The 121,896-nt window shown below is 38.2% G+C and overlaps 3 protein-coding genes across 3 annotated transcripts; 1 reads left to right on the top strand and 2 right to left on the bottom strand.

Moving 5' to 3' along the window:
- Window positions 1-362: 362 nt before the first annotated feature.
- cd226 (CD226 molecule) lies at window positions 363-7,553 on the bottom strand. Its single transcript, XM_088919649.1, has 6 exons — window positions 7,434-7,553; window positions 5,598-5,930; window positions 4,629-4,967; window positions 2,832-2,922; window positions 2,119-2,173; window positions 363-1,776 (listed from the first exon to the last, which is right to left on the bottom strand). Exons 1-6 carry the CDS (start codon window positions 7,519-7,521, stop codon window positions 1,651-1,653), a joined length of 1,032 nt encoding a protein of 343 aa, XP_088775775.1. The 5' UTR covers window positions 7,522-7,553; the 3' UTR covers window positions 363-1,650.
- A 1,658-nt stretch (window positions 7,554-9,211) lies between these two features.
- On the bottom strand, window positions 9,212-81,539 carry rttn (rotatin). The gene is made up of 49 exons (XM_088918828.1): window positions 81,499-81,539; window positions 80,495-80,682; window positions 79,023-79,218; window positions 78,544-78,648; window positions 78,060-78,150; window positions 77,489-77,603; window positions 76,535-76,685; window positions 75,647-75,812; window positions 72,144-72,325; window positions 71,888-72,003; window positions 70,116-70,286; window positions 68,562-68,774; window positions 67,618-67,730; window positions 66,429-66,555; window positions 65,948-66,073; window positions 63,827-63,943; window positions 63,256-63,395; window positions 62,182-62,353; window positions 61,202-61,301; window positions 59,558-59,646; window positions 58,198-58,315; window positions 57,389-57,485; window positions 57,090-57,158; window positions 53,442-53,633; window positions 51,383-51,622; window positions 50,003-50,147; window positions 49,362-49,516; window positions 47,910-48,129; window positions 47,032-47,160; window positions 46,764-46,874; window positions 45,889-46,047; window positions 43,621-43,698; window positions 40,816-41,005; window positions 39,832-39,923; window positions 35,669-35,765; window positions 34,853-35,051; window positions 34,003-34,093; window positions 33,256-33,406; window positions 32,273-32,410; window positions 28,648-28,835; window positions 27,920-28,025; window positions 27,508-27,605; window positions 26,842-26,919; window positions 26,132-26,258; window positions 16,036-16,229; window positions 14,111-14,378; window positions 12,675-12,778; window positions 12,078-12,147; window positions 9,212-9,673 (listed from the first exon to the last, which is right to left on the bottom strand). The coding sequence occupies exons 1-49, from the start codon at window positions 81,527-81,529 to the stop codon at window positions 9,591-9,593; spliced, it is 6,696 nt and encodes a 2,231-aa protein (XP_088774954.1). The 5' UTR covers window positions 81,530-81,539; the 3' UTR covers window positions 9,212-9,590.
- A 24,347-nt stretch (window positions 81,540-105,886) lies between these two features.
- Window positions 105,887-118,722, top strand: socs6a (suppressor of cytokine signaling 6a). The gene is made up of 3 exons (XM_088919264.1): window positions 105,887-106,251; window positions 106,661-106,782; window positions 112,344-118,722. The coding sequence occupies exon 3, from the start codon at window positions 112,466-112,468 to the stop codon at window positions 114,056-114,058; it is 1,593 nt and encodes a 530-aa protein (XP_088775390.1). The 5' UTR covers window positions 105,887-106,251; window positions 106,661-106,782; window positions 112,344-112,465; the 3' UTR covers window positions 114,059-118,722.
- The last annotated feature ends 3,174 nt before the right edge of the window (window positions 118,723-121,896 follow it).

Below are 121,896 nucleotides of genomic sequence, written 5' to 3'. Positions count from 1 at the left end.
AGGTCTGCCTCTGCTGGGGAACAAGAAGACGGACAGATGGCTGAAGTTGTTACTGCTAGGTCTGCTTTAGCACTGCCCTCTGCCTCAGGCCTGTCCGTGTGGTTATGTACGTCTCATTTAGGTTATTTTAAAGAAAAAATCTTTAAAGTGGAAGAACTAAGTCAAATTTCAACTTTCAACTTCTAAGATGGAATAAGTACCAGACAGACTAGTCCTTTAGGACCAAGACTGAAGAGCTGTGGCCTCAAGTATTTTTTTGCTGTTCATGCAGTTCTGATCTCTTGGCCTGTAATGTAGCTATCCAACCACACGGTGGCAGGCTAGCCTCCATAGTCACAAGGTATTTCGCAAGCAGTCCACAATTTGTCTCATTGTATTTCCTTTATTAACTGAGCTGTTAATTAGAAATGACATTATAAACACAGTACCTACAATTACTACTAACATTTAATTCTTTACGTCTCTGCACATACAAGCATTTTAGGAGTTATTTTAGGAAATTCAAATTAATAAATTATTTTCATGTAATATATATACATTTAATGAATAAATCCATTAATAGTTCCGATTAAATTGGATCTCATTGCACAAAAAAATGCATATCTTTGTAACTTCAGATAACTATGAGTGCTCTGTCTTTCAAATCCCAAGATCATCTAGGAGTTACAGCTGAAACTGAGCTGTTAAACACTGAAAACCTTTCAGCGAGTAGAAAGGTCAAGGGCAGATGAATTATTTGTAAATCAGAGGCACCGAAATTCAACTACAAACTTCAGAAGAAATACAGAATACAAGTACCATCATACAAAATGATGTTGGTGATTTCACATATGGTTTGTCCACTACCAAACTAATTTGTACTACACTTTATAAAGTTAAACTGTGTATAAAAAATAATTCTAATAACAATACCAAAATGTACCCATCAAATGAATCTGTATGAACATCAAGGTACGAGAAGTATAATTAGCAAATTTTCAATTTGTTAAAATATATCAGAATTGTAATTAAAAAATGTCCGGACCTTGTTAGTGGCAAGTTTACTTAAAGATTTCACCAAATTCAGATAATCACTTTGTTTTAAACAGATATATCAATTATTAACCTTTAATAAAAAGTTTTCTCCATACAGTTTGAGTAAAATCGAAGTATTATTTGTCAAAATTATTAGACAAATAAATCTTCCACAATTCTCAGTTAATATTGCTTAAAGTTAAGGGAATTATTCTGGGAATATGAAAATACGGAAAATGGTGTAAATACTTAATTAAAAAATCCGTAGGAGACTAATTTCCACTTTATTGTTTGGTAACTGGTCAGTATTGTTTGATTTAAATAAAAAGCTTATTAGGCACAGTTGTTTTTTTTTTCTTTGCAAAAAAATACTTAACAGTTCATGCCTGCTTGAATTGGCGAAGCATCAATTTTACTTTGAACAGTGGGATCAAAATCCTTGCATACAGTAGCACTATTTCAATCCACAGATACAGTAGACGTAGCACAATGCTTTCTTGCGAAAGAAACTGCTACTATTCTTCCAAGTGCTCAGAGCAGCAAATCGTCTGTTGAGAATTCCTAGTGTCTTTCCCTTCTCCAAGTGAACCACATCCTTTGGAATTCCGATCGATCATTTCCAGCTTGACGACAGCCTTATGTCTTCTTCTTCGTTCGACGAGGAGGATTAGGAATATTTACATAGATCTCATCAGTGTCTTGATGTTTGGCTTTCTTTTTCATCCGGTCATAGACCGATGCTTGTTCATAGTTGTTCAGGTGCTACAAGGCATGAATGGACAAGGGTGAAGTAAGTTAAGATTTAACCACGGTTAGTCATACAGTAAAAATATCTTAACCAAATCTTAATTCGGCGAGAACTGGAATCAAGGAAGATGAACTCCTTACGTTTTTTGCTTACGGCTTCACGAAACAAGGTTCCGTTTTTAAAACTGAAACTAAAGTTGCTTGTTTTCATCTTGAGGCTTGTTAGCATATTGTATTCAATTTCTGTACATTCTTAAATATAGGTACACCAAAACATGAAGTGGGGGAAATACAAAAACACAGGTTTAATTTTGCGCCTTATTTGTATGTGTGAATTGAGAGAAAAATAATATTTACCCGTTTTTTCACAACTTGAAATTTGTCTCTTGTCTTCATTCTTTTCTTTTTACGCCTAAAAACAACAAAGTAGAACAAAACTAATTATTCAAAAAGAGTATAAACTCAGGAATGGCTGCACTGATGTTTCAGTTGTGAACGATTGCCTTCTATGGCAAGATAATATTTTAGTAAAGCCCCTGCGAAGTGAATCCAATTTTCTACATTTCATCTGGTGCATCTCAAGGCTACCATTTGTTTTTTTTCCATTTGGCTTTGGGTCTAATGGAAAAAAATCTTAGACTGAAAAAAGTTTACATCGGGAGGGAGAAATTCATTCATTTAAAAAAAATTAAACATTTTATTTAATATCTTTTATTTCTATATTTTATATCTATTATTTAATAACATTTTCCAATGCATGGAGGAAAGAAAATTCCTTGTGAATTCCCTTCCTTTATAGGAGTATGTATCTATCAAAAGGTGACTTTAAGTATCACTATTACACTACTTCTTTTGCCCTAAACATTTATAAAGAAGTCCAATGATGTATCATCAGACTTAACAAATTCAAAACCTTCTCTTTCTTGGTTCTAGTACAACACTTTGTGTAAGGCAAAGCTCAGGCAAAAGATATGTTCTGTTGCTAGATGTTCTTATGTTTTAGGGCACAGTGTGAGTACCAAATAAAACCGTTTTTTTATTTAATCATCATCATAATAATCATAATATACCTGTTTTGATACACCAAGGTTGTAGCCACCATGATCACTAAAACAATAAATCCTGCTGCTCCCACTCCAGCATAGAAAATTAGGTTCATGTCTGTATGGACGCAAAAAAAACATGATTACATTAAGAATACAATTACTGTGAAGTGTTACGGTTTTTTGCAATTCTTGTACAAATAGACCAACACATCTGTTACTATTAAGATGTTTATGGTGCAGCATAATGCACTGTATCTTAATTTCACTGAGTAGAATTGCTTTTGCCAGAACAACACATCAGAACTAAAATCAATTCCTTTCTCACCATATCATTTAAAATGTGTGGAATTATGAGGTTGTTTTAGGACAGTTCATCCCATTTGGCCTTGATGAACCTATTCCCAGTCTACGCAATTAATCATTTTATGCTTTGTATTAATTACATTTCCTTTCTAACATCTTTCTAAAATAATTGACCTGCGTTAACTGTGCATGTGTCTGAGAGATGTGAAGCTTTATTAATATACCTGCACATGGTAGTGTATGTCACATTAATGACATAACCAATATGGATCAACGGTGACACAGCTGTACTGCAGATGTTTTTGCAGAACAGTTTTTATAGCTCGGCACCGTGTGCGGTTCACCTCAGCGAAATAACCACCTGAAAGTGCTACTGCATCCAGCAAATGAGGTAACAAAACTGAGTTTCTAGAATGAAACCCAGGTTTCAGCTTCAAAAAGCTTTGTTCCAAAGGGTGGTGGGAGTGTAGATCCAGCCACCCAGCCATGTTGTTGAACCGATACCCTGGCCTCTTTCAAAGAACATCTGGATGAAATCCTTAACTACTAAGGACCTTCTCTCGTTCCTGATATGTCCTCATGTCCTTATGAGAAAATGACCTTCAGCGAGCTTGCAGCCTTGTCAGGCTGGGGTTTATCACAATTTCCACAGTATTAAGTGGGCTGAGAGCACATGATTTCCTCCTTGATATAATGTGGATTGTTCACAGTACTGCCCACAGAAATGACTGGAACCCACTTGTATAGTTGGGTGGAAGAGATTTATTGGCATCTAATATATCACTCAAGGCAACAAGAGGAGTGCCAGCAAAAACCACACATCACAGACTTCCAGTTGGGAGTCCAGAGACCTAACTCTTCCCTGAAGCTATTGCCTTCACGCAGAGTGCTGGGGGATTCTGTGCCAATCCTGAAACTGTTTCTGTGTTTCCAAATGAATACTGAGAATGGTCTGGTACCGTGAAATTACTTACAGTAGCGGCCCCTAATACTGGTCCTACACGGCCAGGTGTCAGCAGGCTTGCCAGGTTTGTTTTTAATGAAGCAGCGCTTGAAGAGCTGGGAGAAGCTGTTAAACTGGTCCAATTAAACCTCCTGGACCAGAGCTGGGGAGCCCTGATGTACGGTACACTTTCATCACATTTTACACTAAACGCGAGAACTGAAAACACCCTGCCGTCTACTCAAAATCAAAATGAGGAAATACCAAATGTCTTGCTTGGCAAGCCTGCTAACCTACATTAATTAATTTACATACAACCGTGGCCAAAATGTCCGACAGCGCGTTAGTTATTACATGAATAATAACTAATGGCACAGGCTGTCGCCGTATAAATAAACGTGACTTGTAGTGTAATAAGTGTTAGTAGAGTAAAATAAAGTATAATGAAGTAAAGAAACATTTCACCCAACTGTTTCAACCAATGTGATACACAATTACAGTATGGCTAAGATGAAAAAAGTGGGACTGTTATGTATACATTTATTTTATGAGGAATTTTAGGACCTTTTCCGTACCCCATTTAGGCAGACTCAGGGATAACGTAGTGGTTTGATTTCCCGAGTTAGTTCTCAAGTGGCACCGGTAAATTCCTCCGTCTTTGTCGGTTATATTCATGATGAGCAGGCTGGCCTGTATGGTGCTGCAGTTCAGCAGAATCCTTTGCTTGTAATCGGAACCAGTGAAGTTTCCATCTGAAAAGTTGCAGAGGGCTATGGTGTCTTTAGACTTCTCTCCAAGCTTCTCAAAAGTCACCTGGTGAACTGTGCCATTTTGGACATAGTGGCACCTTAGTGTGAAATTGTGACCCTTTTCAACAACAACCTCTGATCTATTTTCGCTTTCATCGATGTTCACTGTTAAAAAAAAAAATGAAGTGTTATTTTACCAAATAAAGAAACCAAGCTGTTAACACCGTGTTCATATTATTTCTAGAATAATGTACTAAATGCGTTAGCACACTAAGCACTCTGACCTCCGCCCAGTTCCCAAAGCAGGGCAGCTCCATGATTTCTGTTCCGTCGTTTCTGTTTTGTGGAATTGATCATCTAACCCAATATCAGATCTTGCAAGTCAATCAGCAAGTTCAACATCCATCTTAAATCTCACTTCCTTACTCTAGCTTTTCGGCTTCATTGACTAACTTTGTGTCTATCTGTTTCATCACCACAAAGTGCCATTTTGAGATCCCCATCACGAAAGGTGCTACATAAAAATATAGTATTTGTATTATTCTTAGACTCCAAATTCTTAAATTCAAAATTTTGTCTGTAAAATGTACTCCAGAAATGTTCTTGTTGAATTACTGCTGCTTGTTTCCATTTTTGAGAATACCCCACAATTTGCTGTGATTTGTGGGCTGTCATACATTTAAACGGGATGCACATTCTGAAAGCATTTCCTCGTGTATTTTCTGACTGAACCAAACAAGAGACACTCCTCCATAAAGTTAATCAACACGTTGATGATGCAGGTAAATACTTTACCTGTATTTTCCACAAGAATGTCTTTAGTCCATGAGCCCTTTGGAAATGAGTGTATGGAACACTGATAAAGTCCCAGATCTTCCTCGGTGGTCTGAGTGATTACAATACTTCCATCTAATGGTAATGATTTCAGAAACTTGACTCTTCCTTTATATTTTCCAAATTCATGAAGGCCGTATGTTGTGTGGTAAACCGCTACTTTCTCCTTTTGTGAGTCTGTTCTCTTTTCCCAGGAGATCTGGCTGAGATTACCACGCCAAGGACAGATACACTTCAGCGTCGTGTTCGTCTCCAGCTTCACAACTGAATCAGCAGTTTTTTGCAGAGTGGCATCTGAAATAAAATAGAGGGGTTTTTTTTTTTCATAAGGAGGAAATGGGAAAAGGCACTGTATAAAAGGTGCAAAATGGATTCTAAACCAAAGTCAATACAGGCTGGGTGTGTGGTTGAGCTTTGATGAAAAGTGATTTTGTCTTGGATGTTTATTGTTGTGCACAGTCCTCTCTTTCACTGAGCTTTTATAGAATTATGAATCAGCAAGTAAAGGGAAAACTACATGATTTATTAATTCATATTAATTATTTTTCTCTGGCCGAGTATAGACTCGAACACCGTTGTTTTCACCATTAGGGAGTCTGGACTCTAGGCTCCTTTGCTTTCTGAGATCACATTACAGAAGATCCTGGAATCACACTGCCCTTATGTATACTGTATGTGCTCTACTCACAACACATGAAACATTTAATCCAGTTTACCACAGTGAATTTAGCATCAGGATTTTGCACTATGGCCTCATTACACTATGCTTTCTACACTGGACCACAGGAATAACTATCTTTTATAGAGTTAAATGGAAATAAATAAGGGTAGGATTAATGGACCATTCTTACTGCTGAAAGTCTGAAAGCCTGAGTTGTACATACAATGGGACTAGAATCTTTCATTCATTTTATATTTACAGGGGGAGCTTTACAAAAACACTCCATCTTCCAGTTTTGTCATTTCATTCACATCTGATGCCATACACTGAAAATAATAATTTAACTAGAGCAGCTCCTTTACTACCATCAATTCAGAATAGGCCACAATTCAAGACATAATATATATATATAATCATGTTAGCAGATACGATACATTTGCAAGACTACTTGTGAAACAGTATATATCCATGCACAGGTCTTGAAAATACTTAATGCGAATTAATTTCGGAACTATCAACTATGCTTCAAATATTTGGTCTATATGCCTATTGTATGTACTGTATACTGTATATGTTCAGCTCAAATCCATTAACAGATGGGTGAAATAAAGCTTGTACTGTAGATGTTAATTTTCTGATTACACTGGGTGAATAGTATTTAAAGTAAACATTTCAATGGTTTGAAATTTTGTACTAAATTGCCAATACCTTAGGGTAGTATTGAGTGTATGTAAAAGTAAACTAGATTTACAGTTACAATGGCCAGAGATTGCACTCAACTTCAACCAGTACTCCACAAAGTTCAATCATTTACCATCTAATTCCAAAAGAAAAAGAAAACTAAATATTCTTCCCTAAAATAAATTATGTGCTATATGCCAACAAAAATACGTCTCTTAACGTTCTGTAAGTTCTTCACAATATTTACTGTATACAAAACAGACATGCAACGAAAGATAGGAAAATATCATTAACAGGTAATGATTTTCCCTCTTAAATGGGTGCAGTTGAGCAAAAGTGATGCTGGCAAAATTACTGAGAATCGCATTTTAGGAACTTTTCAAAACTTTATCATCCATACATTTTGTAACAACCTAATCCCTGTTTGGCTTGAAGAGAAAAAAAAAGCATCTTACCTCCATGCCAACTAAATATAAGCATAAGTACCATGAAGTACCAGTACTCCTTTTGTGTCGTCTCCATCTTATCCCGCTTAGCCAGCATGAATACTGCATTGAGGAGTGGAATGAACTAACCAGCACTTCCTGTACACACACACACTATAGCACAGTACTTCACACACAACGATTCATCATTCGCAAAGGAAGTGAAACGCAGCAGTGACATTAAAACTGACGAATGTATGAAATGAAACCCTTGGAACGATGAGACTGCTACCGATGAGGTTAAACACAAGTGAGTCTGTTTTTTTTTTTCTACTTGGCTATTTGAATGTAAGGAATCTAATAGCCAAACATCTTTAAAATGAATGTAAGGAATTTTCAGTCATTCTTTAGTGAAAGAGGCTGCTCATGTTTAACCCCGAACAGGGAAAGTATTAGTCCATGAACATACTGTAGCATAAGAACTGTATTTAATATATATGATACAGAAAATAATGTATCACTTCATGTGAAGTTAAAATTAAAGTGTATTCATTGTGGTGTTACCAAATGTTCTAGTCTGGATTTTAACATGATTTTAATACCCCATACAGTGCCTTCCAAAGTATTCAGATCTTTTCACAGTTTTCACATTTTGTTCTTTTATAGCTTGTAGTCATGACACTTTGAAGTAGCAATTAATATTAGTTATACTGTAAACAACCTACTTCGTAGCTTCAAATAAAAAACAAAAGATGGAAATAGATAATATAAAAGAAAATGAAAAAGTCCTGTTTGTATTAATATTCAAACACTTTGGCAAATTAATTTAGTTGCACAAAATTACCATAATAAGCCACACAATTAATTACAGCAGTTCTATATTCTAGCGGTGTGGTATTATTGCAGTTCTCGTGATTTCAGAATAAAAACCAGTCTCTGTCAGACTGCCCCTTGGTTAGATAGTGAAATTTAAGAAAAGACTCAACTATGAAGAATAAGGGTCTTTCAAAGCCAGTAATAAAGTCACTGGAAAGTACAGATCAGGAGAAGGGTACACAAATAATAAAAAGTATCTAAATATCCCTGTGAGCCCGGTCTACTAAGTCATCAAGAAAAGGAAGGCACAGCACATCAATCAAACCTCCGACACTGCCTGGTTTAGGGCGTCTCTCCAACCCAAGCAGAAAACTAGCTAGTCACAAAGTGACAAACCCATCTCAAATCCAGGATGGAGTTTATAAGTGATACTGCAAACATGTGGCAAAAGGTTTTGTGAGACAGGACAAAATGGGAACTTTCTGACGTAACTATAGATCACTACATCAGATGCAAAACATTTCCCAGTTAAAAATCTCCACACTCAAGCACGAGGGTAGCATCATGTTATGGAGATGCTTCTCATCAACCAGGACTGGAAAGCTTGTTAGGACTTGAAAAAAATGGATGAAGTAGAGGCAATTTCACTGCAAGATGTGGACCAAATAACAATGTGCAAAGCTGGTAGCGACCTGTCTCAAAACCCCAACATCAGGCACTGTATCCTTTGTTAATGGGATCATGTTGTGTTAAAGGTGTGTAAGGTTGTGTCTTTTACCAGACTGCAATGCACATTTCCCATCTGAGACAACAAAGGGAAGTAAGAATGAAGCCAAAAGGCTTTCTCCTGCAGAAGGGAAGAGCAGCACCTACGGGTTTAACAAAGCAACAACCTGGTTATGCTTAGAAGTCTCTTAACCCAGTAATGACCAGTTCCAGCCTTGCTTAACTTCAGAGATCTGACAAGATAACGCTATATGTCATCATTTTAACATTTCTTGCATTTATTTTATTTTCAAAATGATAAAAAGTACGAAACATTGTGCTGGTTAAAACACATGACTACACTAGGGTAGGTGAGTGAAATTACTTCTTTATTCAGTAGGTTAAAATACTCTAAATATGCATATTAACTATAAATAACATATTAGTCACAGAACATAATCATTAACATCACATACTCTATCATACATTTTTGACAAATTGTCAAAGTAATTTACAGTTCCAAAAATAGTATATATACTGTACATGCCATTTTTTATTCACAAATATGCTTCAAAAATAAATCCTTTAGAACAATCAATGAAATCACAGATTTAGCGATTTCCGTGATTGTAACAAATACAATCGGGGCCTTCACAGGAGAAATGCTTAGCTGTTTAAGAGATTACTTAGATTTTCAAGGCACTTTTGTAGGTATGAAATGAGTGGTTCATCACTTGTTTTTGCAGTTTCTGTGAAGAGAAAAAAAAGAAAAACGTATTTAAAACAGACTGGCTTCTGTTAGTTTTAATTCACCATTATCTGCAGTGTATGTCTATCTCCATTAACAAAACAAGTGCTTTTAATGGTTCCATTGACTTCATTTTTCAAAGTGAACACTACTATTCATTAAATTTCATCATCCTTTGCAGAAATAGCATCATTGATGCTTTGTGTGTCCGTGGACAAGGGTTTACAATAAAGTCCAATTTTCCTTTTAGTTTCTCCTGAAGTTGTTTAAAGACTAAAGTGTCCTTTAGTTTGTTTGTATTACTGATTCTACTGGGTAGAATGGTCTTAAACCATTACACTCTAACATCACCTCATATAAATTCTGTGCTAAATCAATTACACACTTTGATTTAACAACAGACTCCACCGTGTGCTCACGTTCAGTTTTATACTTCAGAACTACTTCAGCTTTAGAGCTGTAGTTGAAAAGTCCCTTTCATGATGGGGATTTACATTCACAGAAATTGAAATATGTAAAAAAAAAACACGTAATTATTTATAAATAGTAATTAATCAGTGAAAATCAATAAAGAATAAAACATAGGACACGACATACAGTGTAAATACACAAAATACACTACATACACAAAAATGTCTGTGAACAACCTAGGCAGGTATGTTGTTTTGCATATTTTAGACCTAAAATATAATTGTTTAATTATGGTATTGATAATAGATGAAGACAACCCCAAAAAACCCTATAAAACATAAACATAATTAAATAATGCAAATTTATTTTAACATAATAAACAACAGAAAGCACCCTTGTGTGAATAAGTATTGGATTCCTTAACACAATTCAGTGACATGTCACATCTCCTTATTAATGTCTTCAATTGTCAGTTATAAGAAATGTTTATCAGCCTCTTGCATTGGCTTTTATGAATTTTAGTCTGTTATTCCTTCAATCAGTAACATATGAGGGTTTCCTTTGATAAATAGCTCACTTGAGGTCCTGACATAACTTATAGGTCGAGACTTTGACTTGGCCAATTCAAACTGTGGAATTTCTACTTCAGCCATTCAGTTGTAGATCTGCTTGTGTTTAGTCACTGTCTTGCTGACCCACTTTCGACTCGGCTTCAGCTGAAAAAATGGAAGGCCTGACATTTTCTTCCAAAATTTGATGAAACAACTCCAAATTCACGTTATGTCAATCTGTCCAGATCCTATGGCAGCAAAGATGATAATCCCACCCTCATGCTTGACAGTCAGAATGGGGTTTTTCTATCGGAAGGCTTTTCACCACACAAAATGTTTCTCGTTGTGACCAGAAATTTCAATTTTTGTCTCATCTGTCTCCGGAATATCGTTCCAATAGACTTGTAGATTGTCAGGGTGCTCTTTGGCGAACTTGAGTTGGGTGGCAATATAGGACAGGGCTGCCCAAACTCAGCCCTCACTTACTTGTTACACAATTATTCAACCACCTGATTCTAATTATCCCTTTAATTAGGCTTTCACTTATTATTTTACACACACTGGTTTAATATTGTTCTACTTCATACACCACTGCATGTATTGGTAAATATAAACTGTTTTGGTTATTTAAGACAGACTGGTTTAGATTAAACAAGGGTACCATGGAAAGACATTATAATTCCTATAACTGAGAGCACACCAATGTTTTCTCAGCACTGTACACCACGAAAAATATTAAGTTGTTAGAACATACAGTAAGTACATTCTCTGATTAATGAGGTGGCTATTAAGTCCAAACATGACTATGATTAAGAATGAAAATGAAGATTGAAACAACAAAAGCGAACCGAAAACAGGAACGACAAAATAAGACACTTTTGAATTGACACTGCCTTCTGTACTGATCTGCCAAGTAAAGAGATACTTATCAACTTGTGTGAGTTCATAATCTGAGCACTGCCAAATGTTAGCCTGATGGATTTTAACAGTGCAGGGAGGGATGTAAAGATCAGAAGAATTATTTAAGAAGTCCAGCACTGCTTGACTACAATGCACAGTGAGGGGATTGAAGTCCTGTGCCAGGATGAAATATCAGGATAATATAACAATATTTCTCAATCCTTCTCAATTGAAGACGAAGGCCTCGCGGAGCCTGTTTGAAATATTTTCAACAAATGTTTGCGCAATATCAATGGCTAGATCTGTTTCGACTCAACAGTTTTAGGTTACTAAAACATTTTGGTGTATCTTTCAAAAACTTCTGCCTGCTTTAAAAAGATTTTTAATTCTGCATTCTGTTTTGTTTTTTCTTGTTAGAAGTGTTCAGACTGCTTTGGGTTTAGATATCTCCTTGTATTACTGTCCAAAAACATGCTGGCAACAACAAAGAGCAAAAACAGTTTGAATTTAGCACAAAAAATCGATTCGATTAAAGAAAAATACCTTTTTTAGCGGAGATGTATGCTTCATCAACTTTACATTTGGTGGAGGGGTTCTTTAAAGCCACCTTCGCCTTTGAATAAAAGTTGAAATGTTTATGAAACAATATGCATTCAATCAAGAAAAGAAAACTAATTCCATTGTTGAAAACAGATTGTATGATTAACAAACGAGAAAGATCCAAGTATTCAGACTCTATTACTAAGGCCTGAAGAAGTCATCATCATGCTGTAGGTGTTCACTTCTTATTCTGATGCTCTCATGCAAATGTGTCTTTCAATTCACAGGAACGGGAGAAAAATTAGTAGAAAGACAGTAAACAGAAGTGTATCATTTCCAATAATTAGTTGGTATCAATAACTATTTCTAATTACTGAATGCAGCAGATTTTGATGTCAATAAGCTCAAGGGACAAGTTGTCATTTGTTCAAAATTTTCATGAGTACCCTAAATTAATTAATACGCATTACCAGGTGGCTGTGACTGAGTCTGTATCATTAACCTCAGCTTTTGCATAAATCATCTTTCCTGTTCATTTCATTAACCTCTAGTATTGTGCGATTTGTGTGTGAAAAGCCTGAGCCATATTTGAAGAGGTACCTTTTGACAGTTATGGAGCAGAGCCCACAGAGCTGAAGCTCCAATGGTCTTGACTTCTGTAAGATTACTCTCCAAGCAGGATGCCAGAACTCTGACTGCTTTATCTGAAAGGAAATTGAGACTTTTCAATAATACAAACCAGCTTTGTATGGATTCACATATTTTGTTGCAATAAAAATAATTTCTAATAGTTTCTGGGTTTCCTTGATCCTAGAGTTGACTATAAATAATATATTAAATGTAATCATGTAATGATTGAAACTAGCACAAAGGAAGATCTCTGATATTTCATGACAGACTTGGGGGTTGCATGTATTTAATTATTACAGTTCCGTGTATTTAATTACAGAATAAAAAGGGGATTCATGCAATATTATATATACATTGTGACTTAAATCTCATCTCGATAGCTTCCCTCACAGTGAAGCACCTGAGACATCAGCGACTACGTAAAAGTGCATTTAAAACTGAGAACAGAGGACACTTTGTTTACCCCCAAGGGTTGTGGGATTGTGGCACAAGGTACCCAGCCATACTGTCCAAGCTGATACCCTGACCTACTTCAAGAAACAGCTGAACGAGATCACTGGATCAATCAAGTACTACTAATCACTTAACGAGCTAGATGAGCCAAATAGCCAGCTCTGACTTGTACACTGTCTTACGTTCTAACTACAGACCAGTTTTAGCCACACCGAGGCTATCCAGCACTGGGGTGGAACTGCCTGTAAACCCAATTTGTTTTCCTGTGTACCTCAGTATTCTTGACTAAATTATACATTACATTACATTTTAAGAATACTAATGCCAGATTTCTTCATTTTTGCTTTCCTCTCCAGCTGGTTTGGAATTGGGCCTGGCTCACCTCATGCCAACCCCCCGACCCGCAGGGCTGAAGACAACCCGCACATGGGCCTGCTGGAGTGCCAGTGGGAAGACACGTGCTCACGACTGACAAATCCAGCTCATGGGGGCCACAAGGACTTCTGTCAAGAGTGCTTGTGCCTGTTTTTTTTTTTGCAGTGGCATAAACACTGTTCTCTTGACTGCGTGCTACTAAATATACTGCAGTAACAGCCTTATGACTTCACTCAGCTTTGAGCTGGTGTGCAGCCCCCAGTTCTGGCTTCACTCCAGCTCTGCACAATGTGGGTGTTTGCGTGGTAGAACCCCTTGTATGAAAACAGATCGTTTCAAAGGACCATGGGTTACAGTGGAGAAAATTAAAAAAAGACCGAAAGAGAAAAGGAAAAGGTTTTGTGCTGTGCCTAGGGTTTAAATTATTTTTAAAAAATGTTTGTCGGGAGACGTGTGGCAAGTACCGTTCACTGTCGTCTTTCTAAACACATGAGGAAGGATATTTGCTTAAACTAGTGTACAATAGAAAATCTTTCTTTCAGCCAGACTGATATAAAGTTGCATTAGAAAGGTCTTACCATTAGCTAGAACCTTTGCTTTAGTGGCAGAACTGAAACAGAGGTTGTGCAGAATAAGCAGGGCCACAGGTTTAGTGTTGCGAGGTTTGTACTGTGACATTTCTGTTAGCAGCTCTAAGGCACCATTACTCTTCAGTATGATCTGTTGTCCATCTTCTCCAAAGGACATGTTCAGTAAAAGCTTTAGCCACAAATGTAGCACAGGACTGGCACTTTTAGATCCAGGTTTTGGTATTGACAATGACCGGCAGTTCTGAAGGAAGTTGCTCTGAAAAAGCATATAAGAGAAAGGAAGAAAAATAATTACACAAGAAAGAGAAAACATGTTTTGTCATGTCAAATCATTTTGTATAAAGACTTAATCTGTCTTAAACTATTATTTTAATCTCTTAGTATATATCCCAATCCAATTTATTACATACTTATCACCTTTCTATATCACACTTCAATCATCTTTTGCTTATGAAGTTACAGTTGGAGCTCCTGATAATTAACTAATTACTGAAATACATGCATGGAGATTTTTTTGTTCTGTTCTTCCAACATATAATGTGATCCCGTGTTATCGTCCAGGAAATGGAAGCTGGTTTCTGCTAAGTGGAAAGATGCTGATGAATGTTTACAGTAGGTGCTAAAGCATCGGCCTGTGACTGTACCCCTGACAGAGGACATTTCTCCTGTCGTGATTCAGCTTCTGTTTAGCATATTGACCTCTTAATAAACTATTGGTTAAAGTGCTGAAGTTCAGCTTTCACTGCAGTGCCTTCTTAATGTTAGACTCTTCATAACCACATGCCTTTGGTGAATCAAGCTGGCGATTTCTTCATTGCAATAAAGAAAGGAGGACAGACGCAGCTAGCAGCTCATCTCTCACTCACTTTTTTCACAGACAGAAACAGGCTTTTATTTTGGGAAATGAGCTAAATTTACATACATACGCACAAAAACATACACTTTTATGACTGGTTAGTAACAGTGTGCCACCATATAAGGTACAAAATCTGTCATCTTAGACAATTCAACTGTGGTCAATCATGGGCACTAAACCAAAGTCCCTGTTCCCATTTATGTTACTAAATTGAACACAGGATACAAGAACCATACCACTAACAGGACCTTAAAAGCATGAAAAAAAATCTTGCAGAGTCTGCAGATTTAATTTTGTAACATAACATCATAACAAGCATGCATGCCTTCAATAACCATGTTGGGCCTTCATGAATCATAATCGTTCATTAGGGAACAACACCGATACTCAACTGTCAAACAGACAGTAACAAGTCCACTCCAACCTGTCTCACAAATGCCTGCTGAGTGAAGCAGCCTGCCTTGATATTATTTATATGGCCTGTTGACCACAGGGGGACACAGGGGGTTGGGTGGAGGTTTGCACTGCTGCTGCTAATGTGTCAAATCACACTGAAGTGCTCAGCTTCCCTGGAATTCTGTGCAAGCTGGGTTGCATTAGTGTTACAATGATGAAAGGCACAGCTTCATACACCTAGACCAGCATGTCCCTGGCAAAGAGTCTTTCTAGCCAGCGTCTGGAGACTCAGCTGGAGATATTCGGAGAAACCCTGAGGTATCCCGTTCACACCTGTTGCTCCTGTAGGGAGATGACTGCAATCTGGGCCTCTCAGTGTCCAGTCTGCTTCAGCACTCTCTCTACTGGCTGTTTTACCCATCTTATGGGTCCTTAGTAGAACTTAGAAGTATACTTTGGCATGGGAAGGGTAGCAACAGAATTCAACCTGTAGAATTATTTTTAAAAATGTGGAATACTTCCACATTTCTAAAAGTTAATAAAATGTAAAAGGTTAAAGTCTTGAAGTAAAGTGCAAAGCATACTGCAAAAGAAAAGTGACTGAATTTTAAGCATTTGGTTCTTAGAAGCATCCTCATTATAAAGGTGTTAGTGATTTTACCTTCTGCAGCACTCCTTTACAATCGTGAGACATGGCTAAGTTAGCCAGCAGTGCGAAAGCCAGGCTCTGGACACTGCTGCTCTCAGGAGCCTTCTGGGAAGCCAGCTTCATGACACTGTGCATCAGAGAGCTGCAGGCAGGGCCTCTGGACAACGTGTTCTGGGCTGCACTGCTCCAGCAAAGCGAACGGCAAGCTAAAACAATATGGAATATCAACATTATATCAACCAATAATGCATTTCCTGGAACACTCTAAAAAAAGAGTGATCCTCTATATGCACTAACACAACAAACCACTGGCATTTTTTAAAATCCCATTACTAAAATGTCGAAGATGTTGCAGTGCAGACTGTGATTGAGGATCACTGTGGTTTAAGGAGAGACGAAGCAACATAATTCAGAACAAAGTGTGTGAATATGACGAGTGAAATGGGGCAATCCTATGAAGTTAACTAAGCCAAAGCGTGCACTGCCACTGCAGCACTTGTAAAGCCTCATGCTTTGATGCTACGCAGGCATCTGCCTAACTAGGACAAGTTAATAACACAAAGCAAAGAACCAATCTTAGCATTCTGTTTAACAAAAAAATATTTGCAGACTTCTTTGATCTGCATTAATGGACACACTACTAGAGAATCACAGAAATGTAGTTTCTTAGCTGTAATTTATATTCACAGACCTGCACTTGTCATAGTTTTTAACCACACTGATGTAGAAAACATACTAAGCAATTCATAACTCTACAGCAATTATACAGCAGTAACACATTCAACACAGATACAAAACACAGGAAATGACAGAGGAAATTATGGTGAGTCTTCACAGATAATAACCAGCCATCCCAACAGAAACTTAATCAAACGTGTTCTTCTTGCATGCTAAAATATCAACTCCAAAGGCTGTTTCAAGAGAGAATACTACCTCACACGGCTAATTTAAAAATATCCACCTGTTTTAGTTTTTTTAGGCTTCCACAGTTGGCAGGTTGGGCGTGCCGACTTGATGGAATGGGAGTAGGTGAGGGAGGAATGTTTTGTAGGAGGGGTACTTGTGGGGAAAATGATGGCCCCCCCTTTTTGTGTTTAGAGTTTGCTTTGTACAATTGTTTTTCCCCATGTACTTAAAACAAGTAGCACAAATAACTTTACCAAAAATCTAAGTCTGTAAGCGATTTAAAATTATAATCACTAAATATAGGATGGATTTGAGCTGTGAATTCCACAGATGAGGCACTGCACATGAGAAGGCCCTTTGTATTGAGCTGTAGTAAGAAGTCCTAAATCAATAGATCTGAGAGTGGACTCAATTCAATTGATTGGACTCAAACGGGCTATACTCTGTGTAAGCATTTAAGCTAAACTACTAGAGGTAGCCCATTCAGCATCTTACGCTGTAAATGAGCTGAAGTACCTTGAAGTGCATTCTAAATTTCACAGGGAGCCAATGCAAACCACAGAGGGCAGGAGTTATATGTGCAGATGCAGAGTACTTCTAGTTAGCACATGAAATACAGAATCCTGGACTTCCTTATTTATCTTGGAATAAAACAAGAAACTGTATTAATATTATGTAGCAGGAAGAGCAATGTCTTAACCGAGCCACGTCATACATTTGGAAGAAATATACCCTGGTGATACCTGTATGTCACTGAAACAGGATCAAAAACAACACCAAACAAACACCAAGGTTTCGGACTTCCATCAAGATCCTAATTTCACACCCTCAACAAAACTGGAGTTACCAGCTTTGCAAAAGTGATATTGGCAGCATATGAGTAAAAGGTCAGTCTTTTCAGTTCAGCTTAAGACCATTATTTTGTATCCAAATCTTAGCATCTGACAGACATTTGTAAAGTGCAGTGCAGGAATGTTACAGTTTAAGTGTCATCAGCACAACAGTGAAACCCAATTACATTGTTCAGTAGAGACAGGAAAAGCAGACTTATTAGTTCATTAGTGCATTTTATAAATAGTACAGAAAAAGATTGCAACTCGATTTAAAATGTCATCCCTCTGTTTTCAAGGAACAGAGTTCATGCGAGAACCTGCGAGACACCCTATTTTGAAAACACCTTAAAGCCTTTATCCCAGAATAACCCTTTGGGTTAACAAGAAATTTGGGGCTCAAAAGGGAAACCACTCCTTTCCTGGTGAAGGTTTGTCGGAAACCTGATAAACCACAACAATGGTAATCACTTCTGAACTGTAGTTCGACAATGGGTTTCGAATTCTGCGTACTACACAATTAAGATTCTGCCAGCAGCTTCAAAGCCTTGCATTCTAAAGAGCTTGTTCGAAGCAGCACAGTTATAACCAAAAGCCTTCCCTTTTCAAGGTCTTACTGCCATCTTAAAACAGAATAAATAACATTGCATGCTTCTTCGTTGATTTGGTTGTTTTCATTTCTTAAGTGTTGTGAACTGGAATTCTAAATGATTTAATAAACATATCATTGTGTTTCCCTTCAGTGTCACTTTCTCGTGGTATTTAAAAGAAATGCAGACTGTGTACCAATACAGTCATTGTGAACACTTTTATAGCACGGGTAAAATAGAATGCAGTATTCTCAAATTAACAAAACATTTTACACATTTTTCATTCCTTAACACTTCAGATCTCATCGGTTAGTTATTTTTGGTCACTTTATACATAACTTGTTTGAACTTGAGGCTATAGGGTATTTTTGTTTTTCCATCCAGTGTATCAATCGCCATCTAAATTCTAATGAAAGGGAAAATCCTGATAAGGAAAGTTTTCAGCCTATACCTGTGGTTGGCCATTATATTCTGTCTCAATATCATGTCTGAAAATCAGAACTTCATTTGCACCAACAGTAACAGTAACAACAATATCATCAACCTTGATCATCAACAAGTATTTTAAGCTGTTCTTTACTCTGCAGTGAATAATTCCAAGAATAAAAACAGAAGCATTTTCTTGTACATTTTGGAAATATCTTAAAGTATCTTAGTGCTATGAACAGCTTCCTTTATTAAGGATTGACATGGGCTAAATCTCAATAAAGAACATTTTTCCACTCTACACTACTATTAGGATATTGCATTGGTGTAAATTAATTTGGAATATGTGACATTTTCCTGAGTAGCAAGATATTTAACATTATACTTTTTAACAGTTGGTTATTTTAGATCAAATATACAAAGAAACATGTTTTAAGAGGCATGGCTGCTCAGTTTTAGATCAACAAGATGTGATCTGAAGCAAGGTAAACCCTGAAGTGGATGCTAATTCATCACAGGGCCCACATGCTAACAGGAAAAGCACGAAAACACATGTAGCCACAGTGATAACATGCAAACTCCACACAGAGGTCACCCCAGGATCCAAGAACTAACCACCACAACAGTGATAAAGAGTGTCATGAGAAACATTTCTCTCAATAGAGACAGGGTAAAGTCCTAGCCAGCATGACGTATCACACCAGAGCACCAGGGTTTCTGTGGCATTATTGAACAAGTGACCATGGATGGGATGCCAGTTCATCCTAGTCCCCCTTTATACAGCTGGGTGGACTAGAACAAATGGGGTATGTGTGTGGTGCAGGGACTTGAACCCAGAACCTCCAGTCAAGAGTCCAAAGGCTTACCCACTATGCTATCCTGCCCCCCATTAGTGAAGAACTACTTAATTTACTAACTCATCATCTGCATCCCATACCATAACCATTTTGTACAGAATAAAGAAGTCCAATTTTCTTGCCAGTGCAAGGCAGGGAAATGATGTGGGATTAGTAAAGATATTTTTATTCCAGTTATGAGAAATGCAAAAATTGGGTTTTCTCTTACGAATGTTGGACTTGCAGTATATGACAGTTCATTCTTGAATAAGTAGAAATGTGATATCACAGTGTTACATTTCTTACACTATAGTGTGTGCATTATTTTTTCAACAAATACTACAACAGATTAAAAACAAATTACTTTGCTTTTGTTAAATAGCTTAACTCGTACATTTGTTCTTTGAAGGTTTTGAAGTACTGTATATACAGAAAGTGTTTAAATTAAATGGATAAAAATAAATAATTGTTATTCAGCACATTAATGAATCTGCTGTCGGCTTCTGGAACAAGTCATCAAACCTGAAGTCCGGATGTCTATCGCAAGACAGCTGAATCAGATCCCTGGATCAATTAGCTACTAGGAACCAATGGCCTAGAAAGCCCATTTCAGTACAGGGTGGCAGCAAGCCTTCAAGTGTATCGTATTCAGACTTGATTTTGAATTATGAAAAAAAGAAACAGTATAAGACAACCACAACGTAAATGTGTATGGTAAATTCTTATCTCATTTCGTAATCTAAAATAATACAAAATGCCATAGTAATACATACTGAAAGGTTGATGAATTTGCCCTTTAAAAAAATATATCCTTTTCACTGTATGTCTATATAGTTTTTAAAACCGTCGAAAAAACCCAGCACGTTACCACCTCCACATTTCTTAACAGCAACTTAACATTATAAGCACCTCCCTAACGGTTTGTATCTTACAAGACATTGTCACTTGCATATACAAATCCCACTCCTGTCCTCCGTAGTTTTCTCTTTTCTATTTTTAACATGTTTTTGAGGGTCCATTCTGTGCATCTGAACCAGACGCATCCGAATAAATGGTTTTAGGTGCAATTATCTCAGTCATTCAAAGTTGTCAGAAACATGGTTTCCTTTGTTAAAACGAGTGGCAGAGCAGAGATCAACAAAAAGGGGAGCTGTTACTTTGAAGTAATTATCTGGGGCCTCTCAAACACCTACAGTAACATTCTGCTACTGCACTGACTTTCCTCTTTATCCCCTGGCTGCATCTGTCTGAATATAGACCAGTTTTTGTGATATGCACTCCTACTGTAAGTGCAAACACGGTCATTATCTCGTTTATCAAGTCGACTGTAAATCTCTACATCAAAGACGGAGCGGCAGGTTGTCCAGCCAATTCAATTGCTTGTTCTTGAATTCCGCATCTTATCTAGCTAAACTTTTGCAGCTTCACAATTGAGAAGGGCATCTATACTGTACTTTGTTAATAAGGCAAGAGTTTCACAAGAGTAAATGAGGTAAAAAGGCCACTCAAATGCACCCATTGTTGTACTTTGATTTAAGAAGGAGCACTTGAATTATGGGTTGTTCATGGCATTTAAAAATATTAATAGGAGAAATACCAGTGACAAATGTAATAATTAACCTTTACTGTAACATGAAAGGCATTGTTTAAAACAAAGGTTATCATCACTATTGTTTTTACTTCTACTATGCAATAATAGCATTTTATAAAATAGTCCTGATCATAGCCATGATCCATACTCCTAACCCTTACCCTATGGTTATCTGCAGAAGTTAGGTACATCTACAGTATAATACTTTATGGATGTATTAACAGCTGGCTTTATTATTTTAGAAAATATGATTGTGCATTTGCTAAATTTCAATTTCAGCAAGGTTTTCAAATATCCCCATAATTTTGACTTCCAATACATATATCAAGTGAAACTGCGGAATCAATCTTTTACTTGCATTATTGTGCCAAACCAATGTTCTCAGTTCTTGAAATGCTGTAGACTAAAAAAAAAAAACTCTTGATATTTAAAACCTAACTTGATAGGAAATGTCACAATCACCCACTGACATCAATGGCCTGCAGAAAAAGTGCTTTACACTGTCTCTATAATTAGAAATTTCCACAGCAGACACCTTTGTCTGCCTCGACCCTCTTTATGAGAACCGTTGCAAACAGAGCTCAGATCACAGATGTCCAAACGCCACCTCAAAGCCACTCTAAAAGCATCAGGTATTTTATTAAGACTGGAATGTTAAAAAAGACTACACCTGCATTTTTGTTTCGAGATCTTTGCACAGTACATGGTTTCAATGATATGATCGCTCTACCTGTCTTGTAAAATAAGGTTAGAAGTAATGACTTTTTGCTTTAAAGCAGTCTGTGGAAAAAACGTGAAAATTTCAAAAACACAAATGTCACCCTATATTTCTACAGCTTGCCTTTATACACAGTTTCCATCAGCAGTCTTCTAATCAGATTGTTTATGCATTCTCGTTCGCAAAAGTTAGTTCAGATCCCGAGAATTTTTTATTTGGCTGTTTAAGAGGATGAGGCACAAGCTCCTTGAAGGCATTGTCCAGAACTGTTCCAACTTTGTGGAAATTGTGGCATGGAGATCAGGTTCTTATTTTTCAAAGACAGCCCTGTCACCTTCAAGAGAACAAGTTCAATCTCATTTTCAATTCCACAACTTCATGATCTGTTTTTGTTCCAAATATGGAACAAACCTTAATATAGAAGATCAAACCTGTTCTGTTAATACCATGCTCAAAAGCTAAAAAAAGAAAAGAAATACAATGTTTTAGCTGTGAAGCCTTCTCCAGGTGTGCGAATCAACCTCTATTTACTCCTTTGCAACTCGCATACTCATCTAGATCCCCGCTCTAATGTCAGACCTTACAGCAATTTTCTTTTCAGGCGAAGAAAACAGAAAACCGAAAAGAGTAAATAATAAAACACTGCCCTCCTTGTTGTCTACTCATTTCGGTTTACAATCAAAATTTAATCTACAATACATCTTCCAAGCCTCGAGTCTTCTGCACGTAACATCAGAAACAAAACAATATTGCTACACAGTCAATTCACAGATGAAAGAATAACTGCACTTGTGTGGTTTCATCTTTTCAATACTTGCAGGTGTACCCACATCCTGTTATATGAAATGCACAGTACCTTATATCCCATGACATATGTCCTGAGGGTGATATCATTGCGAAACACCATGAGAAAAGAACAATATTCAAATCACTTAAATCACTTTTATATAAAATTAGGAAAACATTTGGGTGGTAATGTCAAAAACAATACTGGCGAGCCCATGTTGATCATTATTGAGTAATGTACTGTAGACGACTATAAGACTGTCGGGGAACAGCAGCTCCAGCAGCTTTTTGACACTGGGAATATCATCTTATTTGCCATGCTCAGCAGCTAAAGACTCCTACTAGGAAATATATAGGGAAGGAAGTAATAACACTTGGCTGACAACTGTATCAAATGTGTCACTGTTCTACTCAGGCTGCCGTCATGCACATAATGAAAGAAGTCTGAGTTCACAAATCACCAGTTTGGCACCAGTTTTAAAAGAATACCAAGAACACTTAGAACAGATTAACTGATTTAAATAATATAAATTCTTGATGGGAAAGAAATCAAGTACATTGTTGACCTACAATGACAAAAAGAGGAGAGACTGCACAAAATAGTGTATTCAATACCAAAAAGTTGAAAGGAAAATACAGAATCTATTTAAAATTCAGAAAACATGACTCATGCTTTTAAAAACAGAAACCAGTCTAACCAAAATACGCAGTTTCCCATCACAAATTTATATTATTTAAATCAGTTAATCTGTTATAAGTGTTCTTGGTATTCTTTTAAAACTGGTGATTTGTGAACTCAAGGTGCAGTTTTTACAGTCCTGACTATGAATTAAATAGTCTTTACATAAGAAAATATGAAAAATTACAAACTGTGACATTTTGCACTTTTAAAAGTCATTCAAAAATCCATGTTTTACATTCACCAGTTCTCCTTACAGGTTTCTAAATGATAGGTTTACTGGATTAAGATATGAAATAGAATCACTATCTGCTTTCTGCTACTATCTGCTGAAACACAATCTGCTTCCTACACAACTCTTTTCATCAATTCAGAATTATGCTGATTAGTATTTATTTTTATAATATAATATATTCAGTGTGGAATCACCAACACTTTAGGTATTGACTCTCAGCAGAGGCTTCTGGACCAGACAGGGAGGATAAGGAAATCCAGACAGGCCAAACCGCTGACCTGTCAGACCAGTCATCTCTGACCGCAAGGCTGTTTCCACCAGCTCTGCAGCAACGGACAGTAGGCTCAGCACCATCTGTTACCTCTAGGAACTTCTCTCCTGCAGGAAGGAGCCGGGCTTGCTAAATCCAACCTCTACACTCAGAAGCGATCTGTACATCACTTCAGGAATCCTGGTCATAGCTGGCCAGTCGCACTTAACCTGTGCTTGGACAGAGCACGTTCACAGACAAAGACACCTGGAATGCAGCTTGATCCAGTTTTAAACCAAGCTTTCACAAGCTGGTATTATAGGTGTCACAACACCAAATTGTTTTACATGTTGGAAGAGCTATAGATTTCAGTAGTTTAGCGTGAGGACGAAACTGGACACAGGAGTACAAAGTTATAGGTGTCTATCCTGCCACAAGCACTAACCAGATTCAACACTGAAACATGAACCTGAGAACATAAGTGGAAACTACATGGAAGTGCATTTAAAACTCAGAGCAGGAGGCACTTTTTACACAAAGGGGTTGTGGGAGTGTGGAACAAGCTGCCTAACCATGTGTTTGAAACCGACAATCAGGCTTCTTTCGAGAAATGGCTGGATCCTTAGACAAATTAGCTACCCTGTTATGTTTATATGAACCTTTTTATTAATAGGTGAATAAGACATGGTGAGGCTTGCTGAGGACACAAATAAGTAAACATTCCTTCTAATATTGAAGGAACTGAGCTATAAAGCCAAAAACCATAGCACGGAGGCAGAGCAGATATAATTGTACTGACAGTACAAACTCAGTTACGGGGGTATTTTTTGGAGCTGACAAATCAAGCCTCAGGGCTGAGTAGTTAAACGTTACTAAAAGATGAGGAGGATAGTGTTGATTGAGTGGGCTTTATAAGACCACTATTACTGTAATATACCATTACTGCAAGAAGGGGATTTTAAGTGTTACAGAGTAAGTGTGACTGGAAAAAAAAGAAAGGATACCAGAGTTAATGAATTACTTGTAGTCTCAATTTCACCTTAATCAAAGCATTTACAATAATCCTGTAGTAAATGTAAAGGTATGAGACCCAAAACAACAGAAAACATTTTGAGGTGGAAAATTACCCTTTATAAATACATAAGCACACTATTAAGACTCAAACAGCATAAATCATCATCTTTGAGAATGACCTGCTTTTGGTAATAAACCTGCAAGTAGTCATTAGTAGAGGTCATTAACAGTTATCGGGAACATCTTTTTAATATGTTGCAGGTTCTAATAACTTTGCAAAGCTCAAGAACACCCTTTTAGCAAAAACATTTAAAAAATAACAAACTTGCACAAGAAACTCATAAAGCTTAAATGTGATTTTGGTGTCCTATGTCTGTCCAGTCATGTATTTTGAAGCTGATACCCAAAATTATTTATTTATATCAAAGCTGGACAAGATCCTCAAATTAATACAGTAGCTACTGAAACACAAGACCCCAGAAATGATATTTCACAAATATTTTAAATAGGATGATGATGTTTTCTGGCCAAGTTTTTATAAACATAAGACACACATTTCTCTGATGGGGAAACCTTGTAAAGTTTGGTGAGCAGCACAGAATCTTCCTCCTAACTAAAAAAAACATAAAAAAGTAAAGAATAATATTTTTGCTTAGGTTGCTACCAATTGCCTTAACAGTAACCTGTAATGTAGTTCCAAAAAACACAATACAGATAAAGACAACCAATAATGGTGTAGTTATTTCACAGAAAAATACACAGTATGAAGGCGAGTTTTTAGATCTAGAAATAGTTATGATTTCACACAGCAGAATATATACTGTAGTATAAGCGACACATCCGCTCAACCTTTTGGCGACTTGTGCTTTGGTGTGCTCAACACAATCTGTCAGCATGTTCTGTATAGCAAAACAGGAGTACCCCCCCCCCAAACAGGTTCTTGGTTTGCTGCAGCAAAGACCACAAGGTTGCTCAAGAAAACGACAACTCGTGCGCCTGATCTAAAACACAGATTAAAAACCAACACTGACCTTTGGAAAAGAGGGACAATGTAACGAAATAACTTAACACTCGCCTTAAACAACACATGTGGCGAACCGGGTAGTGTGAATCCGGGTAGTGTGGACGACGGATATCGCCAAGCACAAAGGTGATACGGACTCGACATCAATAATCACAATATCATCACGAATAAAAAGAAGAACCAAAATCGGTGAAGGCTCTAATTCTAGAACGTGTGACCTTACCTGCAGTGCAATTAGCTGTATAGACACAGAGGAGCTCCAAGGCTGCTTCCATCGCAGCGTCGTCTAATAAAAGCCAGGGCCAGAGACTGTGCAGCACGAGAGCCAGACGGGAATCGGTCGCTGAAGTCTTTGAGCATACAGAACACATACTGTACTGTCAGACATCTAGCGCAATGTGAAAGGGCTCTACAGATTTCATTTTGTTCCCCTGTCACTCACTCCCAAACTCCCTTGTTTAGTAAGGAGTGAGTTACTTATCCAGGATAACGCACGAGAAAATGCAGGGGTCGCTGTTTCCCCCACCTGACATCACGCGGGGTGAGCTGCTCATTACCCCGGTAACCTCCGTGGGACACCCCACTCTGTGTGGTCTTAAGGTGTGAGTAAAGAAACGTTTGCAGCCGATTCCTAAAAGACTCTAAAGACTCTAAAGGTTCACCCTGAACTTCAGATCTCAGCTCGCTTAGGCCCCACGTAAACAGTGAAGGTCATTAAAGCTAGTTCTTTGCACACCAGTGCGTTTAAAGTCTATGCTACAATATGACATTCACATTATGTAATGGAAAACTCTTCTTCCCTTTAACTAGCCCTTAGATTCAACTCTACAGGTGCCACACAAACAGCCATGAAAGGGAGTCACTGTTTTTCATAGGTCACCCTAAATATTTGAGGTCTTTTATAAAAACGGATCAATATTCATATATACTTACTTTGCATTCATCACAACGATAAAGACAGTTTCTCAGTAGCTGTAAAATCATCTTTAACTCTTTCAAAGAGCTCTCCTCCTGTTGGCACAAATACTGTATGTAAGCAGTTATGTATAGATTCCTGACAGACAAAAAAAAAAACAATGAAACAGGTCTTTCTTGAATAACCAAAAATTAATTATATTTATCAATGTAATGGTTTGTGAGACACAAGGGTATATGAGGTACAAAAAAAGGAAGACTTAATTAGTGTATGTAAAATAAAACGTGAACACCCACTTCAGTTTCCATGAAGGGGATGAATAGAATCAAGTGGCTATTTGATGGGGTACCAAGTAAACAAGGACTGATTTTGGGCAACCCTGTGCTTTATAATGATCAGAAACTTTTTGGGAGATGGATCTTCACCATACAGGTTGGTGGTAACATGCCATACAATGATCAAGAGAGATCTCAGAGGACCTCAGAAAGAGCAGTTGATGTTCAGTCTAGAAAGGGTTAAAAAACTATTTCTAAACATCTGGGGCACTATTCATCCACTGTCAGATAGTCTACAGATGGAAAATATTCAAGACCATGATGACTCTACCCAGGACAAATCCCCCTGCCAATCTCTCTCCAAAAGCAGCCCGGAAAACCATTCGATAGATGTAATATGACATTTACCTTTTTTCTTTGTGACGTTTTCCCAGGTTTGAGGGATTCCAGACTAAGCTGTGCATGAATGTGTTTCATCTGTTCCACTGAGCTCTCAACGAAGCCAGCTACATTTAAATATGAATGACAAAGGACAAGTTATTTTCTCCAGGATAAAAAGGAACAACAGCCTTCATACAATAACAAGTGTGACAACATTCTTACAAAATTAAGGCCGATTACTAATTTCTTCTATTTTTTTTTTTAACAGGGACATGGAACTATCTGTATTTCTCACTCTTTTTGTGATTCCATTTGGGGGAGGAGGAACACAAGCCCTCGCAATTAAAAGGCCATTTGTATCAGAAACTAAGCCCTGGCGGGACCCTGTGCAAATGCTTTGTGGCGAACATCTGCGCTTTGATGTCTCATGAAACTTTACCTATTAAAGCATGCTGTTGTGCACTGGGGCTGCTAGCAAGCAGAGCCACGAGAGTACTTGCTGAAACTTTCTTCAAAACATCTTCAAAAGCTGTCTTCTCGAAACTCTAATCACAAAACAAGAATGAAAAGGTATATGTTATAGTACATTATTTTTAAAAGTGCTAAGAATCACACAGATGATCTCCAAAGTGCAAAATGCAACTATTGTGAATACAGTATGTTTTGTACTACTTTCATATTGAAACAGTAACACTTGCATTAAGTATAAGGCCCTTGTTCTCAATGCCCCAGATGGTGAACATCAGTGTGTTGATTTACTCCTGCCGCCAACATACCAATAGTACATAGGAACTGTTATTTTGATAAGTGGGTCATATTGGGTCCTTTTTATGATGTGATTTTTTTATTTACACCAGGCTTAACATTCAGCACGTTAAATCACCTCTGCATACTCGGTTCTCTCTTTGAAATTTCAATGTCAAAAACTGAACCCACAATTTGCATATCTGCTTTAAACTACAATATAGATATAATATAGATACAGCTGAGCCTTTGAACATTGATACGTTATTTTTATTATGAATTGACTGTCCAAGCATAAGAAATATTAGTTATTATCTTAAAGATATATTTTATTAATGTCATATGGAGCACAATCCATAACAGTAGCATACTAGAACACTTGTTTCTAAGGGCATTACCAAGCAAGACAACAGGCTTGATTACCTGTAGTAATACTTCACATAGCTGACTTCCTGAAGGCCCATTCAGGACCTGGGTTAATGGTGTCCTTGGGGCAGTATTCTGCATCTGTTGCTTTGTCTCCTCAGACAGAACAAGCGACAAAAACTGCAGAGCTGACGTATACAGGGAAGAATATGTGCTTGACAGCTGGACACAGGTGGAAATGGTAACTGTAAAAGCAGAAATAAAAGATTCCAGATTTTTTAAAACAATAATGAAGTTGTCATAAAAATGATTCATGTTTATAAAAGTGGAAAACAATCTAGTCACAACTATTATAAAAAAAAATTTCAACTTCAAACTTTCAACCTAAACTTTTTGTTTCTGTATCCCTGTATTCTGTAAATGAAACAAATTCCCCAAAATGCATGAAACTGCAAACAGAGAGGCAACTTAGTGCTATCAATTACCCTAGCAAGTGCTTTATCCATCCTCAAGGGAGGCAATTTAAGAGCATATGTCTGAGGGGTGGAAGAAAGCCACAGCATCTGGAGCTTCCTGAGTTTTCGGAAAATAGCAAGAACATGCATACACACAATGTGCGTGAGTAGAATGTGCAGAGTAGTCCTTCGCAATAGAACGGGACCCAAGAGCTATGAAGCAACAGAACTAAACCCATAATAAACATAATACACACTAGCTCTGTACAATTCTGACAGACTCTATGTCAAGGACAAATTTCATGTAGCATCCTCAGCTGAGGGAGGTCCCCCTGAGCATAGGCGGGCATCTACAGCAACAGAGAGCTGTATAGTAAATAGTGCACTCTATTTCCAGCAAAACACAAACATACAAAACCAACTCTTCTCAGGCTCTATCTAAATCTTCATGTGGTGTTATCAGCACCATCCCCCAAGCCAGGCTGACCATCACAGCCTCCCAGGTGAAGAGGGAGTTGAAGAGGCTTCACCAGGGTAAGGTGAAGGACCAGATGATGTCTTGGAGAGAATTCCTGTTCTCTGGAAAATATCATGCCTGGTCCTGGTACCAAAGAAAGGGCGCCCAAACATCCTCAATGACTTCAGACCAGTAACGCTGACTTCTCACATCATGAAGACACTGGAGAGGCTGGTCTTGGCCCAACGGAGACCCCTGGTCAGTTCATCACTGCCTGCAGTTCACCTACCAGCCCAGTGTTGGTGTGGAAGATGCAATCATCTGCATGCTGCAAAGGGCCTACTCCCACCTGGACAAGGCTGGCAAAACTGTGAGGATTACGTTTTTCGATTTCTCCAGTACTTTCAACACTATCCAGCCCTTATTGCTAGGAAAGAAACTGGAGGAGATCCAAGTGGGTGCCTCCATGATCTCATGGATCACCAACTATCTGACAGGCAGACCACAGTTTGTGAGACTGCAGAACTGTGTGTCTGAACAGGTAGTGAGTAACACAGGGGCTCCTCTGGGGAGAGTCCATTCTCCATTCCTCTTCATCCTCTATACTTTGGACTTTAAGTACAACTCGAAGTCGTGCCAGCTGCAGAAGTTCTCAGACGACTCTGCAATTGTGGGATGTATTGAGAGTGGGCAGGAGGAAGAGTACGGAGGACTGTTTAACAGCTTTGGAGAGTGGTGTGGGGAGAACCACCTGCAATTGAACATGGCAAAGACAAAGGACTTGGCGAGAGACTTCAGGAGGAAGAGGGTCCAACCTACTACAAGTGGCGTACTTGACTCATACAAGTATCTGGGCGTTCACATCGATGATAGACTGGAATGGACTAAGAACACTGAGGTCATCTACAAGAATGGCCAGAGCCAACTTTACTTCTCGAGGAGGCTCAGGTCCTTCAACGTGTGTAGTAAGATGCCTCATATGTTCTATCAGTCGGTTGTAGCGACTGCCATTTTCTACGCGCTGGTGTGCTGGGGCTCTGGGATTAGAGCAGGGTATGCTAACGGACTGAACATCAAAAGAGCAAGTTCTGTCATTGGGTCTGATCTGGACTCCTTGGAAGCAGTGCCTGAGAGGAGAATGGTGTCCAAATTAATGGCCATCATGGACAACGTCTCCCATCCCCTCTACGACATGTTTGTCGGAATAAAGAGCACGTTCAGCAATAGGCTGATCCAACCACGGTGCGACAGGGAGCGCTACAGAAGGTCATTCTTGCCTTCTGCCATAAGACTTTACAACTCATTCACTGTGTGTCTGGGCAGGCGCAACATTGACCTGTTTTTGGATTGTCTGTTTATAGCTAGTTTTCCTGTTTACAACAGATTTACGTGCAATATATGCAGGGGATTTGTGCAATATATTCATAATGTGCAATACATCTTTTTGTGTACTGTACATTCTGGTTTGTTTTTATCTTCTGGACTGTGAGCAATTCTGTATATTCCATTTGGTTTTTACATTTTACTGCACTTCTCACTGACTGTACTTACTGTATTGTACTGTTGTATTATTCTATCATTTTGTTACACTGTGCTGCTGTTGCACTGCAATTTCCCTCCCGGGAATAAAAAAGTGCTCCTCTATGGAAATAGCCAGGCAGCTAAACTACTTACTGGCACCAAAGCTAAACTCTTGACTCGCACTTTCTGAAGGTTACCTGCTTGTATCCCTCTTCTTTCCTCTGATTTCCTCGGTGTATTATCAGAGGATTTCCCATCTCCTCTAGACACCATTTTTTCTGGAGGTTTTTAAATTGTAAACTGACTTATTGTCTTTCTCCAGGATGGCAGACCATTCCCCACTGCTTTGTGGGGAATGTGGTTCACACACAATCCACCATCATTTTCCATTTTCCATTATCCAACTGCAAGTTCAGACAGCGACAGAATAATCTGTGGGCATTGCCATGGCAAAACTGTAAATACTATTTATACATACACAGTTAAGTGTATACCCCTCCAATAAAACAAGACATTTACCCTTCCCGTACCCTTCCCATACCCTTCCCATACCCTTCCCATACCCTTCCCATACAGATACATTTTATTTCTACAGAAAACACACAAGGAACAGTGTAAGTATCTAACTAAAGATATTTCGATTTCTAACAGCTTAGCATGAGAAACAGCAAAAAGAATCACTAAAAAATTTAGAAAGCATGCATCTAATGCTGTTCTATACCCCATGATCCAGAAAATCGGCAGAAACAAAAAAAAAACATAAGGGTCATGATATTTCCAAGCTTTCATTTCCAATATCAAATTGTGGAATCTAGATTTAATCTGAAGGGTATACAGTAAAATCAGATGGTGTTGGATCTGCACAGATTGGTTCCTGATGCCAAGCATCTGTCTGCTAACAGAAGCCTCCTTTAAAGACCCATATGGAGAGAGATTAGATAAGATCGCTTTATTAGCCATAAACCATTTCTTGGTCATGTCTTTTCGCATACTCCAGCTTGCTCTCCATGAGACACACAGACGGGGAGAAAGAAGTTTGGGGTCAGAGTGCAGGGTCAGCCATTTATATGGCACCCCTGGAGCAGTTGGGGTTAAGGGCCTTGCTCAGGGGCCCAATGGAGTAGGATTCCTCTACCGGCCGCGGGATTTGAACCGGCAACCTTCCTGTCACAGGCACAGATCCTTAGTCACAGTGCCACTGCTCCGCCCTTAAATTACAGCCATGCTGTAAAGATCACTTAAGTATTACCTGCAAATGACTTCCACTGCTTCCCTAGAAGTGCAGTGACAGTAAGGAGAACTGTGTCGCCGTTCTTCTTCAACAGTGTGGTCAGGAGCATAAACAAGTCCACCCAAGTGTGATAGACTGCGCTTTTCAGCCCATCATCTAGAGATGAACAGAACAGGGAAAAAACAGTCAGTTCCCTTTTAATATCATGCACATGCATGTATGAACACATGCAAAATATATGTATAAATTAAAGTTTTGTCTCTGCAATCTGCTTTTTACACTTATATGAGTTTCAGAAATAAGACTTCAAATTGAAAATTACTTTAAAGAGAAGAATCATTGCTACCAATACCCGTTATTCAATTTGCAGCAAAATGATCTAGGTAGAACTATACTACTCACTGCTCTTTTTAAATACAAGACACAGAGACACCATGAATCATGAGAGGGCTGCTTTGTTCATTTAAAAAGTTTGACATTGTATGCCTCATAATACTGGACTGTAAGACAGAAATTGTAAGGTTAAGAGCTAAAAACCTGAACAGCATTCTATGTACTACAAAATAATTTTTTTTTTTCTTTAATATGGCAATAGTACTGCAAACTCAGGGCGAATAAAAGTGTTGGGTGTCAGATATTCACGTAAATGTTTAAAGGGAGTTAACTTCATTTGTGCCCACATGAGTATTCACATCATCTATGAAATGAATGAACAGGAAATGCTCTGAGCTGGACAACCTGACAGCATGATTTTAAGACAAAAGAAAAGGACTACAAGGACTACATGAGCACAAGAGAAAGGTGAATGAGGATTCTTGTTTTGCCCAGCAGAAAGCATCTGCTGATCTAAAAAAATAGTGCCCTAAAGCATTCACTGCAAGACTGTAACACCATGCTCTTTAAAAATAACGTACACAATGAAGGTCATCACCTTCTGCAGAGAGTCACACAAAATAGCTCTGTGCCAGACAATGTCAAGCCACTGAAATAAAGGCTCTTACCTGTATCTTTCAGATTTAGTGTAAGAACAGCAAACAAATTGGTTAGCAGAGGGCTGATGAAGTCCTTCAGAGAGACCAGGTCTGGATTTACAAGCAAAGCGGATTGCAGCAGTTTTGAAAAAGAAGACAGGTACTGAAAATGACTCAATACCTGAATAAAAGAAAATAAAAAAAAACACTTAATCAATATAGACCACATGAAGTTGACTTGGAGCCAAGTTAAACTTACAATATTATAAATACTACTTGTCATTTTATAGCCATTAACTGACTAATGATTTGTGGGAGGCTTAATATATTATCCTTTAAAAGAGATGTGATGGTACATACTGGGACACACTTTCTTCATTAACAATACCTCAGACTGAAGATGTACAGTAATGTACCTACATGCTTTATTCATCAGAACTTTAGAGTGTCAGTTTTATGTTTTACAACAGGGTTAATCACCTTATAGTTACTACACTGGCTTCTTAAACAGAAACATTTTACAGTGAGGCACATGACTGCATAAGCTACAAAAAGTAACAACACTTTAATAATAGAGTTATTACCTTTAATTAGTTATTAAGTGTAACACATGCTAGGTTAAATGGTACTTGTCAGAGATACCTCTTAGACATTTTCTAATCTTTCATTTGCAAAATGTGGTAGAGGAAATACTTTAACACAACACTTCCACTTTCTGTAGTGGTTCATGTAAAAATCAGATAAATTAAAAAAGTATATCAGAACATGTTTACAAACCTGATTTTTAATGTCTTCAATGTCACTTGGAAGCAGAGTCAATGACCTCAGTTCCCAGAAACATCTCTCTACAATGCCTGCATCAGTCAAACTTGCAGAAAATAATAAGAATAATGAAGCCAGATGTTACCACAACGGTAATGAAAACCAAAGATAGGAAGATAAACCAGACCTCGATAATTATACTCTTTATTAATGTATATTGAGAACAGAAGTATAGTAATGCACATTATAAAACAAAAAAATACAAAACGTTAACTGAATGAAACAAAATTAAGAATCAGAAAAATATCCATAAATATCCATTAATGAGCTTGAGTAATTAGCCTATTTTGTACTAATTTAAACCTATAAACTGCAATATGACAAAAGGACAAGCTTTGGTTTCATTCAGAACATTTTCTTTTTACAGACTTCTGTATGAGTTCCAGAAACAGTTCCTTCAACTAAATTTTAAGTAAGAGGGATGCGCATTTACTGTTTTATACAGTAATCGTGTCAAATGAAATTCAGTTGTTTACTGCTCAGCTCCCATGAATACATTTAACAATGGATATGCTGTACTCTGCAACATAATTTAAACAGCTGATTGCAATGGCAAAATTTATAGAGTTTAGTAGAATATTGCTGTGCCAGGCCAGGAGTAACTGGCTAGTAGTTTCAGCTGACCAGCCATTAGAGTAATTCAGGCCATTCAAGCCTCTATTGTGTGTAAATATGTTCACATGTGGTGAATTAGTTAATTAATTAGATATCTGGCGAAGGGCTGAGTATCACATTTTCACATGGGACGTGGAATACTTTGGTATATAAAGAGATTCACAGTGATTGTTACCTGTATGTTTCTTACCTGGCAAGTGATACAAGTATCTGATTCTGTTTGATCGCATTTAATGTGAATTCTGGTAAAACGGCTAACAGGTTGGTCAGCAATCCACAGATGGCCGATATCAGGTGGGGTGTAACAATGCCAGAGTGGTCTGAGGACTGTTCTATCATTCTGGAGTCCTGGGAGCTTAAGGAATCTGTCGTGTCTGTGTCACTCTGGCCTGCAACGGTGCAAAAGCTGAATTTAGTATTAGATTTCTATAGAGTACAAATACAGTCTTCACACACTTGTGTCAGAAAATGTTTAATTCACTAGAAATTTTAAGGAGCATTCCATAGGATTCATATTTGAAGAAATTAGAATTATAATCACCACTTTAGCTATTAACAAGTACTATTAAAAACATTTTTAAAAGCAGGGACTAATATTGCTGTTTGACCAATACCATAACATACAGTATGAGTACTAAATGAATATACCTGTGTCAGTTTCAAAAACATTGGTTGGACATTTAATCAGATTCCAATGTATATGATATACCTAATTTTAATAATGCTGCAGAAATATCTAACCCCACTACTTGTAAAACACTCCAGGGGTTTACAGTTGTTGGATTCCTCTCATTTTCCTCCAGTTTCAGGGTTAATCCCATATGATCTTAATCCAATTCAGGATTTTGGAATTTTGGAATTTGGAATGTAGCTTAAAGTACTTTTTTTTTTTAATGAAACACATGAAATGTTCTGATGTATTTTGGAATTCACTGTTATTTAGAAACTGTCATACCGGGAAGCAGTTTATATTAATAAAGTTTCACATCTGAAGCGCAGAATCTACCTTGTGCCATCAGTCTGCTGACCGGAGTATCGGGATCAGGAGCCCTTGACGATGACAGGACAGAGGTCTGCACTCCTGCTGTCCCTTCAGGAAGGATCTGTGCACGACAGGTAAATGAGATCTAGCTTACTGGCACAGTTCTTGCCATGACTCAAAACGCTACCTGAAATGAATCTCTGTGGTTTAGGATTAAGGAAGACTACTTATTCTTTGTCTGCATTGGAAGCAAATTAAAACTACTATAGATGCATACCATATTTAGATGTGGTCCACATTTTACTTTTACTTCCAAACGAATTTCCGAATGTGTTTTTTGTGAATGTCTGCTGTTTTAGCAAAATTGCACTACAATTTTTCACAGAATATTGCGTTCAGAGCAACTAAAGGTAGCAAAAAAAATGTCAAACAATACTGTACAGCACCTCACTGAGTACCCATACATATACTCCAAAATTAGATGATACCCCTTGGGCAAAATGAAGCAAATATCTAAATCTTTCAGTGAGAAAGCAGAATTGAGAGCTTTGTTTGTTTTGAATTCTGACTCTTGGTCAGTCAGTAATTTAAAACAAAATGGAAACTGTTTGAAGGGTATTTAATAGTCATAACTCTCCTAGCCTTATTAAATAAATTTCATATTTTGAAATGGAAATTTAAAATGTTTTAAAATGCAAAAGTATAGATACACATGAGCAATAACATACAGTAGTAAATGGTTTAGTATAAACAAGAAACTTACAAACACAGAACAAAAACATACAATAAGATTCACAATTGAATTTAACTTGGAATTTTAAATTTCAACTAAATTCATGTGAATAATAATAATAATAATAAACTTTATTTTATATAGCGCCTTTAAAGGTGGCTTCTCAAAGCGCTTTACAGGATGACAATAACAATAAATAAGAAGAATACACAAGATAAGACACAATTTCAATTACAACAATACAACAATAACAATAGAGGAGACCGTGGAAGGTGGTACTAAGAAGAGCAGAGGGGTGAAGAATGGGACCAGTTAAGAAAAGGCTTTTCTGAAGAAGAAGGTTTTGAGTCTGGATTTGAAGGAGTTTAGAGAAGGTGACTCTCTGATATCCTTGGGCAAAGAGTTCCAGAGCTTTGGGGCATAACAGGAGAAGGCATTGTCAGCAATACAATGTAGACGGGCTTGGGGGACAGTAAGGAGGGCAGAATTTGAAGAGCGGAGGTTGCGAGGTGGGGAGTAGGGCGATAATAGTTCAGACAGGTATTGAGGTGCCAAGCCATGTAGAGCCTTATAGATGAGCATGAGGATTTTAAAGTCTACGCGGAATTTGACCGGAAGCCAGTGCAAGGACTCCAGGATAGGAGTAATGTGAACACTTGCACTAGACCTGGTCAGGATTCTGGCTGCTGAATTTTGGACATACTGCAGTTTGTTCAGGGTAGATTTAGATACCCCAGCGAGTAGAACATTGCAGTAGTCAATTCGAGAGAATACAAATATGTTGATCAGCTTTTACGCCACAGTTAATGATAGCAAAGGGCGTAGTCTTGCAATATTTCTAAGGTGAAAAAAAGATGTTTTGACAGTATGCTGCACATGTGGGTCGAATGTTAAGACAGAATCGAATATAACCCCAAGGTTTTTCAATTTAGATTGAAGCTCAAGTACAGAGCCATCTACAGATAGGGTTACAGGACTGGCTTTACGAAGTTGATGGGGGGTACCAATAGGCATGACTTCAGTCTTATCGCAGTTAAGATGAAGGAAGTTTTGAGTCATCCAAATTTTTATGTTAGATATGCAATTAGATAGAATAGAGACAGCCACATCAGTGTCAGGTTTGGTATGGATGTATATTTGAGTATCGTCAGCGTAAAAATGAAAGCTGAGAGCATGTGATATTAAAAGTTGACCAAGTGGGAACATGTCCAAACCTGATAATGTACATGTAGGCCGGAAAGATGCCACCTACGCTCAAATGAAATGAAACCTGAACAACAACAACATATAGCTAAATGTAAACAGGACTTGTGGTTACCTATTGCAATCTGACCGGAGAGCAATTATTATGCTGAGAAGGGCCATTTGTAAAGATCTGTGATGTGTTAAGTTGAGGTTAGCCAAAGCATGATCTGAAGACATTTTTTTTAAGAAACTCAAGTTGTACAAAGACAACTCGCAGTCACAAGCCCTCAGTCAAACCACAGCAGAAGATTGTAGGTATGAAGCCCTACAGTGTTAGAGAACCTCAACAGTTACACCAGGACTCCAGAACTTTCAGAAGTTGTAAATCTGATTTACATGTAGAAATCAATGACTGCCCAAGCTGATGTGCCAAAAAACCCAGTCCCCCCCTTACTGCTCTCAGATCATCAGAGGTGATGATGGCGAGGAAGCTCAGAGCATCTCTATTCACTGTTCAAGTCATGGTACATCAGCAAATCTTTGTGAATGAAATGACCAAGCCCCCCTGTTGTACTCTGCTGTTGTACATGCATTAACTCAACATAATAAAGAGGAGAAATCAGTACCAAGTATTATTTTCTGAGGCAGCCCAGCCTGTTAATCACACACAGGATGACTTAACAGAGTTGTATGTGCTTGCTCAATTATAATAAAACTGTACAAAACAGTGCACACATGTATACAAAACATTTATAGTTAACAAATAATCCACATTATGTAAACCAATTACAGATGAAACTGCCTGAACATTTAGATCAACTGACAGTGACTTAAACTCAGCCCTGGGACTTCATCAGAGTTTGTTATGAAAGGGGTTCAGAGTTGCACAGTCAGGGGCACTATAACCAAAAGCAGTCTTTTCCTTTCTTATACGATTGCACCCTAAGAATACCAGGTAGCCAACATCAACAGATTATAATCAACTTTCTGGCTGACAAGAGTCATTTCCAGTCCTACCCTGGAGACTTGTTTATACAGCTGAGCATCATTAGACTCGGGAGGACCCTACTCAAGGTTACAACTGCAGCGCCCCAGCCGAGATTTGAACCCTAAAGCATCCAGCCCGGAGGCCAGGGCCCTCACCACTACTCCCTGGTTAGAGGTCAGAACTGTTTAGCACATACTGTACGGACAGAACCTTCCTGTGGTGCACAGTTTTGGGGCCCTTCACACATACAAACTCCACCATTCTCTTCTGGAACTGCAGGAGGTTCAATACACTTTCTGGTTTCATTCTATATATAAACTGAAGGAAACACTGCCTAGATAAGTCAAACACGTACTATACATTAGACGACCCGTGTAACTTTCTGGGACAGCTGACAGCGCTTACCTTGTTCGAACCCTTTCAACCCAAGGTGGCTACAGCTCCACCCTGTGGTCTGCCAAGTAACTGTTTCTGTCTTACACATTTCTATAGTAATGCCCAAAAAACAAATACATGACCTTTCCATCACAGGGGTAGACATCATAAAGGCCATTTTGATGGAATTATGTCTATAGAAGGAAAGTCTCATGCAAGGATGAGGAAGGTCAAAGACTGCTGTCATTCCTGAGCCCTGGTCTATTTGCAGGCTACAACACAGCCACTGAGCATCACGTCCCAGATAGTTGAGAAACGCACTACTGCAATAGGCTGGGAATCCTGCAGCAGGAGAGTTCTTGGGCCAAGGGAGTGACATCACCTTCTGTGCCAGGCTCAGTGCCAAACAAGCCTCAACACACAAGCTGTAGCCTTTGATCCAGATTCTCTTCTAATGGACTATGGTGCTAATAACAACCTATTTACCACAATGGATTGCAAGGACTCCCACTCTCAATCAGGACAGTCTGCACCTAACAAGACCCTCCTAAAGCTGTTATACAGCTACCTTGAGAGAAAAGTAGGGGGCAATCCTACTAAAACACATGAGCCTCATTCTTTAAAATCAGGGACCACGCATGCCAGGATTGTGCCCCATCTCAGGGAGTCACTAAGGGCTGAGGGAAGGCAGACATAACTAAAGATCTTGATGTTTAAGTGTCGACCATTTTCTTTTCCTAATAGTAATTCTTTTTAACCACACTTGCTGTAGATGATCAGTTATTTTTAATGCACATAGAGTACCGTATATGGAAAAAAAAGTGTTCAATACAGTTGTCCAGCCCACAGTCATAACTCCTCCCTTACCCCTCAATTTTGATGAGCAATAGTAACTCTTCCACTTACTAGAGTACTGGATGTGGACAGCGAGCTTGACACGTGGCTTTGGTTTGACATGCTGGATAAGCCTCTCCAGTACTTCATGGAGTCCTCAAAATCTAAAGAATGGTAAATTAAGATATATGATTTGTTATAACAATATTAAAAACATACTCTCAAAATTTAGCTCTCAATATTCTATAAGTGAATCAATCTCAATCTTCTAAGCAATCCTCTTTTATTATTATTTTTAATTCCTAATGGAAATCATCTAAAAAAAAAAAAGATATCAAGTGGATAATAGTCACACAAAACACAGAACACCCACACATCAATTATCAATTGCTGCCTAGTCACCCAACAGACAACGGACGCAAGACAGTGAAGAGCACACACACATTCACATAGGGGACTAAAGAAGCCAGTTGACCTAGACAGCACGTCGTTGGACTGTAGGAAGAAACCTGGCAAAAATTCACACAGCCATGGGGGAGAATATGCAAACTTGGCACAGAGGGACCTACAGTCTTATACTGAAAGTGCATGCGGTAAGAACAAAACAAAAAGACCACTTATAAATCTGCATCTCAATGGCTTACATGTAAAAATGATTATTTTTTAATGTAGACGCCATCTCATGTAAAATAAAGAATGAACATGTTGTATTTGCAATGCAAATATTTTCATTCTGCCATTCATTCAAAACTCATGCTGTGACCACAACAGTACACCCACAATCAACAGACGTCAGTGCCAGACTTCACAAGAAGCCCAGAACTCCACAACAGTAGAAGCCATCTCAAATGTTTATAGCTGTGGATAAACGTCAGATCAAAGCAGCAGGACAAAAATAAAAATCTCAAATTATTTCTCTGTTTAAACTACATATTTTGTTTATAAAATTATTTACGCCCTTACAGGTACACAGGACTTCAAGATTATGTCATTGATTGTTTCGAACATTTTTCTGTTCCTGTATCATTTATTTTTCCAAAAATTCTAAAGCATTACCGTCTGCGATACTGGCCACAAGATCGCTGGGGGCTCTTGAAATGTTCAGATCAAAGGAGTGCCTGCCCTGATAGCAGGACTTTGTCATCTGACTGGCATGTTCAAAAAACTGGCAGTGATAGAGCAGGGCATGTAGGGCAGGCAGCCCCACCAGCGACACTCCCGAGTCTTCATCATGCACACATGGGCTCTGCGATTAAACACAAGATTACCAGAGAAAGAAAGGTGAGATCTACAGCTGCATCGTTTATTAATACCCCTGATAAAGTGAAACAAAGTTCATTTGACAGGACCAATGCAGGTATACTTGCAGTTTGTTTTGACATCTAAAAACATGTTCAGAATATTTATATCTCTAGTCATTGCTCAGGACAGTGGCTATCTTGCCAGTTAAAATAAAGAGAAGAGTAACAACAGTGGAGCCCAGACATCGCTAAATTGCACCCATGAGCCCTAATCAGGGGGAAAGCTGCTCTGTACTTTGAACTGCTTGACAATTTTCAGCTACAGGAAAAGACAATAAAATCATCTTTTTGGATTAAAATTTTCTTTTATATATATACGTTTGTGTGTTAGGCGCTATAGGGCACTATGTGCTATATCTTATGTTGATGAATTACATTAGCTGCAAAGGGAGAGTGCGTCTATTAAAGTGTTTGGACAGCTGAAGCTTTTGGTTAGATGGGCCGCCCACAAAACTAAGAGATATCTAATTAGATAAGAACTTTAGCTGAGTGAAGACCAAATGGTTCCATAACAAATGAGTCTGGAATTTCCCCCAGAAACTCCCCAGCTAGAGCATATCATTGTTTTCAAAAAGACAGACAGCATGGAACAATGATTTAGGATATAGCAAGACACAGAGAGAAAGGACCGAGTGAGCTATAGTTTTGCAAAACCATCAACTTGGTTAATAACTTGGTCTTTAAAGATCCAATAGTACAAATAGTAGGAATGTTCAACTTGACATCCTATAGTAATTTCTCACTCCTCCACTTCAGCTTCTGTACAGTGTAGTAGCTGGTGCATGATAGCTGCTGTGTGTCACCCACACAGTGAGCTCATAGAGAGAAGAGTACTCTCCTGCATCCCTCCCACTCAGAGACTCAGTGACCAGCATCAGTACTTCTGTGTTCTCTTGTAGAGTGGCACCGCAGTGGCCAGCGTTCACGTTTCTGTTTTCTTGTGAGAAAGCTCTGGCGTGAACCCTAAACTATGGCTCCAAAGCAAAAGGCAAGCAGGTGAATCAGGTGCTGAAAAGCAACATTCAGGGCCACACTGCATGGAGAAAATTGAAATATTAGACAACTCAGAGGTGGCATGTAAGTGACCACTGTCGCTTGGAAATATGGCCAAAAGGAATCCAGCGCCCATGCAATAAAAAAAAAACTTGAGAAACAAATTAGTGAAGCTGTTTTTTATTTACTGTTCTATACTTATATTTTTTATCTTGAATTACTGTAAGAGGTTAGTAGGGTTTTTTTTTAATAAGGAATACAGGTAAAATTTGACTATACAGGAATTTGGTCCCAAATTTTCAAATTCCACGCCCATTGTGAGTCGACTGTACCAGTTTGCGTGCCTTGTGTAATATTTATTGTGTATCAAAAAATCTTATTAATTTCTCCATCACCGAACTGCTACTAAAACTTTTTTTAAAAATGTGTGTAATCATGTAACTATCAGGATTTATCATTTTGACTAATATTTAACCTTTACTAATATCAGCCTGTTATAAATAGCAATATACAGTACCTTTTGAAAGCATTCACCCCTTTTCAATAACACCCCATGTTGTCAAATTACAAATTATGTATCCTTTTTTTTAAAAAATTGAATATGTTTAATCAAATCTTGAATGCTCAAACTGAACACTTTTTACAGGTGAAAGTTGTTCAGGAAAAACTGCAAAGAATAATCATAAACTGAAATGTACTGAATGCATACAGCAATTATTCACCACTGTTGCTATGGCAAACCTAACTGACTTCAGTGCACTAAATGAAGTCTGAAGAAGCCCGCTGGTTGTGGATTTTGAATACTTGTATCGGGTCCCATTGCGATGTTCCGTATTCAACGTTAAGGAGACTGTATCTTGTTGCTCTTCTCTAGACTGATTCCAAAGCAGCAATGTTTTATCTATAATGTGGCAACTACAATTGTACACAATAATCTAAATAAGGCCTTACTAGTGCTTTATACAATTTTCACTTAACATTCCTTGATTTAAATTGTATGCTTTTAACTTTATACCCTAGCATTTTGTTTGCCTTTTCAATTATTCCCACATTGTCTAGAAGATGTAAATGATGTGTGAACATAAACATCCCATTAGTAGACTTCTAGCTAAGTGTTTTATAGTTTGTATTTATAATATATGTAGTTTTTACTACCTGAAAGTAATACCCTGCACTTGTTGGGATGAAACTTAATTTGCTCGGTTGTGAACTTTATCTAAATGTTTTTGAATTTTATTTACTTAAGTATGATTGAAAACCTTTGTAAAATTACTTCGACCGCTTGTACTGCAAACAATAGCATTCAAATGAAAACACTAAGGTTAAAAAACAGGAAAACCAAGCTGGGTAACCCACATAAAACATTCAGTTGTAGTCGGTAAGATCTTCCGAGCCTGCTTGTGAGAGGAAGTAAAGATAAGACTATTGCAGGCAGGAACTGACACATCAGAAGAAGTGGGGCACTCTCTACTTTGGAAAACGTACTTTATTCCATACATGTTCAACTTTTATATGACAGGAAGTCTCACCCTGTCAAAAACCCTAGACCCTTTTCACTCTTGCTTACCTGCCAAGCAAAGTCCTTTGATTCTTCAGGGTTAGCAGGCATAGGCATCACCAAGAGGTTTTGTATGATGAATGCTGCCTGGAAAGAAATAAAAAATAGCAACACTGCCATCTTGCCGTGTTTGACCACAATACAGTTATGCTTTCACAAACAATGGCTTCTTAAGCAATAATAGAGCTGTGGAGACATTGAAGTTAAAGTGAATAAGTGCCAAAGTACTAATCTAACTGAATTACATGTAAACACATCCGATAGATGTGATACATCTAAAAGATGTAAATAAGCACAAGTCACAGAAGTCACAGTAAATAAGGGATGACAAGACATAATGTTATACTTATCGTCCTTTGTACAAAACAGTTATAACTAAAACTAAAATTGGGCAGAGCGGTGGCACTGTGGCTAAGGATCTGCACCTGTGGTTAGAAGGTTGCCGGTTCAAATCCTGCAGCCAGCAGAGGAATCCTACTCCGTTGGGCCCCTGAGCAAGGCCCTTAACCCCAACTGCTCCAGGGGCGCTGTACAATGGCTGACCCTGCCCTCTGACCCCAAGCTTCTCTCCCTGTCTGTGTCTCATAGAGAGCAAGCTGGAGTATGCGAAAAGACGGATTCTTAATATGGCTAATAATGTGATCTTATCTTATCTAAAAGTATAACTCACTAAATTGAAAATTCTGGTTAGGAACAGAGGGCCATAGCATCTGTGGGATTTACCTCTACCTCTGCTCATAATGACCTAACTGTGGTAATTATTAATCTAAAAGGAAAAATATAACACTATGGTTCAAAGGTTTTCAGCTGTGGGTGACGTAAAGCTGGGTTATCATGTTCTGGTCTTGAAGAGCAGGTTTCCAAGTTCTCTTTAACACAGCAACAAAAAATGTGAGAAACATTAAATTGTTAAATTAGTATTTTTTCAATCTGCACCCCTTAATTAATTTGAACACTAAGGAACAAGGACAGAAACACCTCACTTTATGTCAGAGAACCAGCACTGATTATTGTCACTTTCATCAGTACCTGCCCAGAAAGTGCTGGCATGAAAATCACAAATTTTGTTACTGACACTCCAGTACATTAATACAACACTGAGAGAGAGAGCGGTTAATACAGACACACTGACTGGACACTCCAGTACATTAACACAGCACTGAGAGAGAGAGAGAGAGAGCGGTTAATACAGACACACTGACTGGACACTCCAGTACATTAACACTGCACTGAGAGAGGGGGGTTAATACAGACACACTGACTGGACACTCCAGTACATTAACACTGCACTAAGAGAGAGAGGGGTTAATACACACACACTGACTAGACACTCCAGTACATTAACACTACACTGAGAGAGAGGGGTTAATACAGACACACTGACTGGACACTCCAGTACATTAACACTGCACTGAGAGAGAGAGAGGGGTTAATACAGACACACTGACTGGACACTCCAGTACATTAACACTGCACTGAGAGAGAGAGAGGGGTTAATACAGACACACTGACTAGACACTCCAGTACATTAACACTGCACTGAGAGAGGGGTTATGAGAGGTAAGAAATAAGAAGAGGCCACTCGACCCATCTAGCCCATTATGCATTTAGTAGCTAGTGAATGCCAGGTTCTCAAGATCTTCAAGAACATGACTCAGTAAATGTTTCCATACTCCCACAATTCTCTGTGCAAAGAAGTGCCCCCTGTTCTCAAATTTAAATGCACTCCCACATAGTTTCCACTTGTAGCCCCTGGTTAGATAAGGTTAGGCTAGGTAAGATAAGATGAGATCACCTTATTAGCCATATACAATTTCTTGCATTATGTCTTTTCGCAGACCCCAGCTTGCTTTCCATGAGACACACAGGTACACAGACGGGGAGAGAGAAGCTTGGGGTCAGATTTATACAGCCATTTATACGGCGCCCCTGGAGCAGCTAGGATTAACAGTCTTGCTCAGGGGCCCAACGGAGTAGGATTCCTCTGCTGGCCGCGGGATTTGAACCGGCAACCTTCCAGCCACAGGCGCAGATCCTTAGCCACAGTGTCACCACTCCACCCCATGTTTCACTGTTCATTCTGAAGAAATCCACTTGCGAATTGTAATGTAATGTGTACTCTATATTCAACAATTATATAAACAAATTACAGTACATTTTGTACAGAATTGTAGAAAAATATATATACTGTATATATTATTTGTTTTTACTATCTATAATGATGGGTGATGGAAGCCTGCACCCTCTCATTGCAATCACTCAGTTCCGGAGACAAACCTCTCGGCGGACCATGCTGCACTCCATTCGGTCAAGGAGGATGTTCAGCAGCGTTCCCCACAGCCCTCCAGAAATGTTCTGGCAGCTGGCTGAAAGGCCGAAGCACCCGCACTCCACCGTCGTCAGAGCCGATCCGATCCCAAGGCTGGCAAATCTTACCTGCGTATAACAACGTCACCTTTAAAAGGGGAACTGCAGACCCAATTTCTCAGTCTGGTTATTAAATCTCCGTAACAAAAGAAATTAAACAACGGTATCGCAAAATCTTACAAGTTTTGAATTAAGCGCAAAATCGTAAACTTTGTACTGTATAGTCACCATGGTGTCACAAAGCACCAGTCTCGCCATGGGCGAGAGTGAGAGTTCCCACGAATTGCAACGGGAAGCAGCCCTTCCTGCTCACTACTCACTGTAATGACTAATGTACTGCGATATACAAGATAAGATAAGATCACTTTATTGGCCATATACAGTACAATTTCTTGTATTAGGAATTCGGCTTTTCGCATACCCCAACTTGCTCTCCATGAGAGACACAGACAGAGAGAGAAGCTTGGGGTCAGAGCGCAGGAAATTTTGTCTATTTTATTATGTGAATTGGAGGTTTTACACACTACTGCGTACATTTTACTTTCATTGTGGTTTGAAATGCACTCATCAATGACAATTCTTTCTAACCCCAAAATATAAAAAAAGAGTTGCACTTCCCCTTTAAAGCCCAGACACTTAAGATTCATGATCATCAGAAAACCTAATAGTTTGTTGATTTTGTACATTCCAAACACCAAAAACATTAAGTATAACATTTTTTCTACAAAACAGTTTCTGTTCTAATGGTTTTACTTCTTTTAAAGGTGAAAACAATGTGTTCTCACCTCGGGGTCCCTATCCACCCACAGAGGAATGAGCCAAGCCAGCCCCAGCCGTGAGCCTGCCTGCTCTTCAGCGCTTTGATCGTCGGCCAGAGACCACAGTGACACCCATTCCTTTCAATTCAGATAAAAACAAAACGGTTCACAATTAAGAAGTAAAAAACACTAAATTGCTCGTAATTAAGATGGTGAAAACAGATGGTGAACACAAATGAAAATGAGAAGCACATTTATTTTGGCAGAGTAAACTACACACACATCATATACTTGCCTGGTTTTTGGTTTCCCTCATCATTTCATGAGATAAATGAAGCAAGCAGAGGACTGCATTCTTAGTGACTCCTTTACCCATGAAAGACATGGCATTCCCTCCCAATTGCACATAGAATGAAGAAATAACCTGGAATAACAAAGACAAACATAGCTAACAGAGGTACTCCATCTGAATCCAATTTATTCCAAGTTTGCATGGAAGGAGACAGCACAGGAGAGGTTCGATCTCGGTGAAAATCAAAAACAAACTACTAATCCGAGGCTTTCATATTCAGCAGAATGTTAATTTGCATCTACATTTTCTCTGTCTATGAAATATGGTTACATATAAATTTAAATATATAAATACATTTGTATCTAAATTCATGTAATAGCCAAAAATAATTCAACCTGTTGGAGATAAAAATCAGTCTAGCCAGGAAGACACAAAGACAACACCAGTATACCCCAGTATACTTTGACAGAGGTTTGGCTGCAATGCCAGAAGCACTGCTAATGTATCAGCTGGAACCCAGACACAGCTCTACCAATAAAACTCAGTTCTACATGACCATCCAGTGAAGGACAGAACATGAGAAGCTCGCCTGCTTGTTCCCCGCCACTGCAAACAACTGGCCAGTCAAACACAGGGACATCCTGGTCTGGAACCAGTCACCTCCTGGCTGCCTGACATATGTAGGCTACACTAGGCTACTGTGTCCTATATTGCACCAGATATACAAATAGGATCTCTGTCCAATGCTTTTTAAAATTCAAAAATATTTAATGAAAAACAGCATTTGAACATTTTTTTTCAGTCTCAGGAGAGGCATGCACGATGATGTCATGATGCATAACAGGTAGCTTCTGAAGAACACATTCTAGTGTAGCACTGACCTCAAGAAGCCCAGTTAGGTACTTTGCGCAGAGTGAACCTGGGTCTAGCGAGGGACTGTGTGAGCTCCATCCAGGCAGGACTGTGACGTGAACCATTGTCCTCAGCGTTCTTTCAAGTGAAGGCAGCCCGTAGAATCGGGGAGCATCAGAGAGCCTTAGGCAGTGAAGTAGTTTGAGGGCCAGCTGTGTCTTAAAAGGTCCCGCCAAGGTTAGGCATACCCTAAGTTAAAAAAGAAAACAGCAACCAAACAAGCTTAATGAGTTGATTGGCCTTCTCTTATTTGCAATCTTTAATTAGTTACTCCACTGAAATTAGCACTGTGTGTTCATTCTGAATCACGCAGACAGCCCACTCTGTAAAACGTAACACTGCACCAACACTACAGTATGAAGTTAAAAACCAACACACAGCTATCTCCAACAAGACAAAGAACTAGGAAACTTTGGAAGATTTAAAATAAAACAAATATCTAGATGCTGATTTTTCTCTTGATATGATGGACATTTCTGTTTGCTTGTTTTAAGGGAATTTGGGGGTTCCCAGAACAACAAACATAGTGGCAAGGACACACATTGTAACTATACAGACTGTCAAGTTGGTGAGGAATTAATGCCACTTTGGCACTTAGATTTTCATGCTGAGCCTGAATGGTAGTTTAATAGGGTAGTGATTAAAGACACCATTGTCACAATTTATCAATGCACAAAGCATGCCTAGGATTAAGCATTTCGCCACACTCGGTCAGCTCATGAATTTTCAGCAAAACAATTAGGGAATTCTGCCTGTAAACAGATGGTCCTTGAATAGTGCTAGGAATATAACAAATAGCCAAAGGCAAATTGTTAGTCTTACTCATACATTATTTTATTTGTCACTGAATCTTTCCAATGTATTGTATGCAGTCTCCATTCCTCCACTTGCTATCAGCAATGTTTATGAACACATTTAAATTTAAAATTAGTTTCTCAATATACCGAAAACTCCCAGAAGCGATTTTCCACGCTATCAAATAATACTAACAGGATACTGCAAAGTTTATTTCCCATTTCTGTGATCTCCACTTTAAAATTTAGTTCAATGTTAATGTTTTAAAGCTTCTGATTTATAACGGAGACATGCAAACACATTCCTAAACTGCACAGCAGAAACTAATTTCTGTACAAATATGTTAACCTTTTACAAAACAAAACTGAAATAGGCCAAATAATGCACCTTACTCATATTCTAGCTTCACCACATGCTTTTTAACTCCTGTCACATCTTCACCGAGTGAACAAATGCTTTGGTATCGTATATTGGACCAGTAACCTCATCATAATCATAATCATGATAATATATTAGCATTACCACAGAGTGTCCAGTAAAAACACTATGAACATCTCTCCAGACATAGTTAACTATTAGTATGCATAAGAACAAGAAGAACTTTATACTCTATACATTCTCCTTACCTGTCAGAAACACAGGTCAGACAGTTAAGTAAGGTGTTGAAGAAACTCATTAGCTCTTTCTGAAGCTTCTGACTAATGATTGCCTGGATTTCTTCTATTTCCCCTTGTGCCTGAGATTCTGGCCGTAGTAGTAGGTTTAGTATTGTGTTTGTTTCCTCCAGGAAAAGAGAAATGGAGAAATATTAGAAAGGTAAAGCACAATAACATACAAATAGTTACAAACGAGAGGAGGCCTCATCCAACTGTTTCTTGAAAGAAGCCAGTATATAGGCTTCCAAAACTTGGCACATCTTCATCATGTGTAATCGGAAATCTGATACAGACTATTTTAAATATGTGATGTTAATTCACATAAGATTGCCAGAGAGGTGTACAAATAATAATTGATTTAATTTAAAACTTAATGAAGTGAACTTTTTCTAGGATTGCTAGGACTGACCTAAATTTCAGTTACATACAAGTGTGTGAAATACATTCTTTACCCAATGAGTATGCTAAAAACTGAGCTTTTATCTTTTCGATCTTTTACACCAAATACTGTTCCAAAATATCAAAATAGCCTCTTTCATAATCAGACAGCTTGTGCACAATTTCATTTCATACAGCACAACTGCTTGAAAAAGCCAAGGCTGAAAATTTACCAATTTAAGAATCAGTTCTAAGATCCACTGGAGATCGTCACCATTGGTTTCTGACTTCTGCTCTTTGAAGAATTTGTTCAGGAAAACCACCACATCCACCAGTAGCTTCTCATCCTCTGTGCACGCTGGGTGAACCTGAAGAAACCTTGGTTGCAAAAACAGTATGAAACTTTAACTGACATCCCTAATTCTTTTACTGTTCCAGAAAATAAATTACATTTCTCCCAAAGCCTATTTTCTAATCGTCTCTCATATGATTTGTGCCACATTTCCCTGTAATTGTGATATCCCTTGTTTTGTGATTGGTGAACTGACCAAAAGAAACATTTTTTCATGATAAGCATAATCAATACTTGCTACTGCTCAGAGGGATATGCTTGATCTATGCGATTTAAACCCAGTCCAGATATCTCTAAGCTCAGCACAACTAGGAGTAGCAGGGGAGATACGTCCATCTAAGAAACCATTTATGTGAAGAGAAAGAAACCTGATCTTTGGATTCAGCTAAGATCACAGCTCTGCACTGACGCGGGTGAATTTGCAACTTCTCTGTTACAAAAGATTTACTGAAGAGTTTAGTATTAACTCTTAATCCATTGGGATATGTTATTAAATTCTCACAAGTTCTTCAATTATTCTCTTAAATGAATACGGTTTCCATACTCAGGACACAGACTGACCATTACATACCTCTATGGCTGCACAATGTTCAGGGCTTATTATTTAATTTTAATAACACAGCTCTGAAACCTCCAGAGGTCCATATTAACCCTCATGTTTCAGTAATCTAAACAACCAAGTCAATCCATTACAATAATACAGAACATCGGAAACAATAATCCCCCCTCACCATTAATAATTAAATTATAGCCAGGAACACAAAAAATGGATATATTCCAGTTAGTAGCACTGTTTATAATCAAACGATGCGATGGAAGAGTGTTCTGCTCTTGAGTTAGGTTTCAGGTGTGGTTGGGGATTCCAAACTCATTACACAAATGCTGAGGCAATAATTTGGCCTGGACCAGGTTGCTCCAGCTCATGTGATGAGGGACTGGAAGACGAAAGATCACATCCTATTTAGTCAGATAACACAGTACTGGGGGGAAACCCTGGGGGACAATTTACACCAGCCAGTCAACCCTAACCTACAGCACATTGCGCGGGGAGGTGGAAGGAATCTGGAGTGCCTGAAGAAAACCTACACAAACAGCAGGAGGACATGAAAACACTCTATACTGAAGACACCCCAGTCTGTACCTGATCTTAGGACCCCAGCTAGCCCCATTCAAAATTATGCTTCCCCATTAAAGGGAAATATATATAATATATTTTATTAATATACTGCACATAAAAAAGTGAGCTGCAAACATACTGTACCTGTCAATGGCGGTGTGCCATTCCAGAGTCTTAAGCACATTTTTGGTGCTCAGTGAGCCCTGTTGGAGAGCCAACCTGTCGGTCAGAAGATGGAAGCGAATCCGTGCCAGGGCAGAGCTCACAGCACTGTGAGACAACGCACTGTGGATACAGTGCAAACAGTCCTGAAGGTCACTGCAAACGTGAGTCACTTTCAGCATCAAAACCTGAGCGAGTGACAAGTTCAGATCATCGAGGAACCTAAAAACAAGAACACAGTTTTTCAAAACTGCAAATCCTTTGATTTCCAAAAAAAGGACAAAAAAGTTACAAAAGATCTTGGTATAGCAAGAAACAGGAGTAATTTCTAAAAGTGCATCATGATTAAGCTTGCAAAGATCTGAAAGGGTATTTGAACATACAGAATAAGAATAAGGAATGAAAAAAGTTTACTTTCTGTGGGCATTGTTTGCTACATAGCACTGTACAAAGGCATCCAACTGGGTTCCAAAACATGTTGAAAATTTGCTGCTTTTTATTTCATTTCTTTTAGTTGTAGGGTTAGAGCAGCATGTCTTTGATTTCAGCAGGACGGTATTACTGTAATGGGTGGTTCTGTGCACTCAGGATCAAACACCAAACAATGGAAATACTTGCCCAATTTAGCAACTCCCATGAAAATGAATCTGTAGCAGGAGGATGGATGCAAACCTGAAGCTACAGGACCCATCCTAGACAATAAGCAATCCTTCCTAGTTCAAACATTTTTCACCTTGAAGAAAACAGTCTTTATCTCTTCTCTGAAACATTGTATCTAGTACAGTAAAATGTATTCACAGGGTGATAACATAAATGCATTATAAACAAGACACTAAAATCTTGAGGATAAAATGTATAGTAAGTTGTATAGTGTATTATAAATAATACAGTTTAAAGTAAAAGAGAACATTAATTTTTAGAGATGTATGTTGTTTTTATAACACTCACATTAATATGACTTACAGTACACCTGTCAAAATACTAGAAGCCATATGGATATATATTTTATTTTAGGTCTATGAAAAAAGTGTTTTTTTATTATACAGTACTTACTACGTTGCACAATAATTTTTGTAACATTTTTTAACTGTGTATTTATATGAAAATTTTTTAAAAAGCATTAACATAAAGTCCCCTTTATATCTGTGAAAATTAAGATTTCCTTCATTTCTGACTGTGATTTGCTAATTGTTATTCAATGATTTATACCTCTTTAGTAAGTGCCAAAATAAAGCTGTTTAGTCAAGCCAGAAGGTACGGATTGATCTACACCTCCATTAGAAATAGTCTTTCACAGAGGCTCATTATTTTCCAAAACAGATGCAGTGGTGTGCTCATCTTTTCTTATTATGCCTTATGCGACACAAGTGAAGATAGATTAGACACAGATGCACTTGTTATGAAACTACTCCTTCATTCAATTCTAGATGACAAGGAATGTGAATCTGCAATGACTTCAAAAAAGTAAGAAAGGCTTATATAATCCATCCTGTTCGTAAATCACACACAAAAAAATTAGAGGCTAACAAGTGCAATAAAAAATAGTAAAGGGGTCGAGAAAACATTTGAAAATAATAAAACGCAATGCCAAAGAGGAATCTTGTTAACATGAGAGCTGTGGCTGGCATAAGAAACAGCTTTACCTGTATCTGTTATTATGTAGTATATTTCAGTACAGTATATGTAGTATATTTCCCTTTATGATTTAGTGGTATATTTCAGGTTTAAGTGTTCCAAATTAGGGGAAAAAAATCGTAAGAGGATACCAATTAAATACCAGAAAAACTCTAAAATTAAACTTTTTTTTTTCCAAAATTGAATTCCTTTTAACGAACATTTAAAGAAAAAAAAACTGACTAAAATATTTCATTCATTTTACTAACCACTAAAAAGAAACTATTTAAGACCTTTTGACAGTTTTTTTATTTTGTATAGTGTTATCCAGTTGACCACCACCCATGCCTTTTTTTATAATCATATTCTACTGTACACTATTAAGCACGCCTCAGAGTTTATGTAGTTTACAATTAATAATCCTTACTCTGTAAAGCCAGTTCTGTGGCTCTCCAGCTGAGCCAGGAGGCTGTCGACTCCACCAAACCACGCTCGATTCCAGGCAAACTGAAGCAGCCGCCAGGCTGGTTCCAGAGCCACCAGGTCAGACTGCAGAGGGAGGACTGTGCGGTAAGGACTAACCAAATGGTGAGACGCAGCTTCGAAGGGAAGATTGTACCTTCAAACAGGCAGGACAGACAAAGCCTCAGTTTCGCACATTCAAATACATTTACTAAATCTTTCAAGAAGCAAACATGCAGCCTCATGTTTCCACCATAAAACTGACACAATAAATCAAAGTATTTGCGTTAACATCAATACTTGTGGGGAGCTGCGTCAGCAAGTGTAGGCTGCAAAAGAACAAGTAAAGGTTTATTCCATGCTGAAAAGAGAAGAAAAGAAACACGACATTTCGGCTGTGGAACCTTGAAAGAAAAGAAAACATTGCATTTCTTTTCTTCTCTTTTCAGCATGGAATAAACCTTTACTTGCTCCTTCAAAATAAAGGTTTACCAGGTGTTTAAATATACTGTAGTACCAAAGTTGCTTACATAGTGTATTGGTACAACGGTATGAATACTTATGTGGTCCAAATATTTTGATTTTTCCATGCAGTTTTTAAGGCCCACTTAAGCAATAACTAACAGGAATATCTCTAGGGCCATATAGATCTCCACTTGTTGTTGAGTTTGAAGAAGCAAATCAACGAAGAGGTCCTTCACAGTTTTGTAAAAACACTGTTAACTTGGAAGAGAAACAGAATGGTTGGTGGTATGCTTCTGTCTTTATTATAATTCAGATGCGTTTACAATCCAATACACAAGAGCTTTAATGAAATCAAATGAACCTTACTGCAGCATCAGTGGGTCAGCACTGTAACGGGCAATTGCAGAGGTCACAGATATGAGGAAGTGACACTCCTGTGAGCTTCAGTGAACATGGTGGAAGAGTATTTTGCACTAGATAGCAATGTAACTGTACTTCTTTTAAAAACAGTTGATTTGTGCTCTGAACCTGGCACAAGTCACCCAGAGAACAGGAGAAGAGAGTGCAAGAAACAGGACTGAGGCCTACTCCACCACACATCAGACACCACAGCAGCATGAAGTGGGTGGTAATGCTCATTGTTTTGTGTTTTCTGGCAACGCCGGATGTTGCAGGTACAGTATAAAAAAATTCCAAGTCAGAAATAAACATACATCGGTCAGCTTCGTCCTGCAGTGTAGCACAAAACAGGGTTTGCTGTGTAGCTATCATCGTTCTCAGAGGTTACTTTACAACTACAGTTTATTTCCACCTGTATTTTAAAATTGCCTTTATCAGAGAAAGTTATGTTTATGACAAATCCCTCCCGGCATCATTTCAGGGTCAACATTGGTTGTATGTATCTGAGAGTGTCAGCATTTTGTTTTGACAGATCTAAAGGACTAGTTTTTGTTAGAGGTTATACCCTTGATAGAAGCTATGGCCTCTATAATACTATTGGCAAACACTAGGGTGCAGCAGCACATTAAGTAAAAAAAAAAAGTAGTACACTTGCATAGAGAAAAGGTCTCTGCTTTCCTGTTATTGAAGTTCCGTTATTCTTTATGTTACTGACAATTTCAGTTAATCCTGTCTGTATTACAAACAGAAAAATGTTCAAAAATGCATATAGCTGATTTTAAAAACACCACAACTGTGTTTAATTCAATTGATGAAGCAAATTCTCACTTCTTCACCTGTGGCGTCACACAGGGGGGTGCTGCACTTTCGTAGTGGATGAACTGGTTGTCTTGCTTTTGTCTTTACCAATCATGGCCTCCTAATAATCCCCATCTCTGAATTGGCTTCATTACTCTCTACTCTCCTCCCCACTGATAGCTGGTGTGTGGTGAGCGTTCTGGCGCACTATGGCTGCTGTCGCATCATCCAGGTGGGGCTGCACACTGGTGGTGGTGGAGGGGATCCCCATTACCTGTAAAGCGCTTTGAGTGGAGTGTCCAGAAAAGAGCTATATAAGTGTAAACTACTATTATATGTAATGCACTGAGGGCTGAAAAACCCAAACCTGAGGACGGAAGTGGAAATTACTGTATGTGGAAGAGCATTTCCAACTGAGGACAGAAGGCACTTCTTTATCGAAAGAGTTTGAGAGTTTGGAACAAACTACCCAGCCATGTTGTCAAAGTCAGTTACCTGGCTTCTGGTTAGAAAGGACTGGATGAGATCCACAGATCAATTGTCTACTAATTACCAAATGGACTTGTTGAGCCAAAAGGTTCTCCTCTCTTTTACAGTCTTTCTCATGCTCTTAAATTCAATCAAGTGATTTTACAGCTACAGTAGACTGACAATGTTACTAATATGAAAACAGAAGGGACTGAACCACAACACTTTAGCTGTGGTGGAGGCTTCTTGAAAAATGCAGCACAGATGAAAGATTTTCTTTAACTTTTCAGTGTGGAATTCACCACAGCGACTCACAGACTAATGAAGCTCCCCACTATAGCCTCTTCATGTTACTTATTTACCTGACAGGAAAGGTCAGGAAAATTAGCTAAAAATGTTAACTTGAAAAAAAGGCTTCCAGTATATTTTGCAATATGATTTTTTACCTTCCGACTCCATACATATATTTTTGTTTCAAATTAGAAAATAATCTTCACAGGGTCATGATCTTAAAATTCTGCAGTTTGTGAAGCAAACTGCATTAGGCTGTTAGAATAGTTTAAGACTTTAGAGGTTTCACACAAAGAACTACTTCACTAACTTCAAGTGCAAATGTATAGAGCAACATTAGTTACCCAAAGGTAAAAATAGTCTTTACAAGGTTTCCATGAGGTAAACCTATTTCAATGTGGCTACAACTAAACAGTTTACGCCACAATTTAAACAAAGAGCGTTAACCATACTGTATATGCTGAAATGTATACTCACTTTCACTCTCTTTTTACTCTCTCTGAAAACGTGTATTTAGCATTAAGATGTTGATATAATCTTAGGGTTAGGGGTAAATTTAATTGTGAATAAAAACATCTATTTTAAGGATTACCTAGGATTTGTTTTAAGAAGTTTTTGTTTTTTTTCTTGTAACAACAGCAATTAAAGGATGTTAAATCACTTCACATATCAAGTAGGAACAATCCCATTTCATCCACCACTGAAGTGGATCTCCCACTTGGAAAGGTGAAGAAGTGCCAAAATGTTCCAGTCCAGAAAGGAATTTAACCAGGATACAAAGGTAAACATCCTTTTTTTTGCACAGTTCCATGCGATCTTTAGGGCCTAAGTTTTCCAGATAACGGTTTAATTTCATCCAAAAGCTTGCCACCTATTGGCCTACTGTTGACAACACTAACATGGTTTTCTTTTGAGATCTCCTATCGCATTAGCAAAATTCTTGCTTAGCTTCAGAGGTCTGATGATATCATGATAATGTCGCATGGCATATGGTAATAAGATATTTAAATGAGTAAGCCTTCTAGTAAAAAAATAATACAAATCCAGAAAATACTGTTCTGTGCAGATATGCTTTGACTACATGCAGTGCTATAAAACAATGTCATTATAATTTGAAACACACAGTATCTGACATCATTATGCATCTTAAATTGCCTTATATTGTATGTTGAACTTAGAAGAAGCAATTTACCTTCTGACAACAGAAACAGGGATTGAAAATGAAGGAGTGCAATTTCCACTGACTGCCGAATCCTCTGTCCTGTTAAAAAAACAAATACAGAAATAACCAAAAATAGATCACGTTTTTCATTCAATATTCATATATGAGAAATAAAACAAGCTAAGATACTACAATACTAAGCCTTCTTTCTAGGTACCCAGTGCACTGAATTCAAACTTCTGACACTGAATAACTTACACAAGCAGATCATAAATACTGAGATATTCTGATTACATGATGAAGTAGAACAAGAATAGGGTAACTCTTACCAAATGTCCATTCTTGCAACTTCATCAAACAGCAACAGACACATCAATGCTGCAGGTTCAGCAAGGTCCCCTGAATTTTCTTTTACTATCAAGGAGGCTACCAAACAAAACAAAAGAAGTCATCTCAAAAACTATGATATACGGATGGAGATAACATATTTAGTGCTTTAGTAATGGATTATACAGTATTATTTTGCAAGAGCTCAGAGAAGCAGTTGTTGGCAGACAGGTTTTGCATGCTAAAGTCCATGAGGTCACGAAGAGTTGGACTCGACTAAACGGACTAAAAACAATGGATTATAAAACCATGAGAGCATGAGAGAAAAGCACTAATCTCCAGACACATCTTAAACAAACTCGATGTGCTGCTGTTCAATAGTTCCGCTCATAGCAGCAGCTCCAGTAAGTTTGTGGTCTAATAAAAAGGATGGGAGATCTCCAAAGCCACGTGAGACTTGTGGACGTTCAATCATCCTTGGCCTTCTGACCCAGGCTGGACAATTTTTCATTCCATGCCATTCAGTTTTCACTGCAGCAAGCTTTGTTCTGCATGCTAACAGGGCAGAGACTTCAGAAGGCAACACTGAAGAATCTATTATAACCCGCAGGTGTTTTTATTTAAAAAAATGTGATAGGCAAAAAAAAGCAAAATATCTTGTCATATTGCAGGTTTACACCTTGCTAGGCAAGGAAATGTGTTTCCAGAATTCCAGAGGAATGTGAATTTAGAAATCATTTAATTTTCCTTTTATAAAGAATGACATCACTGGCAACGCTGATATTAAGCATCTTTAATTTCTCTATCCCACCTCTTAGAAGCATCATTAGAAGAGAGGCCTTCTGGGCCAGGCAGTGGCGCAGGCCTGGGTCTGCATACACCAGCTTCCTCAGTATAGTGAAGCAAGGCTCCAAAAGACAGTCCATACTCTGTGTGGGCAAAACATGGAAACATATAATAATTAATCTAACACATCTAATGTCTATTTTACTGCATGAAAATCAAAAGTTAATTCTTGCCTAGATGATAAAAAGTAGCTAATTCACCCCATAATTAATGTAACAAACCCCAATCCTATAAACATGGGGTCACTAGCCTTAACCCAGCAGAGACCTGACCCAACAGGTTTTGTAGGTAACCTTAAATAATTAAAACATTAGTACTTGTTTCAATCTAAATAGGTTTTGTAGGTAACCTTAAATAATTAAAACATTAGTACTTGTTTCGATCTAAATTATGCATTTTGCATCAGGTCCTTTTGTCCTTGAGGTCCACATTTTGCATACTTAACAAATTGCAAATACTTCTCTATCATTGGACGTAGGTGATCGAGACAGATGGGAAAAACCCTTTTATAAACATATTTCTGAAACATCAAAAGAGAAGACTACATATTAAAAGTAACTTTTACCATTTCCTAAAGAGGAAAAGGCTGTTTTTTTCATTAGTTATTTTTTTCCAGCATAATTACAGTAGTGGACGTTTTGACGTGAATACATTTTTTTCCCCCCAATATGGGCGCAAAATAAGCAATACAACTCATTCTTAAAAATGATCGATTTCACATTTCTAAAGGAGACTGAGAAAATGAGTTTTGTTTCTCATGACTGAAGGTGGTGCAGCATTTATATGCTTACCAACTGAGACATTTATATTCTTAGTACAGTAAAGGATAAAAACTCATTCATTCTGATTTTGCTGCTCACAGATACTGTATATTAATCCGCAACATTGTGGTGATGTTTGAGGAAAGGAAAGTTTATAATGAAGGCTAATTAGATCCATTTATTTCTGTATATATATGAACTGCATATCTAAGGTTTTACAGTAGATTGAAAATCATTTCTGTACTACATATCTGTGTATAAATAAATGACAGTTTCCCATGTTTTACACAAGGTTTAAAGGATTAAAAATAAGTAATTCTTAGATCTGAGCTACTAGCTACCAAATGACCAAGACCCATTCAGAAAAAAGCTGAGTGGTCTCATATGTTGTTTTTTTTCTTATTTCTTATTTTTTAGTCCCAAAAGGAAAGCATTGTAAAATGAAAAAGAGCAGCTTAATCATTGCGTAACTATAAATACACTTTTAAAACTTGAGTACCTCATTCAGAAATAAGCTGGAAAAATATATATTCTTCTAATAAGGTCTAAGAACGGACCATTTACCTTTACACCGTTGTGTACACATTCATTTATAAAAGATATGACTTTCTCTGTCACTCCTAGGCTTTTCAGCACTGCATGCAGTGTTGTATCTGTGGAACAATAACAAAGGGATCGTGATCATGAAATTAAATAACACTCATGTCCTGCAAAGACATGAAATAATGAATCTCTTACAACTTAAAGCACAAAAGATTAAGTCTGGGGAAAGCAGGAAATGTAAAACTTGCAATTGGTCTTGCAAGCCAGTTTAAAAACAAAAATAACAGGGATGACCAGAAAAAAAAAACATGATTGTGCAGACCAGCAGTGCTTTTCTTAGAAACGCAACTTTAAAAGCTGGGATTTCCTTATGTTACTGAAATTTAGACTGGTTTATTTTAGGAAACTTATATTATTATATTACATTGTTAAATCTAGTCTATTAGAAACTAGACCAAACAAAGAGATCATTTGTAAGGATCTTGTTTGTTGATTTTTCACCTGCTTTTAATACAGTACAGAAACTCTCAAAGAAATCTTAAATGTAAACAGTAAATAGATAATATAGATCCTAGACTTCTCAAAACAGGACTCGACAGGTCAAACTGGGGAAATAGTTCACGTTTACTACACTTTCACTGGATCACCACAGGGCTGTGCTTTGCCCCCCCTACTGTAACATTCTGTACATGAACAAGAGCAAGAGAAAACACACAGACAGGCATCTCATTAAGAATGCTGATGACACAGCCCTGGTCAGCTCATTAAAGGATCTAGAAAATCATTGTTGGACTGTACAAAATGAGTTTACACATGGATGTGATGAGTTCTCTTTGATATGAAATGTCTTGATACTCATTGATTTTAGGGGGAAAAAAACACTCCCCTCTATAATTAGCAGTCAGACGGTGAAACTTTCAAAGATTAAAAGTACCTGGGACTGTTTATAGACAAAAACCTAAGACAGGAAAAATGTGACAACATTTACAAAAAAGTCCGACAGTGACTCTTTTTTCCTTAGGAAACTCTGATGGCAGATAGAAATATTGTATTGTACCATTAATAGTAACCTTAAATAATTAAAACATTAGTACTTGTTTCGATCTAAATTATGCTAAATTATACATTTTGCATCAGGTCCTTTTGTCCTTGAGGTCCACATTTTGCTTACTTAACAAAAACCTAAGACAGGACAAATGTGACAACATTTACAAAAAAAGTCCGACAGTGACTCTTTTTTCCTTAGGAAACTCTGATGGCAGATAGAAATATTGTATTGTACCATTAATAGTAATGGGTCGGAAAAATTAGTAAAAATAAGCAGCAAAATAACTGGGGCAAATTAAATTAACTTCAATATCCATTACATGCAAAAGTTTGTAAAGAAGGCCAAGAGCATTATAAAGTGTGTGTCTCACCCCCTGTAACGAGATCACTCTACCAGGTGGTAACACTGCTATTAGAAGTATTGCCACTCAGTAGTGTTTTGAAAAAGAACAAGAAATGTTCCTAAGTACCTAAGATTGAATAAATATAAATGCAACCATGTTTTGGCTCCCGCCTGTTATCTGTTTGACTGACGGGGAGCTTCAGAGATAAAAACTGTCACACCTTCCGAGAAGGGCAGCGAACGAAGTGCTTTTAGCGTTAAAGCCGATACAATACCATGCAAAATGAGAGCCAGCTGCTCTGCTGCAGATTTCCGGAGCACAAGGTCAACAGTCTCTGAAGTGAGAATATTGTAAAGTTTGTTGACTGCATCCACCTGTTAAACAATAAAAGCAAAGTATAAAAGCTGCTGTTTGACAGGTTATTTTTTCCACAAAAATAACTCGAAAGCTTATGTTGGTGTCATTTCATATCCCCGAGCTTTACTGTTCCTGAATGTTTTTGCACCTTTGCTTCAGACTGACGCCTTATATTGTCAGCACAACAAATTAATGGTTAACTGCACACAAATTAAATGTTCTTGACCTGCCATCTCAAATCTCAACATTAATGATTCAAACTGAGAATGGCAGTTCAATAATAGAAACCAAAGGATCTAAGGGAAAAAGCAATTGTGCATGTAAAAATGCTTAGCTATTTCTGCCCTGAAGTGCCAGAACCTCATAGTACACTACAGGAAATATTTAGTTAGTATAAGACCTGCCAGAAGAAGATTCATCAAATATTGTGATGAGCTTGGCATCACATCTTAGCTAATGTTAACATTCCCCATTCTGCTTGCATTACTCAAGGCTTTATTGAGAACACTTTGGACAATCGGTATCATTTGAGGTGTATTCCTAACTCTAGATGGGCAAAGTGGTAGATATGCACAGACGATTAAAGGGGGTTTCTGGTGGTTTACTTCATGGCAAATGATTAGATCCTTTAACAGCTATAGATCACAACATAACTAAGGAGACTAGTGACGTGTTAAAAGCCATGCAGCTCAAACGTAGATCTGCCCACACTTCCTCACCCCCCCCAGGCATGCAGCTGCAGCAATCACAACCATGAGAAAGACTACGAGTTTTTTTAAGATTGTTTTTTCAATCAAATTACAAACAGTAATATTTGGCAAATAGTTATTAATTTCTTCAAAAGGTTGCTAGCAACTGCATTTAAGGGGTTCGACCTCTATATAAGAATGGCCTTACCTTAAAAAATGATTTTTCCGTATCATCAAGTCTAATGTCAACTGATTTATTCACGATATACAAAGAAGCCAAAGCAGACTGAAGGGCACTGTCCAGCAATGGTCTCCTGGTGCCAGCTCCTTCACCACTCATGAGGTGGCACATTAAATGCTTCACAGCTGTGGCCCGAACCCTGAAATCAAAGAACACATCTTGCAAAAACACATAATTTCAAATAGTAATGATTACTAGAGCTCACTCACAATGACAGCAGGAAGTATGAAGTCTAACTTTATTGCAAATGTACCTTTACTGAAACATGCAACACCTAATTTGAGAATAATATAACTTTTTTTATCCCAAGGACACTAGAAGCGACTGCAACAACAACAGTGTAAATCATCTGCAATACACTAAAGTTACACTATAAACACAATAGGGTCCCGACATTTGTAAGGGTTCTGTGCAGAGAACGGTTACAAATAGCCAAATTCACCCCATACCACTACATAACATACTACAGTTTAGAGTATGGTTTAAAGACGTATAATATTTTAAATATAAATGCATTAGCTTTCAATAATTAGAATAATGTTTATCAGCTAAAATGGTCATCGCAAACTTCTAACAATGAGCTAAAATAAACAGCATGAATCCCTCCTCTGCATGCACACCTCGCTGTAAGGAAAAGAGCAATTAAACTGTCAGTGAGCCTATAAAGTCATCTCCAGTCTGTTACTCCCCACACCGCTGACACTGACACTTGCTGTTTTGCACATTGCCTTTTGTCTCTGTCTTTCTTTTCTTATACAATTGTATTGTTGTTGTTTTTTGTACTGCTTACCATCTGAGAGCTAGCTAAATAGCATTTCGTTATACCATACACCTGTATATGAGTATAATGACAATAACCTTGAACTAGAACTAAACCAGGAGCATTTGTTACAATATTAAAACAAGATACACATTAAGATGTGGATGCTGGGTAATGGGTACTTGGGCAGGTGGCGGGGAGAAGCTCACTCACTAGCTAGATTTTTTTTGCTTGCTTGGATCTTCATACCACATAACTTACAGCTTTGCTGTGATACCTACTTCTGTTGTTTAGAGAAAAGAAGTCTAATAGCTGCTCTTATCCTAACAGAATTTGGGAACATCCCATCTTTCGTTTCGTTTGGGGCTTCGCTGATGAGCAGGACACAATTTCCCAGTGTATCTTCAGTATCCGCATATCCCTATGAATAGACAACATGAAACTGTTTGAAGTTGTCTCATTAAATACAATAAACGCAATCTGTTCTTAGGGAATGTAAAAGCCTGTGCCTATTAAGGGAGCTTTCACTTCAGACACAATAACAAATAAGCATCCTTATTAATAGCTTGTAGAAGATGAAGAAATAGTTTAGTTTTTGCTTTAGTGACCCTGTAACCTCATTAATGGAAGTTCTGAACAATCTGAATCACCCTTGACGACCCTGTCAAATTATTATACACGTTCATAAACTTTCGTTCAGTGCTTCTCCAGAAACAGACGACAAAGCTACTGCAGAGGCGATAGGAAAACTAACGAAAAAAAGAAGAAAAAGATATAGGCACACTTCCAAAACATTTATGCTTTCAAAGTTGTCCATTTTCATAAGCAGATGCGACTGAAAGGGAAAGATACCTGTAAAACTGGAACAACTGGGTATAGTGCCTCAGTGAATTTGTTCCAGGTTAGAGTTGTCATCATCAATTGTCCTTTCAACAGAAAAAGCAGTATGTCCTTGGCAGCACCATTTACCTATTCATCAAGGGGAAAAAAAGACTAATCAGGGACTGATGATATATTTTATCCTAGATCTCTTCACGCACGTCTAAAAATAAGCTTAAAATGATACCGTGTATACCTCAACAATATAATATGCGCAGGCCATCAATGTTTCAATGTTGATTCTTTAATCGGAATACAATTAATACCTTCACATATACTCAGAAGAGGTTTCTATTCATTTCACAAAGGGCTTTTGATTTTCTGCAGGATTGACTGAGATGATGCAGGAGGGCTGTTGCCAGAGGGCTACTTTTTCATTGCCGTTTCGTACCTAATTAACAGAGTTTTGGAAAGACACTTTTGAGAGAGAACGTAACCTCCATCTCATGCTTTTCACATAACCCCCTGCCCCTGTAGGAATATACACATTCCTTCGTTTAATTAAATAACTCATTACATTTCAAATTTTTATAATCAGTCATTACAACAATAGAAGTCATCAATGCTTCCTTGGAAGGCCAAAGGGTCACTCAAACTACAGACCAATGAGAACCTCAGGACTGGCACTTGAGGACAGACAAGCAGCTTGGCTACCAGTACACTGAATATATATTAGAGCTGTCTTCCAAATAATGTGAAACTTTACAGAAACTGCCTTGTGAACAGAGGTGAAAAAGGTCGTCACTTTTCTAAAGAGTCAAAACCGCAACACATGTAAATGAGTGAGGATTTAACAAATACTCCATCATTTATTACACACCAAATACTGTATGTATATGTTCAAAGAACTATATTTTTAGACATATTTAACATCCTTTCCAGTTGTTTCCTGCTGGATTTCCAGACGTTTTGTAATGTAGAACATTTGAAAGTCTGGATCTCATTATTCTGTTTCATTTATTATTTTTAAAAAGCTGTTCACTAAAGTTCCATTTTGGACAGCACAACTAAAGAGAAGCAGTTCAATATAACTGCAGTGCTACTGTATGTTAAAGAGAGCATAAAGCATATAATGGAAGACAACTGGAAAGTTTGTCATAACCATGTGAATTTACATTGCACAAAGAAAAACAACACATTATAAAAATCAATTAAGCTATGCTGGAGAGTGAACAGTATTATCATTAATTAGGATAACTGTGGATGAGTGTGACATTGTGATTTCTCGGACTGCAGCTGCCTGCTAATGCCAGCATCACGCTACACGACCTTTCCGAGGATTTTCAGTTGTAGCCTTCATTTACATAATCGTAAGAAAATCACAGCGAGTTGTAGAGTCGCAGCCCATTACCGTCAGTTGTGTAGTGTGATTTTCTCGTAGCAAGTCGCATGTCTTAGGGGTGGGCAGTGAGCCAGATGTGTACTTAATACTTAATACACATTAAAGCACAATACTAATTTGTTTACAATATTTACTGGTGTTACGTTTTTCAAGATGTTTATGTGCCTGTTCTCCGTGTTGTTTGTTTGCTTTCATCCGGTGCTCTTTTATTCCGGTGTGCTCCACGTTGATAGGCTGCCAAAATGCAGCGCAATGCGAGATGTGGAACCATGATGAAAAGTCGTAAGGGAATCATGTAATTAGTCACCCCCTGCAATTCCTAGTCTTATAATTTGGCACTCTGTAGGACAGAAAGGGCAGCAAGATTCAGCAACTGCAGTCGGTCAATTTGACATGCTCTCCGACTAGAAGTCGTGTCGAGTCATGTAGTGTGACGCCGGCTTAATATGAACACCCTTCTTCCTTCCTTCTTTGGCCAGCTAATCCTCTTTTTGCTCTGCTTTCTCTACCCCTTTGCCAAAATGAGGACTTGTTGCCTAAATTCTGACTGTTCACTCAGATCGCACAAACTCAAGCCTGGCAGAAAAGTCTAACATTGTCAACCGCCATGACTTGTGTAAAATTTAGGAAACAGAGTGATGGTATTGGGATGTTTTTGCTTGTTTTGGGGCTATTAACAGTACTGCAAAAAATAAATAAATCTGCGCAACACCTTACTGAAAGTGTTTTTGCTTCCTTGTCGAGCAGCTTACCTTCGGTTCTTGGTCCTGCAAGCCAAATGTGCAAATTTCATACAGAACACGAGGATGGAGAAGAAAACGAACCCCTTCACAAATCGACGATACTGGCTTTGTGACATTCTGGATTCCCAAACAATCCTAATAAGAGAAAACAGGGGAATGCTTAAACCAATGGCATTCATACCAAAAAATATAATTCTGATTTTTATATTTTATCTTCAATCCTTTTGTACTCACGGTGATATTTTTTTTATGACTGTCTTTATGAACTAGCACTTCAGTTATTCAACCATATTGTAGATTTTCTGGCACCTCTCAAGTAATCAATCAGTAATTTCTTATATTTAGATGCATTCAGCTTTCAATCTGATTAACTTCCTGTGAAAGGTCTACACGTCTAAAGGGATAAACTGTCTAACGGGAACTTTGCACCTTCACTGCGTTTCATGTAATGTAATCAGACAGTTAACACAAACGTCTACAAGGCTGATACCTTCACAAGATGAAGGGTGCAAGAATATGTTTCAGTCTTCACAGAGGGGAGGGGATGGGACAATAGCTTCAAAAACACCTTCTGACTTTCGGTCTGAAGTCGTGGGCTTGACTGTGCTGATTTCCAGCTGAAATAAAGAGAGCAAAGAATAAAGATTAAAAATAAAATAAGAATATTCAATTTTATCTTTAAAACCTTTAAAACTATAATCTATTTTTTATATTTACTTTGGAAGGGAAAAATGTTTTTTGTGCATTTAATTTAGACACATCCAAGGTATTAGATGCAGGTAGTAAACACAAACTATAAATACAATGCAGAAAAGGCTGATATAGAAGAGGCTACTTATGAAAACGTTTTAGGTGTTTACGTTGACGTATCATTTACAGTATATCTTCAAGTGTGGTCAAGCAATTAAAAATGCAAACAGAATGCACTTTCTAAACTCTTAAAAATTATAGAATTTAAAATCAATGGATATTATATTAAAATTGTATAACACTATTGTAAGGCCTCGTTTAGAATATCATGTACAATTTTGGTCTCCATGTTATAGAAAATATTTTGCAGCTCTGGACTTGGTCCAGGGAAGAGCAACTGTACATACTGTATACTGTATAGTGTACATTCTGGAGTTTAAGGGAATGTCCTACACTGACATGCTGAAGGAAATAAATTTCTTTAGTCTTAAACAGGAAAAACTACAGAGGACCCGAGATAAGTTTTCAAAATCTTCAAAAGCACTGACAACCCAGTGGATTTCTTTGAGTGAAGAGTGAAACAAAACCAAAGGATGCATGTGGGAACTACATGGAAGGACATTTAAAACTGAAAACAAGAGGATCTTCTTTACACAACAAGAGAATGGAAATGTGAAACAAGCTAATCAGACAGGCTGAAAATACCCTAACTTCTTTCAAAGGAAAGGCTGAGATCTGATGTGATCTGAGTATCAATGAAGTACTAAATACCAAATGGGAAAAGTAGGACGACTTGCCTCCTCATTTGTAACCTATTTATAATAGTGTGTTATGCGACTAACTGTTGAAAGCTACACATTTGCTACTGTGGTAAGTTAGGCCCCATCTGTTCATCTTGTTTCAATTAAGTTTTTAAATAAGCTGATAAGCATGCTGAAAAGAGTGAAGAATAAGAACAAAGAAAAAAATGTTTAGAAACATTACTGTACATGTAAGAACAGATTCCAATAAACTCCTTGACAACGGCCAAGTGCTGATGGCATGGAAAGCCTTCTACTGCCTGATCTGCCAGCTCAATTAGTTCCAACCAGTTCTTTTCTCCCTGTTATGAAAAACATTCATGGATTAGCACATTCATTGTTCATAATTTTAGTGTTAGAGTTCAGAATTCAAATTTAGTTTACAGCACATTTTTTCCATTAATACTTACTGCCACGCAAGAACATAAATGTGGCATTAAGTTTAGGTAACAGCGTAGGCGAACACTCATAAAGGAATACAATATGCATATTAAGTTTACAGAAATGAATGAAGATGTTTCGATTAGGTTGCTGCATCAGCATACGTAGGCTGCAAAGAAAAAACACTGCATTTCTTTTCTTTTCAACATGGAATCAACCTTTAACCTGTTCCTTTGCAGACATTAATTAATTTTTCCAGGGCGGAGCGGTGGCACTGTGGCTAAGGAGCTGTGCCTGTGGCTGGAAGGTTGCCGGTTCAAATCCCACGGCTGGCAGAGAAATCCTACTCCATTGGGCCCCTGAGCAAGGCCCTTAACCCCAACTGCTCCAGGGGCGCTGTACAATGGCTGACCCTGCGCTCTGACCCCAAGCTTCTCTCTCCCTGTCTGTGTGTCTCATAGAGAGCAAGCTGGCGTATGCGAAAAGACGGATTCTTAGTGCAAGAAATTGTATATGGCCAATAAAGTGATGTTCTCTAATCTTTCTCCATAAGGGTCTTTAAAGGAGACTAATAAAGTGATCTTATCTTAAGTAACTTCTCTCTCAAGTCATTTAATAAACGGAAACCATCCATTAAATGTTCTTATCAGATACAAACTTCCTCAAACTGGTTTGAGGCTCCACTGGGACTACCGAAATTCTAGGGTACCTCCCAACTCTAAAGTTGTGGAACTGCGTTTGCGTTTGCTTACCTCCGCTTTCACTTCTTTTAAAAAGGTGCAGGTAGATTCCATCCACTGCGCTGCACGAATCACTCTCTTGTACGTGCAGTAGTTCTCAGAGCTGGCCTGTTCCAGGTAGGCTGTGGCGGACTCGTGAATGCCTGGAAAGGCCATACTGAAAGGCATGTCCATGCTAAGGAGAAACAGAGCTGCCCCCGTGCTCTCGGGCAAGTTTTCACTGGCCTGAAGCACATAAGAACATAAGAAATGTCACAGATGAATTGAAGCCATTCGGCTCTTCTAGCTCGTTTGGCAGTTATTAGTTAATTGATAAGAGGAGCTCATCAAGCACACCATAAAACAACACTGACATGACAAATCAGCAAGTGAAGCAAATGCGTGAATTATTCACCACCCTCTTCACACGAGGAAGATCACCCCCCTGCACATCTCTCACACCAGTTCATAAAGTCAGGGATGCCCTGGTAATGAAATAATGCCAGCTGGGCCCTGACCCGTTTCTGTACCGTCAGTTGGGCCTCATTGTCGCCACCAAAGCTGCAACATGGGACAGGTCCCTTTATCAGCACGAACGGATGAAAGTGGAAGAGGGAAAGATCCAGACAGCAAGGCAGATAGAGTTACAGTCCACCTAGGTCCTCAATACCCAATCGACTGCACTGCAGCCTCTAGCATGCAGTACTCAGTTCTCTGCATCCAGGGCGCCAAAGAAAGCTCTTCAAGGTCAGATACCAGTGATGGCAAAGAGATCCAATTAGCAGTGCAGGAGCAGTTCAATGACCAATATCATTTAATTTGAACAGCCTTAACGACCAGGAAAAATGTGTCTCACGTCCTATTGTAATGTGCTGGAAAATGTAATTCTTCCCAACCTAACATGAGGTCACCAAAGGTCAAAATATACCTAGGGAATGTCTCAAATCTTCCCTCAAATACTATATTCAGTGAATAATTTACTTCACTGACTTCACTGTTTGCAGTAATTAAAAGGGCATCACTAACAGTTTTTATTTTATATTTTTTTATTTTATTAAAACACTCCAGTTTTTGTGCAAAGTATCAAAGGGTTCTTAATATCTTAAACCCAAAAACATATCAGATTTTTTAATTCCATGTTTTGCTGTAATATATCCATAATAAATCCTACCCTTAGAAATGACAGTAATAATTGACAAGATTCTGAGTCGGATTAAAAGAAAAATAGAGCTCCTGAAGCGGGTTATCATCAGAGACATTATCAGACAATTATTAACCAGACCTAAAGTCTAGATGTTTAAATGCATCAAGCCAAGAAATAAATGCCGCTAATAATTTAGCAAACATTGAATCAAACTTGCAAACCATTAATCAAAACATTAGAATACTACTCAAGAAAAATTAGGCATCAACAGAAATATCAACTATGCAGGACTGAAACAGTGCATTAATTAACACTTTCCCTGTGTGATTTTCAAGAACTTCATTATGCATCATCTAAACAACACCTCTAATAAGATCACAATGGTCCTGCTTATAAAACAGTGTGCTTCTTTGTTCTATGATTAGTGCATTCTAGTTTCAGACCTTTTCCACTGGCAGGAGAGTCTGCAGCAGCCGAATGGTGAAGATTGCAGTGCCAATGTATGCCATTCTGTGGTGGACGATAACAGACTCCACTTGATCTGCGTAGCCGGCTTCTTGATGGTGAGACAAGATGTCTCCTAAACAGTCCATGGACGCCAGCAGCTTTTCTTTCTACAATAAAAAAAGAATTACAAGACAAATTTAGAAAAAAGTAATCCAAACAATCATGAAAACAATGGCAGCCTAGAAAAGCAGGGTCAGCTCATTAATCACCCTCATGATTAAACAATACATTAATTAACACTCTCCCTGTGCGATTTTCAAAAAGAAAAAACACCATCATGATGAGCGACAGTATAAGGGTAACAGAGAAGTGGCTATTTCTTGGCTTAATCATTAGGTTTTCTATTCACACACGGATACGTTTAAGAAGTCCAAAACTCCTATACCTCTTTTCGCAAACTGCACAAGCTACAACAATTTTCAAAACCCATAAAATGCCTAACACATCAATAAATACTTTGCAACATGTTCTTAACAGCTAAAATAGTTGGATGTGTTCTTATATCCTGTACATGGAAACAAAGCTTACAGTATATTGCATGCATACTAATATTTATGGACAGAACAATGGTAAGAACTTGAAAAGAAGTGTTTTTCAGCATAAGGCAGCTATGAAGGAAAGAGTTAAGGTTAACTCCTTGCCGAAAAGCTGAAAGAAGAAACAGTGTCTTGGCTCTTGAGCTTCTTCAGCTATGAGGAAGAGAGATAAAGGTAGCAGGGATATAAAGCACAGGAGAACAAAGCACAGTGTAATGAGAAAGTGTCCAAATGAAGTGAGACCTGGGGCAGAGGGGTGAACAGCTGAAATCTGTAAATAAACGGAGAGGTTGAAGGTGTGATACAAATTTAAAGATCTGATGGTTCTTTGGAGAAGAAGTTATGAAACCCATGAAAAAGGATGCCGACAGAAAATAGATATTTATCTTTTACCAAAATAACACTTGATTTGGATTGGTGAAAATAATGACATTCTCAAAAAAGATAAATATATTTTTTGGTGAATGACCAAATTCTGAGTGTAGCATGCACATGCAGTGTTTTTAAAAATGAGCTATGTAAAACTTCACTTTCACATGGGCCCACAGTGTGCAGCCTTTAGTAGTGAAAATATGATGAAAACAGTTCTGAGGACTCACACAGGAATGAGTACAGAGGTGTTATAGGGATAACATATTAATTCTAATGTATTATTTAATATGCTGGAATCAATGTATTAAAAAAATCCTTTCCTTTGAAGGAATCCAAACCTTCCAACACTGAAGGGCAGCACTGAGAAGTGGGAAACTGCTTCACCAACTTAATTATGGAGGAGAGAAAGGTCAGCGAGATTGGGCCAAGAGATTTCACCAAAATCATTCACGATACCCTGGCTTCGACAAGAAATCCCTAGATCAGTTAACTAGTAACTACCAAATGAGACAGCTGGGCAGAAAGACCTTCTCTTATGTGCTTATGTGCTTATAGTATGTTCTTCATCCTAACACTACAATGCAATGGATTTCTTAATTTGTCACTCCTAGGACACAGCACACACAGAACAATTCAGAAATTACAAGGTTTAAGTTCAATTAAAAAGACAGCGGACACTACAAATGTGATATGGTTTGGAAAATTTCACATTCTAAATTGACATCTATCAGAAGCTGTCTGTACTTCTGGATACCAACAGTTTGAAAAGCAGCCACAGGTTGGGAAATATGTTAACTTGCCAATTCCAGTCCAATTAGGCTGTTGTCATCCCAGATCTGCTCAGATACGCAGTCTTTCAGGAGAAGCATCACCTCGGACAAGAGTTCCAGGACACGAAGGAAGGTTTTCATGCTTTCTAAGAAGTAAAGATAGAAGTAAACATATTTTCCTACTTAATATCATTATGTAGGCACAAGACAACTGTACATACAGCACGCTTAGAGTTTATGTACAGGTTTAATTTGCATGCACCAGTAAAATACAACAAGATCTCACCTGTCCTAAGGAGAGGTAAGGCATGCTCGATGACTGCCACACAGAACTGGGCCAGGCTAAGCTGCAGAAACTGCAGCTCTAATACATCTTCACTCTCCATCTCTGGGAGCTCCAGATGAGCAGTGTCAAAGGGAGACTGTGCAGGCAGCCTAGGGTCCGTGTCTCTGTGAGAGCTGCTTCCACTGCAAAGAGAGTTACAATACAGTTCGACTCATTTTGACGACTTCTTTGACAGGCCAATAGAGAGAACGTTATTCAGCCCACATTGCTCCTTTTAATCGAGGATCATTCGCCTGACAGAGAACTCGAGTTCTGCACTCTAAGGGTAAGATATGAAGTAGAGGATCCATTGTTCAGCTCAAGGAGGATGAAAACTGCAATTTTAGATCAAGCCTGTAAATATTTGTATTTCTGTCAGTGTAAACAATTGCCACAGTTCTGGCAAATCACACCTTTCTGAGGACATTATGAAAGTCTACAGGCAAAGCTGTTTGCTTTCATCTAACAAGGCAAAACTTGCAAATATTTAATTTTATACCAAAGAAAATGCCAGTTCTGGTTGACACCACGTAATGCAAATCCTTTTACCACGTAATCTATGAGGTGATAGATTCTCTTCACCCGGGTTTGATGTTTTAAAGACTGGAGTAAGGGACAAAGATAAAATTGCTCTCTGCAACAGCATACAAGTCTGACAGACTAAAATACATTGGCCATCAAAAGTTGAAAATTGCTATGAACCAATGGTCCCCATCCAATTTGAGGGTGCAATTTCGAGCAATTCTGCAAAAAAAAAGAATTTGTAAAAACATCAGTATCCAGTTGAGCAAAGCATGGCTATAACTCATGGCTATAATTTCTGCCATAATGCCTCTGCCAAATACTGACTCAAGGAAGGAGAATATTTATGCAATCAGATATTTTCTGTTTTATATTTATATATTGTATATTTCTGAAATATATATATATTACATTTTATATTAATTTAGGACAATCTGTAGAATTCTTTTTACTTTGCCATCATAAAGTGTTTTGTTTATTCAATAAGAAAAAAATCCCAATTAAAATGCATTATGATTCCATATTGTAACACAGAAAAATGTGAAAAATTCCAAGGAGGTGAATACTTCTGATAGCTGTTGTACCTGATCCTCTATGAAATTTTAATTTCTGTCAGAAGCAATTAAAAACCAACTCAATAGTAGTTATTCTGAAATTCTAACAAATGGCAGTAGCAAAATCTGAAGACTTCAGGCATTAACTGTTGGTTGTTCCACCCTGTCCTACAACTCCATGTTAAAGCACACGTACTACACAGGTCAGGCATTACACAGTACAAACTTGACACTGTCTGGTGTATACAAATAATTCATCTCAATACTGAATGCAAGTGGGGGTTTTTTACCCTTTCACTGCACTGTTCCTTAGAAGTGTGACTGTCTATAAAAAATGTAATTATAATTTTCTCCTTTTGTAAAACAGTTTTAGATATTATAATTAGTTATTTATAATTAGTAATTAACATTAGTTTTCTCAAAGAAATATATAAAAATGAAAAGTGGTAGCTAATCAGTCTACTGTCACACATTACCAGTTACTGCAAAAAAAGAACTGTAAAATCCAAAATATATCCAACTGTGTGTGAAAAATTCAATTTTGAAATGAAAATCTTATTTGTGAGGGATTTTTATTAGGTTTTCAAAAAAACATTAAACGTAAATAAGAGCACTGAAATATTAATAATAATTCCATTGTAAAATATATACAGACGACAAATTCAACACAAAAACACCATCACAATTCACTGTCCTGCTGTCCAGTATCCTGCCGTTATCCAGCAGAAGGGGGTGTCTTTCAAGCATTTGGCAAGCTTTGCAGGTTATAAGCACTGATCAAATAAAGTGCCAGTCTAGAAATGTTCCACTGCAATCTTAATAGAACTGCACACAGCAAAATCATCATATGAACTATTAATGATTAAAACACAGAAAACACAAGAGTCATATTTATCAAGCCCCAGGAGTTAGTATTTTGTAATTGCTTCTCTTGCTCCTGGCAAGTATTACACTGACAAGGTGCTCCCTGTAGTTTGCTCTGAGGCTTCTCTTCTGTTAGGGCATTTTTAACGTTCCTCCAGGCAGAATTCCTCTATGTCCTTCAGACCCTTTGGTTTCCATTAGTGATCTGCCTCCTTGAATTTTAAAACATTTATTTTGTATGCAGGTAACCATTTCCAGAACCAGATATCCGACCAAAATGTCCTGGTATTTGTTGGAGTTCATGATTCTGCCTACCATAACAAGGGCTCCAGGATTCAGTGCTACAAAACAACCTCAAGTCATGTTTCCCCCTTCAATATTTCACAGCAGGCATAATTGCTTCCTACACATGAAAAACGTTTCACATTTTTGTGCTAAATATAATGCTAATGAGCATGCCCAAAAAGCCCAATTTTCATTTTTACTTTCATACTTAGATGTGTGAAAAAAGTGACCAGAGTTTTCTATTTAATTAATTATGACAAACGACTTTGGTCTGTTCAATGTTATTGCAATTACAGTAAAACATTTTTAAACAAGACCCATTATCCTAATGTAATGAAGGGCCATTTCACGCACTGTGCTTAATTCAACTGCTTGCTCAAATACAATGCTAGACAGGTTGATACATAAATATTTATCACTCAAAAATTGTAGAGAATTCACAGAATTTATTCCATTCCTTGCAGTAGCTTAAATATAAATATAAATGTTTATTTAATATAGGTTATTAAATATTAAAATTAAGTTTCACATCACATCACTTACCAATAAATGCACAGTTAACATACTGCTTTATCCTATTGTCTTCACAATAAATTAAAAAACAATCTACAGCATAAATAACACTGATTTTATTTCACTGTCGACCCTATTCACTGTATGTAACAAATGTCCACATACCGTTATCTTTAAAAAAACGAGCATCATGCAGCTTGCACATCTTTCTCGAATTTCAACAAACATTAGCTAAGAAGCAAAACAGGCTACAAACTGAAACCTCCTTTTTTAGGATCTACTATCAATTTTAGGTCGTGTACATATTGTGGAGAAAAATTGTGTCTGTCACTCAGGATGTCCCTTTATTCCCTTGTGTATCAGAACAAACAATGTACCCATCACATCTTTACAGATTTTCCTAGTAGAGTATCTAGATCACCGTCAAGAGACTTGATATCATTCACAATGCTATATGGCTTTCCTGTAGCCATAATGCAACCCACATCGGCCCACATACGCTACCACAGTTTTACATCTCCATCAGAACCTACATGGCCAATTTTACCTGTTAAGGGTCAAGGCGATCCAGAGCCAACACGGGTTTAGAAAGTGGATTTCATAAAGCTTAGTGCTCAAGGATTCAAAGGTCTGGACAGACTAAAAATGACAAATCAGCTGCTACAGAAATTTCAGCAAAAACATTCGAAGCAGATGTAAATTTTTAAAAAGGCCTGGGAGTCATACCTGGACGACGCAGCGTCTCCATCCTGCCCATCCCCTCGGGCTCTCTGAACTGTCCGGCCGATGACCGAAGGCCTGGGACTGGAGTCTTCCGGCGAAGGGTTGCAGGACGCCTGCGTTCCCCTCATCTCCTGGGAGTAGGACACTGAGGAATTCTGCGACACCGAATCTACAGGACGTACAGCATAACATCACAGGTGCTCCTGCTGACTCGTTTAAGCTGCTCAACACCCAGAAGCCAGGGGGTGAGATTTTCTTAAATTAAGAGCTTTCGTTTGAATCAACAGTACAACACGAACCAGGCAACAGGTGTAAACTAGCGGGGAACACATCTAAAACCAAAAACGCAAGGAACATCTTTACACAAAGAGTTGAGGGAGTCTGGAAGAAGCTAAACAGATATGTTCTTGAAATCGATACCCTGGCTTCTTTCTGGATGAGATCACTGGATCAATTACGTAGCTACTGAAAAACCTAGGTGTTATATAGAGGGTATAGTGGGCTTTTCTCATTTCCAGCTGCTCCTTCTTAATTTTAACCTACTGTAGTCAGTAATCAATTGATTCTCGAAGTATGTCAGGATTGAAATTTAATTTTATTTAATAATTTCCACCGACTGGAAGACAACTAAAAACCTAAATTATTTTATAATGACATGAAAAACAATTCAAGTGGTCATGAAATCAAGTTCTTTTATCCTGATTTGTTTGTATGCTTGACAATGTTATGAGGTGCAGATATGAATGACAGACAAATACACAACTGATCTCCAGAAGTTGATTGAAACATTTAACATTATAAGCAGCACTCCGTCCCAAATTTGTGTCTTCGTGCAGTCACTGAGATTAATTCACAAGATATAAAAAGAATGACTGAACACACAGGCCTCACCTTGCTTGGCTGAGAGGAAGCTTGGATCTCTGTAAAAGTGAAGTCTGCTTCTCAGATTTGTGCACAACTGCTGCAGGCAGGCAATAGCTTGAAGTGTTAAATACACACTGCTGCCTCTGCCAGCATTCAGCTTCAGTAGCGAGAGCAGATTCTGTAGGGTAGAAGACCTTTGTTCAGAAAGGAAGAAAGCAGCAATCAAAGCTGAAAGTTAAGTATGCCACCTGACTAAAATATCTTGGGTGGAGCATCTGAGAACCTCATATTCACAAAGGGAATCAAGTCTGGGCTTTGACTGGGCCACTCAAAGACATTCACCTTTTTCTGCTGAAGCCACTACAGTGTCGCATTATCTGTACGCTTGGGGATCTTTTACCTGTTGGAACATGAATCTTTACCCCAGACTAAGGTCTTTTGCTAACTGAAGTAGATTCACCTAGTGGACAGCCTCATTTGGCTCAATTTTTTAAGTTCCACTATCCAATAGATTGTGGTCCTCTGGAATCAATCCAAACAAGAGCAACCAGATTTCCATTCCAAAGCTTAAGGCTTGGATTTTTTGCACTGTTAAAATGTTAAGAGTTTACGGATTGATTTGAATTTAAGTCTCCAAGGATAAAGGCATCAGATAAATAAAAAAACATGCTTAAATCAGATATCTGCTATCGAAAATACTACAGTATGTCTCTATTGCCACTGCTATCTGTCTCTTAAAAATCAGAATCCAATGTCTGCTATACCAAAAGGGGACTGGTTTGAACTTTGATCATTAGAGATCACTCAGCTCTGAATATAAGTATTACTTTATGCCCGTGTGAAAATGAAGACAATGGATTTGACCCCCACAGGGAGCTTCTGCGTCTGTCATGGGCAGTACATGCTCCTGTATGTTCTGTTACTTAGCAACCTGGGAATTGAGCTTCACTTCTCACATGCATTTTCATATACAGTACGTACCTGTACTATTTTTGGACGCTGAAGAAAAATCTCAGCTGGGAAATCCTGCATAATCACATCCTGCAGAAGTTCACAAGTTGTGCGAACTAAATTGTGGTTGTTACTCCTCAGGGAGCTTGAAATGAACGCAGAGATTAGAAAAATGACCGAAAACACCTTAAATTCACAAATCTGACTGATCTAATTATGATTCTCTTCACAGTGCATTTTTCCATGCCTAGTTAATTTAGCTGTGATAATGTAATTCAAAAGTGAGTCTTATTTTCAACTGCCAGGCGAGAAGCCCAAGAGATATTTAAGGACATACAGTAAAGCTCAAAAATGATGAGAGGCCATTCTTCTTATCATTGTCTTTGCCAGCTATATTTGAGAGCAGGAAAAGTGTGTGAGTGTGAGTCAGAAGTGTGTGTTGGTTAGAGAGGTAAAAGTAAAGTTATGACTTTTCAATGTGGAATTAAAGAAAGAAAAGACATGTTTCAGCTGTTAAGCCTTCAATAGGGGTACCCGCAGAAAAGGTAAGAGCCACAGCGTTTAGTTTTCAAGTGTGGAATTAACACTTTTTGAAATTTACCTTTCGTTTGATGACAATATATGTCTATCCGTTGTTGTCAAAGCTAACCAGGGAAAAGTGGAAAACTTCAAGCACTTCACTGAATCGCCCACTGTCGAAACAAGACATGTAACACAAAGCCTCTTTACAAGGGAACATAAACTGCAGGAGAAATAGCAGGGTGCCTGACTTCACCAGAAAAATGAATCATAGGGAGAAGACTTTCACAGATGTATTTGAAAAATCCCTGCGAAGTTCTAAAGATAGCTATAAGTTTACAGTATCTCATAATACCAATGAAATGCTGTAGTAAGAGAAACACGTAAATGAAAATCCATCTGTCATGTCAGATACTAATACACTTGTCACCCCCAGACCAATAAACCGGCAGGAGAGCTTGTGAGGAACCACAGATTTAACAAGACTTCCTTGAATTCTTTGACAATCTTGTTCCCAGACCATGAAGTAAACCACAGTATATTCCTCGGCCCAGCTGAGCTATTACCTGCTATTGTCTGTGGAGGGATAGCCGATTGCCTTGTGTCTTGTGAACTTTTCTGGAAATATCCCATCATTGGCAACATCTCTTCTATTTGCTCAAGAAGGACTTCTAAAAATAAATATTGAGAGAAATAAAGCTAAAACGTAAACCTTAGACAAATACAAAAAACAGAACAATTCATTAAAGTGAATTTTTCTTACATTCACAGAGAACTGTTTCTACTGGCACAAAACCAGCAAGAACCAAAAATTAACATCGGCTATGTAGTTTCAACTACAGAACTAGCTGAAAGAAGGGTGTGATGAGAAAGCTGTATTAAAGAGCCTGATCTCCAAAACTAACCCGCATAATCTAAAACCATGCAAACAGCCGTGCAAACAAAAGGAGAATCAATGTGACACAAATTTCACCGGTCTTTCAAGATGAGTTGTGAAAACACCACTGAATCAATTCCAAAGCCGAGTCATTTCATCTCCTTGCACCTTTATTTTCAGCAGTTGCCAGCTCCTGCCCTTGGTCAAAGGCCTGTGGACAGTCAGGAGGGAGTTCTGGGAGCTGGAAAAGCCTGTCCAAGATGCCATCCACGCTTGGCTGCAGCTCTGGTTCCACGCTGGGCCGAAGCTGAGACAGGAACTCCACTGCTCCCACCTCCCTGAGCAGCTGTGCTGCCGTCGGGTGCTGCAGTGAAACACACAGAAGGACCTGACAGCTGGACTACACTACGTTACCCATCCATCCATTTTGTAACCGTGAGGGCGCCAGACCCTATCCCGGGAAGGAGGGATGCACCGATAGGGAGTTTCTTGGACGATAACAATAACCGATAATTAACAGCTTGTTTTGGCCGATACAGATACCGATAACCGATCATTTTACTTTTTTTTTTGCATGCTAGCTGCCTCGTATTCTTTAAATAATTGAAATTGACGAGTTATCCAATGACTAATTTGATAATTAGTGGTACTGAAACTCTTGATTTTGTTTCTTCCTCGCCGTAGTTCGGCTGAACACATTTGTTGCACATTGCAGCTCTGTTATCCTCTGCGGAAATGGTGAAAAAGTTCCACACCGCCGACATTTTCACCCTGCAGCAGCTGTACGGTACCCAGCCTAGTGCGTCAGTGTGTGCACAAAAAAAACTAGTTGCGCCAACAAAAACAAGGGCGCCGCATTATCGGTTGTAATTATCGGCTGTAATTTCATTGTCGGAACGATTATAATAATTACATTTTCCTATTCATCTGAGACTAATATATTGGCCTCCGATACACCGTGCACCCCTACCAGGAAGCGAGGGGCGCCAGGCGGGAAGCACTCTGGAGGGGACGCCTGTCCATCGCTGGGCACACGCAAGAACAGACATGCACTCACTCCCCTCAGGGCCAATTTTCCCAGAAGCCAATATGTTTTTGGACTGTGTGACGGAACTGGAGCTTCCGAAACAAGCCCCCGCAGACACGGGGAAATCATGCAAACTTCACGCAGGTAGCACTGAATTGGACCCAGGGCTTCAGGGACTCTGCGCTGCAAGGCAGTGATGCTAACCACTGACTCACTGTGCCACTCTCCTACACTCTCTAATAATAGTGATAATTCCAGGACAACTAATTAACACTTCTCAACAGAACCTTTCTTTCAACGATCATAATCAATTTCAGGGTTTGTCGCACAGTCCTTGGTTAGTTGTGCCTCCTTATAATGCCATGAATGAAAGGATTGTTATATACTTGCAAGCATTTTTCTGTTAGGTTTTCAGATCACAAATCCCTGAAACATTCATCAATGAACCCAAAGACCAAGACTTACAAATAAATACTTCTCGGGTTTCTTAAATGATTTCTTTCATAAATTGCATTATTATTATTAATAATAATAATAATAATAATAATAATAATAATATTAAGGCATCATTATTTTAAGAACTGTCTTGCTCTCTCTTGCTTGACCAACTTACTTTGGCTAAGACATTCAGGAGGCCCATCACTTCTCCTGCTGTAGGTACCTCTGGGAAGTTAAACCACTCCAGCAGTGAAACAAACAGCATTTTCTCTTGGGCAAGGTCGGGAACAGAAATTAAGCCATGTTCCAGCTTAAATACGATGTTCTTCAGGGCTCGCTCTCGGATTTCCACCAGGGGGTGACCTGCCAAATACAAACACGTTTGAAACGTCAAGCAACAAACCGTTGAAATGCATTTATAACAAAGGAACTCGAGAGCTTACTGTTCTTAATCGCAATGTACAATTCATAAAATGGGCGCTGGGGCTCATTAACCAAAAACCCCGTTAACGACTGTTTTAGGCAGATAGAAACTACCACTGTCATCCGTGGGTTCCGCAGAAATGCTTGTGGTAAAACTGCTGTCCACATATTACATCAAAATGAATTTAAAATATGATTTAAAGAAAATCATCGCAATGGTTAAATGGAGAAAATGGTGAATAAAGAGATTTTAAGCACTGAAGAACTGTGCACATAACAAAAATGTTGCTGAACTTAGATCAATACGAGTACAGCTACAACTGGGTTGGGGTCACAGTCACAGTCAGCTTTACTTTTTTTTTAAAGAGAAAAATAACGCTACTTGTATACGATTAAATAATCGTCGTTTTATAGAACTGGCCTAGCTTTTTAAACTCTTCATTTGGTAACCCTGACAACTGATGACTTTAGAGACAACATAATGAGACCCAACTTCATCCACTTCAACTACACGAGTTATTAGTTACATTTAATAACAAAAGAAATTTAAATTGAATGCATTACTCCTACCTAATTCAAACACGGAGCTGCTTTATTCTTAAATCGTGGGCGGTAGTGAACTAAATAATACCTACATATCTTAACGACACAGTATGCTTGCATATAAATATGATATATTCTGAAAATCTACCAGATTTATGAAATTACTCAAATGCAGGGGGATAGGCCTAATCGAATAAGAAGCTAAACGCTTACCAATCTTCTTGATCAGCGTAGACAGCTCCATATTCTCTTTATTTCGTACTGAGACAAAGACAAAACCATATCTTTGCAGTTAAACTGCCATCAGCTCCTGTCACCTAAAACCGGGTTTGTTTTCAACAACCGCGCCAGGGTCGTCCGGAGTTCTTCTTCCGGGTCACGTAAACGTTCCCCTTTTTTTCGGTGCCTGATGAACGACTTACTGCTTCCAGACACAATGTAATGTTTATATGATAAATGTGTGTTTATTACTTGTACGTCAATTTTTTCCATCTTCCGTGTCATATCAAGCCAGGGTTTGTTTGTTTTTGTGCATAGCAGCCAGCAAAGAACGACATTTCCCAGAAACCACCGGAAACGCCCTATTCAATAATGACAACAGAGCAGCGGCTGTTCGGTTACAGTTACAATGTGTGAATACTGTACATTGCAAACTATTAAACAGGAGGAACAGTCCCAGTTTTATGCACGTTTACGTGTTGATAAGAAAAATAGGTAAAGAGTGTTTATTAACGTAACAAAATCTATCTTGGAAAGACAGGCATTTTCCGAACTCAAATAGCATCAGGTTTGGCAACGTTTAAAAATAATAATAAAAAAATCTTATCGGTATTGAAAAAATAATATCCAGACTAACATAAATTTAAATGTTAAAACATACGTACCGAATAGTTTATAATAGGTAACGTACTGTATGGATTATCTAGTATTCTCCATAAAATGTTTCTGAACAATACACAATAGAGGGTTTGTGAACTTTGGAAACAACTGCCGATTATTCACCCAGGTCTATCCCCTCATTGCTGACTATTTTTATTTAACTCACCTTATACGGATTTAAGAAACAATAATTCCATGTTTAAGCTACAAACATAATAGCCAATAATAATAAAGAAATAATAATAAATCTACATACATATATAGCCATTTTTAATCTGATTCTATTTACCCTCTTCAGTCTTGTACAGTTTCATTTTCAGTAACAACCTGGAGAGTACTTGTCTATAGTGCAAATCGTTCAAGGGTGCAGTTTGAAATGAATCTTGCTTGGGGCTACAAAGTAGTATCTTATCTGACTGCTAATCATAAAATGATTACAAATAAGAGCAAATCATTTGGCCCATATGGACTGGTTTATTAGCTACAGTACCAACTTATCCTAGGATCTCACTTTGCTGTTTCTTTGAAGAGGCCAGGGTCTTGGTTTCAACAACATGGCTGGGTAGCTTGTTCCACACTCCCACAGCCCTCTGTGTAAAGCATGTTCTCGATTTTAAGAGCATTTCCTTATAGTTTCCAGTTGTGTCTTTGGGTTTGTGTTTTGCTGTTGAATCTGAACAACTCCACTGGGTTGACTTCATCAACACTCTTGAGGATTTTAAATATAGGTCCTAGAGTTCAGGTCCCCTCATAAATAGTCTTCTATTATCAAGGCTAAAAAGATTCAGTTCTTTTTGTCTGCCAGTGCAAGGCATTTCATTATTATTTCATACAGAAATGTATCTGTATTCTTTACTCTGCAATGATTACAGAGCAGTAAAATGTTTTTGTAATGAGGTGACCCAAATTGTACACAGTATTTTAAAGGCACACTTTCCTAGTCTATCACTTTTTCACATTGCCTGGAAGATTAAAATCATGTGTCTCCATAAACATTTCAACTTTAATTTGAATCCATATCCTACCGATCTGGAGTTCAGAGGTCCTTAATGCTACTAACTGAAATGTTTTAGTGACAATGTATATATACACAGCAGAACAGTACAGCTTCTCAATGTAAATTCCCCAAAAATATACCAATTCCAATTCTAATACAAAGCATTAAATTAATCATATACTGTATTTGTACATAATATACCCTGATCCATAGTTTTAGCTCCTGAGCCAACAAAACCAGGATTTGCAGCATTTGCAGCATGCAATGAGTCAAGATATAGATGAGTGATGTCCTTCCTCCCATACCGTATGTCTCAATGGGTGGACATAGGGAAAATCTACTTGTGTTGGTCGACCAGTAGGTGGCGCTCCTTTCACTGTACCAGAAAAAAACAAATCAACACAACTACATAGCAACAGGAGAACAACCGGGACTCATATGGATGAGATGTGATGGTAAGTACTATATATATCTTATTTATACAGTCAGCCCTTTAGTTGGGTAAGTATATCCACTCACTTCTCTGCCTTAATGGTTGTGTGGTGAGCTCTTGGCACCATAATACTTTCCACAAAGCAAGGACATAGCACATCATTCCTGGGTGAAGTGAGATGAAGTGGTCATTGCAGTGATGTTTTAACAACTTACATTTTAACAGCAGATTTGTATTGTGTGTACGTGTTGTTGGTATTATAGACATTTACACTTAACACTCTAAACTGAATCTTTCCGGATGAGGACTTTAAGCCTCTATTGCAAAATCCTAATCCCGGAAGGCCAGTGTGTCTACAGGTTTTCCAAGTCTCTTTCAAACTGCAGCACCTGAACAGCTGGGAGCAACTGTGAAATCGGTCCAGTTAAGCCAGTTTCCAGGTAATTTAGCTTGTTAAGTGCTGAGATTGAATGAAAACCTGCAGGCATAGCAGTGCTCCAGGGCCAGGACTGGACAGTCCTGCTGCATACTGTATCCCTGTGCTTTCTAGAAATGCCACCCAAGACATCTTTCATCTACTGTCTTCAGCAATACTGAGACTATGACCTCTTTTTGCCAACAGCTCAGGGAGAGTCAGTGAACTCCCTGCCTTATAACAAGCTATGTATGTTTCCAATTAACCTTGAAATACATTGTTTGAAAAGCAGTCTCAGGCATTTTGCCTACAACACTTTCCTTTTTAACCTAACACATTTGAGACAGCTGCATGTTTTTATTTCCTTTTAAATGCATCTTGAGTCTAAATTTTCTTTTCACTTTGGTTTTCGCGTTGCAGGCTAACTGGTATCAATGGAGCAGTGAGAAAAATATCATTGGGTTGCCTGGCTGTTTATAATCTTGTTTGTGTTCGTGCTGGAACTGGTAGACGTGATGAGAAAAGGCAAATCAGTCACAGATAAAAGGTGATAAGACGACAAGGCTACATGGTTCAATTGAAGAAGAAATTACTGTTTGGCTTTGCATTAGATTTTATTTTTTCTGTTCTTTTGTAACTTATGCACGCAAATCCAGAAATGTTTCTGTCAAAACCAATACATGGCTTATATTGCGGACGGGTCAGACATGAGAGAAACTACTTTTTTGGCTTTTTGAAATTCTTAGGGAGCATTGCAGTGTTGTAAAAACAAACATGTTCTTTCTAGCACTTGTCTTCCTGAACCACTACCTGAACATTTTGCTTGAACTAATTAGTGCAAGTTGCGAATTTAGTTTTCTAAAAATATAAAATATGAACCTTCTCCAGAATATGTGAAATTTCAAAATGATAAATTGTTTATCTTGGTAGGTCTCAGCTCATTTTATGTAAAACGTTAAAATGCAGGCCACAGAATCACATTTCTCAGGTTCTTAATAAAACCCTCTTCAGCTACCATAAGGGAAGTATACAGTAATTGGTCTAAATCCATGACCTTTTCAGGACTGTAGCGCTTGTGAGGAAATTGATACAGCAGGGCTGCAGCAGTTTGTTTTAGTGAAGAAGATAAATTATTTTGTTCTTACGTTCAACAACATAGAAATTGGGCTGTAATGGAAAATGTTTGTGTGAATTAGAAATTTAGCTTTTGAGTCGAAAGCATGTCCACTTATTTGCTTTCCATTTAGTTCTTCTAAGTTTTCACAACTTAGATTTTAAAAACACATTTGAATTGTGTTTGTTGTAGGCACTGTAGGCATTTAGAATTGTGTGTGTGGCATAGGCATTATAAGCATGTTTTAAAGGCTTCTTCTTTAATAACAGATTTCAATTATGTGTTTATGTTGTGGGCATGATTTATCAACTTACATTTTAACAACAGAATTCGATTGTGTGTGCATGTGTTGTAGACATTCAGTTTTACATTTTAACAACAACTTACATTTTAATAATGGATTTAAATTGTATGTGTGGTGAAGGCATTGCTGCGAACTACTGTCTTTTCCTCACCTTCTGGAATAGCTTCCAACATATTCTTCATGCTGGGAGTAGGCATGACCTGAAAACAGCAATGGTGTAATTACAGTAATCAATGCATTTTTAATACTGTTGAAATAAGATTTTTATTGATTTTTTATCTGTAATACACTTGACCTTTGAGTTTTGATCAAATGGGCCATTTATATTATTGTGATTGTTTGATATGATAGGATGATATGATAGGTTATGATAGGATGTGTGTAGCTGAGCTGTTACTCAGCTAATGTTTATTCAAGAGCCTAAAATGTTGCATCATCTTACACAGATGGTCTTCCAAACAGAGCTTTGTATGTCTCAATAACACAGACAGAGAGAGAGTCTGATTCAGCTAATCCTGCACTTCAAACTATTTCTAAAAGCATGGCCACTTCCTTTGGATAAAGTAATATCATCTTTCATCATTTGGCGAAAATAAAACTTGGATTTCAAGAAGTGGTTAAACTGGTCCAATTAAGCCAATAATAAGATGATTTCATCTTCCAGTAGCCATATCACCCTGCAACTCACAACTGGCAACCCACTGAAGCTTAGCAGGTGTGAGCCTGGTCAGTATTTAGATGGAAGACATCCTGGGAAAAACTAAGGTTGCTGCTGGAAGAGGTGTTAGTGGGACCAGCAAGCAGCACTCACACTGCAGTCTGTGTGACGGAGACACTATACGGTAGAAAGGCGTCATCCTTCGAATGAGACATAAAACCTGGGTCCTGACTCTCTGTGGTCATTTCTTGAAAAGCGTACGGGTGTAACCCCAGCTGGACAAATTTCCCAATGGTCTTTACCAATCATGGTCTCCTAATAATCCCCATCTATGAATTGGCTTCATCCCTCTGTTCTCCACCCAACTGATAGCTGGTGTGTGGTGAGTGTACTGGTGCACAATGGCTGCCGTCGCGTCATCCAGGTGGGGCTGCACACTGGTGGTGGTGGAGGGGAGTCCCCATTATTGTAAAGCGCTTTGAGTGGAGGGTCCAGAAATATTATTATTATTAAGTTATTAAAAACCCAGCTGGATCGGAAATCCGTGACACACTGACCCGCCAAGACCAGGACTTGAGTTACAGCTTTCCAGACTCCAGAACGGAGAGTTGGAAGTTCACATGCTGGGTGTGATCCAAAGGATAAAAGCACTTTACACAAAAGAAGGGACCCCCTTTTTTTATAACAAAATAAACTTAATTTCACAATAAACATCTTACAATAAGTACACACTCGAACAAGTCATGCATCTCAACTATACTACAAAAGTTCTTCAAAAGGGTGATTAACCAAGCAAGTGGATACTGGGGCTGAATTTGTGCAACGAAAGAGTCCCTCCAAGCTCTACAGCTTGCTGTTGTCCGTGCCCCTTCTCCCTGTCCCGGCTCTGAAACTGGGGGCTTCCAGTCCTCTGCAGGAGCTCAAAGGATCAGGGTTTTCCTCCTTAGTCCCTGTACAGGGCCCACAGTCCCTTCCAGCGCTCCTTCGCCGACGAGAAGCCCCATCTGAGGTTCGCAAGGATCCTCTGCTCCAGCTTCCTTGCTCACTTAATCCTCCTCACTGAAGTGCAGAGATATGTCACCTTGGTGACATACAGTAGCAGCCATTTTGTACCACTTAGCAATCCCACTACACAGCAGATCAGGGAGATAAAAGGGAATTTATGACAGGCTGAATGTGCAATCCCAGAATGGAATTTATCCAGTTCTATTCAAAATACTTTATTCAACTCCAAGGGGGGAGGCAATTTAAGGCCAGAAGAAGCCTGGTTAATACCTCCACTCTTACAAAGGGTGCCATGGGATTGTCAATTGTCAAGTAATCTGGATATCCCAGTCAAATGATGGCAACTCATACAACACTTTGTCCTCAGTCATTATATTTGAGAATTGTTTCCCCATTAATGGAAAAAATAAAAAGAGACTACAAAATAATACCTACAAGTTTAAATACATAAATCTTAGAAATACTTTGTTCACTGGCAATTTAACTTTGGAAGAACATGTTCATACAACATATTCCACAGTTTGTAATGCTACTACCTTGCTACTACAGTACCTTGTTAGCCTTTTAAACTCAGGGAGTTTACAGCATGGATTGAATATTTTATATTGTATATTTAAACATTTGTATAGTGAAAAAATTAGAAAGTCATTGGCTTACTGTACATTTATATTTGAAAACTTCTTACCCTAAACCAGAGTGCATTTGAGTTTATATTTTTCAGTTAGCAATGCTCCTTTCTAATGTGCTCATTTCCCTCATACCCCCCAAAGCAACAAAAGTCATTTTCCTGTCCTCACACACACATACATAAATCATTACTTGGCTCTACTCTATCTTGATGCCAATTTCACAGGGCTCAACTGAATCAAAGGATGGCAAAAAGGAGCTGTAGCAAATCTGTAGAAAGAAATACCAAAAAAATACATCTTTAAACTCTCAGCCTTTATGCCTGGCATCACACTACATGATTTTTCCTAGGATTTTCAGTCATAGCCTTTATTTACATAATCGTATGAAAATCACAGCGAGTTGTAGAGAGTCACAGCGCGCGCCTGTTACTGTCAGCTGTGTAGTGTGACAACCCCAGCGACTCAGTCATAACACTCTTAACAGCCCCTACGACTCTCTGTGGCTCGCTATGATAATATCAAACAGGTTTGAGCGAGATGTGTACTTGTGAGATAATGTGCCCATTATATTACACGTTATACCGCAATACTAATTTGTCTACAATATTTGTTTTAAAGGTGTTTTATATTTTTAACTGTGTTTCATTTTTGTACATTTGTTCTATATTTAAGAAGAAGAGTCATATTTTTGAAGATGTTTATTTGTGGAAAACAATGTTACATTTTTCAAGATGTTTACGTGCTTGTTCTCCATGTTGTTTGTTTACTGTCGTGCGGTGCTCCTCCTCTTATTCCGGTGTGCTCCATGTTGATTGGCTGCCAAAATGAGGCGACCTCGCAATACGCAATATCTCGCAGTACGAGATTTGGAACCGTGATGAAAAGTCATGAGGGAATCGTGTAATTAGTCACCCCTGCAATTCCTAGTCGTATAATTCGGCACTCTGTAGGACAGAAAGAGCAGAGAGATTCAGCAACTGCAGTCATTCAATTTGACATGCACTCCGACTAGAAGTCGTGTCGAGTCATGTCGTGTGATGCCGGCTTTAGACTCTACTGTAACGACTAGCTTTCCCATCTGTCAAACTGTACTCCCTCTTACTTAAACCCAATCAAAGATACTTACAATGAGTTGGGATTTCTAAAATTGGACCAAAATGCCTGAGGTGATGCCAGGATAGGCTCAGTACTACAAATGCAGCTGCAAACTCCAAATGATTTTGCGCAGTGCCCTACGTCAGTAACATAACAGCTGTGCGTATCATTGGAGCAGTTGTGACTTCAGACCCAGACGTGTGTGACACTGAGGCCCTTGGTTGGAATGGACTGTGTGGGTGTCATCTGTTATGGATATAAGGGCCTTGCTGCCTCTTTGTGGGAGCTTTGACGTCTGTCTCCTGCCAGAATGCACCGATCATACCGTCTTCTGTCGAACCCAATCTGATCTATACACTGTGATGGGGAATCACTATCTAGGTTTTCATGTTGAAGTCTATTGTCTTTCGAGTGAATTGTACCCCTGTTCTGCTCATGAAGGCTCTTTGTTACTTCTGTTTCACAGAAAATCTGGGGTTATAGGTTATCTAAGCACAGCTGTCCACACAACCTTCCAAATCCTAGAACCCATTAGTCTCAGTGACAGTCCTAGTATATTGTTAACTTGCATTTTAAAAACTCCAGTAATGGTAAAAAGAGTCTGCCTAATCAATTATTGAGTTATTTAGGGATATTTAGTTACTACTTGGAGAGCATGTGAAGATTAGAATGAACTCCAAATGACAGAGGAAAGTTTTCAGAGTCATTGGGACACATGAAAATAAAGTGTTTTTACTGATACTGTTATTATGCTAGAGGTAATTCTGCATTAAAGAAATCTAGGCAGGATGAAACCCATCTAGATCGTTCGGTTACTAGCAGCTAACAGATTTGAGGATCTTCTTATCTGGTTATATTGTTCCAGACTCCCACTACCCTTTTTGTGAAGAAGTGCCGTCTGTTCTCAGATTTCAGTGCACTTTCCATTAGTTTCTATTTGTGTCCTCTGGTATGGTGTTGAAGCTGATGCCATGGTCTTTCCAACATCATGAATTTAGGGTTAAAAAGTTAATGTCTCTTGCTCCCATAGACATGCAGTACTATGACAAATTATTCATTGTCACTGTTATCCCAGGTAATGTAGCCAACAGTCACAGCTAGACACATCTTTAAATGTCAACATCCTGAACAGCACAGAGTGACACACTTTAATCATCTTCACTATTTACCCACCAAAAACTCCTTTGAAATGAGATGATCATCTTTTGCTCTGGGGACTGCAGATTTTGTAAAGCATTAAGAAAAAAAAAGGTCATGTGGATTTCATTCGAAAAGAAGACGCTGAAGAGTTTTTCTTTAAGTGGCTGGGAAATGTAACTTCCTAGAAGTGTCAGTGGGAATAATTCTGTAAGTGTAATTATTGTTAAAGTGTGAGACCGACAAACCAGTTTAAACTGTGCACAAAACTTTATATTCCTGTGTTCTTTTAATATTGAGTAAAATACTTTTGCCAGATGCTTTATGAATACATTCTAAAAAGACACCTTTATCAGAACCTCAAGAAATCATTGAAATGCAAATTTAATACATTGAAATTGTGTAGAATATTCATTTTTTTTACATTGAAATTATAACTTGACATAGTCAGGACCTTGGTTTAACATATCATGAGAAAGACAGCACCTTTTTACAGTATAGTGTCCCCATCACCATACTGGGGCATTAGGACCCACACACACCACGGAGTGAGCACCCCCTACTGGTCCCACTAAAACCTCTTCCAGCAGCAATCTTAGTTTTTCCCCATGAGGTCTCTCAGCCAGGTACTGGCCTGGCTCACACCTGCTTAGCATCAGTGGGCTGCCAGTGGTGAGTTGCAGGGTGATATACAGTAGCTGTTCTGGTGAAGCAGTCTAGAGATCCTTTGGAATGTGCTGCATCAGAAGAAGAGGGAGCTATAACTGGAGAAAGCAGAGCTGTCGAGCAAAGGAACCCAAGGATGGAACTGAGGACGAGTAAGTTTGATGAAAGTTTTGGCAATCTGCACTGTTATTCCCTGGTACCAGTAAGTAGCTTAGCTGTTTATGTCTAGCGAGGAAGTTCAAGCTCAGATGGAGTAAGTTTTCTGTATTCTTTTTTTTCTCTCTGTTTTCTAAAAAGTGTATTGTTCTGCATCTAAGTGTTGCCTTTGTGCATTTGTTTTTGAGACTGCTTAAAAAAACCCTGCTGTTCTCTCTGGTTACAATCAGTTTCAAAATCAATGTTTAAAAATTAACAATATTTAAATGCAACAGTGGTCAAATGTCAATTTAGGAAGCAATTAGTTTTTTACAAGCCGTAAATTCTCACTTCATTAACTTCATGTTTTTGGCCAGATCGATTGAATATCTGAAGTATATAAATTCAAATCTTTAAAACCTAAAATAATAAAAAGCATATGTATGAAGTTAAAGTTTCCTTAGAATCCATTTTTTATATTTATTGTCTGTGTGGAAAAAGATGTACAAAAAATATGGAACAGTTATATTAAATCTTTCTGCAAAAATGGATTAGATTTTTGTTAAAAAAAAAGGTTTATTACATTCTGCTGGTAAGATTACATTCTGCATGAGTATTACAATGACTGATTTATTGCATTCTCAGTTGGTACAGCTGTTTCAGGTGTAATTAAAGCAGATTCTGAAGGACCTTTGAATGCCCTTCCTAAGGGAAAATAACAGAAATTGCACTACTTGTTAAGTTTACTTCTGTTCAAGAATTGTAATACATTCAAAATGTATTGGTCGCCACAGAAAAGAAAAAAAAATGGGAATTAAAGTAAATATCTGCAATTTCATAAACATTGCTCAAAACTTGTTGGATATTCTCAGAGAACTTGAATGACATAAGCTGCATTTTTGGAACAGATCATGCTCTGATTGTCATATTCCCCATTGAATCAGAAGCTGATATGAAATAAGGCTTGGGGGATCTATTTTTAAAAAGTGGATACTGCACATTAAAAACCATGTATCTCTGCAGGGATTATGGAGCATGGAACAAACTGCCCAGCCATGTTGTTGACGCTGATACCCTGTCTTTTTTCAAGAAAGGGTTGGAATCTCCAGCCAGGACAGAACTCACCACTTTGCACAATGGGTGGTGGGGGTGTGGAACAAGCTGCCTAGTCATGAAGTTGCAGCCTGTACCCTGTCTTCTTTCAAGAAACAGCTGGATGAGATCCGTACATCAATTATCTACTAATAACCAAACGAGCTTCAGTATATAGGCATAATGCCCTCTTTTGTTTAATCATTCTTATGGGTTGTGCTTATTCAAGCTTTCCATAATGTTTTGAGAAGAAAAACACTGCAAATGAAAGGGGATTGTGGGAACACCAAACAAACATCAGCCATCTCAAGGTACTTTTTCATGATTATTATTATAAATGAAAGTTGTTTCCTTGGACTCTTTTAAAACCTTTTTCCTTTGCGGCAAAGCTAACACTTTCCATTCCTAACTGACTTGAAACCCATATACAGTTTGTGCCTCCGCCTATTCAATGGTGTTTGTCAGGATTTTGCCTCTATGTATAAATTGTTCCATTCATTATCTCCCCCTGCTGCTACTCCTAGGCTACAGAAAACATCTTTAAAAAGTAGTCCAATGAAAAGTGCAGCTCCAGCTGGTGAATGCAATGTAATAAATTTCATCACACACTATGTGCCAATCAAGGCGCCCTCCAGCTGTTGTGCTGTACCAAGATAAAGCAGCGTTTTCTCCATGAGCTTAGGTGAGGACAACTTGATTGGTCCATAGATGGATTGGTGATTAATAGTATTTCACAGCGACTGCCTTTATTTGAGCAGGTTCTGTGCGGCACACACTTCAAGACTGTCAGATAGACTTCATGGCAGAACATGAGCTCATGGTACATGACCTGAATTAGTCTTGCAGCATTAATACAATTTCATACTTGAAAATGATACTGACACTAATTAGACCACTTAACTCATACTCAAGATCGAGCATGAAGCTGAAATGCAAAGCCATTCACAGTATGGTGTTATATTATTTGTTCAGTGTTTGATTTGTGCATTAAAAAGCTATTACTCAGACCCTTGTTATGGTATCTATTAAATATCTCACATTTATATATTTAACATATTTATTAAATGGGATGATTCTGGCACCGAACATGGCAAAACAAGGCTGTGCTGCTGCAGACCACAAGTGCATTAGAGTAGCTACCAGAATTATTTTATCCATCATGCTCTGCTTTTAGGGAGCTGTGGCTACACTTGGGCATAAGCCTCATCGGTCAAAATTCTTTTCATCTTTTTTACCTTCACAATGGTAATCAGTGTTTTTGTTTCTTTTTTTCAGTTTTCACAATAAGTATACCTCTAATTTGTAGTACCTACCTACTGTATAAGTTTAAAATTTACTCAAGCACAGGGGTACACAAAATTCATGCTTTGCCTCAGCATCTCTTGCTATGCTGCTGCCTGGTGAAGTCAATCTGTGTCTTTAGTCTTGACAGAGTCTTCATACTTCAAACCTTTTATTATTTTGGTTACTTTGTGTTGCATAATGTAAATCGTGTTTTTCTTTCTAGATCAATATACATTACTGCAACATTCAGTTTTAATTCACGTTAACTTACATTTTTGGTCTAAGAGACTGCTATATTTATTTCTGTTTACACTTAAAGCTGTTTCTTGGGTTAATGGCCCAAGAGGATATTAATAAACCTTTATGATAATATTGCACAGCATATAAATGTAGTGATGAAGTCTAAAGGGGATCACGATAAATGCTAGCTTCAGGTTCTGCTATTACTTCTCATGTTATTTATAATTAACGCAGCAGAATGCAATTTATTCCAGTCTGGCTCGGGAAATAATGATTGGATTATTTCCTTTGAAAACAGTCTTAAAAATGCAGAATTCAGTTCAAAGCCTAAGACTACAAATTACCTCTTCAAGCATGGCAGCCTGTAAAATTGTCATCTCCTTTATAGCTAGTCTGGAGATATTAGAGAAGGTTCTTTAATTATATTTGAAAAAAACATAATGAGACATTAGAATGTGAACAGATTTGTTTGACAGTTCCAGACGCGACACCTGGGTACATGCATGACTGTAATCACTTCACAGTGTGAGTCTGGCACAGGAAATAGAAAGCAAAGCAACCTCAAACATAGGACGATTTACTAACCTACTTTATACACATATGACAAATTTTCTGTGAATGTTTTACTTTTGAGTTCATTAGGAGCACAAAGCAGCGCCAAGAGCAATTTTCTTCTCAAGAAGAGAGTGCCGTCATTGTTTTTGTGAATGTATGGGGAACACTGTGTGACTAGGAATGCAATACCAAGATTTCTTCTTTGATTTCACGCTGCTCAAAAATAACAGCGGCTGAAAAACTCTCTTTGCTTTTATACTGACAACACAGAGCATTAATATTGCATTCGGACTGAATGTTTAGCTAAGTATCCTCTCGAATACAATATGAAACAGCAGGTGGCACTGCGCATTGTAAGATGTAATACTGCTGAGTTTCAGGTGTCAGAATTGGCGCAGTTACGTTTAATTTGTCACCTGGTTCTTTGGAAAACAGGTTTTAATGACTTTCATTATTCCTTTAGGAGACGTCCATTTACTCTTCCTACATCAGATAAATCAAAACTCAACATTTTAGTTACCTGCACTATGTTATATAGCATAATGTACAGTAATTCATTTCCCTGTTGAAATCCAAAATGTGAATCATTTTATTATTTTGATAAATACTGCCTTCCAAATCAGTTTTGGCTTGCAAACGTGTTTCCTTCTCTGAGGGCATGTCAGTGCTTGTTATACCTGTGCCCTGCACTTGCTCAGTATTATGCCTGAATTATGATGTTAAAGTGGGAGATTTGACTGGAGAGTCATTAGAGAATGTTTTAAATAGCCTGTTTCCAGGCAGGGTACCTTGCTTTCAGGCATTTCTCTCTCTGTGGTAACAAATGAGCCTGCAGAGGTCACAAGTTTATTGAAACAAATCAAGGTGTTGTGTTGATGATATAGTTCTCAGTAATTCCTATGCAAACTGTGCAAACACTGGCTTTAGTATTAGGGTTTATTAATGTTTGTTTTAAAAATATTAGTATATTATTGCACACTGGATTATTATGTTTTTACCAGTTATCTGGTGGTATTTTGTGTTGAAGTGAATTTAGATCTAAGTCCTCCCTGATTGCCAAACATACAGTTTTTTTCTGAACAAAATCTGTCTATTTTATGATTGTTTGAAAACATTTATTGACTGTTTAATCATGTTTTAATGATTTTTAATAATGTTTTTTATTTTGGTGTCTCTCTTTTCATTTCATCAGCATCACGTGTGCGAACTACTGTATAGCATCAGAGACACCATTCTAAAATATTATTAAAATCTAAATATGATGGGTCTTAGTTATTCAAATCTGATGATCAGGATGCAACCACATTTTGTAGTTTTTTTGCAAAGACCTGTCCACTGACAATTTCCTATTTGCAGTAGGCTGGGGAAATTCAGGAAATTACATGATTCATTACATGATTCAGCTGATACAGAAATAGGAATCCTATTGCATTTCAAAGTTGCACCTGTTTATCCCCAGGCTTTATTTTGCAAAAACAAGCAATTGAAATGTCTCAGCTCCACGGTGCTTGTCTTTCCTGCAGCAGATAACACCATGCACTATGGTCTAGCAATGTCCTGGCTCATGCTTGCACACAGAGACTTATTTAGATGCATGAAAGGCTGTTTTGCTCTAAAGCGCTATACTTCACCACACCAAAGCACACAATGCATGGCAGGTGGAACCCAGGGATTAACTGACTAGTGTTACAGTATGCAGTGCAAGCTTGACAACTTATACGCCGTCAAAAAGGTCAAAGCAGAGTGTAACCTGATTAAAGCTGACAGTGACAGATTTGGAGACAACTGTCTCACTTGCTCGAAAAACACCTCGACCTCGACATCTCTGTGCTCATCCATTTGGATGACGGATCTGTACTTCACCAGCCACACAAAGTACACCCTGGAGTTCCTGGAGTTTGGGATTGATTGTAACCAAAGGCATGTTATTTTCACAGCCTACAGGCATGATGCAGTGTCAGATATTAATTATGTTGATAATACGAACTTCTGCCTCCTTTGCAGCAATGTTTTTTAAGCAGATTGCAGTGAATTAAACAGGAGTTTACATATTCCACCAAGATGTCATCTCATTTTTCTAAATGGCAATGGTGATACTTACCTGTGTGCTGCTCTAATGTGGCTGCAACTGATTCACTTATCTGAGACACATTTGGTAGAGATGACAGTTATAACTCCCAGCTTGCCAGCCATATTCATCTTGTAAATCACGGTGGAATTCTGACGTTAAAGAATTTATCTTCCCTATCTGTTTTTCATTGTGTCCTTCCACAGCAGAGTAAATTTAAACTGTACGTTAATGTTGTCACGGTGGTCAGCAGAGACATATACTACATTACAGAGTCAACCCATACAAGATTAAGTCTCTTTTATGTGCATATAAATAATGCAGAATGCTGGTGTAAACAAAGAGCTCCAAAGCTGCTTTAAAAAAATCTTTTGGATCATAAAATGGCATTTCTCACTTAGATGTTGTTAGTAGACGCTCCCATGCATTATTTATTTCAGTAAACAGTGAAGAGGAAAATTTTACATCAGGCAATCTGTTTTAAAGATATCCTGTCTTCAGATTATATTTTAATACTATCAGTTTATTGAGTTCCTTAATGCAGAGTGAAATTAAATTTAACCCTCTCAATGGGACGCAAAGGATCAGCAATTGATAATGAAAAAAATAATTTGATTAAAAAAATAACAATGTCTCACAGCTTCAGCTTCGTGTTTGTGTTGTACCATGAAATTTGCCCTTACAGGATTAGTCCATTCCTCCATTTTCAGTCCACTTGCCTCGATGAGGATCTTAGCTCTTTATCTTTTGTAGTTCTCCTCAGCGGTGTGTCTCTGTGAATAGATTGTCTATTATTAGTAGTGGATTATTATTAGTAGATTAGTAAAAGTGCCACTAGATTGTGATTGTGTGCGTTTTTGTGTCTGAGTGTGCCCTATGATGGACTGGTGTCCCTTACACGGTGTATGCAGCCTTGAGCCTGTTGCCAGGCAGGATAGGCTCCTGAACTGGATAAAGCAGTTAGAAAACAAATGAATGAATTGTAAATTCATCTTAAGACGTCTGACCTTCTTTTTGAAACCACATTTCAACAAAGGAATTTCACAAACCATGTTGTTTGCTTTATTTATAAATTAACATCCCACAGTGCAGTGGATAATGAAACTGAGAAGTACAGTCCAGAAACGTACTGTATTAGGCTTTAGATTCTGGACTACGCCCTGTATCTGAAAGCCATACAAAATTGCAACAAGACATCTCATTGAACATCTAGTGATTTTATCATTATGTCACAGGTCCATGAGAAAATAAAGATGTATCAATAATTTTGCTCAGCCCATTTGCTTGCTTGCGAGTGGCTGGTTAATCTGAGGACCATAGGCAGCCAGGGTGTGCTTAGACAACATAGCCGGGTATCCTTTCCAAAATCCCAAATTTTTTGGTGTAGTAAAGCCATTCCTGTTCTCAGCATCAAATGCAATTTCCCGCTGACACGATTTGATTTGTGTTTCACTGTTGATTCTCAGTGATTCTCACTGCTGAAGTCCATTGAGCCGACTTTGTCACTGTGTTTGAGAGTTTTGAATACTTTAATCAGGTCCCTACTCTCTTCAAACTAAAAAGCTTCAGTTCTTTCAGCCTGCCACTGAACATTGCTTTGAGCCTGTGAATATATCTCTTTGCTCTTCTCTTCCTTGAACTGTCTCTCTGGACTGACCAGCGAGACAGAGGACCCAGTCTTTTGGTGTGGCAGAGTTATCGTGCTGTGTGTGCTCCTACCATTTGAGCTTCACTGGCTGAAGTCTCTCTTGGGTCTCTTTAAAATTTGAAGTCTTTCTTGGTAGCCACTTCACACACAGATACAGACTGTTTAGGTACTAGTATATTTTATTCTAGAAACCCATATCCCTTTTTTTAAAGAAATGCATACACTTAAATTGCTCTTTTGTCCATGAAACCTGATTTTGTCAGCAGCTTCCTGGATTTTTTATGTATTTGATAAAGTGTAACGGGACTTTCTGGAGTCTATGTTAGATGACACCTGAAATTTCCACTACAAAAATGGAATCTGGGAATTTTGATAAAATGTTCTCCAATAATAAAATCTGTATACTAACTCTAATTGAACACTAGAACTAACCTGGGATCAAACCCTACCCCAAATCTAGCCTTAAACTCCCAGTGCATGCACTAATCTGAAATCTATTCCAGACCCTGTCCTAAACACAACTGTAATTCATTAAATTATCCCTAATCCTACACCTATTCACCTTAAATCAAACCAAAAGGACAAGGACATTCCAGATTGGGCTTAAATTCTTTATGTTTGAAGCTAGCCTTTAAGATTAAAGAAACCTAAAAAAAACTAAAAATAATCCAAAAACAGAAACTGAAAATATCATTCTTACCTGAGCACATCCTGAACATATCCCTAATCTCAGCCCTTAGTCAAGGTCTGAACCAAACCTTAGTCCCTTAAACCTCACGTCAGTCATCAAATCGATCGCCAACTTCAAATTTAACCTTAATCTGTTGCAAATAAATTTGAAAGGATCCGATGGCTGTTGGGAAAACTGCTAAACTGAATGCAGCCAAAGCTGCCTGCAAAGTCACTCATTCAAATACAAAGACATTCAATCAATATGGATACTTTCATTGCTCTTTTCCATGAAACTTCAGAACTTCACAGCTCCACCTAGCAACCAAATACACTTTCAAAAACCCAATAACCACTGTGGTAATAACTAAAGGCAAAACTCTTCACTAACCCTCAAGGTCACAGGACCTGAAATGAATAGCCTGCTTTAATTATATATGTTGATACACATGTTAGGATTACTTTGAGGTACAGTATGAGTGGAATAATGGGACACATTAAATAAATAAGAATAGAAGAACAAAAGAAAGGTTACAAATGAGAAGAGGCCATTCAGAACACGTAGCCTGGTAGTTAGCAGTTAATTGATCCAAGGATCTCATCCAGCCATTTCTTGAAAGCCACCTAAGTATCAGCTTTAACCTTTAACCATGGCTGGACAGGTTGTTCCACACTCCCATCATTCTTCAGCTAAAGAAATGCTTCCTATTCTCTCTTTTTAATGTACTTCCATGTGGTTTTCACTTGTATCATCTGGACTAATCCCACCTCAACCACAAAATAATAATGATAATTGCTTACACTTATATAGTGTTTTTCTGGACACTCCACTTAAAGTGCTTTACAGGTAATGGGGATCCCCTCCACCACTACCAATGTGCAGCCCCACCTGGATGATGCGACGGCAGCCATAGTGCGCCAGAACGCTCACCACACACCAGCTCTCAGTGGGGAGGAGAGCAGAGTAATGAAGCCAATTCATAGATGGGGATTATTAGGAGACCATGATTGGTAAAGGCCAAGGGGAAATTTGGCCAGGATGCCAGGGTTACACCCCTACTTGAGAAATGCCCTGGGATTTTTAATGACCACAAAGAGTCAGGACCTCAGTTTTATGTCTCATCCGAAGCACGGCACCTTTTTACAGTATAGTGTCCCCATCACTATACTGGGGCATTAGGACCCACATAGACCGCAGGGTGAGTGCCCCCTGCTGGCCCCACTAAAAACCTCTTCCAGCAGCAACCTTAGTTTTTTCCAGGAGGTCTCTCATCCATGTACTTACAATGTTCACACCTGCTGAGCTCCAGTGGGTTGCCAGTTCTGAGTTGCAGTGTGATATGGCTGCTGCCAAAATAACCAAAATGTGGTAGTGCAAGTCTCTGCACTCACACCCATGGAGATTAGTGACTCATATTGGAAACTAACTCCATGTTTTGAGACAAGGATCTTAACAGTACACAACAAGGAGGATGTTCTACTGTTTGACCTTAACTTTGAGCGTTGGCAGTCTATGTAAGTATCTTAACATAGACCTGGTGTTCTTGTCTTGGAAGCATCAATGTGCATTGTTTTAACATTGATATCAAATTAAAACCATATTATATCTTTGTGGGACATTTTTCTGAAATTTGGAATACACAGATTTTTTTTTTTAATTTAAGAAAATCATTGCCGTAAACAGTACATAAGCTCCAAAGCAATCAGCTGTATGGAGTTTCTATGTGTAGGCTTGGAAGTGACAGTAGACGTAGTTTATATAATCTATCATGCACTTCTGTCATGTTACCTTAATCCCAACATTCTGTAAAGCAAACAGAGCCAGATGAGATGCTGGTTTATTTAGCAGAAATAACCTTGCAAATGAATATAGCAATTTAGAGATAACACCTTTACAGTTTTATTTTTATCATAATCTTTGAAAAAAGTTTGTCAGTCAACAGTATTTGCTTGGTGAGAAAAGTAATTAAGCTCTTTTGTTTATTTTACAATACAAATACCAGGACACCTTGCTTTACAGAGAGAATCAATAAATTCTGTTATCATCCATTTTAGGAGTTAAAGTCCTAAGGTTTTTATTTGAATTGAGCCATGTCACATGTAACTAGGAAAAAATGATATGGGAGAGGAAATTCAACAGTGTGTTATATTTTAAAGAATTTTATAAATGTTTTCCTATTAATGATTCTTGGTAATTAATTTCAGATATACCTTAATATTCACTATATTGGGAATAGTGAAATGTACATTTAAAAACAGAAGGCACTTTTTTACATAAATGGTCATAGTACTATTGACAGCTGTGTTGTTGGTGCTGAAACCCTGGTTTCTTTAAAAGAAATGACAAATGAGACCCTCATAAAATTAGCTACTACTGTACCTACAAAACAGTTTAGATAAGCAAAATGTCTGCTTTCATATGTACCCTTTCATATGCTCTTTAAAAAGATAATGAACAGTAATTGATATAGGTTCAGTTTTTTGCAACTATTTCTATTATTGCCTAAAGTAGAAAAGCAGTTAGCACAATTGTCATATGACCTCCTTTCCCTCTAAAAGGATATTCATATTACATTTATGTTGCTACAAAGGCTTCACTTTAAATTAATTTACTAAATTTACTGTACTAAAGTTTACTTAAATATTTTAAGTTGAGCCAAAACTGAAAACGTGCACATTTTTGTGGCATTTTTATTATTCTTAAAGAGAAATTTGACAGTATTTCATTGCAGATATTCATCACAACAGCCTTAGGTTTATCTAAAACTGGAATAATATTGATGCTCCTGCATTTCAACATCTAATTTGTGATGAAATATTCAATGTCCATTAGTAAGTCTCAAATATGTACTGGAATATGCACAGAATCAAAATACTTTTGAAACAGAATCTTGGATAAATCTAAGTTAAAAATTGGAGGGGATAAATTTCCATTTATTCTATTTGAGTTTCATATAATTTCATCGTCTGTACAAGACAGAAAATTAGTCTTGAAAGGCATTTGTGATGTGGGTCACATAATGCATTCAGGTCATGCGCCCCTACTTAATGAATCTACATTATCTTGAAAACAAGGACGCAGAAGGATCACAAGGCTGCTCTTCTGTTCAATCTGTAAAGCAAATTTAAATTGTGATGCTCCTGCCAGCAACATTCCCTCTGTCAATGAAATTGTGGTGTATTGCGATTAAAATTGGCAAACCCTTGTGTTTTTTACATTCTCACATACTGTATAATCTTTGTGTGTGCAACCTCAAAGACACACAAGGTGTCATGGAGTTTTGTTGTGTCATACAGTATATATAGAGAAAATAATCAGAACAGCCTAAAGGGAATGCAAGCTTTAACATTTCCTATGTTGTTTCTTATAGTATCATACCCCAAACAGGTTAATTGACTGTAGATTAGACTGTAGATTAGATTCATTATTAGATTAGTGATTAAGAGGCGAAAATCTGATGCAGTTCTACAGTGTTTTAGTACACAAATAATCAAAAGGTATTCATTAAAATGGCTGTAGTCTAGAAGATTTTGCCTCATAAAATGAATGTTTCCTTTAAATGTTGATAATTTACATAATTTTCACAAGCACAGTGATTCAAAAATGACTTCTAACCATTTTCTAACACCTAGAGCTTTATCCTTTACAATTAATAATCGTGTGCACTTGCATTGGTGAAGAATGCCATTTATTATTACTACTTTATTAAATATTTCTGCACTCAGTACTTATTAATGACATGATATAATAGCAATAGTTTATCCTTGAAGATAGCATTTTAGCCTTACATTCCTTTGTATCAAAAATAGGATAGATAGTAAAGTACTGGTCTCTGTTTCTCACTTATTATATTCTGTTTGATCTCCTATCATTTCTGTCCTTGCCAAAAGCATGTTTCACATTGTAACAGTACAGCACATGTCTTGTCAATGAACAGGCTTCTTTAGTTCCATATTTAAATTCCTCCTCACTCTTTCTGGTGCCACCTCTTGAATCTTGCTTATTTTAAAATCCCAGCATTTAAATTCCTTAATCTGATTTAATACATTAGAGGTTTAATTCTCATTTAATCATTGGTATCCACAAGATACAGTCACACCAAATCCACATATTTAACTGTATTATTTTGGTTTTACCAGCTTTATACTGTATTTAGTGATTTGAGAAAGACCTTTCATTGTTCACAGGTTTAGCTTTCTTAATGGATTGAAATATAATCTCTGCTAAGGTTTGTTACTAAATTACTTGGGAGGTTGGCCATTATCTTTTTCCTTTTTTCCATGAGAGATCAACTGATTTTAAGTTTCATCATTTGCAGGGAATCTTTATAATCAATTATAATGCTTGCATCTCCTTTGACTTCTACAGTAATACGCCGATTGCTGTGGCTTTGTCATGTTTCTTTCCCCAGATCTTTAGGAATTGGAAGACTGGCTCTCATCTGGCTCTCATCTAAAATTCATTTTATGTTGGGAGTTTTTTTCCTAACTTTCACTCAGGAGCTCTGAAGCTTCCTTAAATCCACACTGTACAGAAGAACATTGGGTTTACTCTGATTTATCTCAAGCACAGCTTTCCTAAAAATCAGCAGGCTGTTCACACAATTTCAGATTTTTATCTTCAAGAATCAACCGAAAGTTTGACACCTTGAGTGCACTGATAATCAATTGCAGTCATGCATCAATTTTCTAACCTCTTTATCTAAAACAATTGGTGGGGAGGCTGGAGATTTACCTAGCAAGCAATGGGCGCAAGGCAGCATACACCCTGGATGAGATGCTAGTTCATTGCAGGGCACACACAGACGTGCACACACTCACACCATGGACCAATTTTCCTAGAGGCCAAATAACCTACCAGTATGTCTTTGGACTGTGGAAGGAAACCATTTATTGTCAAAAACATTTAACATTTTAAAAATGAGTAATGGAGTAATTGCACCACTTAATGTTTAACCCACTTAATGCTAACATTTGAGGTAATTGTGCTAACCATTCCTTGTTTTCTGTGTTGTTTCCGACCGTTATTATCGGAACCAATTTAGATTTGTTTTGCCACACATGAGTATTGAAAACCTATGTTTTCACAGGGGTGGCACAAAGGTGTGGTTGTTAGCATAGCTGCCTTGAAGTGCTGGGGCCCTGGGTTCAATTCCGGACCTGGAGTGCTATTTGCGTGGAGTTTGCATGGTCTCCTCCTGTTCTTGTGGGTTTTCTCTGGGTGCCCCACAATCCAAAAACATACTGGTAGGTTAATTGGTTTCTGGGAAAACTGGCCCTGGTGTGAGTGTGTGCACGTTTGTCTCTGTGTGTGCCCTGCGATGGACTGGCACCCCATCCAGGGTGTATCCTGCTCTGTGTCCGTTGCTTGCCGAGATGGAATGAGTAGTTAGAAAATGAATGGATGGATGTCTTCAGAGTGCATACGCCCAGTCCCCTACAACTGTTATTCATATTTAAAGGGACTTCTGTCACACGGTTTCTTTCTTCTGGATAGATTCCTAAATACCCAATCTGTCTCATGGAGAAAATGTGTATTTCTAGGTGGCTCATCTGAAGAGGCCCGTGCCAGGTGGCCCCTAATGCCTGTGGGTTCGAACTCGGGAGCTGGTACACTCCAGCTGCCGTCCTGCTGACTTGAATGGGCCTGAGAGTCCCAGGGGAGGCAGCCGGGCTGCACCACCGCAATGTTGTGTCTGGCCAGCTGCCAGCAGTATCACAGGGTGCAAGTCAGGTTGCTCTCGCTGCTTAACTGAGGAAGATCCTATCTTTGTGATTTCCTCCAAGCCACGGCAGCACATTTGTAAACATTCCAAGTACGGATGTTTGAAAGTAGAATGCATATGTTATTTACATGGGTGGTATTCTTCATTCAAGTTACTAATATTACATTAGTGGCTCGTTCACTATTTTGGGCTCACTAGTAAACACACTGTGATTAAAGTGTGATGAGAAAGACAAAAACAAGAGAGGGTGTTACAGAACGGTTAATATTCCTTCTTTTTTCTTTGGTAATTATGACCAGACTTTGCATATGTACCTTCTGTGTCTGATGCATCATGATTAATCCTCTAAAATCCTATTTTACAAGAAAGTGTGTTTTTGATTTTCAATAATTATATACAGTACCTGTAAAATCTGGAATGAGAATATACTAGTATATTCATGTTAACAGAGGGATCTGAAGTAACACTCAGGGAAATCAAATTACCTTCAGTTACTTATTACACATCCCACTTATTCTACCCTAAATTGTTTTGGGAAAGTACCCATTATCACAGCCTCTCCGATGTATGGAAAGATAATCAGATGCAACTAGAATTCTATTGTCTGTTTTTCTGTTTTTTAAATTAGTCTCTCTTAATGAGCAAATTCAGCTTGATTTTTCTGTATTCCTTGCATGAATCACTTCTCAGGTTAGATATGTAAGAAATAGAATTGGTTCCTTAAACGTACAGTAATTACACGATTCACCATTTAAGTATATTTTGTGGGTATTCAAAATGTGGCATTATGGGAACATACTTTTATGTATTCTATTGAATAATACATTAGTTTCAGCTTTTTAAAGCAATATATTTTAAAGTTAAAACCAAGAATAGAGTGGGGGGTATAGATAATACTCATTGTAATAACATTTGTTATTCTATCATTAAATAACTAAATTTACCATTAAAAACCTATTTTTTAAACAATTCAATAAATTGTGCCACGTGTAATCTTGAAATATCCATTTTATTAGAACGGGATGTGAAACTTTATTATTTAGATTCAAGATCAACCATTAAAAGAAGATTTATGTCTACATTTGAATATTTTGCCTATAGCAAACTATCAATTGGGCAGGAAAGATCATTACATTTACAAACATGGAACAGAAGATGGGCGGCACAGTGCTGCAGATGTCAGCATTGCAGCACAGGAGCTCTGGGTTCAGTTCTGAACCTAAGGTGCTATCTGTGTGGAGTTAGTATGTTCTCCCTCTGTTCTTGTGGGTTTCCTCTGCGTGCTCCCATTTCCTCCCACCGTCTAAATACATACTGGTCAGTTAATTGGCTTCTGGGAAATTTGTCTGTGTGTGTGCCCTACAACGGACTGGTGACTTATCCAGGGTGTACCCTGCCTTGCGCCCATTGCTTGCTGGGATAGGCTGTGGCTCCCCCGTGGCCCAGTATTAAATTGAAAAAAAGTTAGAAAATGGATGGAACAGAAGGTGTGAAACTTCAGGTTTTTGTTTTGTACTGCTGTCTTGTTTTGTACTCACCAACAATACCTACATTAAGGTATTTTTTAAAGACATTTAAGGTCTTAGTGTAACATTATCATAACATACAATTAATCAGAATGAAACACTTCACACTGCCTGCTTCCCCCCACCAAGCTCCTGGAACCCAGATGTGATGCAGTTTATGCCTGTGTGCGTATATATATTCTATTCCTCTATTTTTTTAAAGCGCCTTTCCACGCTGCGCACACAGCTCACAGCACCTGCGTGCTCTCCACGCCACGGTTCTGCTTGAGTAAACATTCGCTCCAGCCCAGGGCCCTCCTCTCCCACAATGCAACAGGCAACAAAGGCAGAGGAAGCGAGCGACGGAAAGAGAAGGGGAAAAAAAAAGTTTAGACATTATTGACAAAGCCCTAGAGAACTGAAGCAGAAAGGGCTCTGGGCTAGGGATGACCACTGTAGTCGTACTCGGACAGAAAAAGGTCATTTAAATGTTCTCGCCCAAGCGCAGCAGGAATCACGGGCGGCCGGTTTTGTGTGTTTAGTTTGTGATCCACTCCGTGTGTTCAGAACAGCACTGAGGTGCGGAGGGGAGGGGAGGGGGGCGACATGAAGGTGACTAGGAAATGTGATTTAAATGTGATTTAAACCTTCGGGAGGTTTTATTCAGAACGCGGCCTGTGGGGAAAGTGGGAATCCGGAAGGGGGAAGCTGGGTAAGTATCAGAAAGAAGAGTGAAAATAAAATCCTAGATTGAAAGAAATGCTGCGTTTCTGTGAGTTGAGTGAGCTTTGTGGTGGCCGTGGGTGATACCCCTGGTGGAAACCTGGGATAAACAAAGAAATGTAAGTGTCGTTTGGGGTTTTTTTTAGAAAGCCAGACGTAAATCGCAGATAAGTTTAGTTTTCTACTCGCGTTTCATGCTTGATTCGCTCGGAGACGGTACTTGAAGGCGGCTCACAGGGGATCCTTTGTTGCGGCCTGTGGGTGTTGAGCCAAAACTTGGTTTGTCTGTGTAAGGCGCTTCGTCTTCCGAAAATAAGAACAAAAACGGAGACCGAGACAACATCGCATTCATTACTTTGTGTCCGTCCACTTCAGCGGGTATTGATTTTGTTTTCAAGGCCACTGGCGGGTCTGATCCGGAGGATCCCTCTGCGAGCCCCTGTCTTCCAGCTCGCCTTCGCCTCGAAATCGAGCCCCAGGCTCCACCGGTCCGTGGGCCCGACCTGCGGAGATCTTGGGGGTTAGTATTCAGGTTATTCCTTCCCGGCTGGTAATATTACCCCTTGCTAGCTTGTACGTTTTAATGTTATCGTTTACACGGTTACCGGGTATCTGTTATGAGCTGCCAAGCTGTTTTGTACAGACCTCTGTGTTTGACATGTGATAGGTAACTTTTACCAAAGGCGTAGATAAACAACGATAGGGAATTAAGTTAGAGAAACACCATTTATTTTTCACAATATATATATATTTTTAAGTCAGTTGTTTAAGTATAAACTAAGCATTTTTTATAAAGTATGGGCCTAGTGATCTGTATACTCTATGCATTCGGCTCTGCCAAGTCGCCATACTTTTAAAGTTGGGAAGCTCTTTTTTTTTTCTTCGATACTTTTTTATAATTCCGTCATCTCTCGATCACATAAAAGTAAGATTTAATATGCAAGATTTAATAATAATGCGCCATCCCAGACTGCTGCAGCTGATTACTACTGGCATGATTTTATTTAAAGATCGGTGTGTTTATTTTCTTGTAGTCATGTAACATCAGGCTCATTTGCACTTAAAATACTAAACGCCACTTGTGCCCGGAGTCATGTTTTAAATTAGCCAGCGTCCGAAGCAAGTGATTTATTTCCTGGTGTCAAGTAACAAACCAAAAAAAAAGGGACAGATTTTGCAGCCTAATCTCTGTTATACCAGGAATGGCATTTATTTAACTCAATTTAATAAACAGTAAAAGGCGCTCTAGTAAAATTGTATTAAATGATTCACTGCACTTTTAAATTCAGGTTTGCACACGCTTTTGCATTATCACAAGAGAAGTGGTTAAAACAGGGTAAATTCACTTACTCTTGTTTATTAAATCTGTGTTCAGGCTGAAGCAGGGAAAAACGCTGACTTGACTCTTTACTGAGTATGCAGAGTAGAGTGTGGAGCATAACCTTGGTTTTAACTAATTTTGATTACTTTGCAAGTTGGAAGTTTGTTGGTCAGCACAGTGATAACTTAAGGTGTGTGTTTAATTGATTTTTGTATGCTGATTAAAGAATATCCCACAGATTTATTAAGGCTTTTTTACTTCAAGTGAAGAATTTGTGTTTTCCACACACTATTGGCTTTAACATCTCAGTGGCTTTTAAAATGAAAGAGCCCTGTGGTTGGTTTTCTGTGCCCGTTAGAGCAGGGGTTCCCAATCCTGATGGTGGAGGTCCACACACCTGGTTTTCATTCCAGCCATGCTACATTACACAATTAACTCTTAATTGCTTTAATAACAGATCAGTTTAAACTGTTTGATCATTTTTGGCTCTTACACATTTGGGGTTGCCTTCTTACTAACAGTGAAATTGTTGATTCAATTAAAGCTTCAATTAGGTAATTATCTCAGCTGGAATGAAAACCAGCAGGTGTCCTGACCTCCAGGATGGGGATTGAGATCCCCTGCGTCCGAGCACTGCTTCCTAATCCCTGGTCCTGGAGTACCCCCATGCTTGCTTACCTTTTCTTTCTTTCCCTAAAACTGAAGGCAAGCAGTTCAGATAAAGGTTTGTTAAAAATAATCCAGATCGTGTTACAGTAAATACTATGTATCCCAGCGTTAGGACACACTGCGGTAGAGACATGTTACTAGATTACTGTATTTCAGGGTAATACGGCATTACCCTGTTCCTGTTTTGCCCTTCAGTAGAGTTTGCTTTTCTTTCTGTAAAATATCATATTTGAACTAAAAATTACAAACTGATTATTGTGCAAAACACTTAGACATCTGTAAACACTTTAAAACCAGCAGTAAAACACCATTTTTTATTTACATGTTGTGGCATATGGAGAAATTGAACTGCGGAGAACCTGAATGCTCCCAGTTTCACTTCAGGTTTGAGGTGAATGATCGGATTTCTGAAATAAATTTCAAAAGTGTTAGTCAGCTGCTCAGTTTTGCAAACGCCACAGTTTTCTTGAACAGCGGCAAACTGTTTTCATATTACTCTCATGGTGGTAGCTCTGTAATCAGGATTTTTTTTACATTTTAGGGACAGACCTGGATTTGGTTTTCCTATCCAGTTTATTTCCTTCAAGTTAGACTTTGATGCTGTATACACCCAAGTTGCTGACCGTTTATTACACCAAATGATTTAACAGTTCAGGGGAAGCAGTTATTGATTTCGCTGCTGGCTGTGAGACTTTGGTCATATCTGAAATACGTCAGCCGAAGATGCTGGCTACATAAGTATTGTTTCTGCTGAGGTGTGGTTCATTAGAAATCATTGCATTATCAGACTTAGGGCAGAATTTAAATAGCGATTTAATGAATTTATTACATGGGCAAATGGGTGGAGTAGGGGTTGGGTAAGTTAGGTTTCCTCTCAACCTAAGTGTGTTAAATTATTAGCACATGCATCTCCTCATGCCTCGTGATTTGTAGCTGCCTGCACCTGTCAACCTGACTGTTAGTCTTCATATTTAAATTTAAGGTGTTCTGCAACTGTGCTGAGGGGAAGGATTCAGATTCTTTGCAGGCTTTTACTCATGTGATGTAGTTCCTTTTCTGGTGTGTTGAGAAACATAGAGACTTACAGCTCTGGGACAAACCATATGTGCACTGAGGAAGGTTGTTTGAGTGTGGGCAGTATTCTTTTGCTGAAATGTGTTACATTTTATTTAGAGAATGTTTTTATAAATGGACAGAAAAAACATTTTGACAGGATGCTGATTTTTATCCTGTTAAATGGAAGGGATGTGTGTTCTGACATAATTGGTGTATTGGGTACTTCTTTATTGCAGGTGTATTGTATAAGTAGACACCAGGGTTCTCCCTTTAGAAGGCTTTTATGGCATAGCTGTCTTCCAGGCGCTTCATCCCCACATTGAGAAAGGGATACAAGACCATTACTTTACCAGCCCATTACTCTAAAGCACTTAAGTGGTGGACAAAAACAAATATAGCCCTCCTATATAGGAGTAATAAGTCAGCTTTTGCAAGGGTCGTGTTTCAGACTAAGCTGTCCAGTGGAGCTGTTGCGTTCACATCTCTTCTGGCTTATATTACAGTACTGTTTGGAATATTTAATATGGCTACTGCTGACAGAAAGTCACCATTTTCACCAAGTCACCAAGTCATCAACAGTAGGTGCAGTACACACAGAGACAGTGTCCTGTGGTATACAGTGACATTTGTATAGACAGAAATGTAGTTTCTGGGCCTTACGAAATGTGTTGTGGTTTTCCTCCGTACCAGTGGACATCAAGTAGTTTCAGATCAATGTGAAGTACTGCACATCCTCAACGTGATCAAGTAAGGAGTAATCGTAAATTATTTTCTTTGCCTCTTTATTTTGTAAAAAAAAAAGTACTGGTGGAATGTTATTAGGAGCTTGAAGTTGAGCCTAAAGCATCTCTTTTTAAGAGATGATCTACATTTTACTCTTGGTAGTGGATCACAATTAAATCAACTAAAAAATTAAGTTTTAGTTGTCTAAAACAGATGCTTGGAATATGAAAAGAACAGTTTTCCTGCTAGTGTAATGTAAAGCACTTGTTTTGCCTTAGTTAAAACAATCTTGAAATTGTCTGGGATCAGGAAGGGAAATGGAGACCCTGTTGGGAATCCTAGGTGTAGATCCTGTTAATTATTGACATCTGTGCTGTGGGTCCTCAGTAGAACAATGTTCATTGCCTTGTTTAACTGCATTATCAAACTGGCTTGAGCACTGCAGTAAGACACTTTATGAAGGAATGTTATCCTAATATCTTCTGATGTTGCATATTGCCGTAATGACTGTAACAATTTTAAAACTTTCATTTTGAAATGTGTCTTTCAAATATGAAAATATGCAATATGCAAAATGACTTTACTATTTTGTCACTGTTAATTTGTTAAAAGATAGTAACGGAATTTACATTTTTGCAGTATTTACACTAACATTTTATTGGCATGACTTACAACTTGATCATGCAAACAAAAGGGAGAACACCGGTAGTCCCCTTCGCATTGAAAATTTTGAGCTGCTGTACATTCATGACGTAAAGTTTTTAGAAGTTGGCATTAGTGCAGTTATACATTAAAAGAGGTTTCCAGAATGACATATGAAAACTTCAGGAGGCTGAAATATACTTCCAGGCTTCTGGAAGAATATTTCATTGTGTTCTCTGAAACACTGGAGAGAAAGAAGTAGAAATTGTGAATACTATTTTGAAAGATACCTTTTTTTTCACAAAACCTAAAGTTGGAGCAGTATATTGCTTAACCTAAGACACTGTAAAATTGTTTTAGAAGTGTGATCACCCATGAGAGATCATGACTGGGACTGTCCCAGAAAGAAAGAAAAACAAGATGCGTGTTCACCTTAATTGTTTTTGTATGCTATCTGTAGCAGCAGGTCTGTTAACTGTTTAAACTGTAGTACAGCAAATCATTCAATGGATGAAGCCTAGAGTTATGGCAAAACATAATACACACCTTGGAAAGCTATTTTTTGTATCTAAATAATTTACTGTTTCAGAGGACCGTCTTAAAATAATTCAGTTCATATGTTTAAATCACGATTTTATATTATTTTAGAAAGCTTAGGTATCACTTGGTTTGAAGCCTTTAGGAAATGTGATTTTTTCTGGATGATGCAGAATCATTTTTTGAGTTAATCATGAGCACTTGAAAATAAAAAAAAAATAATTCCAGGTCTACCCTCTGTTTAGTTCTTTAGTTTTCAGGAGTGCTGATTTGAATGTAAAAAATAGATGCACAGGGAGCAGTGCTCAGCAATGTTTTATTGCATAATTCATCAAAGGATTTTTGCTAAAATCACCCCAAAAACCAAGGGATCAATTCCTGTTTTGGAAGAGACTTAAAGCGTTACTGTTAAATCTGTTGTTGGTTTCAGTGCTAAATTATTAATGAGATTTGGAATATTCTGCAGAGATTTTTTAATTCTGCTCATTGTAATAAAATAAACTTTTGCTGCTTCCAGGAGATTGTTTGGTGATCATCAGTGGCTGCTATGCTAATATATTTGACAATGAACTTTAAGATTATTCCTTTTCTGAAGTTTTTTTTTTAAGGATCATTTTGTGATAATTTTATGTATTGCTTTTTAGTACAGACCAGTGAATCATCACTAATGCTACCACAGACCATAATTAGAAACTGATTTAAAACTGTTCTGTGTATATAGTCTAAATCCTCATATGAACCAGGGATTGTTTAATTGGAGGGAGGCTTGCTTAAAGCGTTCTTAAAAGTGATTTTGTTTCAAGAAGAGTGTGAGAAAGATATTGCATTTTAAGAAAAAATAAAAGTCCTGAAATAATCACAATTTTAAAGGCAAGATCCCATAGTAGTAGTTTCTTTGCTCATGATTTGAAGTCTTCCAGTAGAAAGTACATTAAGAAGATAAATTGATTAACTTTCAACAAGCTACGTAAATGGACAGTTTAATCCATACTTTCCCATTTTTCTGAAATTGTCACCTGTGTTTTCAAGATGCACTTTTACGAATTATGAATGACTGTAATATGTTGGGGAACATTATGAATGTTTTTGCAGAGTTGATAAGCTAATCCATTGTTAAATGTGTTCTGTTTTAGGGGATGGCTGTTCCAGTGTTCACATGAGCAGCTCTGGATGACCTCATGAAATCCACAGCAGTCTAACACCTTTTGAACGGCACGGGTGAAGACCGATCCCTACATTGGGAGGGACCTTCAGAATGAAGAAGATCAGCCTTAAAACGATTAGGAAGTCCTTCAACCTAAACAAAGGCAAAGAGGAGGGCGACTTTGTGGTGGTGCAGCAGCCGGCCTTGACTCCCGACTTTGTGAAAGAAGAGTCTATTTTTGGGGGTTGCTACAGCAAAGAGCTGGCGAGCTGCGACTTGAACGGCGATGAGGAGAAGGGCCATAAGAGCCGATCGAAGAGCGAGAGCCTCATGGGCACATTGAAACGCAGGCTGTCCGCGAAGCAGAAACCGAAAGGCAAGGGGGGCTCACCAGCGGTCAACTCGGTGGATGATGATGACACCTTCTCCTCTTCTTCGGCTCCCGTCAGCTTTAACGACGTGAAAGCCCAGCGCCCCCTGAGGTCTACCTCCCTCCGCAGCCATCATTACAGTCCCACGCCTTGGCCGCTCAGGCCGGCTGCCTCGGAGGAAACCTGCATTAAAATGGAGGTGAAAGTGAAGGCCTTGGTTCACTCGTCGAGCCCCAGCCCAGCTCTTAATGGTGTTCGCAAGGAGTTCCACGACCTGCAGATGGACGGGCTTTTCCAAGAGCAGAGCAGCTCTTTGAAGAACTCGGAGACCCAGAATGGTGACTTGCATCTAAACATTGATGAGCACGTGCCTGTAGTTATTGGACTCACACCTCAGGACTATATTCAGTACACGATGCCTTTAGATGAGGGAATGTATCCCGTGGAGGGATCGCGCTCTTTTTGCCTGGATAGCTCCTCGCCCATGGAGGTGGTGTCGCAGATGGAAGGCAGCGCCCTTCATGTGGATGAGGGACAGGTTGACCAGGACCTCGTTATGTCTCCAGACATTTTCATAGACCCTTCAGTAAACGGACTCTTGATCGGAACCACAGGCGTGGTGCTTCAGAACCCGCGTGTAGATGCTCCGCCTCTTTCACCTCTGCTACCTCCACTCCCCAGCAGTCAGATCCAAAGGAACTTTCCGGGGTTAAGCGGTGCTGATGCCCAGGTTGCTGAAAGGGTACGACACCATTTAAATTTCGACCCGAACTCTGCCCCTGGTGTGGGAAGGGTCTATGATTCTGTCCAGAACAGTGGGCCGATGGTGGTCACAAGCCTCACGGAAGAGCTGAAGAAGCTTGCCAAACAGGGTTGGTACTGGGGCCCCATAACGCGCTGGGAAGCTGAGGAGAAGCTGGCCAACCTGCCGGATGGGTCATTTTTAGTGCGCGACAGCTCTGACGACCGTTATCTCTTAAGCCTGAGCTTTCGGTCACAGGGTAAGACTCTGCATACTAGAATTGAACACTCAAATGGAAGATTCAGTTTTTACGAACAGCCTGATGTGGAAGGTCACACCTCCATAGTAGACCTAATTGAACATTCTATCAAAGACTCTGAAAACGGAGCATTCTGCTACTCGAGATCCCGCTTGCCGGGATCTGCAACCTATCCCGTTAGGTTGACAAACCCTGCTTCAAGGTTTATGCAAGTGCGTTCACTACAGTACCTGTGCCGATTTGTCATTCGCCAGTACACGCGGATAGACCTGATTCAGAAACTGCCTTTACCAAACAAAATGAAAGATTACCTGCAGGAAAAGCACTACTGACAATGTTAATGGAACTTACTTGCAACTTGCACTTTGGGAACAGTAATAAATTGTAAAATGGTTTACAAACATTCATAGGTATAAAAATGTTTGATGCCATTATTACACTTGTTTCTTTTAGAAAAAGGTTTGGTTTTTGTTGAATTGAGCAAAGGATTTGACCGTCGCTTAAGCTAGGAAAGTTCAGATTTGTTGTTGCTCAGATTTGGCTGTTTATACAGGAAAAATAAATAGTATAATTTTATTTTCAGTTGGCCTGGATTTCTTTATAGGTAGATCACATGCATGCAGATTGAGTGACTTTCTGCATGACATTTTGTTTTGACAGACATGATAAATTAAACCTGAAAGGGCAATTCTGTCGTCCATATGAAGAAATGACCAAAGCACATGGGAATGTTGTGTGTAGCTTGAACAGGAAGTTTTACACATTGCTGTGTATTACAATATATGGTGAACTATAGGAATGCACAAAATAAGCGTACATCTTTTGGTGTATTTTCAGATTGTTGTTCTTCCATCATGGAGTTAATCCAGTCAGTCTAGCATGTTTTGTCTGTCCTCTTGAAATCAACAGCTGAAGACCTTTGAAAACCGTTAAATTGGTTCAGGTAGACAGAAGAGGAGGTAAAATAGCTGAGAGCACAGGTGGAACGAACAGGTGAAGACACTGCAGCACTAAAGGAGAAGGGCAGTTGAGCAATGCCAAGGTGTAGAGAGCATCTGGTTTGTCCAGTCATCAGCTCTGCCTATATGCTTATCATTTTTTTCCCCTGGAATTTTATTCTAATGTTATATCAGTTAAATAAGCAGTGTGGTGGCATGGTGTATTTCTGAGTAAAAACTTTAATTTGCTCTTGCTTTAGACCCTTTCTAATATGCGTTACTTCAACCCTCTTCTCATTGCATTTAAAGGTTCCTGACAGTAGGGTTTGTGACTTTTTTTCTTCCATAATTCACTTAATTTGGCCATCAGATAGGAGCTAACACAGGCATAGGTTAAATCTAAAAACTTACCTGTGATGAAAATACTTTTTTTAAAAAGCTGTGGAACAATAGCTAACAGCTAAAACTAAAGCTTAATAGCAATCTTGAAAATATTATAATTGAATAGTTGCAAATTTATGAGAAACGTAGGGAGTTGAGGCAAATTCAGATGTTGGGGGGGGGGGGGGATTGTGCAGCTTAATTGTCATTTTAAACAGTCAAAGCAGTCATCAAATGTGCTGTATTTTCAGTATCAAGAATGTGTGGAAGGTTTGATGCAAATGTAGGTAAAATGAAGGAAAAGCATAGTTTTGAAAATCTTAACACTTAAAATATTTCAAAACGTAAGACTGTTTGTTTAAGTTTGTTAACATTATAATGAAATGTTAACTTAATGCTACAATATGGTGATGCATTTGAACCTCTAACGTATCAACTCTTGATTGAAAATATGATCAGATACTTCATAAAGCATTAAGAGACAGAATATTATCAGTATACTGATTTTTGTACCATTCAATATGGACTGCTTGTGGTTGGATATTGACCACAGGAGCTGGGCTGTCACATTCAGTCTTAGACTAACTGCTTACATTTTGGAAGCTGATTTTAGAAAGCAAATGCATTTACCAAGCCAACACTATATGACTACACTGCGGTTTTAACGTATTGCAGATAATTTTAGATAAATACTTTCCAGACTGTTTCTTGACTTCCAAATAATTTTCATCTCTTAATAAAACTAATTTATTAATGATATTGAAATGCAGTTCTTTGGATTATATATTTAATCAACTTTTCTTGATGTTTAATCACATTTAGATTAAATGTTTGTATATTTGGCTCTGCCTTATGGGCTGCTGTTCTCATTTTAGTTTTCTGTGTAAAGTACTAAAAAATGGGCCGATAACATTTCATTTACTAAACATCAGTATTAAGAAGTTTTACAAGGAATCATTTGAATTTCCCTAGAGCACCACTGATATGCTATTATTGAATTAAGCGAAGAGGATTATTGTGGTTTCTGCTCAGTGTCCAGTCCTGGTACTGTATTTTTTGCGGTTTAAATTAAATGACATAGAGTTGTAAGTAGTCTTTGCAAAGTCTGAAAACAACTTTTACCTATTGGTGTTGCATTTTTAATTACAGTATATATTGGCTTATAGCTCAGACCTTTGATGATGCGTGCTCTGCAACTCTGCAGAACGTCGGTCTCTTAACACTAAGGTACCTATGCAAGCATTTCACTTCACATCCTTTTGACCTTCCTCACACATTTCCCTGTGAAACGTCTGTGGAAAAATCTGTGCAACAACAAATTCAGAAATTTGAATTTAGTTTAAAATGTCAGTGCTGCAAAGTGTTTTTTGTTTGGGGATTTCTGGTCTCTTATTTCTAAAAAAAATGGCATATACAACTTGACAAATTTAGATTTTTTTATGTGAAAGATTTTTATGTAGGGATTTGTTAAATTATAGACAGATTCATATCTTTTTTTCATTCTGTAGTATTTTGATAATCAAATGGACAAGACTGCTTCTTTTGAAAGCTGGTGTACTCATCATCCACTTAGGTTTCTTAGATCGTTCAAAGAGGCTTTCTGCATTAGCTCAACCAGTTTAATAGATGGGCACATCTTTTTTTGTTTTAACTGAAGTATTTCTCACAGTTACATGTTACAGATTCTATTACCAGTTTGTGTAGTCTGCAGATGTATCCAAAGATGGCTTATAGTAGTGTTACTGTTTCAAGAATAAACATAAGGTATTTAGGCATTTCTGCATGGCATAAGGAATCAGCACTGCCATAAATGAACAGTATAGAAATCGGTGAAAACATGGGTACCTTGCACATCGTTTGCATTCCTCACTCATTAACTTCGTGAAAGTTTGAAATGCCTTTGTTAGACGCACTGTTTCTTCACCACCATGTCAGTCTGTAGCATTGCTGAGATAAAAATCAGTTCAAGAGCATATCATTTTAAAGGGAAGAGCATTGTACTCACTCAGAGGTGTTTTACAAGGGAACCTTCATCTTCAAATCTTTTTTCCCCCCTCTGTAAACTTCTTAGAAATTTCTAAAACGTTTTTCTTTGTTTTCTTCTGAAAACATAGAGGCTAGGAAAGTAGTTGGAGACGAATCATCACAGACACTTGAGAACACACTCTGGGTGTCTTAGCTGTGGTCTCGAGAAAGAAAAATTGATTGACACTTCTCATAGGAAAAACTTTTTGTCAGCTCAGAAGGTTTTTGTCAGTGTTGAGTGTCTTTATTGTGAGGCCTTGAAGCCAAGACGGGGAACCCCAGAGCTGCAGGTTATGCTGAAGGAGTGAGAAGGAAGGAGCTGAATTTGCAAGTAAAGGAGCTTTATTATATATTGCTTCTGGGTATGTGCTGAAGAATAATGTTTTATGGAAGTATGTGTACTGGCACAGAGATAATATTCAATTATCACATGTCCAGGGGCAGCTTCAGTGCGCCTCTGAATAAGCTGTGGTATTAATCTCTGCACAGTAAAAGGGACAGTGAAGCGTTATGGGATGGCATTGACATGGGAAAAGGTATGAAACTATTAGGAAATGCAACAATAAGTGAACTGTAGTCATAGAGGAAAATAATACTTTGAAGCAGAAGTCTAAAATCCGATGGCAAAAGTGACAGCCATTTGTCACGGATAACCAGCTAAATGAGCTGGTCTCCATGGTCTTCCAGCTCTTGTTCTCAGTTCATTCAAACATTTGTGGGTTAGAAAGATGGGCTTATCACCAGATGTCACTAGTATGTACTAATATGGAGCACATTGCAAACTATAAGAACATGTAGAGTTAAATTATATTAAAAAAGGTTAAATGCATTCTGTCCCAGTATTATTTTTTTTGTGTTAAAGCTCTTTTTTTTTTCTTGTAGATTGGACTGAAATATAAAAGTGTTCCTGGTATATATTGCAATATTGTTTTTCTGCTGTGGTTTTCCAAATACTTCAGTGGCCGGTTGCAAGGATTTGCAAGTAATTTTAAAAAGGATTGTTTTTGCCTTGTACATGTTAGATATTCCATGGTGTTGCTTGTTGGAAAAGCTGAAGAGTAATTAGTTTAATGGTGTTAAGCACTTAACAAGCTTCACCTCGGTAATTTTATTTTCATATGCGTTTTATTTTGATGGACTTCATGCTGTGAGTGAAAGTTTACATTATATTGTATACCATATTTTTTTTCCCATTTGTTTTTTTTTCCACGTATGACATTCTGGTACCGTTTATTAATTGTTTCTGATGTGTCTTACACATTTTGTGCTGCTTGATTCTTTTTTTTTTAAATGATTGCCTTCTTATACTAAGAGATGGGGGGGAAAGTCAATAAAAATGTACATACAACTTACTTTGGTTGTGATCTTGGGAAAATCAGATAGGTGTACATTTTGTGAAACAGTTAATATGATGGTGATTATCATTACAGATCATAGATAGGAATAAAGAACACTTAAGTTTACATTTTATTTTTTGTTCAGCATGTTGTCTGGACTACATCAGAGTGTGAATTATCCAAAGTCCATTTTTTTCTATTTTGTTTCAGAAAGGATCTATACAGATTTCTTGCACATTTTTGAAAACAGTTTAAAAGGGTTTTTTGTATCTGTTGATACAAAATGTAAATAAAAGTCTTATTCACATTTTAATTGTAGAAATGTCTTTATTTCTGATATTTAAACACTTACCCTGTGTTTAAGCAAGTTTTTGTCTGATTATGTATGTTTCTCTGGTGTGTATATATATATGAGAAATCTTAACAGTGGTTGTAACAGCATCATAATATTGTAAATCATACATTCTAAAGTACTGTTCTAGAGATTAAGACAAACAATCTCAGTAGCTGAGCTTAATTTTGGTGTCCTGGAAATTTGGGAGATGTGGCTTCCAAGTTGTCTTTTAAATCGGAAGCAACTGTTAGTGGAAAAGGTGATGTTGCACACAAGCTTTAAACTAGAATTAGACCTTTCAGGCTGAAAATCTACACTGGTCTTTCTAAACAGCTGAGAACTGTTGTCCGGAATGTCCTGAAACATATTTTTCATCCTTTAAACTGTATGTTATAAAGTATGTTATAAAGGCTTCTTTTATTTCTGCCGTATGGTGCACCTCAACCTGAGATGAGATCAACATGAGATGGATCGTTTGTGTTTGAAAAAGAAATCTGTGAAGATAAGTACCCCCTTCTGTAGGTTTACCAGACATTCTTTTCTTACAGAATGATGGGCTGCATTTTCCATTCTTGTCCATTCTTCTTTGTGATCTCTGTATTCAGCAATGTCTTTGCATCCCTCAACATCGATACCTGCTGCACGCTTCAGAGTCGCTGTGTGTGTGCTAATCTAGCATGCTCCCTGCTCTTCTCAGTCTGCTGCAAGGGTGGACCCCTGACTGAACAGCTCTTGCAGGCTATGGAGACTGTGGGTGGCCCCTCTGGAGTGGGTGCATTCTTTGACTATCTGGGCAGCCGTGCTGGGATCCTGACACTGTGCAGTCTGGGCCAGAGTGAAGTGGCTGGGGTCAAGTAATCCTCTTATAGATTACTGTTTTCTAGAACTTTCTGCACCAGAGTGACCTCATTTCTGCTCTCCAAACTGGAGCTATTCGCTTGTATTTGTGTATCACTGGGAATCGTTTCAGCCTTTGTCAGGATGTTCCAAAAACAGATACTTGCCATCTACCTGGGAAAACTACCCAAAGATCCAGTTAGTAGACTTTGCAATGTTAAAGTACAGAATCTGTATTAGTTTGGTCATTTTTTTTCAAAAAGCATGAAATAGTTCCTAGGTCTTAATGATATTACTTTAATCCAGGTTAGCCAATATTTACTGAACCTTTCAGACTGCGGTTTTTAGAGTTACAGTATTTACTCTCATTTACTATTGATCCACTGTTCAGATGTTAGAGATTCTTTGCCAAGACATTTTCTTGTGATGCCTTTTCTGCTTGCAACTAGAAGAATTCTTTATAGGTCTTTTGTCTGAATTTAAGCAAAGGGGAAATTCCAAAGCTATGCTTAAATTCCCTCTTATTAAGGGATAAAGGATGGGATCAGCTATGCACTTTAGGGTCGAATAAACACCAAACCTGCTCTGCACAGGTGAAGGGCTGAGTTTGAAATCATGAAAACTGCTCTTCTCTGCCTCTGACAATCCCTCCCCCCCCAGGCAGAAGGCAATGTTATTTTGACCTGTTTGAGGCAGGTCGGTTTGATTATTTCATATAGACTTGCAAGTAGGTCTTCAAGACACTTTAATCAGCACTTCATGTTTTCGGGTCAGAAATTTCATCAGGTCAGCGTGAGCTTCCAGTACTTTAACTGCACTCTGAACCCTTGTTTTTTTATTGTGCTCTCCTCTTCCTTCCTATTAAACTCCCCCTATTCAGCAGAAGGAAACATGGAGAAGTGAGAAACTGCCTCGCAAGTTCATTTAAGTGGCAAAATTAGGCATAAGAGTTGGCCAGGACGCTGGGTTTAAAGGGAAGCTGCAGTCCTTAATTCCAGTAAATATTGGTAACAAATTAAATGGTGTCCAACAATTTTACAAATTCTGAACTCTGCACAAAATCATGAATTTGTGGAAAGTGCTGTCTGAGTGAGAACTTGTGAGAATTGTGACATGAGGTTGCCCTTCCTGCTCACTAGTCACTGAATTGACTAATGTAATGTGATGTACGAGTGAATAAGTACAGATTGTTCAGCAGACATTTCACCGCAGAAATGTTCCAACATGACCTGCATGAAGAGTGAACAAGTAAGTAGTATTTGTTGGCAAAACTGTCTCCAAGTCAAGAGCAATATTTCTATTGGGTTAAAAGATGTGTTCACAAGCCTGTTCATTAACGATGTCATAGGGTCACTTCACATCACCAGACATTTTGTTGCTTCATTCTGAATTGCAGACAATGACAACAATATGGCGTCATTGGAATTTTTGCCTACATGGAAATTTAGTCTATTTTTTATGTAAATGCAAGGTTTGACACGTTAACCGTGTACATCTTACTTTCATTGTGGTTTGAAATGCACTCTTCAGTGTTGATTCTTTTTAACCCTGAAATATAAAAATGGTATTGCAGTTCCCCCTTTAAAGTTCTACTCATATGCTGTTGAATCTTTAACTGTTCCGGACCTTGGTTTCACATCCGTTCTAATCCTCATCTGAACAGCTTCTGCTGCAAAATTCCCCTTCCGAACCCGTTACCCTTTTGTATTATTGTCTTGATTGTTTATGTAGCTAGATTAGGCTTTTTCTCAGATGTAACACCAGCTTCCCTTATATTCCTGATTCCTTTTCACCTTTTCTCCTGGGCATTTTTCCAATAAGTATACACCTCACATGCTGTGACATTTTCAAGTTAATCTTCAGACAGATTCTTGGCTTCTCCTAAGTTTATGTAAAGCACAAAGCATCTCCCAACGTTAAAAGACGAATGCATTCAGCTCTGAAAGGATTCAATTTCTGTTACCCAATGGGAGCATTTATATGTTACATTATGACTTGTGCTTTAGCTAAACCTCTTTGAAATTGTCATTTTTATCAACTCTTCCTTCTTCAGTGCCATAGGTCCGAGTATTCAAACCATACAGTAATAAGACACCTAAATATAAATGTTATATTTAAAAGTTTTGGATATACCCTTTAAATTGTTTTAGGAGGGCAACGGTTATGTTAGGAATAACATTAGGTTCAGGAAAGGAATGAAATCAGCATCCAATAACCTAACTTTGGAATCTGAAATGAAACAAAGTTGATGTGCAAAATTGTCACACAAAAAAGTTAGGGTAAGTTTTTTTTGTGTGCATTTGACTGTTTAGCATGTG

The sequence above is a fragment of the Atractosteus spatula genome, chromosome 6 (assembly GCF_055471065.1).
Source record: "Atractosteus spatula isolate fAtrSpa1 chromosome 6, fAtrSpa1.hap1, whole genome shotgun sequence".
NCBI lineage: Eukaryota > Metazoa > Chordata > Actinopteri > Semionotiformes > Lepisosteidae > Atractosteus > Atractosteus spatula.
This window is presented reverse-complemented; position numbering and strand designations above follow the sequence as displayed.

What these genes read in the sequence shown, in the direction of transcription:
- socs6a (XM_088919264.1), top strand. Translation starts at nt 112,466, where the DNA reads ATGAAGAAGATCAGCCTTAAAACGATTAGGAAGTCCTTCAACCTAAAC.
- rttn (XM_088918828.1), bottom strand. Translation starts at nt 81,529, where the DNA reads ATGGAGCTGTCTACGCTGATCAAGAAGATTG. An exon ending in GGAGACGCTGCGTCGTCCAG is followed by an intron (nt 72,326 to 75,646) that starts GTATGACTCCCA and finishes CTCTCTTTGCAG; the next exon opens with TGGAAGCAGCTCTCACAGAG. An exon ending in TATGTGAAGTATTACTACAG is followed by an intron (nt 28,026 to 28,647) that starts GTAATCAAGCCT and finishes TTTTGTGATTAG; the next exon opens with AGTTTCGAGAAGACAGCTTT.
- cd226 (XM_088919649.1), bottom strand. Translation starts at nt 7,521, where the DNA reads ATGCTGGCTAAGCGGGATAAGATGGAGACGACACAAAAGGAGTACTGG. An exon ending in TATATTTAGTTGGCATGGAG is followed by an intron (nt 5,931 to 7,433) that starts GTAAGATGCTTT and finishes ATTTTATTTCAG; the next exon opens with ATGCCACTCTGCAAAAAACT. An exon ending in CCTGAGTCTGCCTAAATGGG is followed by an intron (nt 2,923 to 4,628) that starts GTACGGAAAAGG and finishes GCGTCCATACAG; the next exon opens with ACATGAACCTAATTTTCTAT.